The 144,179-nt window shown below is 43.5% G+C and overlaps 2 protein-coding genes and 1 pseudogene across 2 annotated transcripts; 1 reads left to right on the top strand and 2 right to left on the bottom strand.

Moving 5' to 3' along the window:
- Window positions 1-8,119: 8,119 nt before the first annotated feature.
- Window positions 8,120-10,132, bottom strand: LOC136386160 (PWWP domain-containing DNA repair factor 3B-like). Its single transcript, XM_066357590.1, has one exon. The coding sequence runs from the start codon at window positions 10,130-10,132 to the stop codon at window positions 8,120-8,122; it is 2,013 nt and encodes a 670-aa protein (XP_066213687.1).
- A 43,784-nt stretch (window positions 10,133-53,916) lies between these two features.
- On the top strand, window positions 53,917-131,777 carry MED14 (mediator complex subunit 14). The gene is given in 22 exon segments (XM_066357777.1): window positions 53,917-54,320; window positions 54,323-54,371; window positions 61,162-61,188; window positions 65,004-65,109; window positions 74,908-75,081; window positions 77,410-77,452; window positions 77,455-77,481; window positions 77,484-77,531; window positions 78,385-78,513; window positions 92,656-92,672; window positions 93,739-93,900; window positions 97,420-97,614; window positions 98,373-98,507; window positions 103,258-103,334; window positions 109,646-109,806; window positions 109,894-110,040; window positions 117,277-117,331; window positions 126,878-127,005; window positions 128,269-128,433; window positions 128,436-128,503; window positions 131,356-131,535; window positions 131,625-131,777. Coding segments are annotated over 22 exon segments (2,358 nt in total). The 5' UTR covers window positions 53,917-54,208.
- Window positions 100,355-117,348, bottom strand: LOC136385704 (proteasome subunit beta type-3 pseudogene; annotated as a pseudogene).
- Window positions 131,778-144,179: the final 12,402 nt, after the last annotated feature.

The raw sequence follows: 144,179 nt of genomic DNA, 5'->3' as shown, positions 1-144,179 counted from the left end.
GAAAGGAAGAGAGATGAGAAGCATCAATTTTTTGTTGCGAGACTTTAGTTGCTCATTGATTACTTTCTCATATGTGCCTTGATTGGGGGGGGGGTGGCTACAGCAGACCAAGTGACCCCTTGCTCAAGCCAGCGACCTTGGGCTCAAGCTGGTGAGCCTTGCTCAAACCAGATGAGCTCACGCTTAAGCTGGCGACCTCGGGGTATCGAAACCTGGGTCCTCCATGTCCCAATCCGATGCTCTCTCCACTGCGCCACTGCCTGGTCAGGCAATATGGCCATTTTAACTATGTTGATTCTTCCAATCCATGAACATGGAATATTTTTCCATTTCATTGTCTTTTTCAATTTTTAAAATATAATGCTTTGTTTTCGGTATATAAGTCCTTCTCATCCTTTTCTAAGTTTCCTTCTAGGTATTTTATTTTAATTTTTTGCAATTGTAAAAAGAATTGTTTTTTGAGTTCATTTCCTGAAGTTTCATCATTGGCATATAGGAAAGCAATAGACTTTTGTATATTGATTTTGTATCCTGCAACATTACTGTATTGGTTTATTATTTCCAATAGTTTTTCAGTGGAGTCTTTTGGGTTTTCTTTATACAGGATTATGTTGTTTGCAGAGAGTGACATTTTTACTTCTTCATTCCCTATATGGATACCTTTTATTTCTGTCTCTTGCTTGATTTCTCTGCCTATAACTTCCAGAACTATGTTGATAAGAGTGGAAAGAGTGGGCAGCCTTGTCTTCTTCTAAATTTTCGAGGAAATGCCTTCATATTTTCACCTTTTAGTATGATATTAGCTGATGGTCTGTCATATATGGCCTTTATTATGTTGAGGTACTTTACTTCTATATGCATTTTACTGAGTATTTTAAACATATGTGTATGTTGTATTTTATTGAATGCCTTTTCTGCCTCTATTGATAGGATAATATGATTTTTGTTTTTTGTTTGTTGTTGTGTTGTATTACATTGGTCAATATAAGTATGTAGAACCATCCTTATGCTCCTGGAATGAATCCCACTATATCACGATGCATTTTTTTTTAATGTATTGGTGTATTCGATTTGTTAATATTTTATTTAGGATTTTTGTATCTGTATTCATTAGAGATATTGATCTGTAGTTTTTATTTTTATTTATTTATTTTTGGTGTTTTCCTTGCTAGGTTTTGGTATCAGGGTTATGTTGGCTCCATAATATGTGTTAAGGAGTATTGCTTCTTCTTCTATTGTTTGGAAGACTTTGAGAAGGACAGGTACGAAATCTTCTTGGAATGTTTGGTAGAATTCACTGGTGTAGCCATCTGGTACTAGACTTTTATTTGGGGGGAGGTTTTTGATAGTTGTTCCTATTTCCTCCATGCTTATAGGTCATTTAGGTTTCCTACTTCTTCATGACTCAGGCTAGGAAGATCCTATATTTCTAGGAATTTATCCATTTCTTCTACATTGTTGAATTTGGTTTAGTATCTCCCCCTCTGCCCCTCAATCTCTCTGCTTTTCCTGGCAGAAGGAGGCTCAGTTACTCTGGGATTCTCCCCTCAACAGTGCCCCAGTAGACAAACCCCAGTCACTCTGGGCTTCTCTTTGAAGCTGACTGTTAGTGCATCTTATCTTCTGCCCCCCCCATTCACCTTGTCCCACCTTTAGTCCATTCTGTGTGTGGATCTTTCAAGTGCACCTGTGAGCCCAACTGGGGTTGCTTCTCTGCATTATAGCTGTTCAATTGGTTGAAATTTCAAGGGGAGAGATCAGGAGTATCTCTCACACTGTCATTATTCTCTACCTCCTTTGAGTTTTTAAAAATTTTGATGTATGTTGTTCTTTAATGTCTTCAATAATTTTCTTAATGCCTTTAGCTTGTTTTACAAATGAAGGATTGTGGTTCCATCTGTTTTGTACACATTTCTTTCTGAGATGCTTTCAGTTTCCAGAGGGATGTTATTCTGTTTCATATTTTCGCTTCTATTTTAATAACTTTGTATGAGACTTGCCTTGATTTTCTTCCGTTACTCATTTTCACCCAAAATTATTTTTCCTGCATTTGTGGAAAGGACGTAAATGATAAATTTTCAAATTTCACATTTAAAGTGAGCCCTCTTCTGTTGATTTTGAGAATTGTTAAAATATAACAGCTTACCTCCTATGATCGTCTCAATTTGTTCTTTTCCCTCATGTTCATTTGGATCTTCTATTTTCTTTGTCCCTATGTTCCTGTCTTACTTTATCTGTATTCTACTCCCAGTAGTTTCTCCTCAGTGGAAGTCTTTGTTCCGGAAGTAAGGTTTGAGAGTTAATTGGGCCCAGTTTGTCCCAGCCTCTTTAGACCTTCATGGTGATGGCAAGCTTTCCCTTCCTTCTGCAACTGGAAGACTGTGGGCTCCTGGAACGTGGGTCCTTTGCCCCTCCCTTTCTGCTGACAGAGGAGCTGGCCCTGCCTAACAGAATAGTCACCCGAAGCATGAGTGATTAGGTCAGAAACAAACCCCACAGGATGCACACCTCCTGGAGAGGAGTGCACTGAGCCTGGGGTTCTTCTTGGTAAATAAAGCAACAGATCTGCAGATATGTCCTTGGCCCCTCCTCTGTGCAAGTGTGTCCTACAGAGGTGGAAGGTGGTTTCATCAGTAGGTCTGCTAGGGCCCTGAGTCACCTGCAGGGAGGGCATGATGATGCTTGCTTGCCTATCAATCTCTCCCTCTCTCCCTCCCTCTCTCCTGCTTTCCTTTCAGGTCCTTTTGGCCTTGGCAGCTCCACTAGCCCCCAGGCATTCCTCCCTTTTGAGGGGTACCTAGAGATCTGTATCATCAGGCACTTTCCCATGGTCAAAACCCAGGGCCCTGAGGTCTATGGGGCTCAACCTTCATCCCCAGATACCAGGGTTCTTTGTCCCTACCCAGTGTGACAGCTCTTTCTCCACCTATTCCCAATCTTACCCCTTCTAGAGCCTCCCAGAGGCCTCTTGAGCCACTCTATCTGTGCTTCTGCTAAGTCAGGGGATTTTCCTGGTATAGTTGTGGGGAGAGAGAAGGAAAGAGGCATGCACATCTCTTGTCCCTCTCAGGGGCCATTTCCCACATGGTTAGGCTGGTTTTCCATCTGTTACTCTTGCAGCCTTCCCTCCTAGCACAACTCCCTTTTTGAAAGATCGGGACCTGACCCTGGAACTGGAGCCCCACCCTGGGCAGTCTCCATGTCAGTCAGACCTGGGGTGTAGGTATACAACGTGTCCTAACCCACTGCTACCAGAGAAAGGGTCTGCTGGGGACATAGGACAACTGGCTGGTCTGCCCTTTTTTCAGTGCCATCTCAACCTCAGGGAAGCCCTCTGTCTTTGGTGTCTCACAGCAAATCTGAACATGCCTCCTGGGTGTGGTCTTCACTGCTGATGTGTGACTATTCTGGCATCTTTGATGTCTAGGTTTGATGAGGTGTCCAGGCAGGTCGTCTATCACTGATGTGCTTCGGGTATTCTTGTTCTGCTCTCAACCCTGCAGCAGCCATTACTTACTTCTCTACCTGGAATTTGTTGTCCCCTGCATGTGCAACATTGCCTCAGGCCAGAGATTCATGAACTTTCATATAGACTTCAGGGTTCCTTGCTCTTGTATAGCTCAGCTCCTTTCAGGCTCTTCTCAGGCAGAGGGACACAGCAATGACAGGGCCCACATGGGCAGGGTGCAATCTGGGCTGCTGATTCCAATGGGGAAAACAGTCACTTCAGCTCCTTGGTCCCACTTTATAGTGGTGAGTAATGAGAGGGCCAGTCAATCTGTAAGCTTAGAGGCTGAAGTCCAGCTCTCCTTTTTTGAGCCACAGCCATCTGGCATTTCTTTTCCACGATAGACAACCCATCTTCCCTTGGCTTTGCTTTGTGACTCCAGTTGGTACTTCTTTGTCATTCTGGTTACTGTTATAAGAAATGTTTTATGTCCTAATTCTTTTTAAAATGCCCTGAAGGCAAGTTGTGACACGCCAGGTCTGGTTCAACCAGAGTTAAGGAGAGTGGGACAGTACTCTTCCTCCTTGCTTATGGCCTATATTCCCAAGGGTTAGATCAGCGGTTCTCAACCTGTGGGTCGCGACCCCGGTGGGGGTTGAACGACCAAAACACAGGGGTCGCCTAAAGCCATTGGAAAACATATTTATTATACATTTTTAAATAAAATATGTATTTCCAATGGCTTTAGGCGACCCCTGTGTTTTGGTTGTTCGACCCCCCCCCCGGGGTCGCAACCCACAGGTTGAGAACCGCTGGGTTAGAGGGTTGATAATGTCCAGGTGAAGATTCAGGGGATTCTGGGTATTTGACATTCTCATACTTATCATCTTACCAGGCCTTGGGGTTCCACTATTTCTTGGTGAGATCCACACATGGATTTGGAGATCTGTAAATGCTGTGCTTACCTTCTGTATGCAACCAGGTCCTTTACCTTCAACCCAAGCCAACAGCCACTCATGATGTTATAAATGTGGGGAAACCTGGGGTTGTAGTGTCACAGATAAGCCATCAATGCATGACTGCTAAATATTTCTCACTAGGAAGATGAAGTAGTATTGTACATCCCAATCATCTTAGAAATGAGATTGTCCCCTGGAGCACACGATTGTGATCTCCTTTCTATGGCTCCTGAAATTTATCCTCAAAGCAGAGTCCTAAACCACTGTCTTACTTGCTCTACTGGTTCAGAATGCTATGACTTAGTGAGTGAGTGAATGAATGAATGTGTGAAGTAGAGAAGAAAAAATTAGAATGTAGAGATAGATATGGCTCCACAAAAAAGCTGAATGAAGTTCAGTGGTACACTTAACTGAGAGAGACACGTGTTATAGCAGAACTAAGGTGTGTTGTTCCAGTGTACATGGTCCGTTTAGAACATAGAAGTGGTGTGTTTTGGAGTACTTCCCATGACCATGAGGATGTCATGTGAACTGGTCTGGGAAGAATACCGCAGGAGTCTTAGTGTCTGTTAGGCAGTGTCAAAAGGATTTTGTTGGGCCTGAGCATTTTGCAATATGAAATACCTTCTAAAATTATAAAAATGAGCATGAAAGTAAATACTTATTTAGAATGAGAAGAAAATTCAAAATAAACTTTATTTATTTATTTATTTATTTAATTTCTCTGAAGCTGGAAATGGAGAAGCAGTCAGACAGACTCCCGCATGCGCCCGACCAGGATCCACCCGGCACGCCCACCAGGGGGTGATGCTTTGCCCATCCGGGGCGTTGCTCTGTTGCGACCAGAGCCACTCTAGCGCCTGAGGCAGAGGCCATGGAGCCATCCCCAGCGCCCGGGCCATCTTTGCTCCAATGGAGCCTTGGCTGCGGGGGGGAAGAGAGAGACAGAGAAAAAGGAGAGGGGGAGGGGGGGAGAGGCAGATGGGCACTTCTCCTGTGTGCCCTGGCCGGGAATCGAACCCGGGACTTCCACACGCCAGGCTGACGCTCTACCACTGAGCCAACCGGCCAGGGCCAAAATAAACTTTAAATGATGACAACTAAACCACCAAAATTCCAAAATGTATACATATTACATATACATATGTGTCTGTACATTTGAGACATTCAAACTATGTAGCTGTACAGTCTTAAGTATCATAAAACAGAATACAGGCAATAGGTGAAAGACAGAGTGATATTATAGTGACTCAAAACAGCTCACTTTTGTGAATTTTACTCCCCCCAAAATCATGTGATCATATAAACACATAACATAGGCCCATGAATGACAGTCATGAGTTCCCCTAAGAATAAAAATGCACCCAGGGTGTTAAACGTTTCCTGTTTATTTTCACAACAAATTTTGGAAGTAGACTCTTTAATTTTTTTTCTCAAAAATATCTTGTTCCAAGTGAAGATAACACTTCATAGGTTTCAGAATTGATTTTTTAATTACCTATGTTTCCTTGTATCCTGACAACAGCCACATGTAGCCAAATAGAGACTTCTGAAATCCTTTTCCCAGTCTTCAGATCCTGGTCTACTTACTCCTCAAGCAGCCTGGAAGGACTTACCATATTTCCCCATGTATAAGATACCCCCATGTATAAGATGCACCTTAATTTTAGGGCCCAAAATTTGAAAAAGAATGTATTACAGAAAGTTACTGAACTCAAGTTTTATTCATCATAAAATTCATACAACTCCTCATCATGATCAAAACTCCCATCCATTAGCTTGTCCTCATCTGTGTCTGATGACGAATCACTGTCTTCAACAATGAGCACAAAAACAAGCATGAAAAAGCAGGAAATTCAAATAAAAAGTCTATAACTACTATATAAGACGCACCCAGTTTTTAGACTCCAAATTTTTCAGAAAAGGTTGCATCTTATACATGGGGGAATATGGTACCAATCTGCATTTTGCACTGTTGGAACTTGTCAGAGCTAGTCAATGAATATGTCAAAAGATAAAGCATGCTCGTTTTAAGACAAATTACTGCTCTTGAGGGAACATAGTTCCAGCTCAAAGTGCTTGATTTCCTGTCATTTATGCTAACAAGATAGGTTCCTCACAGTCAGCCTGGACTGCTAGGTCCAGAGCAGCTAGATTGTATATACAGTGACTCTAGTTGTCTTCCACGTGGTGAGAGACAGCTATATGTAGACAGAGACAGGATCCAGTCACTGTCACTAAAGAAGGCAGCCAGACAACCTGTCTGTTTTAGGAAACCATTTGGCCATTGAAAAAGAGCTACTCTCATAAAATGAATCTCACAGGAACTAAGAGTCAACAACATTGCACAGGCTGGCCAAGGGTTTATTACATGCTGAGATTTTATTCACTCACATGTGGGCTACGTGCCGATGACCCATTCACTTGGTCTGGATTTCAGACTGCTTTTCCAAGAACCAGCTGATGGTAGTGATGATATATAGAAAACAACTCTGTCATTGGTCTCACCTCTCAGGGCTGATTTTCCCCAAATATACACAGTAAGAAAAACTCAAATTATCTTAGGAAGAAATTCAATCATTTTTTTAGAGTTATCACAAAAAGAATGAGCAGTCTATGTGATGGTCCTATAAAATGCATTTCAGATTTTAAAAATGTTGTTTAATACCTGTTACCAGGGTTCTTTCACATTATGTGTGTCTTGCCTGACCAGACAGTGGCGCAGTGAATAGAGCATTGGACCGGGACGTAGAGGACCCAGGTTGGAAACACCGAGGTGGCCAGCTTGAGCGCAGGCTCATCCAGCTTGAACACAGGCTCACTAGTTTGAGCACGGGGTCACTGGCTTGAGTGCGGAATCATAGACATAACCCCATGGTCGCTGGCTTGTGCCTAAAGATTGCTGGCTTGAAGCCCAGGGTCACTGGCTTGAGCAAGGGGTCACTCACTCTGCTCAGGCACATATGAGAAAGCAATCAATGAACAACTAAGGTGCCACAACTAAGACTCTCTGTCAGACACAAAAAAAGAGTGTGTGTCTTATATTAAAATACGAACTATAGTCTGACCAGGAGGTGGCATAGTGGATAGAGCGTCGGACTGGGAGGACCCAGGTTCAAGACCCCGAGGTCGCCAGCTTGAGCGCAGGCTCATCGGGTTTGAGCAAGGCTCACTGGCTTGAGCCCAAGGTTGCTGGCTCGAGCAAGGGGTCACTTGGTCTGCTGTAGCCCTTCGTTCAAGGCTCATATGAGAAAGCAATCAATGAACAACTAAGGAACTGCAACAAAGAATTGATGTTTCTCATCTCTCTCCCTTCCTGTCTATCTGTCCCTCTCTCTGACTCTCTCTGTCTCTGCCACAAAATAAATAAATAAATAAATAAATAAATAAATAAATAAATAAATAAAATACAAACTATATACAGTCAAAAAATTTTATGAAAATGTCTGGACAGTTACACATCTGAACAAAGAAGAAGAAAGTACATGGCAATATTTTAAGAAATTAATTTATGAACGGTTTGGGAGCAAAAAATGATGATGACTATGCCACCCACAAATGCTAGAGATGGATCCAAAACAAATCCAGCATGATCCCGAATGTCCAGAATGTCTTTATGTGCCGCAGAGAATGGAGGGATCATCAGTCCAGGTTTTTTATTAAAGATACAAATGAGAGGTCTCTTTGCTAAGCTATGGGTGCAGGGGGAGACTTACTTAGCCCTGCTCCTGACTGCCGATCTCTTTCTGATTTTCTTTAAGATATTTTTATCAAATAGTTCTTTTTCCCGGTAATGCACAGGTGGCCCTTTCAAGTACTTTTCTTCTGCCTTGCTGTAGTCTAACCCGTCAAGTGCAGAAATTGAACAAATGATGGCTTCTGGCAGAAGGACTTCCAGAACAAAACTCACTTTGTCGTCTCTTGTCAGAGACAGCCTGTTCTTGTCTATTTGATTGTAGATCTCTTGTAAATGCCTTACTACGACATCCAACTGATCGTCATCCTCCAGGTATGTTTCAGTGCAGATCACATACCTGCTTGAGTTCAGAAATGATACCAGCCACTTGGACTGTTTCCTGCCTTTGACGATGTCCAGAAGATGGTGGTCGGCCCCCTTTCTCTTCACGATGAAGTCCACGAGCTTCTGGTTGTCTCGGCCCCAAGCCGCCTTCATCCGGTCAGGGAGAATTTTCTTGCAGGGCCTCCTCCCATCCGGGGAGCTCTCCTCCTCAGAATCTTCCAGCTCGGCGTAATTCACCTTTGGGAAGTCAACCTCCAGAAACCCCTCTTGGATGGCTTTCCTAATTGGGTAGCTGATGTCAGCAGCATAGTAGTCCAGGAAAGAGCCCACGAAAGACCCACAACTGAGCCGTTCTCTGTAGTGGGAAATCAGGGAAAAGCACCAGTTCACACTCTGCTCGTACAGTTTCCTGGCTCTCTTCATTAGTTTCTCTTTCTCTTTACAATCTAGATGCTTTAATCTCCGAAGAGGCACTTGAATGCCATTCTTTTCAAGGTGCATGTTTGCCTCAATCAATAGCACCCTTGCAGTCTGCTCCATGTGGCTGACACTTTTGACTACTGATGGCCAAAACGGGTAATTTTGAAATTTAAACCAGACCATCGTTCCTCTTTCAATGGGACACGGCTCCTGTGGGAAAGCCGTACTTGTCGGTTGTCCCACAACCTTGGTGACATCCTTCCTAATAAAGGGGGTGGGGTCAATACGCGTTAATCTAACTACGGGTTGAAGGTTTTGCCATTCTTTCTGAAACTCTGGTGGCAACTGCTCCTTTAATTTGCTTGCCAAATGGAATGAATAATGCGGCTTCAGGTAAGGGGCATTAGAGGATGTTGCTGCACCTCCCGCGCCTGGCTTCCAGGCGCCCTCTCTAGGGTTCTCAGTGCTCCTGGTGAAGGCAGAGAACTCAGACGAGACAGCCAGGGTTTTCCGGCAGGTGCCGCGTGGTGACTTTACTTTCAGAGCCCTGGGCAGAGTGACCATGAAACCGGGTGGCAGAGATGGAGGGACGCCCCCATCTTTAGCACCTGCAATATCCCCCTTGACTGTACAGTGCGAAGACATAGCTCTTGAGGTGCTTGCATTTTCTGTCTTTTCCTTGTTCTCTTCCTCATGGTCATTTTCTGGAAGTGATGGGAAGTTTGAGCACATGCGGGACTTCCGTGAGGGCCGTGCTTGCACTTCCCTCGGGACAGGAGTGCTGGATGTGTGCACCTGTGATTTGTCACCATCGGGAACATTCTCACCCTTTGAATGTACCATCAATGATTTGGAGTTTTTCTTTTTCCTAGAACTTCTCAGTGAGATCCTTTTGGTCTTCCGATACTTTTTACGAGATCGCTTTTGCGGTCCCTTTTGAGACACCGTGGCGGTCTCCGGGTCATCTGATGCTCTTGCGGGACCCAAGTTTGCTCTCTCTTTCAGAATGTCCAGTGCCAATGTTAGAGCCCTTCTGTAGGCCACTTCCTCTCCTGGGGGGATTCTGGTCTTGGACCGGTTCACTCTTGAGGAGGTAATGGACTCAATTTGAGACTCATCTAGGACCTTTACGTTTCTGCTTTTCACTTTAATTTTTTTATCTACTGAGAGTATTTGAACTTGTAGAGAATATGTCTTACTTTTTGGTGAGGTTCTGGATCTGGACAAGATTTTTGCTGGCCAAAATTGGCCTTTCCAGTTGCATAAGACATACTCGGACTCCATTATGATTGGACTTGGGTGTTGAGAGGTGTCTAATTAACAGAGGTTGAGGGGTCTGTTATACCTGCAACTACAAGTCTCTCCTAAAACAATGTTCTTCACCACTCTTTTTGCCTAAGATTACAGAAGGTTTAACACTTGTGTGGCCTGTCCTTCTCCACCTGAATCGCTCAGAAATGGTGGAACTTGTGTTTCAACAGACGATACTGGAGAACACTGGAATATGGAAAAGGAAAAGGCAAAAAGAATCAGAAAGCATTCCTTTTGTGGAAGTAGAAGAACGTTGGTCAGCGAGAATTGATAAGATAAATATAAAGAGTGTGTAACAGGCTGCAGGGGGGGGGGGGGCATGATACGAGGCAACTATTTGGGAAAAATACAGAAAATACCAGAAGAGTTTTCCAGCCCTCTGAGCCCAACTCCATGCCTTATGTGTTACTACTGCATATTAAACAGCACCTGTGCTGGGAGGTGGGGGGCATGTCCGGGATCTCATTTGTGCTATTGATGCCCCGGGCCTTTTGTGCCCCTCGGGGCTCACACTACACGAATGCTTCAGGGTTTCTTTTCTGGGGCGCTAGTGCCACCCTGTGCACCCAAGGAAGCCAGAGATGATCTCCGACCTACAGACACTGAGTGTCAGCCCAATATCATGTCTGCCAGTGGGAGCTTAGAGTTCAGAGGTTCATGAAGCTCGAATGGCGGTTGGAGGTATTCCCTCTTAAGGATTGCTGCAGGCACGGGCCACAGGCTGGGATGTGCACCTCTTCGTTTCTCTGTGCGGGTTTGTGTCTTCCCCTCCCTGCCCAGCACCACATCAGTGTGAAGTAGTGACTGTAGAGTGAGGAGCAAAATGAAACACATCCCAAAATGTCAACACGAAATAAATGATTGCAAATGAAATGTGCAGTAAAATGGGAAAGTCTTACTGAACACCAGGTGGACCGTCCAGGTGTGGCTCTGTGAGCAGGGCTGAAGTGCACTGTTCTTCCTTGGATCAAACGGCACCAAATGTTGATGCCCAGGACCTCTATGCCCTTATGCTAATCTAGAAAATCCAAAACAGATAGAAAATTAAGCCAATGAAATGGAGACTGATTCATCATTTTCCCTTCCCCAACTCTGGAATGCATGCCACCCTTAAACAGAACTGTGTGTTACACCTTATGTATAATGTAGATGTCACGCTTCTTTTCTTCCTTCTTTTGCATTTCCAAATATTTCCATCTTAGCTACTTAGTTTACGCTAGTCCCTGCTATCCCACAACAGTGGGAACTGCTGCTTTCATGACCGTCCACGTCTGTCTTGGACACATGGATTATTTCAAAGTAGCAGTGTGTGTGTGTGTGTGTGTGGGTATGTGTGTGCACATGCATGTGTGACACAAACATGGGGTCTGTAATGCTAATGTGTTTGTTACATGGGCTTAGAAATGTTAGAAATGTTACATGGGCTTGTGGAGAATATAGAATGTGGAGAGTGATAATATGCAGGAGATGATACATTATAGATGCTCGCTCTCAATATGATGCAGAATGGGCTCCCACAGATTTCCTGTGCATCCTTATTCACATACCTGCACATCTGACCTAGGACTGCATTTCTTCACTCAAGAGCATCACTGACTACCACTCATGTGAATGCTTAATTTTATACCATTTTTGTGAATCTCTTGACAATGTGGTTCTTCCAACATTTAAAAACTTAGAGTAAATTTCAGGCATTGACTTGTGTGGAATGCAGATGCAACCATGCTCTCAGTCCCCCTCTTCCCACCCAGAAATACCATGTCCATAGGTCGTATTTTTCCATATACATTGTACGGATATACACTATAATTCACTTCTGGTGTTAGTTCATCCCTTATCAGTCTCAAGCCAGGTGCTTCATAAGATGAAATATGATTTTGGTAGTAAGTGCCTGCATGCACAGCTTTGTTCACACATACTCGTGGGTATAACATGAACTATATAACACGACTAAATGTACATAATGTAGACATAACCTGCGCAGCCTTTGTCTCGGACCACAGTGAATAATCAGCCAGGTTTCAGGATCTCTGATTAGAGAACTCAGTGTACCTGCTCTCAGAACACAGGTGTCATGTGACAACACAGACACCGAGGGAAGGAGGAGGGGAAGGAGGGACGGATGACTCAGTCACTGCAGTCTCCCTGCAGGAAGACCTGCCAGCCCATCATCACTCAAAATAGGAGTGCCTGAGTCACCTCAACCCCACCAGAAACAACCTACATTTCAAGGCACATGTACACACACACACACACACACACACACACACACACACACACACACACACACACTCAGAGCAAAATTAGAGACACAGATGCCTGATATTGATGCATATAATCCATGTTCTCTGCCTCTGCACACACATACACGTGTTTCTACTTCTAGCAAAGGTGTTATTTTCAGCTGCTTTTAGTTCCTTATTTAAAAAAAAAACACACATGGAAAATCTAAAATGATTTTTCAAATTAGAAAGTAGGAAAAATACTAAGCATCAGTAGTCTAATCCAATACCCAGGAATGCTTATTGCAAATATTTACTGCACAGACTCTATTTACGCACATATTCTATAAACTATAAAACAGACTTTAAAGCCCTGGCTGGATAGTTCGGTTAGTTAGAGCATCGTCCCAACATGCCAAGGTTGTGGACTTGATCCCCGGTCAGGGCACATACAAAAATCAACCAATAAATGCATAAATAAGTGGAACATCAAATTTATGTTTCTCTCTTTCCCTCTCTTTCCCATTTTCTTTCTCAAATCAATAAATAAATATTTTAAAGTTAATTAAAAAGTTTTTAAAAATTGTACAAACTCTTTGAATATTCTTTCACGTTTTCATTTGTGTACATCTTTACAAGTATCAAACATTTTAACAGACCACTTTCACGAGACAACCAAAATATCAACTGCAGTTATTTTTCCAATCACTGAAGCAATACATCCTTAAGAGAGACAATGAGAAGGGAAGGATGTTGAATGAAAACAATAAATTATCCTACTTACTGTCACATACTTTGGTCCGTGGTCCAAACATCTTCCATTAAGGCTGGTACATAATCTTATAGATCATTTTCTTTTCATATTTTTTACTAATAAGAGTACAACCCTCTTCCTTCCTTCTAAAGATGTGTACAGGTAGGTGCAAAGATACATGATGGATAGATATTAGATAATAGATAGGAGAGTATGTAAATATCGATCCTTTTCTTTTCATATTTTTTACTAATAAGAGTACAACCCTCTTCCTTCCTTCTAAAGATGTGTACAGGTAGGTGCAAAGATACATGATGGATAGATATTAGATAATAGATAGGAGAGTATGTAAATATCGATCCTCTTTTGCACATCTGGCACAATGTGTTAAAACCAGAGCGTCAAACAATAACAAACAGGCCCTGGCCAGTTGGCTCAGCGGTAGAGTGTCGGCCTGGTGTGCGGGGGACCCAGGTTCGATTCCCGGCCAGGGCACATAGGAGAGGCGCCCATTTGCTTCTCCACCCCCCCTCCTTCCTCTCTGTCTCTCTCTTCCCCTCCCGCAGCCAAGGCTCCATTGGAGCAAGGATGGCCTGGGCGCTGGGGATGGCTCCTTGGCCTCTGCCCCAGGCGCTAGAGTGGCTCTGGTCGCGGCAGAGCGACGCCCTGGAGGGGCAGAGCATCACCCCCTGGTGGGCAGAGCGTGGCCCCTGGTGGGCGTACCGGGTGGATCCCGGTCGGGCGCATGCGGGAGTCTGTCTGACTATCTCTCCCCGTTTCCAGCTTCAGAAAAATACAAAAAAAAAAACAAAACAAAAAAAAAAACAATAACAAACATTTAAAGCAACCCCAGATTATCGGAGGACTTGGATATGAAAATGCTTCCAATGTTTTAGTTTACAATCCAATCAAATGTGCCTGCAGAGAGAATACACAGAAGAAAACAGTAGCTGGGCACAATAAATAGCAACTTCACAATCTCTAACTTCATAGTCAATTTCAGACCATCAGGAAATAAAGTTCTCAAATGGACTAGCTTTGATATTTCAGGTCCTGGTATAACTTTCGTTCTACTTCACCCATTCTTTGGTTGATGTGACATCAAAGAAGTTGATGACATAGAACTTTTACTTCCCCAATCAACAGCCATGATTTTTTGAAGAATTATTTGGAAGCTCTCTATTCTTTCACTGCTTTCCCCAGGGCGAGCTGTAATCACTTCCAAAGAAAGGAGGAGAGAAAACAATGCCCTGTGGGTGTTGTCTCCAACTATGAACACTTTTCTTGAGATAAGCCCCAGTACCACTCCCCAGAGGCAGAAATTCTCTCATTGTCACCCCCAATTGTCCCCTCCCTACAATTACTAGCTGTTTAATGGTGCTTCTTTGAAACTGTAGCTTTTTGCGATTTTAACTGTCTCCAAAACATGTATTTCCCCAAAAGGATGAATTGAGAGTTCTCTTTGTTATTATAATGGCATATTTATAAATTTCCTGTTATGAGGAAAATACATTCTTGCCTATTTTTGCATCTCTCCATTGCCACATGAATTCAGCATAAACTTTCACACATAGTTTTTTAAAGCTTTTAAGATTTCATTGGGTTTGCAGTCATAGTGCAAATATTGTTGGAGGAAATTTAAGTATGAACAAGCAGAAAAAAAAATGGTTAAGAGTCTGAAGATACATTTAAATTTCCATGGACTTAGTAAGCTGCATTGTTTCAATTCTTTTTTTTTCTTGACAGAGACAGAGAGGGAGAGAGTCAGAGAAAGGGACAGATAGGACAGACAGACAGGAAGGGAGAGAGGTGAGAAGCATCAGTTCTTCGTTGCAACACCATAGCTGTTCATTGATTGCTTTCTCATATGTGCCTTGACCAGGGGGCTACAGCAGAGCAAGTGACTCCTTGCTCAAGCCAGCGATCTTGGGCTCAAGCCAGAGATTTTGGGCTTCAAGCCAGCAACCATTGGGCTCAAGTCAGCGACCATGGAGTCATGTCTATAATCCCATGCTCAAGCCAGCAACCCCTCGCTCAAGCTGATGAGCCTCCGCTCAAGCTGGCAACCTCGGGGTTTCGAACCTGGGTCCTCTGTGTCCCAGTCCAACACTCTATCCACTGCAACACTGCCTGGTCAGGCTGAATCTTTTAAACATTGTTTTATATATTCTTTTAATTGAAATTTATTTTACTTGGAGATAAAGATTCATAGTCAGCTGTAAGAAGTAATACTGACAGTAATGACAATAATAGTAATAAGTATTTCATTGGGCTTGAATTTTGTTTGTGGAATGATTGAATGAGAATTGATATCTTTGAATTTATTTTCTTATGTTGTTCACCAGCTTCAGAAATGGCATGCCTACTTGGAGATCTGGGTTATTCTTATACATACGGTTTATTTGTGTTTGGGTTTTTTTGTTTTTTTTTTGTATTTTTCTGAAGTTGGAAACAGGGAGGCAGTCAGACAGACTCCTGCATGCACCCGACTGGGATCCACCCGGCATGCCCACCAGGGGGCGATGCTCTGCCCATCTGGGGCGTCGCTCTGCTGCAACCAGAACCATTCTAGCGCCTGAGGCAGAGGCCAAGGAGCCATCCCCAGCGCCCGGGCCATCTTTTGCTCCAATGGAGCCTCAGCTGCAGGAGGGGAAGAGAGAGACAGAGAGGAAGGAGAGGGGGAGGCGTGGAGAAGCAGATGGGCGCTTCTCCTGTGTGCCCTGGCCGGGAATTGAACCCGGGACTCCTGCACGCCAGGCCGACGTTCTACCACTGAGCAAACCGGCCAGGGCCTTCTTATACATTTGGTTTAAATGACAAATAGTAAAACCAAAAAATCATGAACTGCCCTCAGTTTTCTCAAAAGAATAAAAAAAAGGCCCTGGCCGGTTGGCTCAGCGGTAGAACGTCGGCCTGGCGTGCGGGGGACCCGGGTTCGATTCCCGGCCAGGGCACATAGGAGAGGCGCCCATTTGCTTCTCCACCCCCCCACCCCCCCACCCCCCTCCTTCCTCTCTGTCTCTCTCTTCCCCTCCCGCAGCCAAGGCTCCATTGGAGCAAAGATGGCCCGGGCGCTGGGGATGGCTCCTTGGCCTCTGCCCCAGGCGCTAGAGTGGCTCTGGTCGCGGCAGAGCGACGCCCCGGAGGGGCAGAGCATCGCCCCCTGGTGGGCAGAGCGTCGCCCCTGGAGGGCGTGCTGGGTGGATCCCGGTCGGGCGCATGTGGGAGTCTGTCTGACTGTCTCTCCCCGTTTCCAGCTTCAGAAAAATACAAAAAAAAAAAAAAAAAGAATAAAAAAATATTAGGCTTGTTCCTCACCCTCAAATCAGCTCTAACTCTAAATACACATACACCTCCCAGTTACCAGGCTCTGCCTCCCAATTTTTCCTTAACAAATAGGAACTCACCTTCTAGATATATCTACTCAGAAAAGGGGAAGCATGAGCCCTTGAGCAAGGAACTAGAATGAATTCTCTCTCATTCCTTTGGCAAACTGGTGGTTCCTCCCGTCCAGTAGACCAACCTACTTTCAGAGGTGCTCTGTTAACCCTCCGGTCCCCATCGCCTGCCATGGGAGACCTCCATTGTCCTCTCTAACACTGATGAATTCGCGAACAGCATTAGGGTTACTGCAGACCTCCATAATTACTAACACCCAGGAGAGCAAACAAGGTGTGTATTTCAAAACCTAATGATTTCCTTGTGTTGTGCAAAAGGAGAAAAAGGTACCTTTGTCTACAGCATAAGTCAGTGAACTGTAGCTCATCACACCAATGTTGGACATATGCTAGGTGCTTACTACCCATGGAGGAAGACTACCAAGTCTATAGTCTAAGCTAAAAAGCGTATGTTATGTATTCAGCACAAAAGCTGATGCAGACCTTCATGTACTGACATTGAAAAAATTCAGACAAAACTCTGACTACAGACCAATTTAGTACAAATTATATGCTTTACGTAAAATGCACATTCACACGGGGAGTGATGCTGTCCACTTTATCTTAGGCTAGGAAAGACAGGCAAATGTGAGAAAAGAGTCTAAAATGCTCAGTAAAAATGTCACAACACGGAAAAGAGAAGAGGAACAAGAATGGAAATGGGTGGTGAAGGTAGACGTTATTTTCTAAATCATGTTGTAAAACACTACAGGGAGGACACATTTACATGTACATATGCACCAGAATCTTGCCTCATAGAGATTCTAAGGGGATAGGAAATGAAATACTGGATGTAAGTGAACAAAAAGAAAGCAAGTGTAGCAAATGGCAACATACCATTGAAAAATTTGAAATGCTTCAAATATTTTGATGTTTTTTTTTGTGTTTTTTTTTCTGAAGCTGGAAACGGGGAGAGACAGTCAGACAGACTTCCCGCATGCGCTCGACCGGGATCCACCCGGCACGCCCACCAGGGGCGATGCTCTGCCCACCAGGGGTCGATGCTCTGCCCCTCCGGGGCATCACTCTGCCGCGACCAGAGCCACTCTAGTGCCTGGGGCAGAGGCCAAGGAGCCATCCCCAGCGCCCGGGCCATCTTTGCTCCAATGGAGCCTTGGCTGCGGGAGGGGAAGAGAGAGACAGAGAGGAAGAAGGGGGGGTGGAGAAGCAAATGGGCGCTCCTCCTATGTGCCCTGGCCAGGAATCGAACCCGGGTCCCCCGCACGCCAGGCCAACGCTCTACCGCTGAGCCAACCAGCCAGGGTTTGATGAGTATTTTAAATAGCCTAATGAAATATTCATTATCAAATGTATGTACCTCACCACATAAGAGATAATCGATTTTAACAGTTTAAACAGAGGGGGGGGGGTTTGCAGATTGTGTGAAGGAACAATAGCCAACAATTTTCCAAGATAAAGAAACATTTCACGTGGTATGTTTTATGTGCCTAACTACAAGTTTAACTCATTCACACACATAGATGGGTGGGTGGGGGGAATGAGGGAGGGAGAGAGAGAGAGAGAGAGAAAGGGAGGGAGGGAGGGAGGGAGGGAGGGAGAGAGAGAAACACATGCACACAGTTATGCAAGCATGCATACAAACACACAAAGGCTCTTCATAGTAAAACTAAAAACCAAAGTGAAATGCAAGACCTTAAAATCAAAGAGAGAAAAACCAACCTGAGTATTAGGCAGGATACTCTTATTATTTTAATTACAGAGGGCTTGATACAGAGTGATTTGGAGTCCTGAGAGAGCAGCGGGAGCAGTGAGACACTACGAAAAATGTCACAGAAAGAAGAGTGGGTACTTGTAGCTCTGGAAAAACCAAGGGAAGAGATGGTGGTTCTGAGAATTCATGATCTTAGAAGAGCCGACTTCAGAGCTTAGGCTCAGGTTTCTAAAAAGGTGGGAGGGCTGCCCAGCTCTATGTGGTTTTTCAGGGAGGTCGGGGAGGGATGCATGAGACCTGAGACCCCTCCCAGCAATGATGGGGAAAAGTGATGAGCTCCAGCCACAGTGCCAGGAACTGAGAGGGTACCCCCTCGTCCTCGACCTGGGACTCTGATGTCTTCAGGGAGCGTTCGCCAGTCTGCTGGTGCTGGTCCCTTCTGAAATCACATGTCCTTGCCCTTGTCATATGAAGGGCCATTATTGGGGTGGCCTTGAGAGGAGCAGGAACAGAGAGGAAGGTACAGATGTTTGTGTCACATCCAGACTGCCTGTGGCCCTCCAGAGACCCCCCTGGCCAAACCTCACAGGCAGCCAGAAGGTAAAGGGAAAATAGAATTGGTGAAGTTTGGTTTCAGCAACATAGGACTGAGCTGAAAGGTGTGGATATGCTTTACTCAGAACCCGCTTCTTTTGAAGGCATGTCCCTGATAAAGAATGCAACAGCACATCCCACAAATGCTGTGTTTTTCTTTAGAAACACAAATAAACATATGCAAACTGTAACATCAGCAGGATTCACTTTCAAACACACAACCAAAAAGCCAGAGACTTCTAAAAGGAACTTGTATTTATGCTTATATAATAAAGAAGGAACCATTTACTGATTTGATTTCTATTTACCTAATTGTGATTAATGGTGTGGTAACAGGAAATCTGACTTGTAGAGAACATGTTTTCTAGTTTGTGTGTGTCAGCAACTCAAAGTGAGCACAATGTCATTCCCTGGGTTACACAAAGTTACTTTAAATCTTCCAATCCTACCCATTTGTCTCATTTGTAGGCCTCAAATCTTCTCTCTTATACTCATCGTAGTTTTCCACTATATGTAGGTGTAAATGAATTAGCTTACATCTTTAAGGGCTCATGAGACAATCACTGTAAGCAGAAGTATAAAATGAGAAATACTCGGGAATCTCTGCTTTTCAGAACTCGTGACAATGCCCTCACACAACAGACGTCACCTACGACACTGAAATGGGGATGGGGTATGGTAGGTTATTCAACCACCTTAGCCCACAACAAGAGGAGCTGCCATTCTCTCTTACAAAATAGGAAGAATTAGAGATCTTAATGCCCAACTAGAGACCATACACTAGCAACACACACACACACACACACACACACACACACGACTCACATTGATAGCAGCCAGCGACTAGTCTCGACGTTTCTACAGTTACTCCATCTCTTCAGTCTGTAAATATCCTTGTTAAGTGTTTCTGCAGCCAGAAAAGAATGGCTTACCTCTGTTGTCATGGAAACCAGAATGTCATCAAAAAACATTCTCCCTGATGTTCTCTTCTATGGAAACCAGGCACTGCTAATACAACCTCAGAGGCAGAGTGTTGATATTGCACCCTGTCAATTACACTCCAAGCAATCCAATGAGTGAATAAAGACATTAATTAATAAATAAATATAGAGACAATACCTGATGTTCTCACGCAATAAACATTGGGGGCTGGGGCGCTTTCACTGATGGGTGTTGGAGAAAATAAGGTAAAAGGATAACAGCTTCTATCCTCCCTTGAAACACACACACGTGCACGCGCATGCGTGCTTGTGCTTGCAAGCAATCACATACACACAATTAGGTTCCAGGTCCTGTTAATGACCTCTTCCTTTCATCCTGCCAGGGCACATGAGGCTTGGTACTTTTGTGTAGGTGTGATCTAAGGCATCTCAGTCAATTTAAAATGAACTGGACAGGAGAAAATATGAGAGGATGAAGCACCTGGATGTCAGAGGAAAGCAAATCAGGAATCAGGTTGTGGCAGGACCAAAGCACCTTGTGTATTGACAAGGTTGCCAGGGCACCATGGTTCCCGAGGAGAGTGACAACTCCCGGAAGAACCCTGACTTAGTACAATAGGGAGGTCGAGATGAACCTCCCCCACTTGGAATCTGTGTTCAGTCTGGACTGCTGTGACCACGCTGCCAGTGGACACTATGCTCAGAGACAGACTCCTAACGCCAAGGCAGAGGGCACACACATGTCGTCTCTCACAGTCACTGGCAGCAAGGGCAGAGCTGCCTTGAGGTGCAGCTCTTCCTCCTGTGAACCAGCTTCAGGTGACCTTTCTGTGGTCAGTGCTGGAAACAGGCCCTTGGGGAGGGACAGTACAGGTCTGATTTCCAGGTTTTCCTTATTTCCCTGATGTAAACGCTCCCATCATAGCCAATTTCAAGCCACCAACATGGGGTCTACCGGATGCCAAATTGGCAACTGATGCCCCCAATCAGCTCTCATAGGGTGATGACTCCAGACAGACCCAGCACAGCCCTGGACCCCAGATGTTAGAGGAAGGTAAAGCCATCCCACTCCACATGCAATCCACAAGAGCACGCCAAGCTGGACTTTTCTGTAACTGTGCAGCAACTGGTGGAAGGCTTTCAACCAGTTCTTAGGGTGGAAAGAAAGGGATACCAGGCCACCATCTGGCCTATCCAGTTTTGGAGGAAGGCAAATAGTAGGTTACATTCTCAATCACTGTTTTTCAATCAGAGAGGATTTCTGTCCCCTAGTCAATATTTCTGGCAAATCAATTAAAATCAGTCCTGCTCTCAAAGGGTTGCTTAAATGCCATCAAAGAACATTGGCCTTCAGCAGTGCCCAATGGTCATTCTGGGAACTCTGGGAGGGGGTCCTTGAGAACATGTTGGGGGATGAGTGAGATCTTCCTTTCCCTACTTTGCATCAGTGAATCCAGACTACTTTGTTCCCTACCATAGAAATTACAGGTTTTAAGAAGTGGGGTGAGGAAGCAGGTAAGAACATCAGGATCTTTCCTATTCAGCCTGAGCAGGCTGTGGCACAGTGGAAAGACCATGCAAAGGAACCAGGATCGAAACCCCGAGGTCACCGGCTTGAGCGCAGGGTTGCTGGCTTGAGCTTGGGATCATAGACATGACTCCATGGTCATTGGCTTGAGTCCAAGGTCACTGGCTTAAAGCCCAAAGTCGCTGGCTTGAGCACAAGGTTGCTGGCTTGAACAAGAGGTCACTGTCTCTGCTAGAGCACCCCCTCCATCAAGGCACATATGAGAAAGAAATCAATGAACAACTAAGGAGCCACAACAAAGAGTTGATGATTCTCATCTCTCTCCCTTACTGTTTGTCCCTCACTCTGTCTCTGTCACCCCCCAAAATAAAAATGATCTTTCCTATTCAGGTATATATTAAATATTTGCACAAATATAAAACAAAACTACACCTTTGACAATTTAAAAATACTCTTTACTGAACTTCTTGGGGTGGCATTGTTTAACAAAATTATAAAGGTTTCAAGTACCAGTATACAATTCTATAATACATCATCTGTATATTGTACGTGTGTTCACCACCCGGAGTCAAGTCTCCGTCCATCACCATTGATCTTCCTTTTACCATCTTCTCCCTCCTCCACTCCCTTTCCCGCTGATAATCACCATGCTGTTGTCTGTGTCTATGAGGGTATTTTTTTTTGTTTTTTGCTTAAATCCTTCATTTTTTCCACCCAGACTCCCAATCCCCCTCCCCTCTGACAACTGTCAGTCCGTTTTCTGTATCTTTGAAATCAACTACAATTTTGTTATTTTTTTGCTCATTAGATTCCACATATAAGTGAAAATGTGGTATTTGTCTTTCTCTGACTGGCTTATTTCACTAAGGATAATACTTTCTAGGTCCATCTATGCCAGTGGTAGTCAACCTGGTCCCTACCGCCCACTAGTGGGCGTTCCAGCTTTCATGGTGGGCGGTAGCAGAGCAACCAAAGCATAAATAAAAAGATAGATTTAACTATAGTAAGTTGTTTTATAAAGATTTATTCTGCCAAACTTAGCAAAAATCCGACATAAAGTACTTGGTAAGTAATTATTATTATATGCTTTCACTTGCTGTAACTCTGCTTTATAAATTTTATAAAATAAAGTTACTTCCCTACTTTATAAATCACCATTACTGTGGAACTGGTGGGTGGTTAGAAAATTTTACTACTAACAGAGATACAAAAGTGGGCGGTAGGTATAAAAAGGTTGACTACCCCTGATCTATGCTGTTGCAAAAGGTAAGATTTCCTTGTTTCTTACAGCTGAGTAATATTCCACTGTGTAAAGAAACCCAGCTTTTTTATTCACTCCTCTACTGGTGGGCACTTGGGCTGTTCCCAAATCTTGGCTATTGTAAATAGCACTGCAATGAACATAGGGGTGTATATATTCTTTTTAATCAGTGTTTTGGGTCTCTTCAGATATACAACCAGAAGTGGAATTGCTGGATCATAAGGTAGTTCTGTTTTTTATTTTTTGAGGAAACATCATACTGTTTTCCACAATGGCTGTGCCAATCTGCATTCCCACCAATAGTACATAAGGGTTATCTTTTACCCACATCTTTTCCAGTACTTGCTGTTTGTTGATTTATTGATGATAGCTATTCTGACAAGTGTGAGGTAATAGCTCATTGTGCTTAAATTTGCATTTCTCTGATGATAAGTGACGTTGAGAATATTTTCTTATGTCTATTAGCCATCTGTGTGTCCTCTTTGCAAAAGTGTCTATTCAGGTCCTTTTCCCATTTTTTTAAGCTTTTTTTTGTGACAGAGACAGAGAGAGTCAGAGAGAGGGACAGATATGGACAGACAGACAGGAAAGGAGAGAGGTGAGAAGCATCAATTCTTTGTTGCATCACCTTAGTTGTTCATTGATTGCTTTCTCATATGTGCCTTGACTGGGGGGGGGAGCTACAGCAGACCAAGTGACCCCTTGCTCGAGCCAGTGACCTTGGGTCCAAGCTGGTGAGCCTTGCTCAAACCAGATGAGTCCATGCTCAAGTCGGCAACCTTGGGGTTTCAAACCTGGGTCCTCCGCATCCCAGTCCCGCGCTCTATACACTGTGCCACTGCCTGATCAGGCCGTCCATTTTTAAATCAAAACCAAACTTTCAATAATTTTTTTGTTTGTTTTCAAAAATGGGGTGATTTTTTTCATGAAGCATATTTACATATAAGCAACAATGGGCTTAATATCATTTTTAATGAAAGCATTAAAACTAACAGCTTAGTTTTCCCCCAAATACTTGACTATATTATTACAGTGGACTAAAAAGTGTTATTTTTAGAGTTAAAATGGTTTGAATTGGAACTCGCACATCATAAAATTAATCATTGTAAAGTATTCTATAGAGTGGCATTAAGTAAATTCACAGTATTGTGAAGCCATCACATCTATCCTCTAACAAAAAGGTTTGACAAGCCTCAAAGAAAACTCTTAAACCCAGTAAGGATTCAGTCACTCCTCATTCCTCCTGCCTCCAACCCCTGGAAACCCTAAACTACTCTCTCTCTTTCTGGATTGGTTTATTCTTGACATTTCATATATATTGAATCATACATTATGTGACCTTTGGTGCCTGACTTCTTTAACTTAGAATAAGGAATTCAAAGTTTATCCACATTCTAATACTCCTTCTTATGGCTGTATAATATTCCATTGCCTGGATAGTCCACATTATGTTTATTCATTCTTCACCCCGTGGGCTTTTGAATTGCTTCCGTCATTGGCTGTTTTTGTTTGAATTGTGCTACTATGAACATACACGTGCATGTGCTTTTTAATGCTTGCTTTCATTTGGAGGAGCATATCCCAGGAGTTGAATTGCTGCATTATATACCTATATTTAAGCTTCTAAGTAACCACCAAAGCATCTGCAACAACCACTGTACCATTTAAAACCCCCACCAACAATGCATAAAGTGTTCGATTACTCCACTTTCCCCACAACACTGGTATTTTCCTTTATTCTAGGTTTGAGACATCCTAGTGGGTGTTACAGCTATTATTGCAGTTTTGATTTGCATTTCTTAATGACTAGTGGTGTTGAGCATATATTATCACGTAATCGTGGGCACTTGTGTATCTTCTTTGGGAAATGTCCATCAGGTCATTTACCGAGCTGTATTATTGGCCCTTCTGTCATTTGTTTGGAGTCATAAGGGGTATTCTGTCTTCTGGATACTAGACTCTCACTGGATGTGTGATTCACCAATGTTTTCTCCCATTCTGTAAGACAGCTCTTTTCTCTCTTGATAAGAGTCTTTTAATGCAAAATGATGACCATTTTGATGAAGACCCTTTATCCATTTTTCAAACTGATTTTAGAGAGAGAGAGAGACAGAAAGAAAGAGAAACATCAATTTGTTGTTCCACTTATTTATGCATTCATTGTTGATTCCTGTGTAGGTGCCCTAACCTGGGACTGAACCCACAACCTGGGCATATCAGACAGAGCTCTAACCAGCTGAGCTACCCAGATGAGATGCCTTTTATCTATTTTTGTATATTGTTTTCCTCTGTTATTTTTTCTTTGGGTCTAATAGTTAAGACATCATTGCCAAGAGATCCAAGATGGCAGCAGAGTAAGTGGTTGTTGTACTTACCTCCTCCCAGGCCTAAACTGGAATTACAACTAAATTCAAGAACAATCATCTTGAAAAATCAACTCAAGACTTAATGAAGAGGAGTCTTATAATCAAGGATTCACAGAAGCCACATCGGACACTTCTCACAGCAAGTGATAAATTTTTTCTGATATACAACAATCATCTTGAAAAATCAACTCAAGACTAAATGAAGGGGAGTCTTATAATCAAGGATTCACAGAAGCCACATCGGACACTTTTCACAGCAAGTGATAAATTTTTTCTGATATATCTCCTTGGGCAAAGAAAATGAGAGAAAAGATAAGCAAACAGCACTCCATCAAAATAAAAAAGATTTTTCACAGCAAAGAAAACCACTGACAAGATGAAAAGACAACCCACTGGATGGGAGAACATATTCACAGACACATCTGATAAGGGATAAATATCCAAAATTTATAAAGAACTTATAAAGCTCAACACCAAACAAACAAAGAAACAATCCAATTTAAAAATGGGCAAAGGACCGGAATGGACTCTTCTCCAAAGAGGACATACAGATGGCCAATAGACATATGAAAAGATGCTCAACAGCATTCATCATAAGAGAAATGTAAATCAAAATCATAATGAGATACCACCTCACACTTGTCAGAATGTCTGTCATCAGCAAATCAACAAACAAGTGTTGGTGGGGGTGTGGAGAAAAGAGAACCCTCGTGCAACGTTGGTGGGAATATAGATTGGTGCAGTCACTGTGGAAAGCAGTACGGGGTTGTCTCAAAAAATTAAAAATGGAACTGCCTTTTCACCCAGCAAGCCCACTTCTGGGGAAGATATCCTAAAAAATCTGAAACACTGATGCAAAAGAGTATTTGCATCCCTATGTTTATTGCCGGTTTATTTACAATAGCCAAGATCTCGAAATAGCCCAAATGCCCATCAGTAGATATTTTACACAAAAGAATACTAAGTGGTCATAAAAAAAGAAGGAAATCTTACCTTTTGTGACAACATGGATGGACCTGGAGAGCATTGTGCTAAGTGAGATAAGTCAGTCAGAGAAAGACAAATACCATATGATTTCACTCACGTGTGGAGTGCGACGAACAAAATGAACTAACAAGCAAAATAGAGACCGATTCATACAGGGAGAGAAGGCTGACAACTGTGTGTGTGTGTGTGTGGGGGGTCTGGGTGAGGGAGATGGAGAGATAAAGCAAAAAAGTACAAAAAAACAAAACAACCTCTCACAGACACAGACATCAGTGTGGTGATTTGCAGAGGGGAGGAGGTGGGAGGAGGACGTGGAGGCATAAATGGTGAGGGACGACTTGACTTGGGCCGTCCTGAGCACACAAGATGGTGTATAGAGATGTGTTGTAGAATTGGGCACCTGAATCCTGTATAATTGTGTTAACTAGTGCCACCATAATACATTCAATAAAATAAATTCAGTGAAAAAATCATTTAAAAATTATGCCAGATCCAGTCATGAAGGTTTACTTGTAGGTTTTCTTCCACGAGTTTTATAATGTTAGCTCTTATATATTTAATTGTTGGGTACATTTTGAGTGAGTGACTGTTGGTGTATGGCACACCTTAAGTGTCCAACTTTATTCACTTGCACGTGCATACAGTTGTCCCAGAGGCCCTCGGTGAAGAGACTATTCTTACCTCCAATGAATGGTCATCAGTCGTCCACTGTTGTTCTTCCGGGAGCCAACAAAATGCGGAGCGAATTAGAGTCAAACATAAACCGCTGGCTTCACAGGAACATCACCTGATGATGTAGGCAATATGAGAGTGTGATCGGAGTGGATAAAACATTGAAGCTTTGCTTCCCAACCTTAGATGAAAGAAATAAAACATGTGATTCAAAACAGAAAAAAAATATAACAGAGCTGGCTGCAAATACAGGCAGGTACAAGAAAAGTAAAATATTTTCTTTAAAATGAAGAGGGAAGAGAAAGAGATGAAGAGAGGGTGAAAATAAGTAAGATTCTCCCACTTTAAAATCGCATAGTATGTCTGTCTGCACAAGGGAAGAAGCGTGATTTTCATTTCCTTCATAAATTTTATATTTTATAACAATTATTTCACAGGTTATTTATTGGTTTTATAAGTAGAACAAAGACTCAGCGGTAGAATGTAAGTTAAGAAAGAGTGCTCCATATTAAATTATTTCGGGAAGTGGAGTGCTCTTTATTGCTAACCTCAGGAAGGATAACCTGAAAATGCATAAAGTCTTCTTGGAGTACTGTAAAAAATGAAAACATGGTGTCATCCTCTGCAGATACGTGTCATCCGATACCTGTGTTTTCATGTAGTTGGATGAGAAATAAAAGGCATAGATTTGATTCCCCTTAAAAGTTTAATACAGACAAGTTTAATGTTGGTGATAGAAATGCCAAAAGGTGTTATGACTCAATCTTGGTTATTCATGGGCTCCGAAGAGAGTCCATTGATGTCCTCTGTTTCTATGTTTCTTGTTTTACAGACATTTAATAGTTTCAAAACCAGCATGGACGGACTGCCTTTGCAAAACTAAGGCAGTGGTGTTAGGAAGCCACCAGATGGAGATGTTGAGCTGCCACTGTTAAGGTCAACCAGGCCCTCCTTGACACATACAGCGGTTCCAACTTTAGTGGGGCTGGGAGCAACCTTTAGGATTTATTTAAAATGCAGACTTCAGGCCCTGGCCGGTTGGCTCAGCGGTAGGGCGTCAGCCTGGCGTGCGGGGGACCTGGGTTCGATTCCTGGCCAGGGCACACAGGAGAAGCGCCCATCTGCTTCTCCACACCCCCCCTCCTTCCTCTCTGTCTCTCTCTTCCCCTCCCGCAGCCAAGGCTCCATTGGAGCAAAGATGGCCCGGGCGCTGGGGATGGCTCCTTGGCCTCTGCCCCAGGCGCTAGAGTGGCTCTGGTCGCAACAGAACGACTCGGGCGCATGCGGGAGTCTGTCTGACTGTCTCTCCCCGTTTCCAGCTTCAGAAAAATACAAAAAAATAAAAATAAAATAAAATACAGACTTCCAGTGCTCACCCACAGCGTCAATTGGTAGGCCTGGGATAGAACCAAGGAACCTTGATTTTAACACTCCCTCTTCCAGTGATTTTGATGTAGGTGGTCCCAAACTGATGTAAATGGTAACTGAAACCATAGGCCTATATGGGAACATTTAGGGAAGGGGTATAAACTGGGGAGACAACCGAGTAAGACCAAGTCCTTAGGAATGCCATTATGCGAGGGCTCATTTGAGGAGAAATGCTAGCAATGGCGCAAGAAATTAACAGAATGAAAGGAAAGCTGGAGGACATGCAGTTATGAAAGCCCAAGGAAGACGTAGGGAGGGAGAGAGAGAGCGCGTGCACTCAAACAGACTTCACACAGTGCTTTCCTTTTGTTCAAGTGTCTGTTGTCTTCTTTGGCTTTTTCTGGAGAAACACTGCCTCAAAGAATGAGAATGACTGTAATGTTTGGCATAGTCTAAATAATTCTTCCTTTTTAATAAATGTTATATTCTCCATTCAAAATCCACATATATTAGTAAAATGTCTTGTTGCAGCCTAATGATTAAAATATTAAGTCGTTATGCTTTGAAATATAGTATAGGTGCTAGTTTGCTTTCCATATTTGATATTCAGGAAACTGTATGCAAGTAGCTCAAAAAGTAGTCATAATAATGGCAACAGAATCATTATAATATAACAACTATAATATATGGCTATGATTATAAATAATAATACAATCGCATTATTATTAATATTTGAGCGCTTGCTTTATATTACTGAGTGCCTGTAAGCAAGCTTAGGCATTATCTCACTTAATTTCACCCAAATTTTATGAGACAAATACTGTTATTATTATGCCTTTAAGATAGTAACAAAGTCACTGAGGTTTAGGGAAGTCAAGAGGTTAGCTCAAATAAGTAAATCAGAAAAAGCTGAGAACTATATGATTGCACACATAGGTGAGATACAAAACTGACACTCCTGGACACAGATAGAAGTGAATTGGTTACCAGGGGAGGTGGATAAAGAGAGTTGAATATAAGGTGATGGAAAACGATTTGACTTTGGGTGACAGGCACACAACATAATCAACAGTCCAAATGCTATAGAGATGTTTACCTGGGACCTAGGTGCGCTTATTGATCAAATGTCACCCCATTAAATTTAATTTCTTAATAAAAGAAAAAGAAGTTAGCTCGATGTCTCACAGTTTATAAAGACCGAAGCCTCATTTAATTTTGTGCTGAATTTTCGGTTCATGTTTAGAGCATTTTTGTAAGTTTCTCTTTAAAACAACCCAATATAGTCAAGTTTTTATATGAACTTTGGAAAGCTGTAGATTGCAGGGACTCTTAGCTCTCTACCTAAAATCCTCATTCTCCTCTTCTTCCTGGGCCCCCTCTAAGTGTCCATTCCCAGCTTCCCTTGATGTTTGATGTTAGGTGTGATCATGCGACTGAGATCTCAGCAATGGGATGTCGGTGGAAAGGACGTATGCCCATGCCAGGCCTAGCTCTAAGAATCTTGTAGCCAGTGCACCTCCATGTGCTTGTCCCCCTTTAGCAAACTGCAAAGGAGGCCACCTATGGGGCACTGGTGGGGAGCCACATGTTGAAGGCAGCAGGGTTCCCAACAGCCTGGGTCCCTTGCAGAAGTACATGGACAAAGTCCACCAGGAGGACCTTTTTGTTTTCCCAGTGTTGTTACAGGAGAGATGAATGAACTACTTTTGAGTCATTATACATGTTTGAGTTTAAATGTTACAACAGTAACTGTCTATAAGTCTGTATTCCTGGCAGGACAAAGGGGAAAGAGCAAAGGGAGAAGCCAGCTACGTCTGTCCGTTCACGAAGGTCTCCTAGAAATGCCAGCAGCAGCATCTGGGTCATGTGTTGTGGCCAGCCTGGGGGTTGAACTAGATCATGTTCTCCCTCTAGATGCAACAGGGTCATGGTTCTGGTAGTAAGAACAAAAGGATGAAGGATAGAGCGGTTCAGTAGAATCGGGACCCGCCAAAGTCCTTACCTTAAATTACCTTTATAAATGATACAAATCCCTTGTGGGAGGGAGCTTTTTATGCTGCTCTCCTGAAAATTTGGACAGACACAACTTTCAGGTTGTTGAACCACTGAGGGTGGTCTTTTCTTTTTTACATCTGGCCTGATGCGCCTGAACTCTTCCATGGGCTTATCGTTTCACAACTTTTGGTGTACCCCAAAATGTCAAAGACAGTACCTCCTTCCATTAACTTGTTTTGAAATTTACGTGGAAAATGGCAACTTTGTAAAGCAGTGGTCCCCAACCTTTTTTGGGCCACAGAATGGTTTAATGTCAGAAAATATTTTCACGGACCCGCCTTTAGGGTGGGGCGAATAAATGTATCACGTGACTGAGACAAGCATCAAGAGTGAGTCTTAGACGGATGTAACAGAGGGAATCTGGTCATTTTTAAAAAATAAAACATCATTCAGACTTAAATATAAATAAAACGGAAATAATGTAAGTTATTTATTCTTTCTCTATGGACCGGTACCGGTCCGCGGCCCAGGGGTTGGGGACCACTGTTGTAAAGGACTTCCATGTCTATAGTCACACTCCACAAACCACTTTCCATATTATTGCTAGAGACCACGATTCAGAGCCAAAGACACATCTTATTTCCAAAGCAGCAAATTAAGACAGAACAGTGTCAGGTGAGAGTCTGGAGAGCAATGGATCACAATATCAAAAGTCTGATCCTAGCTCTACCGTGAAGCACTGTGTACGTGGGTTACGAGTTGTACTCTTTGATCCTCAGTCTCTTAAATTATAAAGAGGGGCTATGCGACTTCCTTTCCCGGAGAGTTATTAAGACAAGTAAACAAGTCCCGGGTTTATATACTTTCAAGGGGCAATAAAGCTTACAGAAATATGGTTTATATTTACGTGTAAACAGTGATCAATTTGAATGATAAATTCTAAATCTGCTTGGTAGAGTTATTCGGGTTTCGGCATAGTGGAAGTGAGTCAAAATAGCACATGGAATGATTGGATTACAGTGTAGTGAGAGGGGAGGGGGCGCACAAGTCACAGTGGGAGGCAAAGGAAGGAATGCTGACCGAGACTCAAAAGAGAAGTCAGCTGAGCTTATCCAAAGGTCCAGCAGCACAAAACAGAAACACTGTGCTTGAGAAAACTACAGGAAAAGGGAGTCAGACAGGGCAAGATGCTCAGGGTTCTAGTAGGTAGAGTAGACCCTCTTGGGGAGGCTCTGAGGAATCACTGAAGGACCTTAAAGCATTGCAGTGTAAGCTAATATCTGAAGATTCTAATGTAGATGATCTGACTTGCAATCTTCATTCTATTACAAGCTGTCTTTTGGCCACAGGATAAATAAACTGACTGGTAGAATAGGCTAGAGAAGGAGAATCAGGAACATACAGAAACATGGCAGAGCTGACAGTGGGGAAAGTGTACACCATTCAATAATTGAGGATGGGGCCCTGGCTGGTTGGCTCAGTGGTAGAGCATCTTCCTGGCGTGTGGATGTCCCAGGTTCGATTCCCGGCCAGGGCACACAGGAGAAACGCCCATCTGCTTCTCCACCCATCCCCCTCACCTTTCTCTCTATCCCTCTCCTCCCCTCTTAGCCAGTTAGGGACAAATACTCTTGCAGTGACAGTGAATCGTGCAGTTCATTTCCCTGTTTCCCATCGGAAGGTTTCAGCTCCTCTCATTCCCTCTCCCTTTACGGTAGAATTTTTGTCAAATGCATCGTGTTTTAGGTGCGTTTACTTTCTTCTTAGCAATGTGAAGTCTGACAGTGCTCACTGTTACGTTTCACAGGCAGAAGCCTGAGAGCAGATATTCTCAGAATCTTCTGACTTTGCTTCACGAGTGGGAAGGAGAGGTGCAGAAAACCAAGGAAAAGGAAGGAACACTGACGGTTGGTATCAGGTTTAGCTTTATAATCACTTTATTGTGAATAAGTTTCAAGCAAGTATAGAGAGGCTGGACATGCCTTAGACCCACTGACCTGAGCTGGGTGTCTGTTCCCAGTGCTGGCTCTGTGGTTGGGCCCCGATCACAAGGACTCAGAGAAGTACTAGCATCTACTGTGCTCACAACAGTCCATGGTCTTTATTTCCTCTCTTGTTTGAGATTCTTGTATTGCCAGGTAACAGAAATGTGCCAGAGTGCAAGAGAGAGATGTCTTGGTTTATCTGAAGAAGTCAAGGGCAGTCTAGCACCAGGCACAGCAGGATGTGGCTGGGAAAAGGTTGCTCAGACAGTGTCATCTGGGCTCTACCTCCATCTCCTTTTAGGCTTTCTCATATATATAATGTACACTAACTGATTTAAAAATAGAAACAAACAAAAACAAAATCATACTTGGAGATCTCAACACATCATTGACAGCTCTAGATAGATCATCCAAAAAGAAAATCAATAAAGAAGTAGCAACCTTAAACAACACACTAGCCCAAATGGACAAAATGGACACTTAAAGAACATTTTATCCAAGATCACATAATACATTATTTTCCAGTGTGCATGGAACACTATCAAGGAAAAGCCATATGTTCAGCTACAAAACTAACATCAAGAAATTCAAGAAGATTGAAATTATACCAAGCATATTTTCTGACCATAAGGTTATAAAATTATAATTCAACTGCAAAAAAGAAGTAAAGAAACTCACAAAAATGTGGAAATTAAACAACATAATTCTAAAAAATGATTGTGTCCAAGAAGAAATAAAAGCAGAGATGGAGAGATATACACAAAGAAACGAGAATGACAACACGACATATCAAAACTTCTGGAATGCAGCAAAAGTAGTAATAATAAGAAAGTTTATCTCATGATAGGCTTATATCAGGAAACAAGAGAGATCCCAAGTAAACAACTCAACATCACATCTTAAAGAACTAGAAAAATAAAAACAAAGGCAACTAAAATCAGGAAAAGAAAGGAAATAGTAAATATTAGAGCAGAACTAAATAAAATAGAGAACAATAAACAATAGAAAAAATTAACACAACAAAGAGTTGGTTCTTTGAAAAGATTAATAATATTGTCAAACCTCTGGCTAGAATCACTAGAGAGAAAAAAAAGAGACTCATGCAAACAAAATCCGAAATGAAAGAGGAGAAATTACCACAGACACATAGATATACTAAAGATCACACTAGAATACTATGAAAGATTATATGCCCCCAAATTCAACGACCTAGAAGAAATGGATAAGTTTCTAGACCTATACAATCTTCCCAGCCTGAGTCATGAAGAAGTGGAAAACCTAAATAGACTCATAAGCAGGGAGAAAATAGAAAACATGATCAAAAACCTCCCTAAAAATAAAAATCCAGGACCAGATGGCTACACTACTGAGTTCTACCAAACATCCCAAGAACTGGTGCCTATCCTTCTCAAAGTCTTCCAAAAAATAGAACAGGAAGCAATATACCCTAACACATTTTATGAGGTCAACATAACCTTGGTACCAAAATCTGGGAAGGACTACACAAAAAAACAAAACTACAGACCAATACCTCTAATGAGTACAAATGCAAAAATTTTAAACAAAAATACTAGCAAATCGAATATAACATTACACTAAACGAATAATACATCATGATCCAGTGGGATTTATTCCAGGAGCCCAAGGATGGTTCAACATACATAAATCGATCAATGTAAAATACCACATCAACAAAACAAAGGACAAAAATCATGAGTCTATCAATAGATAGAGAAACAGCATTCAATAAGATACAACATCCATTTATGTTTAAAACACTCAATAAACATGCATGGAAAGAAGGTACCTCAACATAATAAAGTCCATATATGACAAACCATCACCCAGTATCCTACTAAATGGTAAAACCAAAGGCTTTTTCACAAAAATCAGGAACAAGACAAGGCTGCCCACTCTCTCCACTGTTATTTAACATTGTACTGGAAGTTCTAGCCAGAGCAATCATGCAAGAGAAAGAAATAATAGGCATCCATATCAGGAAAGAAGTAAAAGTATCCCTTTTTACAGATGACATGATCCTGTATGTAGAAAACCCCAAAAACTACTGAAAAACTATTAGAAACAATAAACAAACACAGTAAAGTCACAGGATACAAAATCAACATATAAAAGTCCACAGCTTTCCTATATGCCAACAATGAAAATTCAGAAAATGAACTAAAAATGAAATTCCTTTTACAATTGCAACAACAACAACAAAAAATACCTGGGCATAAACTCAATAAAGGATGTGAAGGACCTATATACTGAAAACTCAAAGTATTTTTATTTTTTTACATTTATTTTTTTATTTTTTTATTTTTATTCGGTGAGAGGAAGGGGGGCAGAGATAGACTCCTGCTTGTGCCCGGATCAGAACCCACGTGACAAGTCCACTAGGGGAAGATGCTCTGGCCATCGAGGTGTGGCTCTGCTGCACAGCAACCAAGCTCTTTTCAGCGCCTGAAGTGGAGGCTATGGAGCCATCCTCAGAACCTAGGACCAACTTGCTCTAATCGAGCCATGGCTGCAGAAAGGCGGGAGGGAGAAACAAGAGGAAGAGAGGTGGAGGAGCAGATGGGTGCTTCTCTTGTGTGCCCAGACCAAGAATTGAATCCAGGACATCTCCACACCGGGCCGATGTTCTACCATTGAGCCAATTGGAAAGGACTACAAAGCATTTTTAAAAGAAATTTAAAAAGACACAATGAAATGGAAAAATGTTCCATATTCTTGCATCAGAAGAATCAACAGAGTCAAAATGGCCATTTTACTCAAAGCAATATACAAACTTAACGCACTCAATTAAACATGCATGGAAAGAGACACCATAAGGTTCTGAAATGAGAGTCATAATGTCATTTTTAAAAGAAATCAAACAATAAATCACCAGATTTGTATGGAATCATAAAAAAGAAATGAATAGCCAAAGCAATCCTGAGAAAAAAAGAATGAAGCCAGAGGTATCATGCTACCCAACCTCAAATTATACTATACACCACGATAATCAAAACAGCATGATATTGGCAGAAAAACAGAATACAGACCAATGGAACAGAATCGAGAGTCCAGAAATAAAACCACGTATATATGGACAAATAATAATCAATAAAGAAGCCAATAACACAGAATGGAGAAAAGAAAGCCTCTTCAATGAATGGGGCAGGGAATTTTAGAAAACCAGTTGCAAAAGAAGGAAACTTCACTACAGTTTGTACCCCTGCACAAAAATTATCTCAAAATGGATCAAAGACCTAAATAGAAGATCTGAAACAATAAATCATATAGAAGAAAACATAAGTACTAAACTCATGGACCTTGGCCATAGAGAACCTTTTTTTTTTTTTTTTTTTTTTTTTAATGTGCCTTGACCGTGGGCCTTCAGCAGACCAAGTAACCCCTTGCTTGAGCCAGCGACGTTGGGCTCAAGCTGGTGAGCTTTTGCTCAAACCAGATGAGCCCTCGCTCAAGCTGGCAACCTCGGGGTCTCGAACCTGGGTCTTACGCATCCCAGTCCGACACTCCATCCACTGTGCCACCACCTGGTCAGGCCATAGAGAACCTTTTATGAATTTGACCTCAAGGCAAGGAAGGTAAAGGCAAAGATCAATGAATAGCACTATATCAAACTAAAAAGCTTCTGCACAGCAAAAGAAACTGACAACAAAACAAATAGGCAGACAACCAAAGGGGAGATGATATTTGCAAATAACAGCTCCGATAGGGGGTTAATATCCAAAATATATAAAGAACTCACAAAGCTCAACAACAAACAAGCAAACAAGCCACTTAAAAAATGGGGATGGGGGCCCTGGCTGGTTGGCTCAGTGGTAGAGCGTCGGCTTGGCGTGCAGAAGTCCCGGGTTCAATTCCTGGCCAGGGCACACAGGAGAAGCGCCCATCTGCTTCCCCACCCCTCCCCCTCTCCTTCCTCTCTGTCTCTATCTTCCCCTCCCGCAACCAAGGCTCCATTGGAGCAAAGATGGCCCAGGCACTGGGGATGGCTCCTTGGCCTCTGCCCCAGGTGCTAGAGTGGCTCTGGTTGCAACAGAGCGACGCCCCGGAGGGGCAGAGCATCGCCCCTGGTGGGCGTGCCGGGTGGATCCTGGTCAGGCTCATGCGGGAGTCTGTCTGACTGTCTCTCCCCGTTTCCAGCTTCAGAAAAATACAAAAAAAAAAAATGGGGATGGGAGCTGAATACACTCTTGTCCCATAAAGATATAGAAAAAATGAATATATATATGAAAAGATGGCCATATATATATATATATATATATATATATATATATATATATATATATAGCAACTACAGAAATGCAAATTGAAACCATGATGAGATACCACCTCATATCTGTTAGATTGACTATTATCAACAAGACAGGTAAGAACAAGTGTTGGAGGGGCTGTGGAGAAAAAGGAACCCTTATCACTGCTGGTGGGAATGTAAACAGGTACAGCCATTATGAAAGAAAGTATGGTGTTCCTCAAAACATTAAGAATAGAACTACCATATGACCCAGCAATCCCTCTACTGTGTATCTACCTAAAAATACTCAAAAACATTGGTGCACAAAGATACACACACTCCTATGTTTATTTCAGCAATATTTCTAGTGGCCAAGACATGGAAACAACCAGTGTCCTTTGATAGATGATTGGATAAAGAAGATGTGGTGCATAGATACAATGGAATACTACTCAGCTGTAAGAAATGATGACATCGGATCATTTACAACAACATGGTTGGACCCTTAGAACATTATACTGAGTGAAATAAGTAAATCAGAAAAAGCTAGGGACTTATGATTTCACACATAGGTGGGATGTAAAACTGAGAGTCATGGACATAGATAAAAGTGAAGTGGTGACTAGGGGGAGGGTATGTGGGGGAGGCAAATGGGGGAGGGGAGTAAAGTGGAACAAGTATGCAGTGACGAAGAGTGATTTGACTTTGGGTGATGAGCATACAACACAAACAACAGTTCAAATGCTATAGAGATGTTTACCTGACCTTATGTGCTCTTTTTGATCAAGTCACTCCGTTAAATTTAATTTTCTAAATTAAAAAGAAATAAAATAAAATAAATTTGTTCTGTAACCCAGTTGATGTAACTGATATCTGACAGAACAATTAAAAAATTTCAAGTTTAACATTCTGATCATCATACATTGCTAGCATGCTAAGCAAATGCGGCTCTAGTTCTCTACTGCAGTTTATTAATGTAAATATAACAATAAAGACTTGTTCTACAGGCTTCAATTTAAACTTCTGAGCCAAAGAAAAGAATTATGAAAGTCATAGACAACAGCTATAATGAGGAAATTTAAAACTGATGTTAAAAACTGATATATCGGCCCTGGCCAGTTGGCTCAGTGGATAGAGCATTGGCTCGCTGTATGGATGTCTCACATCGATTCCCAGTTAGGGCACACAAGAGACCATCTGCTTTTCTCCCCCTCCCATTCCCCCTTTGTCCCTCTTCCCCTCCCACAGCCAGTGGATCCATGGTTCGAGCACTGCCCTGGGGCCCTAGGATCGCTCAGTTGGTCCCAAAGTCCACCTCAGGCACTGAGGATAACTCGGTTGATCTGAGCATTGACCCCAGATGGGGGTTGTCGGGTGGATTCCTGTCTGGTTGCACAGGGGAGTCTGTCTCTCTATCTCACCTCCTCTTACTTAAAACACACACACACACACACACACACACACACACACACACACTGATATATCTCTTACTCTGCCACACCAAGTGCAACAGAGATTACTTCATGCAATCGCACAGCCCATCAAATGTGTCCAGGTGTAAATTAAAAGCATCACCTTTGCTTTTAATCTCTCCACATCCACAGTAAAAAGGGAAACTAAGGAAATCTATGAGGCCAAGTCACACTAAACACTCATTGTAGCTAAGAACAAGGCACTAAATGACAGTCTTGAAGACCACTGATTAACATTTCCCGTTGTAAATGGTATACAGTTTGACACAATTTACTTCCGTCGCAGTGTTTCTTAAATCGTACCTGAAAATTCATGCCCCAGATCCAGTAATTTAGCTCTGCAAAGAAATTACATTAAGTTTTAATGAAGGGTACCGAAATTAATACCATGCCAAGTGTTTTACGTACAATACTTGTTACCTGACAGACCTTTATTGTTTCTGTCGGACAAGCAAAAATGACTGTAAACACACCTCAATTCTGTTCTGGATGATTCTCGCCCATTGTCACGAACTACAGGATTGTTTCTTGCATCTAAATAAAAATAGAAAAAAATATTAGGCCTGACCTGTGGTGGCGCAGTGGGTAAAGCAGCGACCTGGAACACTGAGGTTGCTGGTTCGAAACCTTGGGTTTGCCGGGTCAAGGCACATATGGGATTTGATGCTTCCCTCTCTCCTCTCTCTCTCTCTCTTCTCTCTCTCTCTCTCTCTCTCTCTCTCTCTCATTCTCTCTCTCTCTGCTCTCTAAATGAATAAAATCTTTAAAAATATATATTAAGTGAATTTAATTATTTGGGTAACTGTTCACCGAGAAATCTCCTCATTGTGTGGTGTTTTAGGATCTTCGCCACCAAAAGGTTTTTTTTTGTTTGTTTGTTTAATTTTTTTATTTTTCTGAAGCTGGAAACGGGGAGGCAGTCAGACAGACTCCCGCATTCACCCGACCGGGATCCACCCGGCACGCCCACCAGGGTCAATGCTCTGCCCATGGGGGGGGGGTCGCTCTGTCCGACCAGAGCCACTCTAGTGCCTGAGGCAGAGGCCACAGAGCCATCCCCAGCGCCCGGGCCATCTTTTTGTGCCAATGGAGCCTCGGCTGCGGGAGGGGAAGAGAGAGACAGAGGAAGGAGTGGGGGTGGAGAAGCAGATGGGCGCTTCTCCTGTGTGCCCTGGCCGGGAATCGAACCCGGGATTCCTGCATGCCAGGCCGACGCTCTACCACTGAGCCAATCGGCCAGGGCTCGCCACCAAAAGTTTTTAAGGCAGACTTGTGAAAGCATCCTGTGTGTGCAAGTCAGATGGAAAAAGGTCAAGGACCAGGACCATGCCATGAAGACGCTGTCGCAAGCCTGTCAGGGTTAATGTCAGACCGACCCTGTAGCAAACACACGTCAGATGCTTTGGACGGGCCTGCCGGCAACCAGAGGAGCTGTTGTGCCAGCTTCTGTCACCCTGCTTGGGGGCACGGGGCTCCAGGGGGCCACCTCCTGGACATAAAACTGCTTTCCACACACGTGGATTTTACCGTTTTCCTGGTCAAGGGCTCAGACACAGAGACGTGAGGGACGCAGCCCCAGCCGCGTGTGCTATACCTGCAAAGGTGTGAGAGACGGCACCTTGGGGAACCCCTTCAACTCACTCAGCTCTCTTCTTTCTTGGCTCCCAGAGTCAAGGAGCTACCGCAGCCTGGTCCGTCCCCGGGGCCTTCACCTCTCTCCTCCACCCTTCCTCCGACGCAATGCTATCCCAGTCTCCCACGATGCACCGACAGCTCTCCTGCACCGTGAGAGCCCCAACACACGTTAAAGGAACGGGACACGGTCAGTGCGCCACGCCGGGCAAGAGGCTTCTGCACAAGACCAGGGGTCCCCGTGCCTCGTGTCCGACCTGAAAGGGGTCGAGGCAGATGGGGGCCACCTGACCCTCCCCAGCCAGGGCGTCCCCTGGGACATCTGAGTGCCAGCCCCCTCTGCCATACTCTTTTTTTAATTTTTATTTTTTGTATTTTTCTGAAGGGAGAAGCGGGGAGACAGACAGACTCGCGCATGCGCCCGACCGGGATCCACCCGCACGCCCACCAGGGGGCGATGCTCCGGCCGTTGCTCGGTTGTGGCGGGAGCCATTTTAGCACCTGAGGCAGAGGCCATGGAGCCATCCCCAGCGCCCGGGCCAACTTTGCTCCAATGGAGCCTCGGCTGCGGGAGGGGAAGAGAGAGACAGAGAGGAAGGAGGAGGGGGGTGGAGAAGCAGATGGACGCCTCTCCTGTGTGCCCTGGCAGGGAATCGAACCTGGGACTACTGCACGCCAGGCCGACGCTCTACCACTGAGCCAACCGGCCAGGGCTCTGTTGTACTCTTGTCCCTACGTTCGGCTCCCTCGGTCCCCAGAGGGAGGCCTGACTTTGGGCATAACAAAAGTAAGTGTCCCTCCGTTTGCACTGGGACTAAGCCTTTTTGCACATGTCCGGGGACAGACACGACTTGGGGCTTCCCAACGCGCCATCTTAACTTCCCCCAGGATGGCCTCCGAAGACCGCATGTGCGGCCGTGCCGTCAGGGGCTTCGCTCTGTCTGTCCTCTGAGCTACAAGAAACCCTGGGGGACATCACCTCAGAGTTCAGCCTCCCCGCCTGCTTCCCTAGGCCGTTTTTCTCACGTCTGAGGAGAAATCGGAGCTGACTGCCACACACGACCCTGGGCCCACCTCCCACACACCCGACCTTCCTGAACATCACCTCAGAGTTCAGAATTCAGCCTCTTCACCCTCTCCACCCGCCCTCCCACCCCCCACCCCCAGGTCCAGTCCCTGCCCCCGCCCCCTTCATATGTCTGAGGAGAACCTGAGGAGAACCGGGAGCCCTCCACCACCACCACCTCCACCTCCACGAAGACAACGTCGTCTACTCTGGACAGCAGACCCTCACTGATTGGCTAGCACACTGCGCATGCGGGAAGACTTCCGTTGAGCTACGCCCCCTGCTGGAACTGCTGGTTGCTCCCAGCAACACTGAAGTTGGAACCCCTGTATGTGTCAAGGAGGGCCTGGCTGACCTTAACAGTGACATCAACCCTTAGTTGCAGCACTTTAGTTGTTCATTGCTTTATTATATGTGCCTTGACCAGGGGGCTCAAGCTGAGACAGTGACCCTTGCTTAAGCCAGTGACCATGGGGTCATGTCTATAAACCTACAATCAAGCCAACGACCCCCCCACCCCCACTCAAGCTGGTCAGCCTGAGCTCAAGCCAGTTGAGCCCATGCTCAAACCAGCGACCTTGGAGTTTTAAATCTGGATCCTCTGCGTCTCAGGCCAATGCTTTATTCACTGCGCCACCACCACTTGGTCAGGCCATTTATTCTTTTTATTTGCGCCTAATTTGTTTTTTAACTTTCCCACTGAATTGCTTTTCAGTGCCTGTATTTTTTTTAATCTTTATATTTCTATGTTAAATTTTCCTAACATATCTGTTCTTTTTTCATAATATTTTGATCCTTCTTTTAGGTTTCTAATTATCTAAACTTTATTGTTTTTATATTTTCTTTCAAATTTTATTATATTATCTCTTGTTTGGGGGCTCTAATCTATTATAAGTTCAACTGTGCGGGGCATTTTCTTTTTCTATGTGTATCCAATTCTTTACACTTACTTTTGCCAGGTATATCAATTAAGGTCCAGTCAGCAGACAGAAGCTATATCAGTAATTTAAACATAATTAATACAAAGAATTATTAAGAAGGAGTTAAAGGTGATTACTAAGCAGATAAAAGAAAACTCTTAAGAACACAGGAATAGCGTTATAGGGAACAGCTACCACCTCTACAGTTGAGGGAGACGATCCAAGAATGTAAAAACAAAAACACCCCCCCCCAAAAAAAAAAACCACCTTAAAAGAGCCCTGGCTGGTTGGCTCAGCGGTAGAGCGTCGGCCTGGCGTGCAGAAGTCCCGGGTTCGATTCCCAGCCAGGGCACACAGGAGAAGCGCCCATCTGCTTCTCCACCCCTCCCCCTCTCCTTCCTCTCTGTCTCTCTCTTCCCTTCCCGTAGCAGAGGCTCCATTGGAGCAAAGATGGCCCGGGCGCTGGGGATGGCTCCTTGGCCTCTGCCCCAGGCGCTAGAGTGGCTCTGGTCGCGGCAGAGCGACCCCCCGGAGGGGCAGAGCATCGCCCCCTGGTGGGCAGAGCGTCGCCCCCCCCCCCGGGTGGATCCCGGTTGGGCGCATGCGGGAGTTTGTCTGACTATCTCTCCCTGTTTCCAGCTTCAGAAAAATACAAAAAAAAAGAAAAAGAAAAAAAAAACACCTTAAAAGAGCACTGCCTCTTCCCCAACCCCCAGGCTTAGACTTAGACCTTATCAGAGAAGGTGGGTTGCAGCCCACTGGATGGTAGAAAAGTCTTCTAAGGTGTAACACATCAGAGTTGGTCCACAACTCTCAGGCCATTGCTGGGGATCAGTGAGCTGCTCACCAGGGTGCTGGTGAGTTGGGACTAGTGAGCTTGGGCTGGAGAGAAGGGAGCTGCCTGGCTGGGTATCAGGGAAGCTCACTGTGTGTGTATGTGAGTGGGGGAGATGCCACCGAGTCTTTTGCACACTGCTGGCAAAGAGGCCACCTGCTAGGAATTTGGTGAAAATTGCTGAACGGTAGGCACCACTTGGTGTTCTGCACACTGACAGTTGTACCATTGATTCAGAGAAAAATCAAACCAAACCAAATAAAACAAACACACACAAAAAAACCCCCCACCAGACCAGAAAGAGCTCCTGACTCTGCTATGCTTTGCACTGTTCCTCTAGCACCCTCACTTGACAAAGCCTGACATTACACCATCTGACAGAGAAGAAATGTTTAGGAGGTCCAGTATCACAAAGCAGGGCAAAGAAAGGTGGATTTAGAGCTGAGAGGCAGCAAGCTGACAATGAGCACACTGGGTTTTTGAGGCGGTATCATGGGATCAGGACCAATTTTTTATGCTGATTCTATTGTGTGGGACTAGGGAACCATGTGGGTAGTATATATTTGAACTTCAAACCCAAACAAGGCCTATCTCTTGGATTTTGATTTTGCAGGGATAGTCTCTCCCCTCAAAACCTCCCATACAGGCCCTGGCTGGGTGTCTCAGTGGATAGAGCATAGTCCTGGCATGCTGAAGTCACAGGTTTGATCCCTGGTCAGAGAAGCAATCTATGAGTTCCTAACTAAATGGAACAACTAAGTAGAATGATAAGCTGATGCTTCTCTTTCTCAAATCAGTGGAAAAACAAAACAAACACCCCCCCCCCCCATACAGCACTGCCTGCTTGTAAAGATAGTCCCACGCCTCTGTGGCAGGTGAACTGCAAGAATTACATCACAGATTAATTTAGATAATTGAAACCTATCCAGAACCTCTCATTGCTCACAATGCCAAATCCATTACAGGAGCAAAAATCCGTAGACAAAATAATAAAGTACCTCAAAGAAATATAAGAACAAAACCAAGAGCAGCCATAAAAGAAAGTTAGCAAACTACCCATATGGAAGAAACAGTTAACACAGCAAGTCAAGGAAAACTTTAGAATTCATATCCCCAGAGTTGTTCTAGGGAAAAATGCATAAGGGAAAAAATATATTTTAGAAATGAAATATATGATCATTGAAATAAAAAGCTCAAGAGATGTGTTAAAAAGAATAACCAACATGTCTAGGAATAATATTAAAAATAATTACTGACTAGTATGGCACAAGTATCGAACAATGAGAATATACACCTAACCAGTAAGACTCGAAACAATATGTCCTGACGCTGTATGCTGGCTTCACTTGAGCCTTAAATACAGATGAAGACAGAGCCAGGAAATATTTCTAGAACACAGTGCGTATGAACAAAGAAATGAAAAGTATAAGAGACACATCAAGAGACATGGAAGATGGATACAGAAGTTAAAACATCCACATGATAGTGATCCTTCATGAATAAAACAAGATAATAGGCCCTGGCTGGTTGGCTCAGTGGTAGAGCGTCAGCCTGGCGTGCAGAAGTCCCGGGTTCGATTCCCGGCCAGGGCACACAGGAGAGGCACCCGTCTGCTTCTCCACCCCTCCCCCTCTCCTTCCTCTCTGTCTCTCTCTTCCCCTCCCGCAGTGAGGCTCCATTGGAGCAAAGATGGCCCGGGCGCTGGGGATGGCTCCTTGGCCTCTGCCCCAGGCGCTGTAGTGGCTCTGGTCGCAACAGAGCGACACCCCGGAGGGGCAGAGAATCGCCCTCTGGTGGGTAGAGTGTCGCCCCCTGGTGGGCGTGCCGGGTGGATCCCGGTTGGGCGCATGCGGGAGTCTGTCTGACTGTCTCTCCCTGTTTCCAGCTTCGGAAGGATACGAGAAAAAAAAATTAAAAAAAAAATTAAAACAAGATAATGGAACAAAAGGAATAAAGAAATAAATGTCATCAGACCTCAAAAGAGACACCAGTCTTCAGGCAACTAGGTGGCACCAAGTGCACAGATGGATTTATTTTTACAAAATCCTTTACCTACATACATTATGGTAAAAATTTGATCTTATAATTTAGAGAAAATGCTAAAAGCATTCAGAGAAAAAATAAACTGGGTACTTGCAAAGAAATGAGATTAAATTTGCACCAATGGATACTATAAGACAGTATCTTGAAAGTTCTGAGGACAAATTGTTTTTGATCCTATAATTTTATACCAAGCCTCACTGGCATTCAAATTAGAGGGCTAAGCAAAATATTTTTGTTTAGCACCTCTAAATTGTTCTATCCAGACCCCGACAACTGCAAAATTTCTCAGTGTCTAGATACGTAAGCTATTTTTGAAAGAATTATTTGAAGACATACTATGGCAAAATAAAAATTAGTCAAGCCTGACCAGGCGGTGGCGCAGTGGATAGAGCATCAGACTGGGATGCAGAGGACCCAGGTTCAAGACCCCGAGGTCGCCAGCCTGAGCGTGGGTTCATTTGGTTTGAGCAAAGCTCACCAGCTTGGACCCAAGGTCGCTGGCTTGAGCAATGGGTTACTGGGTCTGCTGTAGCCCCGTGATCAAGGCACATATGAGAAAGCAATCAATGAACAACTGATTGCAATGAAAAACTGATGATTGATGCTTCTCATCTCTCTCTGTTCCTGTCTGTCTGTCCTTATCTATCCCTCTCTCTGACTCTGTCTCTGTAAAAAAAAAATTATTAGTCAAGAAAGAATAAAAAACAAAACAAATCTAAGTAAATGTTACTGGAAAAAACCAAACAACAGTCCCAGTGATTTCCCAGGTGATCTCAACATGTGAGTGAGGGACACAGGCTGAAGAGAAAACAATGCATGTTAAGGTTCGTATTTTGTTGGGGTAGGGTGTGGAGTTAAAGAAAAAGATATAGATACTTATTAAAGTTACATGTTTTTGAAATATAAATTTAAATAATGTAACAGGAACAACTGTATGAAACAAACCAAATTATTCAATAAATTATTTGTAGCACATTTATATTATGGCCAGTTAGGTAGGCCTATCAGAAAATGGTCCTTCTATTCTTAGGATCTTTACTCTCAACTTAAAAAAGGGTTACTGAAAAAGTAATGATAGCTAACATTTATTAAAGTTATTTTTGTGCCAAATTCTGTTTTAAACATAATTGCCTTCCTCTTCCTAATCTCACCAGAAGCAGAAGACACAGATGGGCATTTTGCAGACATGATGGGATGTGAAAACACAAAACACAATATCTAAAAAATGCTGGCAACATAGTACACTGCAGAGCAGCAATTTTCAATCAGTGTGCTGCAATAATTTTTAAAACATGTAATACCTGGGCCCTGGCCAGTTGGCTCAATGGTAGAGCATCGGCCTGATGTGCAGGAGTCCTGGGCTCGATTCCCAGCCAGGGCACAAAGGAGAGGCGCCCATCTGCTTCTCCACCCCTTCCCCTCTCCTTCCTCTCTGTCTCTCTCTTCCCCTCCCACAGCCAGGGCTCCATTGGAGCAAAGTTGGCCTGGGTGCTGAGGATGGTTCCGTGGCCTCTGCCTCAGGCGCTAGAGTGGCTCTGGTTGCAACAGAGCAACGCCCCAGATGGACGGAGCATCACCCCCTGGTGGGCATGCCGGGTGGATCCCGGTCGGGCGAATGCGGGAGTCTGTTTGACTGCCTCCCTGTTTTCAACTTCAGAAAAATACAAAAAGAAAAAACAAACAAACATGTTATATCTGATTAGTCAGGGGCACTAATCTCTTTTCCCTTAGATTGTCGAATAAAAAAATGACAACAGCCAACACAATAATAGCTGTCCAAAGTGAATGAATCAAAATTATACCTATGTTTTGTCAGATCAGAAAAAAAAAATGTTTTTTTCTGGTGTGCTGCAGAATTTTAGTAATTAGTTTATGCATGCTATGAAATGAAAAAAGTTGAAAATTGTTGCTGTAAAGCAGTGGTAGTCAACCTGGTCCCTACCGCCCACTAGTGGGCATTCCCGCTTTCATGGTGGGCGGTAGCGGAGCAACCAAAGTATAAATAAAAAGATAGACTTAACTATAGTAAGTTGTTTTATAAAGATTTATTCTGCCAAACTTAGCGAAAATCCAACATAAATATTTGGTAAGTAATTATTATTATATGCTTTAACTTGCTGTAACTCTGCTTTATAAATTTTATAAAGTAAAGTTACTTCCCTACTTTATAAATCACCATTACTGTGGAACCGGTGGGTGGTTAGAAAATTTTACTACTAACAGAGATACAAAAGTGGGCGGTAGGTATAAAAAGGTTGACTACCCCTGCTGTAGAGCAATCAGTTGTTTACCCCGGTGATCATGTGTCTAATTGAGGCCCGTGGCTTGCTGCAGTTCCCAGCATCACAAGAAACTAGACTGCCTGGACTGGACGACCCAGTTAGTGAGGGCATCACCCCACTACTCAAAGATTGCCAGTTCGACCCCGGTCAGGGCACCCACAGAAACAGGTAGATGGTCGTCTCTATCTCCCTTCCTTTCGCTCTAAAGTCAGTAAGTAAATTTTTTTTTAAAAAAAGAGAAAGAGACTATCCTACCACATATTGCTAGCCCAGGAAAAGAACAAAATTCAAAATTCGAAGTACAGTTTTTACTGAATGCATATCACTTTTGCATCACTGTAAAATCGAAAACTCATAGTTAAACCATTGTAAGTTGGAGATTTTATATGTATTATTTCATTTAAAACGAATAAATAACTTTACAGGACAGGGAAATGGTCATTGTTCCTCCTTTACTGGTGAGAAAATTGTGGTTTAGGGTTGGTAAATAACTTGCTCAAATAAGTCAATATTTGAACCCACAAAGTCTGATTTCTAATCTCCTTCTTGTGTACTGTATTGCTGCCATATTGACAACGCCTTCAGCTTTACTAATTTATTTAATAACTTTTTTTTTTGTATTTTTTTTTCTGAAGCTGGAAACAGGGAGAGACAGTCAGACAGACTCCCGCATGCGCCCGACCGGGATCCACCCGGCACGCCCACCAGGGGGCGATGCTCTGCCCACCAGGGGGCGATGCTCTGCCCCTCCGGGGCATCACTCTGTTGCAACCAGAGCCACTCTAGCGCCTGGGGCAGAGGCCAAGGAGCCATCCCCAGCACCCGGGCCATCTTTTGCTCCAATGGAGCCTCGCTACGGGAGGGGAAGAGAGAGACAGAGAGGAAGGAGAGGGGGAGGGGTAGAGAAGCAGATGGGTGCTTCTCCTGTGTGCCCTGGCCGGGACTCGAACCCGGGACTTCTGCATGCCAGGCCAACGCTCTACCATTGAGCCAACCGGCCAGGGCCTTTAATAACTTTTTGAGCACTCTGAATTCCAAGGCAGTGGGTGAGTAAAGGAGGGGAGGCAAGTTAGAGTGAATAAGACACTGTTCTTATCTTAGTTGGCCCTCTTTCAGCGAATGGGCATAGAGCAAAAGCAATATGATAACAGGGTTAAGAGAATGGATTTTGGCATCAGATGCAGCTGGGGTTGAATCTTCTAGAACATACAAGCTGTGTGCTCTTGACCAATTACTTAATTTTTCTAAGCTTTAGTTTCAACAACTATAGAATGGAAATAACAATAGTACCTGTCTCATTGGGTGGTTGTGAAGATTGAGATATCCTATGTAAAGCACAGAAATTATTATTATTTCAGACAATAATAATGTATCTTGGGAGCTCACAGATCATTTCCAGTTGGGAAGATTAGGGAACATTTCATGAGAGACATAATATTTGAACTAGGTTGTGAAGAACAAAAAATGTTTAATATGTAGAAATGGGAAAAGAGGTCTACTTAGGGTGAGCTAACAGCATAATCAAATGCATGGAGGCAGGACATTAAATTGGGTCAGATCATACAGTACACTAAAGGAAATGTTAGCAAATAAAGCTTGAACATTGGCTCTGATTTATATTTTGGCAAAGTAAATGAAAAAAAATTATGAATCCTGGCAGACAGAACTTCTTTGATTTCCTCCTTACTTTTGTTACCCTGTGTCCCACTGAAGTGAATAGCACTGAAGCTACACATGTTTCACATATGTTGGGAGGCTAATCCAATGTTTGTACCCATTTTTTCTAGAGGCTACGATAAGCCTTGGTTTCCCACACTCTCCCTTGCAGCCAGTAGTGGCCATGCTTCAGTCTGACTGATGATCTATGATATATAAGCGGAAATCTGTGGAAGCACTTCTGGTAGAGTTTTGCTTTATAATGGAAAGGACAAATACCCTGGGAGCATTTTTCTCTACTTCATGCCATGTTTGGAGTTACAGAAACTACCTTGTGACCATGAAGTTATAAAGCAGAGGACCCTAATCTCCAGACACCTTATTATGTGAGAAAAATGAATTTCTATCCACTGTTAGGCACCTTATGTTCTTGCAGCCAAAATCATTCCTAGCTCCTACAATGGGAGATATTTTGGCTTTGAGTATTTTTAAATAAAATAGAACTAGCTTTTACTCAGGAGGAGTTTCATTTATTCTATTTTTCTTAAATCAATGCCCAGGCCCAAAGAATTTGAATCCTAATCTACTATTTGGCTGAGGTCAATCTAGAGCTGGAAAAGTCTGTAAATGGGCCGTGACAACTACATACCAGAGACAGATGAGTTTAGTGTTCAGTGCCACTATTCATCAATACAGGATTCTGCATGGTCTCTCTCTCTCTCTCTCTCCTTTTTTTTTTTTTTTTTTTTTTACAGAGAAAGAAAGAGTCAGAGAGAGGGATAGATAGGGACAGACAGACAGGATAGGGAGAGAGATGAGAAGCATCAATCATCAGTTTTTCGTTGTGACACCTTAGTTGTTCATTGATTGCTCTCTCACATATGCCTTGACCGTGGGGCTACAGCAGACCAAGTGACCCCTTGCTCGAGCCAGCGACCTTGGGTCCAAGCTGGTGAGCCTTGCTCAAGCCAGATGAGCCCGTGCTCAAGCTGGTGACCTCAGGGGTCTTGAGCCTGGGTCCTCTGCATCGCAGTCTGATGCTCTATCCACTGCGCCACCGCCTGGTCAGTCTCTGCATGGTCTCTTATATCTACTTATTACTTGTTCTGTCTGGAAAAGTGTTCTGTTGTCAAAGAGAAAAGGCTTTAACATAAATAATGACCTATAATATCAGAATAATTGAATGCAACATTCATAGAGGAAATAACTGACTGATATGGAAAATCAGCATGACATAACTGTTACTTTGCTGCCAAATATAAAGCAATGTAGCCTAAATTTTCTGCTGTGAAAAAAAATGGTTGTACAATGATTCCAAGAAATGATAAAAGCTTAATCTAATATCAGATTTCAAGATATGGGTTCATCCACATGTATTTTAATATCTTGGTGGCCCTCAAAGTCAAATAGTTTGGACTCACTATAGTCTAGGATCCAATACAACAAATATTTTTCTGGTTGTTTGGTTTGGCAACAATATAAAACTGAAAAATTGAGAAAACATATATAAGTGAAATTACTGAGGAATTAACATCCTCATAATTTTTGGCAATCTTATCTTGGACCCTAGATTAGTGAATATGCTGTAAACCACTATTTATCCCTCAACAGTACCTAATTCAATGATATTTTCATAACATTCATAGGAAAGAATTTTGGCAACCTTCATAAATATAAAATAAAAAGCAAAATTATAATTCATATTTTCTTACGGAGCATTGTTTTCTAACCTTTGTTTTTAACTTAGAATTGGGAGTTTCCTTCCCATTTGGCTCACTGAATCATTTTCAAAAATCTTTAGAAAGAAGGGGCTAAATTTTTGGAAGTAAAAATGAATTCTACAGAAATCTTTCCATTGGATTATAGGAGAGGTGGTCCACCACAGTCTCAAGCATCTTTGCATGGCCTTGGGAAGGCCCCTCTAAGACCTAACCATCCCCTGATACAGAGTAGTTTTTACAGAATCACATATATAAATAAGTTGGTCAAGGTGACCAAAGATGACTATGATGTGACTGTTTACTCCCCATGGAAAGGGGACTGACTTATTTAATGCTTGCTATAAAACATGCCCTAGGTTCCTCAGCTATGACACAATCTACTATGTGTGTAGTCTGTCACAACCTCATGAGACTTGAGGGCAAAGGAACTGGCACCACCATGCAGATGCTCTTACTAGTTTGCATGCTGTAATAAAATGTTTTACTCTGATTTATGGAATCTCATTGTCTACTTCCAAAGCATCTGTGGAAATAGTTTTACACTGTTAGCCCAATGAGACTACCAAAGACAAACTTGTAGTGTAACAAAATCAGGTTCATTGACCCACTGCAATGAGAAAGATCACCCCAGGCCTGACCTGTGGTGTTGCAATGGATAAAGTGTCGACCTGGAATGCTGAGGTCACCGGTTTGAAACCCTGCACTTGTCTGTTCAAGACACATATGGGAATTGATGCTTCTTGCTCCTCCCTCTCTTCTGTCTCTCTCTTCTCGCTAAAGTGAATACATTTAAAAAAAAAAAAAAAAAAAGGTGATCACCCCAGAGGAACCATGGGGCATCTCATCAAATGAAGAAAAAGAGAGTCATTATAGAATTTGGAGGAAGGGTAGAGTTTACATAAAATTTAAATTAAGGCTGTGTTTAAAGGGAACAACATCATCTCCAAGCTGCAATGTAAACTCCTGGATTCCTTGGACTCTATAAAGTTAGAATATATGTAGAACATTGAATCCAGAATCCCCACCTGAAGCTCTGCAGAGTGAATTTTCACTCCCCATAGTGAAAATTGCAGCTGATTCTCTAAGTCAAAGTGACTCACATCCTCCAGGCAAGAGTGGGATGTTTTACTTTTTTTTTTTTTTTTTTTTTTTTTTTTTTTTGCAAGAGAGACAGACAGAGAGACAGAGAAAGGGACAGGCAGGTAGGAAGGGAGATAGAAGCATCAATTCTTTGTTGCGGCACCTTAGTTGTTCATTGATTGCTTTCTCATCTGTGCCTTAATGGAGTGGGGGTGGGGCTACAGCAGAATGAGTGACCCCTAGCTCAAGCCAGCAATCTTGGGCTTCAAGCCAGCAACCCTGTGCTCAAGCCAGCAACCTCGGGGTTTCGAGCCTGAGTCTTCTATGTTCCAGTCCAATGCTCTATCCGCTGTGCAACTGCCTGGTCAGGCAGGATATTTTATTCTTTTTTTTTTTTTAGCATCTTTTTTTTTTAAAGATTTTATTTATTCATTATAGAGGGGAGAGAGAAAGAGAGAGGAGAGAGAGAAGGGGGAGGAGCAGGAAGCATCAACTCCCATATGTGCCCTGACCAGGCAAGCCCAGGGTTTCGAATTGGTGACCTCAGCATTCCAGGGTGACACTTTATCCACTGTGCCACCACAGGTCAGGCAGGACATTTTATTCTTAAAGATATATTTTTAAATAGCAAAATCAGCCCTGGTCAGTTTGCTCAGTGGATAGAGCATTGATCCAGGTATGGATTTCTCAGGTTCGATTCCTGATCAGGGCACACAAGAGAAGCGACCATCTGCTTCTCTCCCTCTTTCCTTCCCGCAGCCAGTGGCTTGACTGGTTGGAGCGTCCACCCACCGAGGTGCTGAGGATAGCTCGGTTGGTCCAAGCTTTGGCCTCAGGCGCTGAGGATAACCCAGTTGATTCCAGCATTGGCCCTAGATTGGGTTGCTGGGTGGATCCTGGTCAGGGTGCATGCAGGAGTCTGTCTCACTATCTCCCCTTCTCTCACTTAATAAAATAAAATAAAATAAAATAAAATAAAATAAAATAAATAGCAATATTTCCTATAGTCCATGATTTTGAAAAACAAAGTTTCTCAATATAGCGGCAGTAGTCACCCAAAGATGGTGGTTATGACATTTTACACTTATAGCACGTCTTTGGGAGAAATATTATTTCCTGTTAACTGTGTAGTCATAATTTTTAAACCCAAATACAACTATATATATTTTAAAACCACAGAAATAATTAACAGTGATTTTTAGGAACTTAAAAAAAATAAGAAACTTTTGTCCAATTTATTCAAGTTTCTTAGAAGTACAAAGTAAAAAAAATATATTTTTGGTCTTAGCAAACTTCGTCTTATGACTTTTAAATAGGTCATACCAGAAACCTCTGTTAAATAGACAGATAAATAGTTGGTTTTACAAAAAAGAAAACTGAAATCAAATTTTACTATTTTTTGTATATCATCTATGTAATAATTTGCAGCAAGATATTTATAAGCCTTTTTAAACAAATAAATCTATTGACATTTACTATACCCTTAATTTTTACCAGTTACAGACGTTTTAAAGTTAAACTTAATATACTTTCATAACAAAGTAAAATTCATATAGCATAAAATTAACTATTTGAAAGTGTACAATTCAGCGTCATTTAGCATATTCACACAGGTGTGTGATAGTCCTACAGGTATGTCCTCCTCACACGAGGAGATTGTGGCCATACCTTTAAGGGCCATTGTACCTCCCTACCATTTGTGACAACATGGACAAAACTTAGAAGACAATATGCTAAATAAAGTAAGATAGGCATAGAAAAACAAATACTGTATGAGAGAGAGTAAGTAATTTCACTCTGAAAGTTGCACCTTCAGAAGACTAGTAAATGGCCTTCAAGAATGACTATACAGGTGGATAAGAATGAGAGTATTTTAACCTTAGGGAACAGCAAAAGCGTCTCTTACACCTAAGAGTTAAAGATAGGGATCTGAAAAAAAGCTGTTTGAAAGGAGTCGCAGCAACGGACGCTTTTTAAACAGTATTTCCACTTAAACTGCACATTAGAAGAATCGCCTAGGAAGACTGAAAAAGTCCCGAACCCAGACCTCACATCAGACAATTGAAATCGAATCTGTGGGGCTGGCATAGTATTTTTTAAAACACGCCCCCTTCCCCCAGTCCAACGTACAGCTGAGGTTGAGATCACCACTTTAAGGCAGGAAGCAAAATATGAAACGTGTATTTTGAGAGGGATCAAATGCTGGTTGAAGGGTAGGGCGGCTACTGCAAAAGCAGGGACAAGAACCGAGTGAGAACCAGCAGGAGAGGTTTTTTTTTTTTTTTTTTTTTTTTTTTTTAATTTTTCCATTGATGAGGGAGAAAGAGAAAAAGAGAGAAGCATCAAACCTCCGTTCCAGCCAATTGTACACTCACTCATTGGTTGGTTCTGCTACGTGCCCTGATCGGGATCGAATCCGCGACCTCAGCGGGCAGGGGTGATGCTTTACCCACTGACCTACCCAGTCAGAACAAGGGATAGGATTTAAAGGCTCCTTTCTGTACAACTGCCGGGATTCAGGGTCGGTAATAACATCAACAACCATCCAACTCCACTAAAGTTAAGTTATTCTGCCAGCAGCCCTGCTTCTACTTCCAATCATATTTTCTCGCACCTTTTCCCACAGTTAAAAAAAATAAAAAAAAAAACAAGGACGGAAACGTTTTCTATCCCACGAAAGGCGCATGAGCAGGCTGTGGGAGGGGCAAAGACCTGAGAAGACACAAGCGCGCAGCCGTTACAATTTCTTCGTGATTTCTGAACTACAAATAACGAACATCCAGGAGAAGGGACCCCCGACATTTGCGGCCCACTACGGAGCGCAGATAGTCACCGCCAGGAAAATTGGAGCTTTTAAATTCTGAGGACAGTGACGGTAAAGGGCGGGACAACCGCTGACGTTCGCGGTGACGATAGCAGCCCCTCCCACAGAGCCGCTTCCAGTGGCGCGGCCCCGCTTCCGCCTTTCCAGGACGCGCGTTGGTCCCGCCCCCCTCCAACGCGCGGCCCCGTGCGTCCGGGAGAAAAGCCAAGGTTGCTGTCGGAAGTCCCCCTGAAGGTTCCCCTACGGTTCTGCCTATCGACTTCCGCTTTAGGCCGTCAATATGGATGCTGAGGCTGCCTGGTGAAGCGGAGTTGGATCCGTGGCGGAGACGCAGCTTCTCAGCGGCAACCGCCCCGCTTCCCCGCCCTCCCCCCGCCCCTCGCTCCTGTCTCTGGGGCTGGCGGGCTCATCGCTGTACGGGGGCGGGCCTCCGCCCCCTCACCCCCCGGAGGCTCTAGGGCCGCTGCGCCCAGCCCGACCCTGCGCCGCCATGCCCCCGGTACAGCTGGAGAACCACCAGCTGGTCCCGCCCGGAGGCGGTGGCGGAGGCAGCGGTGGCACCGCGTCAGCCCCGGCGCCTCCTCCCCCTGGAGCCGCCGTGGGGGATTTCTGCTGCCCCGTGCCTACTCTGAGCTCACGGTCTTGGCGGACCTGTAAGTGCCGCGAAACCCACGCCTGCTACCTAGCTTCCCCCTTTCCGCCCGACCGGCTGAGAGAGCTTTACACCTCCCTCTGCCCTAGAGGTTGCTGTTTTCTCCTCTGTGCGGGGTGCGTTAGACTCCTGGGGGATAGCGGAGGTGAAGGAGAAGCTTTGCATTTGGGGTCTTTCTGGGGAAGCAGCAACTGAGTCTTGTTAATTATGCATGTTGTTAGATTTGCATTGTGAATCTCATCTTTCGGATTTTTACTCAAGTTACCAACAGAACTGTATTGATTTCTTGGTTGGAAGCTTTTTAGCCCAAAGCCCAGGAACAGGGTTTAGGAATACATAATATTCGAGGTTTTAAAAAATTCCAAAGACGGCAAATGTGTTTTACAGCATTCTGATGGTACATTTTAAATGTGGATTGTAATTGCTTCTAACTTTGAACTCGGGAGATGTATTGTGTATAAAATAATTCAAAATTTTGGATTTCCAAGTTTTTTTTCTGGAACATTTAAAATCTTAACGCATTTAGTGTAAGTAAAAGATTTTTTGTAACTGGCCCACTTTTACTGTTTCTTGGAGTATGAAGGGAATTTATTAATCACCAAGTTACCCATGAAATGTTTTGGGACATGATTAGGGTGTAAGCCAGGGGTAGTCAACCTTTTTATACCTACCGCCCACTTTTGTATCTCTGTTAGTAGTAAAATTTTCTACACCCACTGGTTCCACAGTAATGGTGATTTATAAAGTAGGGAAGTAACTTTGTAAAATTTATAAAGCAGAGTTACAGCAAGTGAAAGCATATAATAGTAATTACTTACCAAGTACTTTATGTCAGATTTTCGCTAAGTTTGGCAGAATAAATCTTTATAAAACAACATACTATAGTTAAATCTATCTTTTTATTTATACTTTGGTTGCTCTGCTACCGCCCACCATGAAATCTGGAACGCCCACTAGCGGGCGGTAGAGACCAGGTTGACTACCGCTGGTGTAATCCCTTCAGAATAGGATCAGGCTAAACTGGAATGACTTTCAGTGTGTGAAGAAAAGGGATTTTCTTTGGGATTATTTATATACTTTACTTCAGGGATCGGGAACCTTTTTGGCTGAGAGAGCCATGAACGCCACATTTTAAAATGTAATTTCGTGAGAGCCATACAACGACCTGACCTGGGTACGTTACGCATTATCCAGTAAAAATTTGGTGTTGTCCCGGAGGACAGCTGTGATTGGCTCCAACCACCCGCAACCATGAACATGAGTGGTAGGAAATGAATGGATTGTAATACATGAGAATGTTTTATATTTTTAACATTATTTTTTTTTATTTAAAGATTTGTCTGCGAGCCAGATGCAGCCATCAAAAGAACCACATCTGGCTCATGAGCCATAGGTTCCTGACCCCTGCTTTACTGTTTTACTCCAGGCTCAGAAAAAAGTAAGAATGATTAGTTTTTAATCTATATTAGTTTTCATTTTTTTTCTGTTACTAGACTCCAGACCAGTGTTTTCTATTGAAATAATTAGTATATAGAATTAGTCTGTAAAGGGTCATAGTAATTTGTTTCTAGAGATTGTTAAAATGTTTGTAGATGACTAAAAGAATTTGAAAAGATTCCTTTTAATCCTGTAAAATCAGTCTCACTCAATTCTAATATACTGTACTGAATTGAATGGGACAGAAAAAAGTCTGCCCCTGTCTAATGAGAAACTTAAGTAGCTATCATGATTAGGGATTATTATAGTAATATACTTCTTTGCACCATTTATTATTGGATTTCATAAAAATCCAAGAGTATCCATGAGAAAATATCATGTAGGCGAAGATCATGTGTTCTATGTATAGCTATGGAAAAGTTTTAAAAACTGCTGCTATCATTGGTTGTATAATTTGTTTTTCCACAGAGATTTGTAGAAATTATTTGAATTATATTATAGCGTTCTTACTATTTTAGGGCTTAGTATGAAGAGAGAAACATCTGTTTTATTGCTGTAGAATAAGTGTATAGTTTTAGTCCCATGCCTTTTATATGATGATGACTCTCATACTTACATCTCCAGCATAGATCTCTCCACTGAACTCCAGACTCTACATCCAGCTGCCTATAGTTAAATACCTAATGGGCGTTTAAGTGGACCAAGTCCAGAACCAAACTCCTGCTTCCATTCAGTTTCCCCTGACCTTTCCTATGTCACTAAATAGTATCTCCATTCTTCCTGTTGTTGCTTAGGCCAAAAATATTGGAATAATTCCTGGCTCCTCTTTTTTTCTAGCCCCACACCCAGTACAGTAGCATGTCTTGTCATCAGTGACTTCAAAATTTGACCACTTTTCAACGTTTCCATCGAGTGTTTTTCTTTTGCCCGTGTTACTGCGGTATGCTAACTGGTATCTCTACTGCTGCCCTTTCCCTCTACAGATTTTCCTCCCAATTTCCTCCAAAAAATAGCCAGGATGAGCCTTTTAAACCTGCCCACAACCCTCCAGTGGTTCTCCATCTCACTTAGAGTAAAGTTTTTGTAGTCACCTATTTGTAGAGTGACCATAAAATTTATGGTCAAAATCAGGACACTTCTACATGAAAGGTGGTGCTGTTAGTCATAATGTTGAAGCAGCATGCATAAACTGAGACTATCTTGGGCAAACCAGGACATGTCACCTTAGCTTTAAGGGCTCATGTCATCTGTGCTGTCTCCCTTACCTCTTTAACTTTCATTTCCCACTATCCTAGCTTACTCTGTTTCAGCCACTCGACCCTCTTGATGTTTTGTGACAGTGCCAGGCACACTCCTCCCTAAGAGCCTTTGCTCTTCTCCCAGAAATCAGTGTGGTTTGCTTTCTCATTTCCTTTAGGTCTTCTTTCAGATAGACTTGTCAGGAAGACTTTCTTTGACTATCCATGAAAAGCCCTCTGCTTCTTCACTCTATCCTTCTTTACACACTGCTTTGTTTTTCTGTAAGCACTTATTGCCACCAGCCATTATTTATTGCCTTTCTCTTCCCCGCTGGAAGCTCGGTGAGGGCAGGCATTTTGATTTGTTTGCTACTTTCCCCAGGGCCTAGAACAATGCCTGGCATGTACTATAGTTGGGGTTTTTAACTACGTAATTACTTACTGATTTAATACATTGAGTGAATTTTTTAAATTGTCATTGTAGACCGTGGAGAATTTTATGGAATGATTCACTGTTGCTCTTTTTTTTTTTTTTGTATTTTTCTGAAGCTGGAAACGGGGAGAGACAGTCAGACAGACTCCCACATGCGCCCGACCGGGATCCACCCGGCACGCCCACCAGGGGCAACGCTCTGCCCACCAGGGGGCGATGCTCTGCCCCTCCGGGGCATCGCTCTGTCGCGACCAGAGCCACTCTAGCGCCTGGGGCAGAGGCCAAGGAGCCATCCCCAGCGCCCGGGCCATCTTTGCTCCAATGGAGCCTTGGCTGCGGGAGGGGAAGAGAGAGACAGAGAGGAAGGAGAGGGGGTAAGGGTGGAGAAGCAGATGGGCGCTTCTCCTGTGTGCCCTGGCCAGGAATCAAACCCGGGACCCCCGCACGCCGGGCCGACGCTCTACCACTGAGCCAACCGACTAGGGCCCACTGTTGCTCTTGATAGGTATATATAACTTTTTTCCTTTTTTGATTTGTGGTAACTAAAATTAGGCTAGAGACTTACCTTAGAAGTACCTAAATCATGTATTTTTTTTCTTGTCTCAGATAGAAACTGTCAGGATTAATGTATTAATAAAGTAAAAGCAGTGTTCTTATACACTTTATAAGAGCCTTATTTCTGCCACATTTGATGCTTGCCTGTGAACTATGGAAAGAAAAAAGGACAGCTGTGGCATTTTAGGTGGTTTGTTTTTGGCCCCAGATTTCTGGGTTTTTTTCTTTGTTCACTTCCTCCTTCTGCCACACCCCCTCTCCCACCCCAATATATATGCTTTCATCTTATAATCTACACTGTCTTGACTTTTTTTTTTACAGAGACAGAGAGTCAGAGAGAGGGATAGACAGGGATAGACAGACAGGAACGGAGAGATGAGAAGCATTAATCATTAGTTTTTCGTTGCATGTTGTGACACCTTAATTGTTCATTGATTGCTTTCTCATTCGTGCCTTGACCGCAGGCCTTCAGCAGACTGAGTAACCCCTTGCTCGAGCCAGCCACCTTGGGCTCAAGCTGGTGAGCTTTTTTTTTTGCTCAAACCAGATGAGCCCTTGCTCAAGCTGGCAACCTCAGGGTCTCGAACCTGGGTCCTCTGCATCCCAGTCCGGCGCTCTATCCACTGTGCCACCGCCTGGTCAGGCTGTCTTGATTTTTTAAGGATTTAGCATCTACTCTTTTTTAAACCTTTTCAAATTAAAATCAAAAGTGCTAGAATCTCAGTCATGTAAACTTAGCTGCAATTAGGTATAGATACAATAAGTTCCTGTGACTACCATTTCCAAAAGTTAGCATTTTAAGGCTTTTACCCTAAATGGTGGATTTGTTGTCTATAAAAGAATTTTAGCCCTGGCTGGTTGGCTCAGTGGTAGAGCATCAGCCCAGGGTGTGGACGTCCTGGGTTCGATTGCCGGCCAGAGCACACAGGAGAAGCAGCCACTGCTTCTCTACCCTTCCCCCTCTCCTTCCTCTCTGTCTCTTCCCCTCCCACAGCCAAAGCTCCATTGGAAAAAAAAAATTGGTTCAGGTGCTGAGGACAGCTCCATGGCCTCTGCCTCAGGTGCTAGAATGGCTCTGGTTGCAACGGAGCAGTGCTCCAGGTGGGCAGAGCATTGCTTCCTAAGCAGGCTTGCTGGGTTGATCCCGGTTGGGTGCATGTGGAAGTCTGTCTACCTCTCTGCTCCTCACTTCAGAAAAATACAAAAAAAAAAAAAGAATTTTAAATATATAAGGAGGAATTGAGGGAAAAGGAATGCAGACAACAAAGCCTGTCTATCCTTCATCCCTGAAATGATGCCACCTCTGACATAAAATGATCCTTTTAGGGTCCCTGGGGCATGTGGGAAGAACTGGAACAATGATTTCTGTTCTTTTTACACCCAAAGGCTCTACTGTTCTCTTTCTCCGGCTCTCTTACACCCGTAGTTCTTTTCTTTTTATTCTCCTTCAACAGAGAGAGCCACAAGAGAGAGAGAGAGAGAAAGGGAGAGAGATAAGAAGCATAAACCCATAATTGTGTCACTTTAAGTTGTTCATTGATTGCTTCTTATATGTGCCTTGCCTCGGGGACTCAAGCCAAGCCAGTGACTATGGGATCATGTCAATGATTCCCATGCTCAAGCTGGAGACCCCATGCTCAAGCCAGATGAGCCCACGCTCAAGCCGGCGACCTCAGGGATTTGAACCCGGGACTTCAGCTTCCTAGGTCCATGCTCTATCCACACTGCCACCACCAATGTAGCACACCCATGGTTCCTAAAGGGGAGTGTTTTCAGGAGCTTTCACATGTGGAGGTACTTGACAGCTGCTTTTACTTCCAGTCTTACAATAAAGCCTTAATTTCTGCTCCATCTTCTGCTCTGCTGGTCCTTCCAGCGCCTACGTAGTTCAGCTTCCAGCCCACTGTCTACTGTAAGAATTGTAGGTAACTACAAGCCAGAGGTGGTGGTCTTAGTTTTTCTGTACCTATGGCATGTGGGTGAGAGAAGAGGATCTAAGAGTCTTGGTGTGTATTCTTCAAGAATGATTAAATGGCCTGACCGGGCAGTGGCGCAGTGGATAGAGCATTGGACTGGGATGCGGAAGACCCAGGTTTGAGACCCCAAGGTCGCCAGCTTGAGCACGAGCTCATCTGGTTTGAGCAAAGCTCACCAGCTTGAGCCCAAGGTCGCTGGCTTGAGCAAGAGGTTACTCGGTCTGCTGAAGGCCCGTGGTCAAGGCACGTATGAGAAAGCAATCAATGAACAATTAAGGTGTTGCAACGTGCAACAAAAAACTAATGATTGATGCTTCTCATCTCTCTGTTCCTGTCTGTCCCTGTCTATCCCTCTCTCTGACTCTCTCTCTATCTCTGTAGAAAAAAAAAAGAATGATTAAATGTTGGGGGTCTGGCTTTAGAGTTGTTCAGGCCATTGAATCTTGGACCATGGGATAGAGGTTTTCAGAATATGGCAATTCAGGAGACAGATCAGGATATTTCTGAAAGTATCAATGTGGATGAAAGAGTGTTAGATGGCATAATTTGTCAGGGAAAATGGTGACATTGGTTTCTGGTTATCAGTACTGCAGAACTAGCAAAAAAAAATAATTAGGAAAAAAAACCCCTTACTGGAGCTATTTAAAAGTTAATGTAAGCCATTTACACGTAACCACATGCAACATCATAATTACTGTAAAACCCTTGCGGACACTGGCCCGTTTGTGCGCTCAGCTTCCAGTTTGCCCACCATAACAAAACAGGGAGGGCGTATTGCTTGGAAGCAAGGTTCCACTGGGTATGGGGAGCTTGACAACTAAGTACTCTGCATTCGTGACCATTTTGATCTGAAAAGACTATTCTGACTTTCTCAGCTACAGTGTGCTAATGTAAGAGTCGGGCATTTTAAATGTCTGAGGTTCATTCACCTTTTGAAGCATGTTGAGTGGAGAGAGATGTTCCTTTATTGGTTTTTTCCTTATAGCCATATTGAGGGAAACTCAAAAACGAGAGTTGGTAGCCACACAAGCCTCTACTGACTATTTCTCTAATTTTTATAAAACACTAAGGTATTTAATAGAGTCAAAGTAAAGACTTATATTTTGATGAAGGCGTGCATATATTTAGTCAAATTTCTTTTTTCCTTCTTAGACTGCCAAGGAAATCTGATGTGGAAAGGTGAGTATGAAAAAACCTTAAATCTGTGTCTGTGTTGATATGTCTCATGAGTGTGTGTATGTGTACGTGTATGAGATAGAGAGAGAGTGGATGTGGGCGTGGGTGGTAGGGTTGTGGATTGGAAACCTAGGCCCAGAGAGCCTAAGGTGATTTTTCACATTATTTGTTTGTAACTTTCTCATCCTTGACAATACTTGGTGTGAGACCAGCTCTAGACCTTAGGTTCTAGAAACCTTCTTTGAGTCACCATGGCCAGGTCAAGTGCCTCAGAGAGACAGGAAGATGTAGAGCAGGGGTTGAGAACCTTTTTGGCTGAGAGAGCCATGAACGCCACATATTTTAAAATGTAATTCCATGAGAGCCATACAACGACCCGTGTATGTAATGCATTATTCAATAAAAATTTGGTGTTGTCCCAGAGGACAGCTGTGATTGACTCCAGCCACCTGCAACCATGAACATGAGCCGTAGGAAATGAATGGATAGTAATACATGAGAATGTTTTATATTTTTAACATTATTATTTTTTTTTATTAAAGATTTGTCTGCAAGCCAGATGCAGCCATCAAAAGAGCCACATCTGGCTCACGAGCCATAGGTTCCCGACCCCTGCTGTCAAGGATACAGAACTTAATGAAAGAAGCCAAGGAGTAGACTGGCTTTAGAAAGTTGGCTGCTGATTTACCATTTGCTACAATGATGCTATTAGATATCTTTAGAGAAGTGAAATTTGCCTAGTGCTGTTCTTTTATAGTTGAAATAATTTTGATTCAGTTGGAGTTTGGAATTTAAGATATAACTCAACACTGGTATGTTTCCATGGGTCAAAAGAAGCAAGACAAAAAGATTTCAAAGAATTCATGCAATGGCGATTTGAATTATTGCTACACCATAGGCTACTTTGACTATATCTTTGGCTCTACTTATGCTCCTTGGTTGATTTTTTTCCTCTTAAATACCAAGTCACTGGAGAGGATTTTAGCATTTCTTAATGACTACACTCCACCCCTACCCCCAACTGACTTTTCTGATAAAAGATAGAGGTGGAAGAGACCGTTGAAGTGTGCCCGTATTCTGGTTTGGCTAGTCAATTTTAAAGGAAGGAAATAAGAATGAAAGTCAGGATTTGTTCTGTCTACTCTGGGGTAGGAAGGGAAACTGGGCTCTCTGGGCTCTGGAAAACCTATCACTTGAGACAACATGGTGTCAAAAAAAGAACAAAAACCCATGTTACAATAGTTTGCAAAGGGAGATAATCTTTCCAGTAGAGGAGCTCATTTGGGAAACCGAATTAATAACATACAAATATGTTTGTTCTATAAGAGAAGCAGAAACCTCGCATCCTCTTGTAGGCTGGTCCTGAGTTAGAGTGACAGTACCAAGGCTCCTAGCACTAAGGTGGCTGCCAGATCATAATGCACATTTAACATTTCTGCCATGTCCTCACTCTTGCTTGTGAGGCTCAGCTTATTTTATCTCTTAGGATCCTTTGCAGACACTGGCAGAGACTTGTAACTATCTATCTCCTTCATTCTTCTCTTTTTACGACCAATAATATTGCTGGCTGATCCTTAGGGAAGCCTATCAGGTGGTTTGTGGGCTATGTGTGCTTTCGATAGAAGCTAGACCAGGGGTCCCCAAACTACGGCCCGCGGGCCGCATGCAGCCCCCTGAGGCCATTTATCCGGCCCCCGCCGCACTTCCAGAAGGAGCACCTCTTTCATTGGTGGTCAGTGAGAGGAGCATAGTTCCCATTGAAATACTGGTCAGTTTGTTGATTTAAATTTACTTGTTATTTATTTTAAATATTGTATTTGTTCCTGTTTTGTTTTGTTTTTTTTTTACTTTAAAATAAGATATGTGCAGTGTGCATAGGGATTTGTTCATAGTTTTTTTTTATAGTCCGGCCCTCCAATGGTCTGAGGGACAGTGAACTGGCCCCCTGTGTAAAAAGTTTGGGGACCCCTGAGCTAGACTCTGTAGTCTTCAGTCAGGATTATACTTCAGCAAAAGTTTTATTTTGGTGCATTGTATCATGGTACAGCTGTTGGCAAGATGCCGAGATGTGAATTGGATCTGTGGGTCATTGAGCAGCTGTACTAAGATTAGTAAGTCAGAATCTACTTGGAGGGAGGTTGGTGTCCTGTTTGGGTCCTGTCATTAGTCCTGGCCGGTAGAATATTTTTTTCAACGTGTTAAGGTAAACCATGAAAGGTATGATTATCAGTTTTGTAGATGACATGAAGTTGAGAGCTCTAGCTACCAAATTGATTGACAACATAAATAAAGCCTTTAGTTAAGCTTAAAAGACTTTATAAGGGTTGATGAATAAATATTGGGAGAAAAAGAATTGTAAAGGATATAAAATAAAAATAGATGTGGACAGACCTTCTAGCTTTTACTTTTAGTACATGACTTTTTTTTAAATTTTTTAAATTTTATTTATTCATTTTTAGAGAGGAGAGAGAGGGGGGGGGGAGAGAGAGGAGAGAGAGACAGAGAGACAGAGAGAGAGAGAAGGGGGGAGGAGCTGGAAGCATCAACTCCCATATGTGCCTTGACCAGGCAAGCCCCGGGTTTCGAACCGGAGACCTCAGCATTTCCAGGTCGACGCTTTATCCACTGTGCCACCACAGGTCAGGCCAGTACATGGCTTTCTTTACTTTGCTGATTTAATACCTAAATTAATCAGTGAAACTAGTTTGATAAAGAGTTGCATAATGCCTGACCAGGCGGTGGCGCAGTGGATAGAGCGTCGGACTGGGATGCGGAGGACCCAGGTTTGAGACCTCAAGGTAGCCAGCTTGAGCGCGGGCTCATCTGGTTTGAGCAAAAGCTCACCAGCTTCAACCCAAGGTTGCTGGCTCGAGCAAGGGGTTACTACTCAGTCCGCTGAAGACCCGCAGTCAAGGCACATATGAGAAAGCAATCAATGAACAACTAAGGTGTTGCAACAAGCAATGAAAAATTAATGATTGATGCTTCTCATCTCTCTGTTCCTGTCTGTCTATCCCTCTCTCTGACTCTCTCTCTCTCTCTCTGTCTCTGTAAAAAAAAAAAAAAGTTGCATAGTTAAGTCCTTTGATTAATTTTTAAAATCATACCCTTGCAAGATGGGAATTGTGCCCTTACTTTTGTAGAATTAATACCGTTTTAAGCTCTATTTTAATTCCTTTCTCTTATCAAAAAGGTTACTGATTCATAACTCATAATTTCAATTATGAAATTCATAACTCCTCTAATATATTCAATAATTTTATATCTGTGAATTTAGTGTTTTTTAGTTAAGTTTTATTGCAATATAAAATTAATATGTATTTAGACAGATTTTTTAGGTCATTCATTTTGTTGTAATGGTTTTTTAACAAAGATTGAGTCATACTTTAGCTCAGAAGAAATAAATTGTAAAATACTCTTTTAAATATATTGGTTCATTCAGTAAGAATTGTTTTAATTTTTTTTTTTCAGAGACAGAGCGAGAGTCAGAGAGAGGGATAGATAGGGACAGACAGGATCGGAGAGAGATGAGAAGCATCAATCATAAGTTTTTCTTTGCGACACCTTAGTTGTTCATTGATTGCTTTCTCATATGTGCCTTGACCGTGGGCCTACAGCAGACTGAGTAACCCCTTGCTCAAGTCAGCGACCTTGGGTCCAAGCTGGTGAGCTTTTTTTTTTTTTTTTTGCTAATACAAGATGAGCCCGCCCTCAAGCTGGCAACCTTGGGGTCTCCAACCTGGGTCTTCCGCATCCCAGTCCGACGCTCTATCCACTGTGCCACCGCCTGGTCAGGCAAGAATTGTTTTATTTTATAGGAAAATAGAAATAGTGCAGTTTGATAGCCGGACACGTCAACTCTTTGTTCGATTACTAGCTTTAGTAAAATGGGCTAATAATGCCGGCAAAGTGGAAAAATGTGCGGTGAGTTTATTTATTTTAAATAACGTAACCTTGTTAACTTAAAATAGACACAGTTTCTGATTTTAGCTTTAACTTATATCTACTGATTTGTTGTGAGAGACATTGCTTATGTGGGTAATGTATAATATATTTCTGTAGATGCTTAGTATTTGTTTATGGACAGAAAGAAGAGTAGGCAGTATCTGGAGACATCATTATACTAGAAGACAATACTTAGGAGGCCTGAACTAAGAGGGGAAATGGTTAATTTACATTTGTATGGTTCCTTAGAGTTTGCAGAATAATCCGTTAAATTTTGCCTATTCATTGTTGACAACCCTGTGAGTATGACCGTCAGTATTTCCTTATTTTACAGATGAGGGAACAAGATGTCTAGTTACCGACTTTTTCGCTCCATAAGACGCACCTAACCATAAGACACACCTAGAGTTTTAAGGAGGAAAATAAGAAAAAAAATATTCTGAATGGTATGTTAAAATATTTAATAAAATACCATATTTTTTGCTCCAAAAGACACACGGGCATTTTCCCCTCCACTTTTTGGGGAAAAAAGTGCGTCTTATGGAGTGAAAAATACGGTAAATGGCTTCTTCTAGGACACACTAATAAATTATATTAGTTTTTTGAATTGGCTATTCAAATAAGTCATATTCTGATAAAGCCATATTGAATTTATATAAATTTTTAGCGTTTTTGTTTTGTGAATATAGATACAGATGTGTTTATGTCAGATAATTCCATCAGCTGGAGAATTAGAGGGTTTTTCATGTCCTGACACTTCTGTTCTCAACCTAATGATTATTTAACTAGCATCTTTAGAGGTGCTTAGTTCATAATGATCTTTAGCCATGCCAGACATATTACATATGTAGCTGAATATATAAATACACAAATTATAGAACTCTGACTAATGGTGAAACAGTCTAGCTAATGTGTTATCTAAGAAAAAGATAAACTATCTCTCTTGTTCTCCTAGAGCTCTTTAAAAAACAGCTTTATTGAGATGTAGTTTACATATGATACCATCCACCCATTTAAAGTGCACAATTCAGTGGTTTTTAGTCTGTTCACAGATATGTGCAACCATCACCACAGCCAATTTTAAAACATTTTCAACACCTCGGAAATTGAACCTTTATCCTTTTAGCTGTCACCGCCAAGTGCCTGCCCCTAGCTCTAAGCAATCAGTAGTCTGCTGTCTATAGATTTGCCTATTCTGAACATTTCATATAAATGGAATCGTAATATGTGGTCTTTTGTGACTGGCTCTCACTAAGCATAATGTTTTCAAGGTTCGTTGATATTGTAGTATGTATTAGTACTTCATTTTATTGCTGAGTTGTATGGATTTAGTTTATCAGTTCATCAGTTAATGGACATTTAGGTTATTTCCAGTTTTTGGCTAATATGAATAATGTTGCTGCAACCGTTCGTGTACAAGTTTCTTTTTTTTTTTTTTAATTTTTTTTTCTTCTTCTTCTAATATCTGAAGCTGGAAACGGGGAGAGACAGACAGACTCCCGCATGCGCCCGACCGGGATCCACCCGGCACGCCCAACAGGGGCGATGCTCTGCCCACCAGGGGGCGATGCTCTGCCCCTCCGGGGCATCACTCTGCCGCGACCAGAGCCACTCTAGCGCCTGGGGCAGAGGCCAAGGAGCCATCCCCAGCGCCCGGGCCATCTTTGCTCCAATGGAGCCTTGGCTGCAGGAGGGGAAGAGAGAGACAGAGAGGAAGGGGGGGGTGGAGAAGCAAATGGGCGCTTCTCCTATGTGCCCTGGCCGGGAGTCAAACCCGGGTCCCCCACATGCCAGGCCGACGCTCTACCGCTGAGCCAACCAGCCAGGGCCTCGTGTACAAGTTTCTGTGTAGACATGTTTTCATTTCTCTTGGTTATATACCTAAGATTGGAATTACTAGGTCATATATTAACTCTGTATTTAATCATTTGTGTAACCGCCAAACTTTTCCAAAATGGCTGTCCCATTTTACATTTCCACCAGCGATGTAGGAGGCTTCCAATTTCTCCATGTCAGCACTTGTTATTGTCTGACGTTTAGATTCCAGCTGCCCGAGTAGGTATGATGGGGCATCTCATTGTGGTTTTTATTTGCGTTTCTCTGGCAACTAATGATGCTGAATATCTTTTCATGTGCTTTTGGATATTTTTCTTAGAGAAGTGTCTGTTTGGTGCTCAGTAAAATTTTAAAGTAATCAAGGGAATACTTTGTAAAGTTTATGATTGTCAAACTACTATGCTATATAGCTAAAACTAATCCAAAATAGTATTGGCTGTAAACTGTAATTGGAAAAAAATATTATATTAAACATGTAAAGAAGATTATTACCCGTATTAACAGCTTGTGAGTACTTAAAAAAAAAAGAGCATGCTGATCATTAGGGAACTATAGGAATTCACTAATAAATTACTCAAAAACTAAAGTTTTAATCTTTATTTGATTTCTAAGTCAAAGCTAGTATATTTTGAGTTGAGCAAGGTGGTTTGGAGTGTTTAATTACCCGCATTTAAGGTTGGAGGGCCTTGGGCTGAATAAACCCTGGCACCCCACTAGGGTTGATGTGTGTCTTCCTGGAGGGAGGTCTTTGGTCTTTGGCCTTGACTTGCGTCTGGTAAACATTTTTGCAGTGTCCTGAGTGAAGGGAGATTGGCTATGACCTAAATCTGAGTAAAAACCAGTTGAGAAGTTAAGAGACACAGGATTCAAAATAGCTTTAAATATGTTAAATCAGACAGTATCCAGTTCTGCTTTAAGTTAGGATGGTGTAAAGCCAGTAGTCATGGCCACTATCAAAGCCACCTGGCCAACACAGGTTCGCATTTAATTTGGACAGATGGTATTGAAGCAACAGAGCCGAAAACTGGTGATTCATTTTTCTTTAATTATAGCTCGCACTCGGCAAGCGAGTAAAAACACACACTGGACTCCAAAACCCACTTACTCAGCGCTCACAAACCTACAGACTCATCTGAGTTTTCCTAGAATCAAAGACTTCTACCTCACCAGTCTTATTCACCTCTTTTCCCCATCTCCTTCTCCTCCACAAACTGGCTTTTCTTTCCCCATTCTACCATTTTGACTGCCTCCTCCACCTGGCTTCCCTGCCTTGCTACACCATGGGCTCTTTCTTTTACAAGAACGTGATCACTCTCCCCAAAATGGCCTCTTAGCTCCACCTTTTAAAACCTTTTGGCATGAAAGCCCTCCCCCAACACACATTAGCACAACCACTCCCCTTCCCAAGCAAGAGGGCATTAATATTATCACCTAGGCGACGGCCATCCACGTGGGCAGCACCATCTTTAACAAAGTGAGCATAATACATCTTATCTGCCCAAAAGATGGGAAAGCAGACCTTGCATGTTAGAGTTTCATGAACAAAAGATCAAGGCTTTTTAGTTGACTTCAAGCATGCTGAGTGTTATCAGTGGCTTCTAATAAGAAGTTAGCGTTGGTGGCTGTGGGGTGGTCAGCAATGGGGGACGGTCATGTGAGGAACCCAGACCCGGGAACATGGCTAGAACTGCTGTTGTTGTGAGTTGGGGGCGCAGAGAGAGAGATCAGCAGACGAAATCATCGTGGACTAGCAAAGGACCACCGCTTGCTCAGGCAAATGGCACCAAGTTCGCGCTGAGTCCTATTTTTATTCACAAGATTTCAAAAAGCTTGTTTACTTAGAAATTGGCATAGTAGCAAGCATTAACCTTTACTTAAAGATACATAGAATACATCTGCATGATAGCTTAATAACAATACAATATCAAAAAGCATTAACTGCTATCACTTCTATGGTTCCCACAACATTCATCTCTATCTCAAGGGATAACCTTGAAAGGAACAGAAATCTTATGAGAATGTTTTACTGAGAAAAGAGCCCAGCAACCACTTTCAGTAACATAGACCTGTTTCAGTGACCCACCTTTGAGTCACAAAACAATTCTCTTGGCAAAACATTCTTTTCTTGTTGGCTGTGTTCCCATCCAAGGCCATGCAATGGATTATTCCACTACAAACTGCCCACATCTAGGCATGCCAAAAGAAACTTCTCAGGAGCCCTTTGGAAAAAAGCGACTGTCCATCAGCCAGTGAGATTTCACCACGTCATATTAGCTCGATCACCCTAGAGACCCTTTAAATATCCCCCACACGGATCACCCTATGCGACTTCCCTAGCCTCTGTCCCCAGGACTAGGAGACCTCGTTGGGCGGGATGCGCTCTGTACTCAATAAAGCCTTTTATTTAAAAAAAAAAAAAAGCCTTTTATTATTCCACACTTCGTGGTTCTGGCCCCTTCCTTCTTTCTTGGCAGGGAAAAATACCTTACATTTGGTGCCGAAACCTGGGAGGAGTTGAAGTCCGCAAGGACCGCTCCTCTTCCCTTTCCCTCCGAGAAAGAACCAGGACCTATGACCTTCCACCCACTTTGGTGCATGGTGCGATAAGTCCCCTGCCTCTAACCTCCCCTCAGTTTTTTCTGCCGAGACTCTCTGTCCGAAACCGCAGCTGCGTCAGGGACCTCTTTCCATTCTGAGTGCGTGTGTGCCCGTGGAGACATCCTGAGCATGTCCATTTTCCTTATCTGTCCGGTGGCCAGAGCTTGAGTTACGAGATGCCAACTCTAACCACTCCGAGGACTGAGGGCGGCCTTGGGGGCACAGGAATCTAAACCTAATCCAAAAACACTTCTGGAGTTGCCTTATATAAAACATCTCCCTCCCTAAAGAAGAAGAAACTGTTCTCCACTGTGGCCAGGCCACAGAACCCACTGGATAATCGGACCAGGTAGCCTCCTGAAGGGACTTTCGGTTTTAATACCCTCACCAATTTAACTATCGCCAAAAGAACTGGGAACTAGTCGGAGATCCCTTACATTCAGGGCTTCTAGTTATTCACGCTCCCGTCCTAATCTGTGTGCTGCCTGTTCTACGTGCAGGCCCGTTTTTGGCCAGAGAAACCTCACCTAAAACTTCCGCTCCTAATCTTTCCTCCTCCACCGACCCCCAACTCTCTCACCCTCCTGCCTGATCCCCAGGGGCACCCTCTCGGGACCCCTCACTGATCCCTCTGCAGACCTCTTTCACTCGGGTCTCTTCTCTCCAAGAGCCCCCTCCCCTCCCTTTGCTGGATCTTGTTTCTCATTCACCTGCAAATACTAGTCTCTTTCTCCTCCCCTGCTGGCCAGGGGTCCCTCCCTTCTCCACTGTGTTCTTAAGCCCCTCCTCCATCAGGCCATTCTCAGTCTGCCATTGGCTCTTACACTGGTTTGTAGGACTCCCAAGGCCCAACCCCAATTTTCTTGCAGGAAGTTCTGGCCCTGTCCTGCCTCTGGCTCTGGCATTTCTGGCCAGATCTGGGTGCCGAGCTCCCTAGGAGCCCCCCTCCTCTTATTCTGTACTCCAAACCCCTATCTGGGACCTGTGAACATGGCATTTAAAGTTTTTAATGGTCGCACCTAGTAGAAAAAGGCCAAAGTTGTTTGCCAGGTACATATGCAGCAGAAGGTAACACTCCAAACCCAGGCTTTTGTGGCAACCCTGAGGCCGGCAGAGCAACAGGTGCAAGGCACAGGAGGTGCCCGGCCCAAATCCAAGCCACAAAGAGGAATCCCACCAGGAGCTTGCTTTAAATGTGGCAAGCAGGGTCACTGGTCCCGGCAGGGCCCCTGCCCGCAGCTGCCTACTGAGCCTTGTCCTGATTGCAAGCAGCCTGGTCACTGGCAGAGCGACTGCCCCCTTTGGGCAGCAGGCTCATCCTTAACGTCTCTACGTAGAGGACAGGCCACTCAGATGGGAGGTGAAGCTAGCCAGACGGGCCCACCGCTCAAACTCCTAGACATCATGGACGGCTGACACGGCCTGGATTCGGAGACCCCCCCATCGTCCTCACCAAACCCAGGGTAATGCTGCAAAAACGGGTAAGTCCATCTCATTTCTTGTGGATACAGAAGCTACTTTCTGTTTTGCCATCACACTCTGGACCTCTAGTTCCCTCACAGGTCTCGGTTATGGAGTGAATGGGACCCCTTCCTTTCCCCTTTGTATGCCACTCCTGGCATACAGTTTTACCTCAAATTTGCTGGCCCCTACCCATCTCCGGGTCACCAAAAGGCTGGACCCTGCAGATCCCCCTATTACTTCTCTCTTTTTTTTTAAATCTTTACAGGACCGCATTCGTGAAGTTTTTCAACTCACAGCCAAACAGATGTTTCTCCTGACACCCCTCAAAGCCACCACCTTCTGATCTCCCCCTACCTATGATGCCCCTAATCAGCAGGAGGTAGCCAGATGAATAAGTGGCATCCCTAATTAACACAAAAGATCGGAATGTGGGGTGGTCAGCAATGGGGGACGGTCACGTGAGGAACCCAGACCCGGGAACTTGGCTAGGACCGCCCACATCCAGGCGCGCCAAAAGAAACTTCCCAGGAGCCCTTTGGAGAAAAGCTACTGTCCGTCAGCCAGTGAGATTTCACCATGTCATATTAGCTCGACCACCCTAGGGACCTTTAAATATCCCCCACACGGGTCACCCTATGCGACTTCCCTAGCCTCTGTCCCTGGGACTAGGAGACCTTGTTGGGTGGGATGCGCTCTGTACTCAATAAAGCCTTTTATTATTCCACATTTCGTGGCTCCGGTCCCTTCCTTCTTCCTCGGTGGGGAAAAATACCTTAAAGTGGCATTGATAGAAATCCATTTTACTGTTGTGGGGGCACAAAAACAGGTTCCTTCCATCTTTCTAAATTCTTCTGATTAAGCTAATCAATTTTTTCTTTTTTTAGATTTCTTTTTAGACAGGTTTCAGGTACACAATTCTATAATACATCTCTGTATATTGTGTCCCTTTTTTTAATTTTATTCATTTTAGAGAGGAGAGAGAAAGGGAGAGAGACAGAGAGAGGAGAGAGACAGAGAGAGAAGGTGGGGAGGAGCTGGAAGCATCAACTCCTATATGTGCCTTGACCAGGCAAGCCCAGGGATTCGAACCGGCGACCTCAGCATCATCTCTGTATATTGTATGTGTGTTCTCCACCCCAGGCCAAGTGTCCCTCCATCACCATCTCTCCCCCCTCTACCCTCCTTTTGCGATTTCCACACTGTTGTCTGTGTCTATAGGTTTTTTTTCCTTTGCTTAATCAAATTAGCATGAGATAGATTAATAGGGGAAAATGCTCAAATTTATTACATATGTACATATGGAGATTCCAGAAGAATATGATACTCAACGACTCACTGGGCATTTGAGACTTATATGGCATTTGGACTTAAGGAGAGGGAGGCAGGGCCTGGTATTTCAAAGAGAAAGCAGGCAGTTTACAGGTAGGCAGAAAGCTGGCGTGTGGTCAACATTCTTGCTGGGCCACCAGAAACAATGGGACACAGGGGAGTCCTACAGACAGGCTTTGCTGGATTTTTCCCTGTCTGTCACTTTTAGTTTATATTATGATGCTAATCTAAGGTGCTGCTTCCTCGTTTAACAGCTTTTTCTCTGGATTCCTTTAGGCAGGTAAGGAGGAGGGTTAGGTTCTTTCTGAGTCTTGTGTTTCTTACAAGTGACCAGCTTAAATACCTCAAAAAGTATATTTTGGGGTGGCTGAACTTTGGTCCCTTTCACTAGTCATAGAAGGTAGCACTTACACTGGGCTTTGCTGGTCTAATGAAGAGTTAGAAGAAACATTTTTTGGTTCCAGCTTCTCTGATTATTGATTTTCTTTGGGCAAGGGTCTTTGCCTAGGCCTCAACTTTCTTATCTCTAATGGTAATTAGATGGTAATTATCTGGTTTATCTATTTCCTGGACTTGTGAGAATCAGGTGGTAAAATGAGTGTGGAAATGCTGAGAAAATGTAGGGCATTGTGTGTACATGATGTGGTATTACCGTAATTCTGGATACCGTATTTTAAGTTGGCCGCTGGTACAGAAGCATTTCCAGGCAGTGCAACAAGGATAGTGAGTCAGGAATTTGAAGAAGTGAAGACTAATTGAAGTGATAGGGAATGTTTAGCTTGAAAGTGGGTTGCGCTCCCCCCCCCCCCCCCGTTTGAAGGGCAGGAGAGACTAATTATTGTTCTAGAATAGAAGTAGAAGATAAAAGATTCAAGGAAGTAGATTTCACCTCTGTGATGAGCTCAGCTAATTCAGGCGTTCTTGTGAAATGCGCTGAATAGGGAACTGATGGGGAGGATCTCTGTATTAGGCATGAAATTGACCTAGATCTCATAACGGGCAATGTTGATTGTTTTGTATATTCTAGGCACTGTTCCAAAGGCTTCATATGCACTAAATCTTAATCCTCAGAACCACTTTATGAAGTTGGAAATCATCTCCATTTTACAGTTGAAAAAACTGAGGCACAGGGGACTTATGAAATTTACTCAAGATTATAGGATTAGTAGATTTCAGAGTTAAATTGAGACCAAGGCAGTCTGGGTTCAGGAGTCCATACTTCTTGGCAGCTGTTAAACAAAAATTTTAAATGAAATTTTTAAAAGAAAGGGTTTATTAGGCTATTGCTAGCAAAAAAAGACCCGTCTATGGGCATAGAGTCTAAACTACCAGCAGCATGATTAGGTAGGAAAGATAACATGAGTTTTACGAGAGTTTTCATACACCAGGGAAGATGGTGGGCGTGGGGGAAGCGATTCTGAAAGGATTTACCTTAGCTATAGACAAAGGGGGTTGGGAGAAGGTGAAGCAGGGCTAGTTCTAGGACATGGGCACAGGCGCAGCAGACTCCTTAAAGCTCATGTATAAAGTAGAGCAGGGGTCCCCAAACTGCGGCCCCCTGAGGCCATTTATCCGGCCCCCTCCGCACTTCCAGAAGGGGTACCTCTTTCATTGGTGGTCAGTGAGAGACGCAAAGCATGGCATCGCTCACATACAGTACTACTTCCAGTGACGTAGGATGCACGCCTCACGGCTCCGGAAGCACGTCACATCACTTGTTACATCTGGCAGTGACAAATATGGAACCAGACATTGACCATCTCATTAGCCAAAAGCAGGTTGTAGTTCCCATTGAAATACTGGTCAGTTTATTGATTTAAATTTACTTGTTCTTTATTTTAAATATTGTATTTGTTTATTTGTTCCTGTTTTGTTTTTTTACTTTAAAATAAGATATGTGCAGTGTGCATAGGGATTTGTTCATAGTTTTTTTTATAGTCTGGCCCTCCAATGGTCTGAGGGACAGTGAACTGGCCCCCTGTGTAAAAAATTTGGAGACCCCTGAAGTAGAGACTCCTGGGGTTCATTGGTTCCTAGCTCTTCTCTCTTTTTAAATAATCTCAGGGAATAGCCACGTGGAAGTTAATTTAATCCAACATTTACTAGGGAATCTGAGCTGTCTTTTGTTGGATTTGCACTGCAGTTAACTGATTAACCCTTTTTTCTCTTCCTTCCACCCTCTAGCCTGCTGCAATTTAACTTAGGACATCTCAGAATTGTCTTCTTGTCACGAAGCAGCTCTAGAAGTCTGTAAGAGTAGTCAAAAGCATTTTATTTTATTTGTTTTTTTTCTAACTTGTGATATTATGTATATGAATGTTAAGGATGTAGAAACGAATTGAAAAACCTTTTACTTAATTGATAGAAAATTATTCTTTTTAAATTATTTCTTCAAATTACTGGGAAATATTTTGAAGAAATATTTTGCAATGTAGAACACCTGTATTAATTCCCCTTGAAATTTACTTTGAAGTAAACCTGATATTTGAAATAAAAAGTAGCTAGTTTTCAGGAAAGCATTAATACATTTCTTTACCCTTTGCTTTAAAGATGATCTCAAGCTTTTTAGATCAACAAGCCATCTTGCTTGTGGACACTGCTGATCGCCTGGCCTCATTAGCTAGAGATGCTCTAGTCCATGCACGCCTACCTAGTTTTGCCATCCCATATGCCATTGATGTGCTGACTACTGGGTCTTACCCGTGGCTCCTAATTTACGTTAGGGTGAGTACATTCTCCCCCACCCACCCTGTTCTTAAAAGTTGAAGGATTTAGCATTGGATCTACTATATTATTAAGAAGACTAGCAAAACCTGTTATATTTTTATTTTTTAATTTTTTTTTAATTTTTAAAAATTTTTTTTGTATTTTTCTGAAGCTGGAAACGGGGAGAGACAGTCAGACAGACTCCCGCATGCGCCTGACTGGGATCCACCCGGCACGCCCACCAGGGGGCGACGCTCTGTTGCGACCAGAGCCATTCTAGCGCCTGGGGCAGAGGCCAAGGAGCCATCCCCAGCGCCCGGGCCATCTTTGCTCCAATGGAGCCTCGCTGCGGGAGGGGAAAAGAGAGACAGAGAGGAAGGAGAGGGGGAGGGGTGGAGAAGCAGATGGGCGCTTCTCCTGTGTGCCCTGGCTGGGAATCGAACCCGGGACTTCTGCACGCCAGGCCAACACTCTACCACTGAGCCAACCGGCCAGGGCCAACCTGTTATATTTTTAAAACGTATTTCATGTAGTTTTTGTTTTCCTCTGTAAAAATTGTGTTTTGCTTTTTAAAAATAAATTGAGGTCAGAATGTGAGTAGCTATCACAATGGGTGAAAAAATATATTTTTTTTTTTGGTGAGGGTGAACAGATGTGTAAATGTTACTTACATCTATTTTAGATATGAAAATAACTGCATGCTAGTTGCTTCTGGGAAGTGTTTTTAAATTTTTATTGTGGTAGTTTTTTTACTGCCTTGGTATTATTATATTTTATACTTTTAAGAAGTGGTGGAAGCCTCACCAGGTGGGGATGCAGTGGATAGAACGAGGGATTGGGACGTGGAGGACTCACATTCTGTTGTAAAGTGCCAAAAGCTACAGAATTAATATTAATATTTTAGGACAGTTAAAGGACATTTTATTAATTTGGGCTAGGCGTGCAGAAAGATTTTGTGGGTGTGATTTCTATGCTTATTTGATTAGCATCAAAACTAAGATGGCCAATAGCATTGTGTTGTAAATGCAGAAGAGGAAGGAGACTTGGATTCCCTGACCTTCCCCATACCTGTGGGAGGAGGGGTGAATAGCTAGCCAGGTGCAGGGAAAGGGAGGATTGAGCAGGCCCTTTCCTCTCCCTTCTTTCTTTCTTTAGTGGGCCATTCCCAAACACTGATCCCGTGACACCATGTAAGCTCCCCCTCCCATCCTGAACATGTGTGATTAATGTATATACCTCTAGACAAAGGGATGACAAATGAACACTAAAAAATTTGGGAATATCTTCTAATATGAAAAATATTTTTCACTATTGTGTTACCTTATAAGTTTTAATATATAAAAATGTTTTTTATAAATCCTATAAACAAATATAAACTTAATAATAATTATGTCATGTCCCCCCCCTCCTGTTCCCACCAACCTATGTGTAATCAGGAATATAGCCTCAGGGCTATATTCGGGGCTACACAATTTGGGTCTGTTGCCCTGTGTCAGCCATATGCAGCCGGCATATTTAATAAATTTCCTTCTTTAATAAAAATTTTCAAAAACTTATTTGGACTACATGCCTCTACAAACACCTGCAAATTTGTGAATTTAATTACTTTACAACAGTTCGAAACCCCGAGGTCGTCAGCTTGAGTGCAGGCTCATCTGCTTTGAGCAAAGCTCACCAGCATGAGCCCAAGGTCGCTGGCTTTAGCAAGGGGTCACTTGCTCTGCTGTAGTATCCCCCTCATTGAGGCAATATGAGAAAGCAGTCAGTGAACAACTAAGGTGCCGCAACGAAGAATTGATGCTTCTCATCTCTCTCCCTTCCTGTCTGTATGTCCCTACCTGTCCCTCTCTGTCTCTCTCTGTCTCTGTCTCTGTCATACACACAAAAAAAAGTGGTGGAAGTCATCTGGTGACATTAAGTTGGTTTCATAAATAGAGCATGAAGAAGATCATGTTGTATGACCATCTTAGCTGGGTGATTGGTGGAATCATTTGGCACTCTAATGCATGATAGTAAAGGTCATTATTATTGGATGTAGACTGTAGAAATGAGTGTGAAATTCTCTTGGGTTAAGTAAGAAAAAGCTGTGTTAAGATAGGCACAACTAAAAATTATGCCTCTTTGTGCATTATTTTCAAATCACTTAAATTTTTTTTATTTTTTTAATTCATTTTAGAGAGGAGAGAGACAGAGAGAGAGAAGGGGGGGAGGAGCTGGAAGCATCAACTCCCATATGTGCCTTGACCAGGCAAGCGCAGGGTTTTAACCGGCAACCTCAGCATTTCCAGGTCGACACTTTATCCACTGCACCACCACAGGTCAGGCATCACTTATATTTTTTTGAAGGATAAAATTATTCCTCCAGACCTAATTACCAAAATTGAGAAACAGCTACACTTCACCAGCTGCACGAGATTCTTAGCTTGTAACCACAGATCTTCCTCCTCACTTAGCAAATCTCACAGTTGGTATGTACCTGAAGGTTATTTTCTTAAGAATTGACTTGTTAGAATGTCTTTGAAAGGCTTTTGGGATTTTATTCAAAGAAATGAAATACTGTGAAGTTTTGATCTATAATTCTGGTGGTGTTTGAATCTGTAACTTGTCAGCCCTATCATATCTCTATTACCTGGAAATACGGTGCTGGTATTTGAAGCTGGCGAGCGGGTGAGATTACCTGGGGCTGGAGGAGAGACAAGTCCTTGATAGATATGTGTATTCCAAACTGCCCTCCTGATGTTCCGCTTATCTGTCAGACCTCACCCTTACTGGACTATCGCCCTGAGACAGAGGAATTCCAAAAAGCTGATGAGCCGCCCCAAGAAGGGGCTCCGGACACACCGGGACTTTTGATTCAACACCCACATGCTCGAAGCCCCCCAAGGAGGAGCATTCCGGACATACCAGGACTTTTGCCTCAGTACCCCCTCAGGCTCTCCCAAACACTACATAACTCGCCCCTAGTCTGTAACCAGCGCTCTTCTCCCCGGGAGAAGTGCCCGGCAGGGTTCCTTTCTTCCTTTCAATAAAGCCTGTTACTCTGGTCTTTCGGACTCCCATGGATTCCAACAGTCCTAGAGTTGAGACTCAAGAAAATACTGTTTGTTGATGTTAGAAGAGTTGTCTTTGGTTTTTTAATGACCTGGAACTTGGCTACTGCTTATGCAGAAACCACTGAATTGTTTGAACATTTATGAAAAAAAAAACAAAACGTTCAGCCTATTTAAAATTTCTTATAAGCAAGACTGTAAGTTTTAGGTTAGCAAAAAGCTGCTTATTTTTTTTTTAATCAAAGTAGACTTCTTCTTCTTCTTCTAAAAGCAAATGGCCTGGTGAAGTTTCTAGTTGAAGGAGAATTTGAAGGCACCTTGACTGTAATGGGAGATGATCCTGATGTTCCGTGGTGTCTTCTCAAGCTAGAAATTTTAGTAGAGGATAAGAAAACAGGAGGTAGGCAGATGTGGAACTGAAGCTTTGGGAGCTCCACTGAGGCTGGTGGGGTCTTTGATTCCGGGAGGACCTGGAGAAGATTTTCCGGGTTGTGGAACCGGAGACTGCATCAGGGCTTTGGGAGCTCTGAGTGAGAGGGAAGCCGTCTTCCCTGCCCGTTTGCTCGTACGCCGGTGCGAGACTTAAATAAATGGAATGGCTCACCAAAAAAACCCAAAAACAGAGGTAAATAATAAATATGGATTTAAATCATAAGCATTGATTTAAATATTTGATGGGGTTTTTTTTGTTTTTTGGGGGTTTTTTTTTTGTATTTTTCTGAAGCTGGAAACGGGGAGAGACAGTCAGACAGACTCCCACATGCGCCCGACCGGGATCCACCCGGCACGCCCACCAGGGGGCGATGCTCTGCCCCTCTGGGGCGTCGCTCTGTTGCATCCAGAGCCATTCTAGTGCCTGAGGCAGAGGCCACAGAGCCATCCCCAGTGCCCGGGCCATCTCTGCTCCAATGGAGCCTCGCTGCGGGAAGGGAAGAGAGACAGAGAGGAAGGAGAGGGGGAGGGGTGGAGAAGCAAATGGGCGCCTCTCCTGTGTGTCCTGGCTGGGAATCGAACCCGAGACTCCTGCACGCCAGGCCGACGCTCTACTGCTGAGCCAACCGGCCAGGGCTTGGGGAAAATTTAGTATTGAGCTGTTTACAGTCCTTGGTTCCCTGTTTGAATTTTGCTTGATTCCCATTTTCTTTAAAGAAATCAGAGGTAATAGGTTGTTTTGTTTTGGGATTTTTATTTGTGTGCATATGTTTTATTTTACTATTTTTCTTCTTTTCCCAAGTGAGAGGAGGGGAGATAGACAGACTTGTGCATGCACCCCGACCGGGGTCCACCTGGCAACCCCCATCTGGGGTCATGCTCGCAACTGAGCTATTTTTAGTGCCTGAGGTGGAGGAGCCATTCTCAGCGCCCTGGCCAATGTGCTCCAACCAATCGAGCTGGGACTGTGGGAGGAGAAGAGAGAGGAGGATGGGTGGAGAAACAAATGGTTGCTTCTCCTGTGTGCCTTGACCCAGAATCAGACCTGGGACATACACATGCCAGGACGATGCTTTACCACTGAGCCAACCGGCCAGGGCTTATTTTTAAATTCTGTGTCTATGGGGTTTTTTGTTGTTGTTGTTTCATTGATTTGAGGGTGAGGGAGAGAAGCATCAACTCATTTCATTTAGTTATGTACTCATTGATTGCTTCTCATACATGCCCTGACCAGGGATTGAATCTGCCATCTCTGGTATGCTGGGTTGACGCTTTAGCCACTGTCCCACCCAGCTGGGGCTGGTTCCTCCCCCTCTCTTCATTGGGTGGAAGGGAGATGAGAAGCATCAACTCATAGTTGAGTCACTTCTCAATGAATTTGTTGTTCATTGATTGCTTCGCTTATGTGCCTTGACTGGGGGGGCTCAAGCCTAGCCAGTGACCTTTGGGCTCAAGCTGGTGACCCAGCGCTCAAGCTGGCGAGCCTGCACTCAAAACAGATGAGCCCACACTCAAGCTGGCTACTTCAGAGTTTAGAACTTGAGACCTCAGCATCCCAGGTCAACGCTCTATCCACTGCGCCACTTCCAGTCAGGTGGGGCTGTTTTGTTTTGTTTTCAATACAGTAAATCAGATACTGTATTTGATTACAGAATGGCTGTCTTCTCTGTATTAATGGATTCCTTCCACACACCGTGTGGGCCTGCAATGTTTTGGGCTTTGGCCAAGGTACACAATAGCTCGCCTCTATTTCATTCCAAAAGTTAACAGTTTTGTTAAAAAAATTGTGTATTTTTTCTTTTTAGTCAACAGGTTCTTGGGAGGAAAACAGGGACGGCATCTGTTCACAAAGTTACAATTAAAATCGATGAGAATGATGTCTCTAAGCCTTTACAGATTGTTCATGATCCTCCTCTGCCAGCTTCTGACTCCAAATTAGTAGAAAGAGCCATGAAGGTAGTTGATCTCAATATATTTTAATATTGGTTTAATTAAATGAATAAAATATGACTTAACCACTTATTCTTAAACTTTTAGTACAAATTTTTAAAAATACCTAATGTTCCTAAAATCCTTTATGAAACTTGTTTTAAATGGTTGTTATGCTTCTACATTTGTTATTTTTAAAAATCTAATATTATTATAATTTTAAAGATGTTCTTTTATATTTTATAATTTCAATCAGATCATTTTGTTTTTAAGGTCTGTCATTTAATCTCTATTATAACTGCTACATATATAGTATCTTGATCTATACTTACCAAAATGTTATCTAGAGTCTTTAAGCTACCAATACCAATATTTATTTTTTTAAGTTTAAGTTTGCACTTAATCTGTATAATTCTAAAAGGAAGTATTTTGAAGCACTATAATCTACTCAGGCTTTTAAAGTAAAAATGTTTAAATAGCATATATGATTCTGTTGTTCTGTGCAGATCGATCACTTAGCAATAGAAAAACTCCTGATTGACAGCGTCCGTGCATGGGCTCATCAGAAGCTCCAGGAACTGAAGGCCATTCTTAGAGGCTTCAATGCCAATGAAAACTGTAAGTTCTTTTAAATAGGCGTTTCTGTTTCTTTTGTTTAAATTAGTATTCTTATTTTCTGAAGGGTCTGTCTTAATATAACTTCTTTCCTGATATACTGGTTTTGTTGTGGAGGCTAGACATTTTTGTATTTTAACTTGTGATCTACCAAGCTTGTCCTAACTTTCCCTTTCTTTTCTTTTTATTTAGCTTGGCCTTATTTTTTTTTTTTAATTTATTTTCTGAAGCTGGAAACGGGAAGAGACAGTCAGACAGACTCCCGCATGCGCCCGACCGGGATCCACCCGGCACGCCCACCAGGGGCGAAGCTCTGGCCACCAGGGGCGAAGCTCTGCCCACCAGGGGGCGATGCTCTGCCCCTCCGGGGGCGTCGCTCTGCCGACCAGAGCCACTCTAGCGCCTGGGGCAGAGGCCAAGGAGCCATCCCCAGCGCCCGGGCCATCTTTGCTCCAATGGAGCCTTGGCTGCGGGAGGGGAAGAGAGAGACAGAGAGGAAGGAGGGGGGGTGGAGAAGCAAATGGGCGCTTCTCCTATGTGCCCTGGCCGGGAATCGAACCCGGGTCCCCCGCACGCCAGGCCGACGCTCTACCGCTGAGCCAACCGGCCAGGGCCTAGCTTGGCCTTATTTTTAAAATGTATTTGTATTGACCCTCCTTTATACTCTCTTCCCTATTGAAATGGAAGCTATTTTAACATTTTAGTATGAATCTGTTTTCTTTTAGTTTTTCTCGAGAGTAAGGCAGACTTGCACATATTTATAATATAGCTATAAAATGTGCCTCATTGAAGCAGAACTTATGCTTTGTCTTTTAAAACGTAGTTTTGAATTGTTAATACATTAACGCAGTCCAAAATAAGAAATACAGATATACCCACATAGTGAAAAATCATCTAATTTCCTAGTAGATTCAGAGGTTTGGGGGACAATCTTTTAGAAAGTAAGCACTTTGATTCTAGGACTCCATTTTTGCAGTAGCACAGTGAGCATATTTACTGTCCCTACCCCAGTGATTTGGCCGTGGCTGCCTAGTGCCTCCAGGGAGCAGGTCAGTGAGATGATGTAGGTGAGGTGCCATGGAAATGTGAATGAAGTCTCAGTGCTGGTAGCAGCGGTGCCGCCCTTCAGCCTTTCTTAGTCAGGGAGCACCCCCCCCCCCCCCCCCGCCCAAGCCATTATTCTTTTTTTTTTTTTTTGCATTTTTTCGAAGCTGGAAACAGGGAGGCAGTCAGACAGACGACAGACTCCCGCATGTGCCGACCTGCCGACCGAGATCCACCCGGCATGCCCATCAGGGGGCGATGTCCTGCCCCTCTGGGGCTTCGCTCTGTTGCATCCAGAGCCACTCTAGCGCCTGGGGCAGAGGCCAAGGAGCCATCCCCAGCGCCCGGGCCATCTTTGCTCCAATGGAGCCTTGGCTGCGGGAGGGGAAGAGAGAGACAGAGAGGAAGGAGAGGGGTAGGGGTGGAGAAGCGGATGGGCGCTTCTCCTGTGTGCCCTGGCCTGGAATTGAACCCAGGACTCCTGCATGCCAGGCCGATGCTCTACCACTGAGCCAACCGGCCAGGGCCCAAGCCATTATTCTTAACAAAGCAGCTTCTTAGGTATGGATTGATCAGTCACACTGGGTTAGAACAGCTTTGATGAAGTAAGAAAAGATGGAGTTAGGAAGATAAATTTATCTTTAAAATACAGTATTTCCAAGGAAGGTGAAAGAATAGAGGGGGGAAAAAGAGGGTCTAAGCCAAGCTAAAGATGGAGAGGAATGCCTGACTAGGTGGTGGTGCAGTGGATAGAGTGTTGGACTGGGATGGGGAGGACCCAGGTTCGAGACCCGAGGTTGCTAACTTGAGCACGGGCTCATCTGGCTTGATGGGGTTAGTTTCCACTTTTTTGCCTATGATGAATAAGTGTACACGTTTTTGTGTGCATCTACGTTTTCATTTCTCTTGGACGTATATGTACCTACGAATGGAATGGCTGGATCATATGGCAACTAACTGTTTTACCGTTTGACATGTCTAACACCTCTTTTTAATCTCACTAGTAGCATGTGAGGTTTACAGTTTCTCCACATCCTCACCAACACCTACTGTCTGTGTTTTTGTTTCTAGCCATTCTGGTGGGTATGAAGTGGGTTTTTTTTAATCCATTTATTGATTTTAGAGACAGAGAGAGAGATACCGATTCACTGGTTGTATTCCACATGTGCCCTGACCAGGGATCAAACCTGCAACCCCAGCACATCGGGACATATTCCAACTAACTGAGCTACCTGGCCAGGGCCTCTCATAGTGTTTCTTTTTTTTTTTTTACAGAGACAGAGTGAGAGTCAGAGAGAGGGATAGACAGGGACAGACAGACAGGAACGGAGAGAGATTAGAAGCATCAATCATCAGTTTTTCATTGCAAGACCTTAGTTGTTCATTGATTGCTTTTCTTATATGTGCCTTGACTGTGGGGCTACAGCAGAACGAGTGACCCCTTGCTTGAGACAGCGACCTTGGGTCCAAGCTGATGAGCTTTTGCTCAAACCAGATGAGCCCGCGCTCAAGCTGGCAACCTCGGGGTCTCGAACCTGGGTCTTCCACATCCCAGTCCGCTGCTCTATCCACTGTGCTATCTTAATTTTTCTAATTTTCCTTATTTCCAATTCTTCAAAATAATGAAATTCTAAAATTTGTTGGGATTGTAGAAAATGGGTGTTTATGATCTTGTGATGGACTCTGGTTTACTTTAGTATCATCTGTAAATAAACCTTAATAACTTAAAAAAACAACTTAGTATGATTGCTCAGGAGAATATTTAATTTTTTTTTTTTTTTTTTTTGTATTTCTCTGAAGCGGGGAGAGACAGTCAGACAGACTCCCGCATGCGCCCGACCGGGATCCACCCGGCACGCCCACCAGGGGGCGATGCTCTGCCCCTCCGGGGCGTCGCTCCGCCGTGACCAGAGCCACTCTAGTGCCTGGGGCAGAAGCCAAGCAGCCATCCCCAGCGCCCGGGCCATCCTTGCTCCAATGGAGCCCTGGCTGCGGGAGGGGAAGAGAGAGACAGAGAGGAAGGAGGGGGGGGTGGAGAATCAAATGGGCGCCTCTCCTATGTGCCCTGGCCGGGAATCGAACCCGGGTCCCCTGCACGCCAGGCCGACGCTCTACCGCCGAGCCAACCAGCCAGGGCCGCTCAGGAGAATATTTAAGTTACTTTGAAAAATAGACTCTAAGCATGTGTTTATGCAGGAAGTTTTGTGTGCTGTTTGTACAAGTTGCGAAGATTTTTCTGTAGCCGCATTTTGTAGAGATGTTACTGCTTGAGTGGCCAGAAGATCTGAGTTCAGCTGCGTGGTCTTGGATAAGTCACACTTTTTGAGCCCTGTTCTCCTTGTCTTTAATTAAAGGATGTCTAGGCTCTTCCTAGATTTCTAACTGGTGGAAGTGTGCTACTGCAGTGGTTTTCAGTTCCTGGTTTCTGTAGAGTTCTCTGTTAGGGAAAGGTGCTTTGCATCTATGTTTTGGAGGGGAGGGGAGGGGAGGGGAGGGTTGGGGTGGGAAGTGCTGGCATTTGGGGTTGGGCCTCTCAGTTCTGCTTTAACCAGAACAGTTCTGGAAATGAGGACTTGATCATCGGAAAGGGATTGCTGACCCAGCATTTTAGCACATATGCTTTAATTTGTTTTTTAAATTTGTGTTCATGCGTTTATACTGTTCAGGTAGTGTTACTTTATCTTTGTGATGGGAAAGAATGCTGTAGTCAGATACTTGACTAGGCCCACGGGCTGTTATTGCAGTCACCCTCGATCACCTAGCTTTTCTTCCAGCTCCTCACTGGAATAGACAGAGGACATGAGTAGCTTGGAAAATGGAGCATTTCAAGGGATAGCTAGGAGAATGCACAGGCAGCAGGCGCTGTAGAGCTCAGGTGGCAGTATGTGGTTTCTTAAGGGTGGGAAGTGGGGGTAGGAAAAGACTCGGGAAAGGAGGCAGGACTTAGGAGAGAAATTCCATGAAAGGCAGTGCAGGGCACTGAAGGGCATTTGCCATGTGGCCCTCTTGCAGCGTTGCCTGACTCTTGGAAGGTGGGGTGCTCTCCTTGGGTTGTGCTTTGTCAGCACTGGAATTAGGGTACTGAGGTCAGTTCAGAAGCTGTGAACCACACACAGCCCTTCCTAATTGTGTCTAGTTGCTTGTCTTCAGTCTTCACACTTTATATTACTGTCTATTGTGTATTCCTCATGTTGTCCTTAATAAATAGATAGGGAAAAATAAGAGGAGCTATGTACATGTTCCTGCTGCAGAAAAAAGTAGTGTATAGTCCTGTCATCTTGCACAGCCTTTAATTTTCCCTTCTATAGTTAACTCATAAGTTTCTCCATTTCTTGATTACCTTAACACCTGTTACCTTTAAATGCGTACGGCCTTATATATTTTATTTTCTAGACATTGGTGGTCATGAAATATGTTCAGAGATCTCTATCAAAGTATTTTCTATCTTTTGGTCTGTGTTGTATATTCTACTCTGATGCCCTATCTTTTCAAGAATACTCAATTTTTATAGTTAGATTGAAATTGTAATTGTTATTCTAATTGTCAGAATTAGGCTTTCTCCGTTGCTACACTTTAAAAATATTTTTGCTTTGGCTCTATGGCCTCTGCCTCAGGCGCTAGAGTGGCTCTGGTCGCAACAGAGTGACGCCCCAGAGGGGCAGAGCATCGCCCCCTGGTGGGCAGAGCGTCGCCCCCTGGTGGGCGTGCCGGGTGGATCCCGGTTGGGCACATGCGGGAGTCTGTCTGACTGTCTCCCCGTTTCCAACTTAAGAAAAAAAATTGTTTTTGCTTTAAGGAATACATACATCCCTAGCCCATTAGGAATTATAACAGTACTGATAAGTTTTTAAAATCAGGAACCCTGCTTCAAATCTGTAAGTACTTTTTATTATGTTAACATAGTCACTTCAGCAAAACATGAACTAATTTGTGACACTGCTCTGAATTGTAAAATATGGTGAAAGAAATTCCTGATTGTGCCTTTTCTGTTTTTTGTTCTGTTTTTCGTTATCAGGTGAGAGTTCTAGATCTTCATGTTAAACATTTGTATACAAATACGTATCAGATATACATGAAAGCAGTTTATTTTCATCTGACAAATATGTCTCCTTCAGTTTCTTTGCTTTATTGATGATTTGGATAGTACCAATGGTACTTCACTCATTTTAATTATTGCAAATTCATAGTATGAGGTTTTGGTTTGTCTCTTTGATTCATAAAGGAGTACAGATAACGTAGACTGTTAAGCACTTTGCTTTTTAAATCACCTTTACAAACTTGTCATTTCTTCCTCCCAAGGACCCATGGGATGGACAGGAAGATGTCCTTATTTAACAAAGGAGCACAGAGAAGCCCCACCTGATGAAAGGGACTACGTTTCCGCTCTCCTCACTGCCCGCCTTCTGTGCTGTAGCTAGAGGACTGGGGTAACCCAAAGAGCATATTTCTTTTACAACTCCCCAGTCTGATCAGCATGGCGTGCCTTCGGTGCTTTGCTCCTTTACTTATTGTTATGTCAACTTGTGGGAGTAAAGGAAACATTAATTGGGCCTGGTGGACATACTGTGAACTCTAGAACAAGTATATTGGCAGCTTTGGGAATTTTTGTATGGTAGTTACTTATGTTCTTATTTTATCTGTAACTTGGAAATGGGGTATATAAATAATGAAAATTTTTTTTTTCTGTATAATCAATAATGTTGAATAGTTCTCAAGTGTTTTTATTTTTAAACACATGGGCCCTAATTGCCAGAAAACTTTTATTTATGAAGACTGGTATTGAGAATATGGAGGTCATAGGTCATAGATGAAACTTATTTGATTTACCAAACAACTGATTTTCTTCCCATATCAAAGAGGCAGTCTTTAAAAATTAACTTCTTAGTAATTACTGAGTGAAAGTAAAATTAGAACCCAGCTCACAGATGAGGTTAAATTTTCCCTAGCTATTTTATCCTTTTATAAAGCATCTTGGAATTTTTGCTGTAGTGTTTATGGCAGGCGTGTTTGTTGCAGATTCCCTTGAAGATTACATTCTTCTTTTTGAGCTACTGATTGACCTAGTAGTACTATTCCAGTTTTGCAAAAATCATGTTTTCCTTCCAACAGCCATGATTGTTCAATAGTTTGTTTCTAGTCACTGAGAAATACTTTTTAAAAGAAATACTCAGATATAAATATAATTTTTAATTTTTTTTTTTTGTATTTTTCTGAAGCTGGAAACAGGGAGGCAGTCAGACAGACTACCGCATGCGCCCGACGGGATCCACCCGGCACGCCCACCAGGGGGAGATGCTCTGCCCATCTGGGGCATCGCTCTGTCGTGACCAGAGCCACTCTAGCACCTGGGGCAGAGGCCAAGGAGCCATCCCCAGCACCCGGGCCATCTTTTGCTCCAATGGAGCCTCGGCTGCGGGAGGGGAAGAGAGAGACAGAGAGGAAGGAGAGGGGGAGGGGTGGAGAAGCAGATGGGCACCTCTCCTGTGTGCCCTGGCCAGGAATCGAACCCCGGACTCCTGCACGCCAGACCGACACTCTACCACTGAGCCAACCGGCCAGGGCCTAATTTTTAATTCTTAACTGTTCAGCTTCCCTAGAGACTGCACTTCAGCTCTTGTTGTTCTCAGCTTGGAGCCCTGTGGTAGTTCAGAGTGTCTCCACATTTTTGTAGATTTGCATTCTGGAATGTTCCAATTGATGCTGGACTTGGTAAGTTAATAATGATATAGTCATTCAGCATAAGGAAACATTTTTAATAAAAGCAAAGTTAAGATTTTCTGCCATTAGATACTGAGAAGAGTGGCATAACTCACTGACATCTGTTCCTCGGGGCCCATTTTAACTGTACTTGGGATTTTCTTGGACCAGAAGTTAAACTTTCCAATATGAAGTACATTCATGTTGTTTCTCTTATGTAAAAGTAAAACTGTGGATGGCTGATGTTTTTTTGGATTAACTATTTTATCGCTGATAAATAGCTGGGTGATACAGAGATAGCTACAAGAGAGTCTCATGTCCTTCATGGCTGAATGACCATTTAAACATCTAAGATACTTTGGGGCACAGAATTCTGGAGGAAAAGATATTTGTTTGTTTTTTCTGGCTTAAATACAGTAGAAATTAAAGCTGGATTTCTTATGTGTTCTGTTACTGAGTTGGCGTTCTGAAATGATGAAACACTAGGATCTTAGTGTTTTGGTATTGCTAATGAAACATTGCTCTTGCATATATTAACACATTTGCCATTTGAAATTAATATTAAGCTAGATAGATTGATGAAAATAAAAGGTTTTCTAGTTATATTGTGTGGCTGTAAAGATAGATTTTTCTATGAACAGCTCGTGGAAAACTGGCCACATTACTTTGAATCACATCACATTTATGATGGCTAAATGATGAGTGACACATGTATGAATTACCTTTTAACCGTGGTTCCAAACCAACCAGGCAATTGTTGTCTGTTCTTTAAAACATTTAACTGTTTCCTTCATTAACGCAGTACATACTCCTAAACAAAAAAACCTAAATTATGTAAAAATGAGAGAAGCATCAAAAGATAGTTACTCTTGGCAATCATTATTATTTTAGGGTATGTATGTCTGTCTTAGGTCCAACTACCATAGCAAAGAACCAGAGTGGGTGACTTAAACCACAGTTCTGGAGGTTGGGAGTCTAAAAGCAGGTTGCCAGCATGGTCGGGTTATGGTCAGGGCTCTTCTGCTTGTAGATGTTGGCCTTCTCACTCTGTGCTCACATGGCAGGGGGGGAGAGAGAGCAAACCCTCTACTCCACGGGCCGGGAACCTTTTTGGCTGAGAGAGCCATGAACGCCACATATTTTAAAATGTAATTCCATGAGAGCCATACAATGACCCGTGTACATTACACGTTATCCAGTATAAATTCGGTGTTGTCCCGGAGGACAGCTGTGATTGGCTCCAGCCACCCGCAACCATGAACATGAGGAGTAGGAAATGAATGGATTGTAATACATGAGAATGTTTTATATTTTTAACGTTATTTTTTTTTATTAAAGATTTGTCTGCGAGCCAGATGCAGCCATCAACAGAGCTACATCTGGCTCATGAGCCATAGGTTCCCTACCCCTGCTCTACTCCTTATAAGGGCCTTAATCCCATCATGAAGCCCCCAACAAACCTAATTATTACCTGAAGGAGCTATCTCTGAATACCATCATATTAAGAGTTAGGACTTCAACATTTAAATTATGGGGTGGGGCTGGGGGATAAAATTCAATCAGTAGCAGTGCTCTTTTTATTTTTCCTTTATTTGAAATCATTTTATATTTTGCTTTTTGCTCAGCATTCTATTATTACCATTTTCTGGTGTCATTAAAAATTCTAAGTGACATTTAGCATGCTGATCTTCAGCCAACAGCTCTTGCTTATGCCAGATACCATTTGTTTAATAAATCAATATATATATATTTTTTACAGAGACAGAGGGAGCGTTAGAGAGAGGGATAGACAGGGACAGATAGACAGGAATGGAGAGATGAGAAGCATCATCATGGCCCTGGCCGGTTGGCTCAGCGGTAGAGCGTCGGCCTGGCGTGCGGGGGACCTGGGTTCGATTCCCGGCCAGGGCACATAGGAGAAGCGCCCATTTGCTTCTCCACCCCCCCTCCTTCCTCTCTGTCTCTCTCTTCCCCTCTCGCAGCCAAGGCTCCATTGAAGCAAAGATGGCCCGGGCGCTGGGGATGGCTCCTTGGCTTCTGCCCCAGGTGCTAGAGTGGCTCTGGTCCCGGCAGAGCGACGCCCCGGAGGGGCAGAGCATCGCCCCCTGGTGGGCAGAGCGTTGCCCCTGGTGGGCGTGCCGGGTGGATCCCGGTCCGGCGCATGCGGGAGTCTGACTGTCTCTCCCCGTTTCCAGCTTCAGAAAAATACAAAAAAAAAAAAAAAAAAAAGAGAAGCATCATCATTAGTTTTTCGTTGTGCATTGCAACACCTTAGTTGTTATTGATTGCTTTCTCATATGTGCCTTGACCGTGGGCCTTCAGCAGACCGAGTGACCTCTTGCTTGAGCCAGCGACCTTGGGTCCAAGCTGATGAGCTTTTTGCTTAAGCCAGATGAGCCTGCGCTCAAACTGGCGACCTCAGGGTCTCGAACCTGGGTTTTCCGCATCCCAGTCTGACGCTGTATCCACTGTGCCACCGCCTGGTAAGGCATGTTTAACTTTTTAAAGAAATTGCCACACTAGTTTCCAAGTCACATCAGCAGTGTCTGAGAGTTTTCATTTCTGTACATCCTTGCTAACAGTAGCTACTGTCTTTGACTATAGCCATCCTAGTGAATGTTGGTTTTTTGTTTTGTTTTGTTTTTTTACAGAGACAGAGCCAGAGAGAGGGATAGATAGGGACAGGCAGACAGGAATGAAGAGAGATGAGAAGCATCAATCATCAGTTTTTCATTGTGACACCTTAGTTGTTCATTGATTGCTTTCTCATATGTGCCTTGACCGTGGGCCTTCAGCAGACCGAGTAACCCCTTGCTCGAGCCAGTGACCTTGGGTCTAAGCTGGTGAGCTTTTTCTGAAACCAGATGAGCCCACGCTCAAGCTGGTGACCTCGGGGTCTCGAACCTGGGTCCTCCGCATCCTAGTCCGACGCTCTATTCACTGCGCCACCGCTGGTCAGGCATGAATGTAGTTTTAATTTATGTTTCCCTAATGATGACTAATGATGTTGAGCATCTGTTCATGTGATTACTTTTTTTCATAATATGCAATGAAAACAAATTTTAAAGAAAAATGAAAATACATGTACAAAATATAAGCCCCAATTTTTTTTATTATTAGTGTTAACAAACTTAAATTATATTTCAATAAATATGATCAGAACAGTGTGAAAAAAAGAATTCAAACTCTATGCATGTTTTTCATTGAAAGTACATATATTGGCAATTAATATAGAAAATGCACTCTTATACTCAAATTTTTTGTTCCACACTCATAACAAAATAAAAAATTAAGAGTGAAATGACAATTTCATATGTGCTTTGAAAAGAAAACTTGTATTTATAACATATATTTATAGTTTATATTTATATTGTATTTATGATATATTTAGAATTTTTGATGTGACAGCTTAATTATTTATCTACTTATTTATTTACGTGAGAGGAGGAGAGATAGAGAGACAGACTACCGCATGTGCCCTGACTGGGATCCACCAGGCAACCCCTGTTTGGGGCTGATGCTTGAATCAACCGAGCTATCCTCAGTGCCTCAGTGCCTGAGGCTGAAGTTTGGACCACTTGAGCTATCCTCAGTGCCCAAGGATACTCTTGAACCAGTCCAGCCACTGGCTGTGGGAGGCGAAGAGAGAAAGATGGGGGAGAGGGAGGGGAAGAGAAGCCGATGGTTGCTTCTTGTGTGTGTTCTGACTGGAGATCAACCCCAGGACATTTGCATGCTGGGCCAGCACCCTATCCAGTGAGCCAACTGGCCAGGCCCTAGTTTTTAAAGAATTTATTGATTTTACAGAGGAGGGGGCAGTGAGAAGTATCAACTCGTAGTTGCTTCACTTTAGTTGTTCATTGATTGCTTGTCATATGTGCCGTGACTAGGCAAGCCCAGGTTTCGAACCGGTGACCTCAACATTCCAGGTTGATGGCTCTATCCACTGTGCCACCACAGGCCAGGCATATTTGTTAATTTATCTAATGTAGCCTGACCAGGTTGTGGCGCAGTGGATAGAGAGTTGGACTGGGATGCAGAGGACCCAGGTTCGAGACCCCGAGGTCACCAGCTTTAGCGCAGGATCATCTGGTTTGAGAAAAAGCTCATCAGCTTGGACCCAAGGTCACTGGCTCGAGCAAGGGGTTACTCGGTCTGCTGAAGGCCCGCGGTCAAGGCACATATGAGAAAGCAATCAATGAACAACTAAGGTGTCACAATGAAAAACTGATGATTGATGCTTCTCATCTCTCTCCGTTCCTGTCTGTCTGTCCCTATCTATCCCTCTCTCTGTCTTTCTCTCTGTCTCTGTAAAAAAAATTATCTAACCTAGGTTGGCTTGATGATAATACTAATTATAGGAGATAATGTATACCTTAACTGTTTCGTTTGTCTTTTAATAACATTCGTAGAGATACCATCTCACAAAGGTATATTGATAGGACTAGAAGTAGAGATTTAAAAGCAATTTTAGCAAGTTCAGGATATTCGTTTTTAACTTTTATCTGAAATAAAGCAACTATTGGTATTCCTTCATTGGTAACAAGTTCTAGCAGTTGTTCTTTTGAAGTTAGAGTTAAATTTAAGTTTTTCAGTGAAAACAAATGTTTTCTGGATTTTATACATTTAATGTCATATAGTATAACTTGGTTTTACTGCACAACTCGTATAGTTTTACCATATGCAGCTCACTATACAAATGTGACAGCAACCGAACTGGTCCGTACCCTGTTCAGCAAGGCAGGCCTACTGATTTGAGCTGGATGTTGTGGCATTTTTATGTTACCGTGAAAAGTTTCTAATTTCATATTCTTATTTTCTGTAGTCATAATCAGTGGATCAGTGAGAGTTTATGAACTCTTCTTTTCACATATTCCTTTTTCACATATTATGTGGTATCCTAGCCTTAAGGATAGATAATCATATTAAAGGAGTACTTTAGAAAGTATTGAAGTGAAATATGGTGGCTTAACAGAGAGAGGAGGGAAAGAAGGTAATTAATACCTACTGGCACCTGATATGTGCTTGTATATCCATCACTTCACATACACAGTACAAAACTGGGACAGTCTATCTCCAATGATACCATAAAATGAGGTACTTTCATACTTATGTATTGTTTGTTCTGTTTTATAAATACTTCAGGCATTTTATAAAGGATGTTGAGATTAGTTTGCACTGTCTTATAAACCCTAGGAAATCTGTCATCCCCTATAATAAGTTGATGTAGTTTCTCTTTCTTAATACTAGTTAATTCTACCTTATAACTAGTCAAAATCATTCACATCGCAGTTTAACTCCTAAAACAAGAAATAGAACTAACAACCTAATACAAAATTGGACAAATGATTCATCATTATGGTCATGTGTCCTTTTACTAGTTCAATTAAACTTTTGGGGTTTTTTTTTAGTGGTCTTCAGTAATCTATAAATCAGTAGCATACTGTTAATCAGAAAATTCTATGATTTTATGATGTGGATTCTTTTTTAAATTAAGGTTTTGGCTTGGACAACAGCGTTTCAAACCATCTATAAAACATCTGGGCCCTGGCCTGTTGGCTCAGTGGTAGAGCGTCGGCCTGGCGTGCGGGGGACCCGGGTTCGATTCCCGGCCAGGGCACATAGGAGAAGCGCCCATTTGCTTCTCCACCCCCCCTCCTTCCTCTCTGTCTCTCTCTTCCCCTCCCGCAGCCAAGGCTCCATTGGAGCAAAGATGGCCCGGGCGCTGGGGATGGCTCCTTGGCGCTGCCCCAGGTGCTAGAGTGGCTCTGGTCCCGGCAGAGCGAGGCCCCAGAGGGGCAGAGCATCGCCCCCTGGTGGGCAGAGCATTGCCCCCTGGTGGGCGTGCCGGGTGGATCCCGGTCGGGCACATGCGGGAGTCTGTCTGATTGTCTCTCCCCGTTTCCAGCTTCAGAAAAATACCAAAAAAAGAAAAAACAAAAAAAAAAACCATCTGCCTACAATAAGCACTGAACCATTGCAGCTGTCTAATTATTCAACTCATCCTATTGGAAAACTTTCTAAGAATAAACTGTTCATTAAACTTACTGGTCTTCCACAATGCTACATTGTAAGTATGCAAAGGGGTGATTTGGGTGATCGAGTTCAATAATACTTTCAGTATCTTGAATGATTTATTGTTTAATTTAATTTGCAAATGTATTTTATTGGATAGTTGACTTTTGTGTGGTTATTCTCAACCCAAGAGAGGAGGGAATGATGGTAGGGATGGGAAAAAGGAAAATTATGTCTCTAAGAAATTATATAATAATCAGGCAGGGTTGGGGACTGTAAAATATGCCCCCAAACCACACCCTAGGATTTTTCCTATAGTGAGGTCTCATTTCTGCTGGGAATGAGGCATCATCTTTGTATAAGAAGAAAAAAATTTGAAAGCAACTACTGTGAAGGTTTGGAGATGTTTTGGTGTCAGATAAATTTGTTTGGTTTTAATGAAATGCTAACTTGCATAATGCAGCCTCTTAAATACAAGGTGGGTGAAGAAGCTTTATTTTCTCATCCTTAATTGATCAAAAGGCATGTATATCCACTTTATTGACTGCATGTATCTTTCAGTGCATAGTAAGATCCTTTCTTACTCCTTTGTCACTCTTTCTAGGTGTTTTCCAGTTACTTCCTCTGAGGTCTTTGAATTGGTTAAAATTTGCAAAAATTTGAAATATGAATTCACCCTAAATATATTTACGTGTTTGTAGAAATTTCTGTGTACACCAAGTAGATATTTCTGACTAAAAATCTAAGGTGTTTGAAAAACTTAATCCAGGATTGTTGGTTGAAGGTATTGAGAGTGAATTTTTTTTAAGCTTTTGAGCTGTACTTTTAAAAGATATATTTAGAAGGTGCCTGTGTATCTTAAGTTAGGGTTATTTATGTAAACTAATAAACCTCATTGATGTGAATTTCACTTTTTTCTGAATTTTAAAACACCAGCTGTGGAACTAGATCCTCATGTGACAAAGGATTATTGTTTCAGTCCTCGGTGAGCTGCTTGGTCGACATTTGAAATGATTTGCAGAATACACAATAGTCAAATCTATGAACACACACATATCTCTTAAACTCAGCTGTACACAAAATAAAATGGGTATAATTTATTATTTTCTGACCTCATTCAGTATCAACAAAAAGCCAGGCTTTAGTTTTAATGACCAGTGATTTATTATGAAACAATAGTTTGTATCACATGGTTTAGACCAAAATCGAGTATGTTACTCTTCATTCTCCATATTTCTCACTTAGGATGATATATTCACGAAAGTGGAAAAATTACTACCATGGACACTAAGAACAGGAAAGGCTTGCTGCCTTGAGATGCCTTTCTGCCATTTCACTTTTCTCAAATTTATTAAGATATAATTTACGTATAGTAAAAATTTCACTTTTTTATGTCTTGTGTGTTAATAAATACACAAAGTTTTGTAACCTCCAGCTCAACAGGACACAAAACAGAGCCATCACGCCCCCCACCCCCAAATTCCCTCATGCTTCTCTGTAATCACATCCCTTCCCCCACTCTCCATTCTGACTCTAGTTCTGGCTTTCAGTTTAGTTTCTTTTACTTGGCATAATGCCTTTGACTTTCATCCACGTTGTTGTATGTGTAATAGTTCACAGCTTTTATAGCTGAGGACTGTTCCATGGTGTATAGCTGTGCCCCAGCTTGTTTAACCAGTCTCCAGCTGAAAGACTTCAGTCAGGGTTGTTTCCAGTGTGGGGCAGTTATCAGTAAGACTGCTATAAGCATTTGCATACAGGTTTCTTTGTGGACTTAAAGTTTTATTTCTTTTGGATAAGTAAGTAGGAGTAGGATAGTTGGGTCATATGGTGTTTATTTAGCTTTATAAGAAACTGCCAAACTCGCCCAGTGTGGCGGAACCATTTTGCATTCCTGGCAGCAACACACGAGCGTTCCAGCTGCTCCACACTCCTGTCAGCACTTGATACTGTAATTTTTAATTAGGCATTCTCATTTGCAATGGTATCTTATTGTAGTCTTAATTTACACTGCCCTCATGGCTGGTGATGTTGAATATCTTTGCATGTGCTTATTTGCCATCCATATATGTACTTTGGTGAAGTGTTCAATTTACTTTTTTATTAATTGAATTTTATTGGCGTGACACTGGTTAACGTAGTTACACAGTTTTTAGGTGCCACATTCTATAACACATCTTTGTACACCATACTGTGTGTTCACCCTCCCATTTACCCCCCCTTTCGCCCCCTCCATTTTACTTCTAATCCTTCCATTTCCTCAGGTGAATCAGTGTGATGCTTAGGTGTTGGCCAGATTTCTGAAGAGAGTATTGGGCGGTGTGTGCGGGAAGGGTAGGATGAGAGCTAGGAAAGTGTGTTGGTCAAGAGCCTTGCCTAATGGCATTTATTATTCTTACTAAAGTATTTAGCAGACTTTTCTTAAATTTCAGGTAGAACTTGAAAATAGTAAGCTGGTATAGTGAGTAAGAGCAAGGTCTCTGGAGCCAAACTTCCAGAATCAAAGCATGAGGCCATCACTTCTTATCTCTGAGGCCTTGGGCAAGTAACCTAACTTTCTTGTGCCTCAGTTTCCTTATCAGAAAAATGATGATAATTGTACTTCACAGAGTTATTAGGAGGATTAAATGTGTTAAGTAGTTAGGACAGTACATAATGCATAGTAAGCTCTCTTTTAATGTTAAATCTTGTTATTGTCTCAAGTAACTACAGTTTTCACTTGAAAAATCAGGGTTTATTTTTATATGCTTCCAAGTATGAGAGATAGTTGTCATTTTTCTCTGCCATAATAGTGGATATTTTAATGGTTAAGGAGAAAGCAGAGAAATTTAAAATAGGTAACATTTAAATTTTTTTTTTTTTGTATTTTTCTGAAGTTGGAAACGGGGAGGCAGTCAGACAGACTCCTGCATGCGCCCGACCGGCATCCACCTGGCATGCCCACCAGGGGGCGATGCTCTGCCCATCCGGGGCGTCGCTCTGTTGCAACCAGAGCCATTCTAGCGCCTGAGGCAGAGGCCACAGAGCCATCCTCAGTGCCCGGGCCAACTTTGCTTCAATGGAGCCTCGGCTGTGGGAGGGGAAGAGAGAGACAGAGAGGAAGGAGAGGGGGAGGGGTGGAGAAGCAGATGGGCGCTTTTCCTGTGTGCCCTGGCCGGGAATCGAACCCAGGACTCCTGCACGCCAGGCCGACGCTCTACCACTGAGCCAACCAGCCAGGGCTTAAAATAGGTAATATTTTAGAAAACCATAGTAGACCTGCTGGACTTAAGCATAAAATTTTTACAATTTATAAGCTGAGATGTGAATATGAAGAACACCTAATGTGAATAGTCTAAATGTCCTATTTGCTATAGTTTATGGTTGCTATAGTTTATAGTTTATTGTTCTTTAGTCTAATCTTTTAGAAAATTATATATTTACTAGGAATGCTTTTTCTGACATCACGATTGATTTTTCCTTGTTTAAAGAACAAAGACATTAGATTTATAATTCTGAGCCCTACTTGATATAAGGAGGGACACATCCAACACCTATTATTTCTGAGTCTCATTTCTGATTTGGGCCTTTGTAGGTTGTAGAGATGTTAGAGGTTCCCAATAAACCCACACAGCTGTCAGACAAGTACTACTTTATGTCTATGAGCGCTGTAGAATGTGAAGACAGCCCTGTCGTGGCACTCCTGCTGCAGCAGTTCAAGAACAACATCCAGGAATTGATTTTACGTATAAAAACCGGGAAACAGCCTAGAACCAGTACCAAGCGCAAGGTATGATCACATGTGGAAATGAGCACAGAATTTGTGTATTAACTTTGTTGCATTCTTAAACTTTTTAATATGGGAGAGATTACGGTTTTTAAGAAACAAGGCAGCAATAAGGTTTCAGTATCAATTGTGTACATTGTCTTAAAATTGCTTCTCTTTTGGCCCTGGCCGGTTGGCTCAGTGGTAGAGCGTCGGCCTGGCATGCGGGAGTTCCGGGTTCGATTCCCGGCCAGGGCACACAGGAGAGGCGCCCATCTGCTTCTCCACCCCTCCCCCTCTCCTTCCTCTCTGTCTCTCTCTTCCCCTCCCGCAGCCAAGGCTCCACTGGAGCAAAGTTGGCCCGGGTGCTGGGGACGGCTCCGTGGCCTCTGCCTCAGGTGCTAGAATGGCTCTGGTCGCAACAGAGCAACGCCCCAGATGGTCAGAGCATCGCCCCCTGGTGGGCGTGCCGGGTGGATCCTGGTCAGGCGCATGTGGGAGTCTTGTCTGACTGCCTCCCCATTTCTAACTTCAGAAAAATACAAAAAAAATGCTTCTCTTTTAATTAATAATTAACTATACACCATTTTCCACAAGAGAGCTTATTAAATACACAATATTTACTACTAAATTTCTCTTGTTTAGGCCAACATTTGCTCAATAAATATTTGTTGAATGAATAAGATTTTTTGTTAACCTTGATCTTTGTTATAATAATTTAACTGCCTTAACTAATTGCATAACATGTATTGTTTTTACTCTGTTCTTTACTTAAATTTTAGTTGTCTGATGATTCCTGTCCAGTAGAATCTAAGAGAACCAAACAATCAGGAGAAATGTGTGCCTTCAATAAAATTCTAGCTCACTTTGTTGCTGTGTGTGATACAAATATGCCATTCGTAGGACTTCGGTTAGAGGTAATTTTTAGAAAATTTGGGTACTCTAAATCAGTGGTTTTCAACCTTTTTACACTTGGGGACTGGTGAAAATAGGAGAATTATTTCAGAAACTGCTAGGGCAGAAATCACCCTGAGCATAAGCGAACTCTACATAGATCATTGGGTCTATAATCTTCATATAACATTAGGGTGGTTAATTCTTTCATAGACTGGCACAAAATTTCTGGCGGCCCCGTCCATGGACCAGTGGTTGAAAAACACTGCTCTAAATGAAAAGAATAATTTTTAAAATGCTTTGCTAAAGCACATGATTCCATTAGGTCAGTGGTTGGCAAGCCACAGCTCGCGAGCCACATGTGACCTAATAGCATGAGACGTTTTTAGCAAAGGCCAGCTTAGGAGTACTCTAATTAAGTTAATAACAATGTACCTACCTATATAGTTTAAGTTTAAAAAATTTGGCTCTCAAAAGAAATTTTAATCATTGTACTATTGATATTTGGCTCTGTTGACTAATGAGTTTGCCGACCACTGCATTAGGTGAATCAGAATGAATGTCATCTTGTTCATTTGTGGGGAAGGGTTGAAATCGTGGCATCTTGTGATATACATGCAAAACAAACTAAATTATTTTATCTCTCTGTTTCCAAATTGTGCGTCTTCTGTTAGAAGTAAAAGTAAATTTTTCCCAATTTTAAAAAAAGGACAATTTTTGAGAGTTACCATCTTGGATACCTCTTAGTAGAAGCATTTTTTAACTCTGGTAGACATGGTTAGTTGATAAAAGGGTGGCTTATTTTTGATTTGGTGAAGCCATACGTACTGCTTACACACAAATAAAATTGGGTTTCTTTCTGAGAAGCAGGTCAGAAAACATAGTAAACTGAATTTACTTTTGTCAGCTGGGAGAAGCAATAGACTTATGCAGAATCAGTGTATTTTAAGAAGACAGCGGTGATAATCCAGCATGATACCCAAACATGGAAGTAAAGGGGCAGATAACAACCTGTATTTTTCAAAAAGGGCTTTAGACAAGGTTTGACAATCCTTAAAAACAATATGCTAAAACCTTAATTATTTCACTCTAGTTTAAAGTTTTACTTTTCCTAAAACTCCTTCCCTCTGTAAATTATTGTGAATGAAGAGATCTGGAAATGTAGAAATGGATTATTTCAGTTGAGCTGATGATGATAGTCTCAGGAAGGTTTTAGAAAATACTTTTATGCTTTAGAGTAGGGCTTGACAAACTTTTTATTTAAAGGGTCAGATAGTAAATATTTTACGTGTGTGGGTCATATGGTCTCATACCACAACTACTCAAATCTGTTGTGTAGGGTGAACCAGCCATAGCTGACATTTAAACAAATGAGTATGGCCCTGGCCGGTTGGCTCAGCGGTAGAGCGTCAGCCTGGCGTGCGGGGGACCTGGGTTCGATTCCCAGCCAGGGCACATAGGAGAAGCGCCCATTTGCTTCTCCACCCCCCTCCCCTCCTTCCTCTCTGTCTCTCTCTTCCCCTCCCGCAGCCAAGGCTCCATTGGAGCAAAGATGGCCTGGGCGCTGGGGATGGCTCCTTGGCCTCTGCCCCAGGCGCTAGAGTGGCTCTGGTTGCGGCAGAGCGACCCCCCGGACGGGCAGAGCATCGCCCCCTGGTGGGCAGAGCGTCGCCCCTGGTGGGCGTGCCGGGTGGATCCCGGTCGGGCGCATGCGGGAGTCTGTCTGACTGTCTATCCCCGTTTCCAACTTCAGAAAAAAAAAACAAAACAAACAAACAAAAAAAATGAGTATGGCTATGCTTAAATAACATTTTTTTGAAAGAAAAACAGTTTTATTTTTTTTAAAAATGTAAGGCTCTGGGAGCAGGGGTTTAGTCCATTCAGGCCTTCAGTGTCCTGGTGGTGATTTTGTCCTTCTCACTGATAAGGACAGTGACTCCCGTGCCTGACACTGCATCACAGTCCACAGTGTTCAGCATAGCTTGTGAGATGGTTTCAAACAGGTGTTCTGGATCCGTGTCGGGCTCCCAGAGGGACTCGCACATCCCATACATTTGTTGAGCACAGGTGCCACTGACCACAAAATCATCAGTCACCATGGGGCAGCCGGTGAGATCTAGAGAGCAAATGAAGGGCATAGCAGTCTTCAGGTCCAACCCAGCAATGACTGGCTCAGTGGAGTAGGGGCCAAAACGTTTCTCATACAAGAGGTTGGCCACCATGCCCATGAGGGTGTAAGGCTTGATCTGCCGACCTTCCTTCAGCTCATACAGGTTCAGTCGGAACTTGAGGCGCTGGACAACGGTCTGGACATTGGTGGCTAGCCTGGCCAGGCCAATGTATAGCTGGTCACCCATGGGAAAGATCTGGAAGTCCCTGGTCACCATCTGGGTCTGGATACCGAAGCGCTTGTCAGTGGCAATGGCCATGCAGACCTTCCCCTTCATGACCGTGATGGCCCCTCCATTATAGGACATAATAGACATGCTTGCAGTGTAGTAGGACCTCCAGTCTCCACAATTCCAGCCAACACTTTTATTTATGCAAAAGAAAAAAAAAAACAGGCCGTGGGCTGGACTTGGTCACCAGCTGTCCTATGCCGATTCCTGCTTTGTAGAACTTTGGGATCTGAAGGTGGGGGATCAGGTGTGACATTGTGAAGAACATGAATAGCCCAGAAAAATCCAAGCCCAGAAACTGGCACCTAACATAGATACTCTTGTACTCATTGTCCCCACTCCTAGAGCTGGGAGCTTGATGAATATCCTCTTGTCTGGGGACTGGCCGTAGTTCCTGAACTGTACAGACCGTGTCTATGCTTCCTGTCTGCTTGACTGTTCCTGTGCTTCTTCACTGTGCCATGTGGGTTGCTTGTATGACAGTCATTCAATCCTACCTTCGCAGTAGGAAGGGAGGCTACCTGGTGCCCAGGGGCAGTGTGATGCAGTTGTTTCCTCTCTCCCTCCACCCACAGTTTAGAAATCTCAGAAATTTGTGTCTTCATAGTTCCCATACAGACTAATATGTATAGAAATATGTCCAGTCTGTCTCCATTCTCTGTGCCCCTATACCTGCTGCACACATAAGACATGTAAGAACATTCTGTAATACTCTATTGAACGCAGTCAGGCTCTTAAAAACTTACCTTTTTCTTTTCTCAATGAAAAAGACATAGTAAAGGCAAACGCAAGCACATTTTCTGCTTAAAGTAGTTTATACTGAGATGTGAATGACTAAATCTAATCCTGCCAGGAACGTTTATCTCTGCTCTGTAGAATAAAGGCAACATTTTTTTTTTTTTTTTTTCCTGAAGCTGGAAACAGGGAGAGACAGTCAGACAGACTCCTGCATGCACCCGACCGGGATCCACCCGGCACGCCCACCAGGGGCGATGCTCTGCCCACCAGGGGGCGATGCTCTGCCCATCCTGGGCGTCGCCATGTTGCGACCAGAGCCACTCTAGCGCCTGGGGCAGAGTCCACAGAGCCATCCCCAGCGCCCGGGCCATCTTTGCTCCAATGGAGCCTTGGCTGCGGGAGGGGAAGAGAGAGACAGAGAGGGAAAGCACGGCGGAGGGGTGGAGAAGCAAATGGGCGCTTCTCCTGTGTGCCCTGGCCGGGAATCGAACCCGGGTCCTCCGCACGCTAGGCCGACGCTCTACCGCTGAGCCAACCGGCCAGGGCCAAGGCAACATTTTTTTAAAAACATTTTTTCTTTTGTATTTTTCTGAAGTTGGAAACGGGGAGGCAGTCAGACTCCTGCGTGCGCCCGACCGGGATCTACCCGGCATGCCCACCAGGGGGCAATGCTCTGCCCATCTGGGGCGTTGCTCTGTTGCAACCAGAGCCACTCTAGCACCTGAGGCAGAGGCCATGGAGCCATCCTCAGCGCCCGGTCAAGGCAACATTTCTGATATGTCCCACACTTCGTTTCCTTTTTAAGCTGAGCCTCTCCTCCCTATTTGGTCAGGGCTTCTTTTTCCTAAACCTCTTTCGTTTCCAAGCCGAAAGAGCAGGTTTCATTCAAATACTTAGGGCTGCCTTAAATCCTTTCTGGAACAAGCTAGATAAAAATAGCCTGCCATAGAAGACCTGGGAGTATCTGCCACAGGCAAGCATTTCTTTGGTAGATCATTCGGCTTTCCGGCATACCTAAATACCCTGTAGTTCCACTGACAGTCTCAGGTACTGTCCCCGCATTCATCTTTTTAACTCACTTTCTGAATCTTCCAATTGGGAAAGATACCTCATCTGGTAAGTGCATAAATTTAGAATCTTTTCTTGGGTTTCACACAGGAAATAGTTTGTTAAAAAGAAAAAGTGAATTCCAGAAAAGTTCTGAACTAAAAAATACTGTTTGTGATTAGAAGTGAGATATGACTATGTATTATTCAACCAGTGTTTCAGACAAACAGAATTGAATTACACATGAAAAAACACAATCTTATTTTATAGTTGCATCATTTGCAACCATCAGAATTGATTGTGGATTACTTTTGGCTTGCTACAAAAATTAGTCTCCCGAATTTTGAAGATTTGCCACCTATGGAGGTGTTTTTTAACTAGAAGCTCAGGGTCGTCTTTGAGTTTCGCTGGACTTAATATAGTTTCCAGAAAATCAAATGATGGGGACACTACTCCTGCCTGATATGCTGTAACTTTGGGAAAGAGTGGCCTTAGGAAAGACGCCTTGGGAATAAGCAGTAGTGCTTAGAAAAGGTGGTTCACTTTGTAAAATTGGTAGTCTGATGTAATTGTGCATTTCTCTTCCCAGGTGTCCAATCTGGAGATTCCACATCAAGGAGTACAAATGGAAGGTGATGGCTTCAGCCATGCAATTCGCTTATTGAAGTGAGTCCCTGTCATTTCTGTCACTTGATGCCACACGTGGCAGCCATACTACCAGAGCTGCTCCTCTCTTTCCATGAGACTGCATAAAGCAGAGTTCCAAACCTGCGGATGTTACAGAGTTCTGCACAAAATGACTAAGGTCTGGGGGAAGATTTGCTTTCACCTGCTGAGTGGCCACCCAGCACCACTTGCTCTTTGAGGTTGTCTTTCCTCATTTCTTTCCTTCACTCAGCAGATACCTGAGTGTGACTGTGTGTCAGGCGTGAATTCTGGTGGAGCCCTTCAGGGTGCTCTGGATCCACACAGCAGGGGGGCATCTGGGCTAGTTTGGAAGTCAGGAAAGGTATCTTTGGGGAAATACCAGCTGTACCCTGACTGCAGGAGAGGTGAGAGAGGAAAGAGTGAGGGCGGGAGTGGTTGGTCCTAACCGGAAGGGATAACCGCTTTTGTGAAGGGTTGGAGGCAAGAACGTTCAGCATGCCGGAACTGAAAGAGGTTCAGCATGGCGGGAGTTAGGAGAGATGAAGCTGGGGATGTAAGCACGAAGGTGTCAGGTCCCATGGGGCTTTTTAAGTGTCCTTAAGGAATTTAGACTTTATCCTAATGGCAATAAGAAACAATCAATTGATTTTAAACAAAACTGACATTCGATAGGTGTTTTTGGAAGCTCACCCTGATAGTAATACGGAGAATAAATTGGAGAGAAACAAGACTGAAGTAGTGAAACCAGTTGTGAAGTGATTCACAAGAGAGTTGCTGATTGCTCGGACTGGAGAATGTTCCCCAGGGACTTAGGGGAGGAAATAATTCAAGGGTTGGTGATCAGATTGATGTTGAGGGTGAGAAGGAGGAGAAGGTGGCAAAGATGACTAGATTTATGTAGGACAAATGATAGATGATTGTTTAGTTTGAGATAAGGGGCACTGAAGATGTGAGTTTGAAGAGGCTTTCCTAAGTTTGAGGTGCCTAGACATGCTTTTGGGCAGGTAGGGATGTGTCTCAAGCTCAGGTGTCAAGTCTGGGCCGGACAGGTGGATGAGTCATCGCCAAGGTGATTGTAATTGAGGTGGGATAATAAATCAGATCACCGGGAAAGGATATACAGAGGGAGATGGGCAGAGGGTTTGTTTCTAGACATAGAGGACAAGGAGCCAAAGGATGCTTTGAAGGAAAACGTGCAGAACGTGTGCTCTGTCAGATGACCGGGATAAACTTGCAAAGGTAGTGTGCCATTTAAGAGATCGGCCTTTTTTTTTTTTTTTTAAGATTTTTTAAAAATTTATTCATTATAGAGAGGGGAGAGAGAGTGAGTGAGAGAGAGAGAGAGAGACAGAGAAAGACAGAGAGAGAGGAGGGGGAGGAGCAGGAAGTATCAACTCCCATATGTGCCTTGACCAGGCAAGCCCAGGGTTTTGAACCGGCAACCTCAGCGTTCCAGGTTGATGCTTTACCCACTGTGCCACCACAGGTCAGGCTGAGATCGACCTTTTTGGTGCAGAAAAAATTTTCTTTTTTTGGCATTTGTACTGTTACTTAGATGTTGCTTAATGATATAAGGCGTATAAGCGGTTTTTATTGATTGAATTCCTCTGTCTACCAGAACATGACAGCTCTGCTTTAGTTTTTGTTACTTGGCAATCAGTTCGTTTCTGTGGAAGATGGGAAGGGCTAGCAAATGGCATACACTGCACCTGTGTGGCATGGTGCTCCTCTGGATAAAGGGTTAAAGAACTGGCACAGCTTACCTTCCTGGGTACTGTCTTTTTTTTTTTTTTTTTACAGAGACAGAGAGAGAGTCAGAGAGAGGGATAGGCAGGGACAGACAGACAGGAACGGAGAGAGATGAGAAGCATCAATCATCAGTTTTTTGTTGCGACACCTTAGTTGTTCATTGATTGCTTTCTCATATGTGCCTTTACCGCGGGCCTTTAGCAGACCTTAACCCCTTGCTCAAGCCGGTGACCTTGGATCCAAGCTGGTGACCTTTGCTCAAACCAGATGAGCCTGCAGTCAAGCTGGCGACCTCGGGGTCTCAAACCTGGGTCATCCACATCCCAGTCTGACGCTCTATCTACTGCACCACCGCCTGGTCAGGCTTGGCTGCTGTCTAATGCATCTCTATGAAATACAGTTTTCAGGAGCATGAGAGCTAGTCTTACAGTGGAAATCAGTAGGAAAATGTAGTATTTTCAATTTAATTGCTTTTGGTGTTAAATTACTTGTGCTTAAAATGAAGGGTATTTTTTTCCTTTCACTCTTCTTGGCAACTGCAGATAAGTATGTGATGTTAATATCTGTGTTCTGTTCTCTTAGTTATGTTTTTCATATTTTGCAAGAGTTTTAAAATATCTTATGCTCAGCATTTTTACAAAAAAAAATTCAGTCCCCTTCTCGAATTCAGGGGAACTCGTAATACTCTTCTTACCTAAGAAAGAAGCATTTCGTAGTTTTTTTAGCTTCATTTAACAGTAATTTTTAAGAAAGGCTTTATACCCTAGCTAATGTTTTCTATGTTTAAAACATAAAAGGAAAATATATACAAATGAATAGATGAAAGGTAACTGCTTGTCCAGTACCTGCTGTCCATTATGGAGGTACAATATAGCATGAAGAAAGAAAAACTAACAGTAAATGTCTAAACATGATTTTACTAAATCCTGCATAGATCTAACTAATATGTAATTGCTCTAATGTGTTTAATCTTCAGAAACTCTTCTTTTACAAAGCTTTTAGTCCTAGATATGTTTATATTAAACATGAGAGTATAAGTTGATACTTCAGAGCTTTAGAATTAGCACTTTTCTTCTCTTTGCTAAAAATATGTTCTATTCTTGTTCAGCTTATCTCCTTGCAAACCTCTTGAGCTGGCCTTCTTGGTGTATCTCAGAGTATCACGGCGGACACCTCAGATCGCACTGGCTCATGGGCCTGTTGCCTTGTGCTGTAGCACAGATGACTCAAGTCTCCAGAGCAGCATGCACATGGTGCCTAGTGTTGAGCACTGAAGCAAACTTCCCGCCTTCCCCTGAGCTAACACTATAGCAGTGGGCAGTGGTGCGGGGCCGCTGGCCATACCCACAAGGTTTTTCATCTTCTCCATTCTGTTTCTTTGCCTCTTACAACATGTCAATTGTGTGGCTCAGTCCTTCTGCTTATGCAAGTGCAACCTTTATAAAGCCCTCTTCCCTTTCCTTGTAGGCATCATTGTGCTTTCTTTCCTAGCGCTTTCAGTGATTTCAGGAACATCATGTGGTTACTAATGTTTGTAAAGCTCCTCAGAATGAAACTGACACACAGCACATAATGGCTAAAAAGGGGCAGTGCTGACATACATCTGTCTGTCCTGGACCAAAGCCTACTTCCTAAATTTGCTCAATACTCGGAATTATAGGAGAACAATCAGTCAGGAGTAGCTGTTTAGCTTGAAAAACTTTTTTGAGTTGATGGAAATGTTCAGATAAGGTTAATCCATTGTCCTGGAAACGTCTTCCTTAGTTCTTAATTTTTGGCAAATATAGTAGTAGTTTTGAGTTTGTAACGGTTTTGTCTGGTTTCCTTTTGAGGAACCTGTTTTGTTTTCTTTCCCTCACCAGATCATGTGGAGAAGATTAAATTACAATTGTAGTTACTTCTATTCTCCGTATTACATTTATAACCTTAAAAGCAAGTAAATATTTTACAAGGTTCTTGAAGTACTGCCAATTATATTTGTGTCATAGCTTAAGAAAGTGACATAGAATGTATTTTCATGGTTAAATTGGAAGGAGTCTTACTCTTACCTTAGTTCTTACTTAAAAATGTTCTGGCTTCTATATGTTCAATTTCTAACAGATAGGTTCACGAAATACCTATTTATGTGAAAGGAAGATAATGTACTGCATTTTTATTTTTCAAGTCAAGATTTAAAAATGTGTATGAATTGGTCGCTTTATAATACTATGCTTTAGGGTTATGATTTGAAGGGTAAGGGCCCTCGGTATACCTATGACTTTGAGAAGCATATATGCAATGCATGTCATTTCTATGATAACTACTCCAAATAATGTTGGAAAAAATCTTTCTAGTAGTGATAAAAAAGTATGTGGTATGAAGGATTAACTTTTGAAAAACTTAACTTGTATAATTTAAGAGGAACTGTGATGAATTTTTAATTGAGAAAGTTTCAGTACTGTGTTAATTCTATTTTTGTGCAACCTGTATAGATTTCTGTCCCCCTACAAAGTTTATTTTTTACCAGATGCAATCCCTGTCTCTTTTTGCTCTCTTAAGTTGTTTATTCTAGGTCATTGGTCCTCAACCCCAGGATGGCTGTACCCTCTGAGGGACATTTGGCAATGTTTGGAGATATTGTTGGTTATCATTAACGGAGAGGAGTGGGTGGAGGAGCTCCTGGCATCTGGTAGATAGAGCCCAGGGCTGCACTGGACAGCCCCCCACAACAGTTATCCAGCCCCAGACGTCAGTATGGCTGAGAGCGGGAGCCCTTGTTCTAGGTGCTACACTCTGAATAAGAGGCCTCAACCAAGATTCCATGTTTCCATTTCTATTTGTTGTTGTTTGCCTTAGATATTAATATTATGCCAACACTGAGAATTAATCCACCTTCCCTATGAGTTAAAGGATAATATATAGTTAAATAATACATTATCTCATTAGTTCATTCCATGACTGACAAAACAGCTAAACTATATTACCTCTTAATGTTATTTTGACAAATAAGATTGTCATAAAGCTGCAAGAGGATAAATTATAGGTAGGAGTTGTTTTAAGATACCAAAACTAATGCATTTCTCTTGTATGTATGATGTGTGTAAGTGAGAATATGTATGTTAAATGAATTCATACATATAAAGCTCATCACAGTGCGTGTTACCTCTACAGAGGAGGAGGAGAAGGGGGAGGTGGGTAATGAACCTGGAATTTTGTCTTGGCAGCCAGTGATCAAGACTTGGTTTAGGTTTACTGCAAAGGAGATTTAACATGTATGATTACCTGCTGTATCAGCCACCATAAGCATTTGATGTATTTTTTGGCATGTTTTAAAATCACTGACCCATGAGATAATTATTTATCTCCATTTTGTAGCCAGGAAGCTGGAATTCAGATCTAAATGTGGCTGAGTCAGAATTAAAAAGCTGATCCCTGACTCCAGTGTGAGGTTGGTTGGCAATGGGGACGGTCATGTGAGGAATCAGGCCTGGGAACTTTGACTGGAACCGCCCACACCCATGCCCGCCAAAAGAAATTTCCCAGGAACACTTTGGAAAAAACGACTGTCCGCCAATGAAATTTCACCACGTCATATTAACTTGACCCCCCTACAGACTCTATAAATTACCCCCCAGGTGGGAAAATCCAGGTGACTTCTCTGGCCCATCTCACGGACCAGAGAACTTTGCCTGAGATGTGCTCTGAATAAAGCTTTTGTTATTCCACACTTGGTAAATACCCCCTTCTTTCTGCCTGGGGGGGGGGGGTACCTTACATCCAGTATTCTTGTTCCTTTCACTGTATCATCCTGCCTTCGAAGAGTGATTTTACAAGTATTTTGTTCCCCTTAGTTTTTCCTTGAGGGTACTCTAAATAGATTTTGTAGAAAGCCAGTATCCTTGATTTTTCATTCTGAAGAATTGGGGTTTTTTTTCTAATAAGATTAGGGATGAAAATAAATAATGCTTTGTTAAAGTGACAGTCCTGGCCCTGGCCGGTTGGCTCAGCGGTAGAGCGTCGGCCTGGCGTGCGGGGGACCCGGGTTCGATTCCCGGCCAGGGCACATAGGAGAAGCGCCCATGTGCTTCTCCACACCCCCCTCCTTCCTCTCTGTCTCTCTCTTCCCCTCCCGCAGCCAAGGCTCCATTGGAGCAAAGATGGCCCGGGCGCTGGGGATGGCTCCTTGGCCTCTGCCCCAGGCGCTAGAGTGGCTCTGGTCTCGGCAGAGCGACGCCCAGGATGGGCAGAGCATCGCCCCCTGGTGGGCAGAGCATCGCCCCTGGTGGGCGTGCCGGGTGGATCCCGGTCGGGCGCATGCGGGAGTCTGTCTGTCTCTCCCCGTTTCCAGCTTCAGAAAAATACAAAAAAAAAAAAAAAAAAAAGTGACAGTCCTAACCTATGTTGAAGTGAATGGAAATGGGTTAAATGCTATTAATTGCCATGAATTGATATGAATTGCGTCCTTCCTTTACAGAAGGTACCCAGTAGAGGAGTTTGAACTGAAGCTCTAATGTAGATACCCTTCCTGTCATTGTGGAGACTGTTTGCTTTTGTCTCTCTGTGATGTGAAGTACACTTCCTATGCTGTCTTTTATCACCAGAATTCCGCCCCCTAAGGGTGTAAATGAGGAAACCCAGAAGGCTCTGGACCGCTCTCTCCTCGATTGCACTTTCCGATTACAAGGTAGAAATAATCGCACGTGGGTAGCTGAGTTAGTGTTTTCAAATTGTCCACTTAATGGCACTTCTTGCAGGGAACAAGGTGAGTTGCTTCACACACTTTGCCTTTGACTATTTCTGGATTTTTTTTCATATTGCTTGCCATTAATCTTCTCTTTCACTCCTCTAGGACCATCCCAGCATTTTTATCTAACATATGAAAACCTATTGTCTGAACCTGTTGGTGGTAGAAAAGTGCTTGAAATGTTCCTTAATGACTAGAATAGCATTGCACGATTATATGAGTGTGTGTTGGAATTTGCACATTCTCTACCAGGTACATGTGATAATCTTCCTTTCGGGAAAAAATAATAAAAGCATTCCGCCTGTTTTAACTGAAAAAGTAAAACATGCTTGCCGCGAACCAACGTGGCTACTCATTCCAGGTCTGAGTGGGAACGGCGCGGAGTTAAGAAAATAGGCTTAAAGAGAAAAAGGATGGGCTCCGGAGGTCTCTTTGCAACATAAGAGATAGCTTGCAAAAAGCCCCTCCATCCACCAACCTGCTTTATTTATAGGGTAAAGTGAGGCCATTAGCAAATCCAAGAGATCGTTAAAGCAAAGTCACATTTCTAAGGCAACCCAAGAATTCTCCCCAGTGCAGAAAACCCCCACCATACATAATAACTTCACAAAACAAAGGATTGCCTCCAATCTTTCTGAGGGAAATGGGAGTAGGATGAGTCTAAACCAGGGGTCTCAAACTCAACTCAGCATGTGGGCCGCAGAGCAAGATCACAGCTGTTCGGCGGGCCGCACTAGGTCTACAAAAGGCAACTGTTATGCAACACTTTTCTCACTGCAGTTGAAAGCAAAAAAAAATCAGTACAACAAGCACAATCGTACATGCAGTTTACTCAGTGTCACAAAACGACCAGAAACTGTAGTTCGCATCACAACTGCTGTTAACTAAGCTAATATCTAGCTAGGATGCTAGAGAAATGAAAAATACAAGTAGGCCCCTAGGCTTACTTAATTTTATCCAAAATATTTTGAACTTCGTGGATTAGTCTGTGCGCTGCACAAAATTGTTCGGCGGATGCGGCCCGTGGGCCGCGAGTTTGAGACCCCTGGTCTAAACAATCCAGCACCATAGTTAACATAAAGGTATGGAAAAAAATAGCCTTTAGCAACTTCACAGAACTAGTGAGGTGGGGGGTTGGGCAGTCTGTCAGCTTACTGCCAGTTCCCCACACCTCTGTCCCCCAAAAATCTGAACTTCAAATACTCTGTTGACTTTTGGTCCCCAACACATGCTCATTATTAAAAGAAAATTTCAAAAGTATATTTAATGAAAAATAAGTTTTCTTTTTAACTTAGGTTTCAATTTCCTTCCCCCAAAGACGGCCACTGTTGTTTTTTAGGTATCCAGAGATTTTTACACACAGGTATACCATGTTGTAATAATAGTTAATATAGTTAATGTAAGGTATTTTCCCCGCCGAGAAGGAAGGAAGGGGCCGGAGCCACAAAGTGTGGAATAATAAATGGAATAATAAAAGGCTTTATTGAGTACAGAGCGCGCATCCCACCCTGCGAGGTTCCCTGGCCCCGAGGAAAGATGGAGGCCAGGGAAGTCGCAAGGAGTGACCCGTGTGAAGGATATTTAAAGGGTTCCTAGGATAGTCGAGCTAATATGATGTGGTGAATGAAATCTCACTGGCTGGCAGACGGTCGCTTTTTCCCAAAGGGTTCCTGGGAAGTTTCTTTTGGCCCGCTTGGTTGTGGGCGGTCCTAGCCAAAGTTCAAGGGTCTGAGTTCCCCACGTGACCATCCCCCATTATCCACCGACCTTACAGTTAATACATACAGAGAGTTTACTGTGTGCCATACAATGTAATAAACAGTTTGCTTGTGGTATCTCACTTCTCATAATCACCCTGTGGGGTGGGGAAGTTGATTCTTTATTTTACAAATGAAGAAAACAAGTCACAGAGACCTAAGAAACTTGTTGAAGGTCACATAGCTAGTAAGTGGCAGAGCTGGAATTGAAACCTCTCCAGGGGTCTCAAACTCGCGGCCCGCGGGCCGCATGCGGCCCGCCGAACAATTTTGTGCGGCCCGCAGACTAATCCACGAAGTTCAAAATATTTTGGATAAAATTAAGTAAGCCCATGGATTAGTCTGCGGGCCGTACAAAATTGTTCGGCGGGCCGCAAGTTTGAGACCCCTGCAACCATTCTGTTACGTTGCTAATATTTCTCCACCTTTCCCAAGTTCCCTTTTGTAGGAATGGAAATGGAAGCATACTCTCTATTTATGCTGTTGCTTTCTCTTTTTTTTTTCACACTAAATTATATATTTAGAGAGATTTCAGTCTAGGCATATAATATTACCAAAATACCCTCTTTTTCAAATATATGTTATGAAGTACTGTACTTTAATCTGCAGTGTAAAGCCAGTAGTCACAGCTACCATCACAGCCGCCTGGCAGGTTCTCATTAGATTCAGACAGACAGTAATGAAACAACAGAGCCAAGAACTGGCGGGCCATTAGCTTTAATCCTACTTGCACCTGGCGGGCAAGAAATACACACAGTGGGAAAACACTTCCCTTTCCATTCAGGGCTCCCAAAACCACTGACTCATCCGAGTTTCCTAGAATCAAAGGTTTCTACCTCACCAGCCTTATTCACCTCTGTTCCCCATCTCCTTTTCTCTGCACAAACTGCACAAACTGGCTTCTCCCTCAGCACTCCACCATCTTGGCTGCTTCTCCTAGCCTTCTCCACGTGGCCTTTCTCTGCTCTCCTACAGCATGGGCTCCTCCTAGAATGTAATCACTCTTTTCCAGGAACAACGTGATCTCTCTTCCTTTTAAAACCTTTTGGCGTGAAAGCCCTCCCCCAACACATATTAACATACTCACACCCATCCCAAGCATGAAGGGCAACTAATATCACCTGGACGAAGGGCTTCCATGTGGGCAGCGCCATCTTTAACAAAGGGAGCATAATATATTTTATCTGCCCAACACGCGGGTTACATAGAGACACCAAGGCAGGATACAGAAGAAATTTTAGGAGGAGATTTATTAATAAGCCGGCTACATATGACTTACACGGGGTATAGCCAACCTAGATCATGCAGCCTCGATTATAGTCCTGAGGTTGGTTATAGAGACATGATCACATACTGGTTGAGGAGAAAGGAGGGGGAGCATGATACAAAAGTCATTTACTGATAAGCTTACAACATTTATCTATAGGATCTATTAAAAGGAAAAGCATTCCTACACATCAAGACTACAAGATAACACAGTAGTGATAAATGTTTTACATACCAACACAGTAGCAATAGCATAAATGTTGTTTTGCATTTCAACACAGTAGCTATAAATGTAATTTTACATATCAAAGACATTCCCAAATCTTCCAGAGTTTACACTTATTCTTGTTGCCACAACAGTGGGAAATGAAATGTTTTAGCTTAGGATAAGAGAGAAGCTAAATAAAATTACCTTTGCTAAAAGTGTTAGTTGGGACTAAACCTAATCTAGTCCCCACCCACTTGTTTAGTTTACAAGTTTTATATATATGAAGAATTTCAAAAGGGATGATTATTAGAAAGCATATAAAATGTTGATTTCCACTGTAAGACTAGCTCTCATGCTCCTGAAAACTGTATTTCATAGAGATGCATTAGACAGCAGCCAAGCGGGGCTTACAATTTGGCATAGTCTGTGGCAGGATTCGGAATTCGGTATGGAGCCACCACCACCTTTGAGTGGTGGAGTAGAAGACTGGCTGCTGTTATGGTTCCCCATGGCTGTCCTTTTGGGGGCTGTAGGCTGGCTGACGTCAAATAGTTCATATCGAGTACAGAAGTTATAAATCTTTATAATGGAATTTTTTAAAAAAATAAAGAAGTATTGCGAATCCATTCTACCAATTATTGGAAGTTAACCCTAGATTAGTCACAAGCAGAATTCTTTTCCGTGTATCTCTATCTTCTTAAATATCTCGATTTCCAATAATCAAAGATGCTTCTGCTTCTGAGTAGCTGAGATTTTAAAGTAGCAGAGAATATTAAAAATTTAATCGTAGGCCAGATACGGCCCACAGGCCGTATGTTGGCCATGCCTGCTCTAGCCAGTGACCTCAGGGTTTTGGGCTGGGCCCCTCAGTGTCCCGGTGTTCTATCTAATTGCCACCACCAGTTAGGCTTGTTCATTGCAAATTTGATTTTCATTTTCTGATAATTAATGATGTTTAGCATCTTTTCATCTGCCCTGTTGACCAATTTGTATGTCACTTAGTTTTAGTGTCTCTTTTTTTTTTTTTTTTTTTCTGAAGCTGGAAAGGGGGAGAGACAGTCAGACAGACTCCCACATGCGCCCGACCGGGATCCATCCGGCACGCCCACCAGGGGTGACACTCTGCCCATCAGGGGGCGATGCTCTGCCCCTCCGGGGCGTCGCTCTGCTGCAACCAGAGCCACTCTAGCGCCTGGGGCAGAGGCCAAGGAGCCATCCCCAGCGCCCGGGCCATCTTTGCTCCAATGGAGCCTTGGCTGCGGGAGGGGAAGAGAGAGACAGAGAGGAAGGAGGAGGGGGGTGGAGAAGCAAATTAGCGCTTCTCCTATGTGCCCTGGCCGGGAATCGAACCTGGGTCCCCCGCATGCCAGGCCGACGCTCTACCGCTGAGCCAACCGGCCAGGGCCAGTTTTAGTGTCTCTTAAAGAGACTTTCACCTAGTCCTTCTGTTTTTTGTTTTACCTTCACCTCTAGGGGTACCAGAAAGAGCTAACAGAAAAAAAACAAAGAATCAGAGGTATCTGGTACTGCCAGTTCCTACATATTTTGAGAATCTAGAGTAGGTGTAGTCAATCAACCTTTTTATACCTACCGCCAACTTTTGTATCTCTGTTAGTAGTAAAATTTTCTAACCGCCCACCGGTTTTCTAACCGGTTCCACAGTAATGATGATTTATAAAGTAGGGAAGTAACTTTACTTTACAAAATTTATAAAGCAGCCCTGGCCGGTTGGCTCAGTGGTAGAGCGTCGGCCTGGCGTGCAGAAGTCCCGGGTTCGATTCCCGGCCAGGGCACACAGGAGAAGCGCCCACCCCTCCCCCTCTCCTTCCTCTCTGTCTCTCTCTTCCCCTCCCGCAGCGAGGCTCCATTGGAGCAAAGATAGCCCGGGTGCTGGGGATGGCTCCTTGGCCTCTGCCCCAGGCGCTAGAGTGGCTCTGGTCGAAACAGAGTGACACCCCGGAGGGGCAGAGCATCGCCCCTGGTGGGCAGAGCATCGCCCCCTGGTGGGCGTGCCGGGTGATCCCAGTCGGGCGCATGCGGGAGTCTGTCTGACTGTCTCTCCCCATTTCCAGCTTCAGAAAAAAAAAAATTATAAAGCAGAGTTACAGCAAGTTAAAGCATATAATAATAATTACTTACCAAGTACTTTAAGTCTGATTTTCACTAAGATTGGCAGAATAAATCTTTATAAAACAACTTACTATAGTTAAATCGATCTTTTTATTTATACTTTGGTTGCTCCACTACCACCCACCATGAAAGCTGGAACGCCCACTAGTGGGCGGTAGGGACTGGGTTGACTCCCACTGGTCTAGACAAAAATAGCTTTGCTTCTTGAATTTCCGCACTGCTTGCTTAGTATACAACTTCCTCACATTGGGTAGTTCAGTTCCCACTCAGCCTTCTACTCTGCAGTCTCCAGAATTTATTGCTATTTTCTTTGTGACTTACTTGCTTTAAAATTGTTTTATAAGCATTTCGGGTCAGGTATTGGGAGAGATGAAATGTGTGTTGTGAATCCATCATCTTTCATTAGAAATCAGACTATGTACTTTTAAAAGTTTTTGAGTGATTCTGAAAGTTCATGATTTGTATTTTCAAAGACTGGGAAGATGAAGAGTACTAAAAGAAAGTCTGTGCTTGACACAAATTCTGGTAGTCTTGCTTAGTTTTTTTGGGGTTTTTTTTGTATTTTTCTGAAGCTGGAAACGGGGAGAGACAGACAGACTCCTGCATGCGCCCGACCGGGATCCACCTGGCACGCCCACCAGGGGCAACGCTCTGCCCACCAGGGGGCGATGCTCTGCCCCTCTGGGGCGTTGCTCTGCCCCTCCGGGGCGTCACTCTGCCGCGACCAGAGCCACTCTAGCGCCTGGGGCAGAAGCCAAGGAGCCATCCCCAGCGCCCGGGTCATCTTTGCTCCAATGGAGCCTCGCTGCGGGAGGGGAAGAGAGGGACAGAGAGGAAGGAGAGGAGGGTTGGAGAAGCAAATGGGCGCTTCTCCTATGTGCCCTGGCCGGGAATCGAACCCGGGTCCCCCGCACGCCAGGCCGATGCTCTACCGCTGAGCCAACCGGCCAGGGCCAGTCTTGCTTAGTTTTTGATGACATGGCTTATAAAATGAGACTGTCCCATTCTTGATGGTTCAAGATTAAGTCATATTAGATAAAAAAGGGAAAAGATGGCTTAGTTTCTTTGTTTTCCTCTATTTCTAGCTTAAGAAGTGAGAACTCACTAAATAGGAAATTTTCTAACATATAACTTTTGATTTTCCCCCCTTTTATGGTTCAGCAATTAATAAAATATTTTGACCTATTAAGAAGTGTAATTCTTGGCCCTGGTCGCTTGGCTCAGTGGTAGAGCGTTGGCCTGGCGTGCAGGAGTCCTGGGTTCAATTCCTGGCCAGGGCACACAGGAGAAGCGCCCATCTGCTTCTCCACCCCTCCCCCTCTCCTTCTTCTCTGTCTCTCTCTTCCCCTCCCACAGCAGAGGCTCCATTGGAGCAGAGTTGGCCTGGGCGCTGGGGATGGCTCCATGGCCTCTGCCTCAGGCGCTAGAATGGCTCTGGTTGCAACAGAGCGACGCCCCAGATGGGCAGAGCATCGCCCCCTGGTGGGCATGCCCGGTGAATCCCGGTTGGGCGCATGCAGGAGTCTGTCTGACTGCCTCCCAGTTTCCAACTTCAGAAAAATACCAAAAAAAAAAAAAAAAAAAAAAAAGAAGTGTAATTTTTTATTCAGCTTTTTGCTTGCATATTACTTCTTAGTTGATATGTTTCTTTTTAACCTAGATGTTGATTTTGTTGTGGCTAACAGTTTTCCTCAGTTTCTCCTTCCCCCCTTCAAAACGATTAATATCTCTTTCAGGTTGTCTTAGTAATGGTGATCATGTGTTAAACTTTTTTTTTAATTTTATTGATTTTAGCAAGAGAGGAAGGGGAGGGGAGAGACGACAGAGACAGACAGGAACATCTGTTCCTGTACGTGCCCTGACCAGAGATTGAACCAGCAACCTCTGCGCTTTGAGACGATGCTCTAACCAGCCAACTATCTGGCCAGGGCTCATGTGTTAAACTTATATTTCAGAGATAGACATTAAAGTATTATAAATAATTAAAATACCATACTAATGTTAGGTAAAATAATAAAAATTTTACCTGTTTCTATCCATAGACACTCCTGAATATGTTCGTTGACAGCAATCAGGATGCTCGAAGAAGGTCTGTAAATGAGGATGATAATCCCCCTTCTCCCATAGGAGGAGATATGATGGATTCTCTAATTTCACAGCTCCAGCCACCACCCAGCAACAGGTAATGTGTAGCTGAAATTCCAACCACCATCACATTTGTCTAACTTAACAGGTTGTACAGGCATCTGGGCTATTTCTTGAAAGGCAAGGAGATCCTTGATTGGCCCAAGATACTCAGGAAATCTCTATGAAAAAATAGTAATAGAGTGACAACGAGGAGGCTTCCAGTGACAGGAAGTGAATAGTACCAGAAATAGCATTAATCTCAGATTCATGCACTTAAAATGGTATAAGGTGGTGACTCATGTAATCATAGAAGAGGGCGTCCAAATGGCTAGTAAGGACAAGAAAGATGTTCAGCGTCATTTGGCATCACAGAAATATAAATTCAAAGGACAGTGTGATAGTGCTCCATAGCCGGAAAAGCGGCTTTAAGAAAAAAATTGAGCCTGACCAGACGGTGGTACAGTGGATAGAGCGTTGGACTGGGATGCGGAGGACCTAGGTTCGAGACCCCGAGGTCGCCAGCTTGAACACGGGCTCATCTGGTTTGAGCAAAGCTCACCAGCTAGGACTCAAGGTCACTGGCTCGAGCAAGGGGTTACTCGGTCTGCTGGAGGCCTGTGGTCAAGGCACATATGAGAAAGCAGTCAATGAACAACTAAGGGGTCTCAACGAAAAAAATTGATAATCCTTGCCAACATTTGGTATTAGGAGCAACGGAAACTCATTTATTACTGGAGGGTGTGTGAATGGTACCGCTTCCTTGCAGTGGGGTGTAGCAGTATTCCAGAGGGCTAAAGCTGAACATTATGCATACCGGTGATTTAACAACTCTATTCTTAGTTATCTGTGCTACAGAAACGCATCAAAAAACACAAGAATGTTCATAGCAACGTTATTTATCCAAAAAATTGTAAACAAGCCCAATAATCCAGTAACAGTAGAATGAGTGAATAAACTGGGTATATTTATACAGTGAAATACGTTACAGAAGTGAGAAAGCGAATTACCACTATATGCAACACGTAATGAATTTTGCTAACATAACGTTGGACAAAGGAAGCCAGACACCATGTATATAATGAGTACATTCAGTATTTTTAAGACATACAAAACCAGGCAAAAACCAGTGATAGAGGTCATAATAGTGTTTGCCTTGGGGAGGTGATAAAGACTGGGGTTCTAGTAATAATGTTCTTCAGTATCTTGATCTATGCAGCAGTTACATTTGTAAAAATGCATTCGACTATACATTGAAGATTTATGCATTTCACTGTATGTAATTTGTACCTCAACTTAAAAAAATAGTTGAAAGGATTACATTGTCCTAGGGTTTGCATTACTGGAGATGAAAGTAAAGCTAAATAGAGGTCCAGTTAAATAAACTACCATATTTCATTGACTCCAAAACTCCAGCAAATAAGAGATGCACTGTATTTTATGTACCGCTCGAAATAGCACTGCCAGTTAAACTATGACAGAAAATGAGCAAAAACCATCTTGAGGACTATAAGCAGTGGTATTGCAAGGTCACAAATGAGGATGTTGCTATTTGTACATTTGAAAGTCAGGGAGTTTTGTTTTGTTTTGTTTTGTATTTTTCTGAAGCTGGAAACGGGGAGAGACAGTCAGACAGACTCCTGCGTGCGCCTGGCCGGGATCCACCCAGCACGCCCACCAGGGGCGACGCTCTGCCCACCAGGGGGCAATGCTCTGCCTTTCCAGGGCGTCGCTCTGCCGCGACCAGAGCCACTCTAGCGCCTGAGGCAGAGGCCAAGGAGCCATCCCCAGCGCCCGGGCCATCTTTGCTCCAGTGGAGCCTTGGCTGCGGGAGGGGAAGAGAGAGACAGAGAGGAAGGAGGAGGGGGGGTGGAGAAGCAAATGGACGCTTCTCCTATGTGCCCTGGCCGGGAATCGAACCCGGGTCCCCCGCACACCAGGCCGACGCTCTACCGCTGAGCCAACCGGCCAGGGCCAGTCAGGGAGTTTTTAAAAGCCTGTGTCATTGATGTGTATTTTGCACCTTTTCAGGAAGCATATAAATGTTAACACTGGAGCTATTGAGGAAAACCATCCATGCACTCATTCTCTGCACGATTGGCCATTTTACAAACATGTAAATTCCTTCTTTTCAGCTATGTCCAAAGCAGCCAGGATCACCAGGCGCTTATCCTCTTCCCTCAGCCCTACTTGTCATAGCACTGTGAGTCAGCCTCCCTCTGTGATGCACACGCAGTCTCCAGGCACGCCATTACTTCTCTTGTCGTGCTCGCCTTTAATCTAAACACACACACATGCACACTGAAGCACTGCCCCTGTAGCCTCGGACTTCAGAGAGCTCCCTTTCTAAACTGGCTGGATATCTGCCGTTCATTCATTCTGGCAGGGCTGTGCAGCCTATGTTCGGGATTCCAGACTGTACTCTAAAAGGTTTGAATGAAATGGAGGTGTTGTCATCCAGAGTCAGACTCATGGCACAGCTCCAAGAAGTGCTAATCACATGATCGATGTCAGAAATTGACAAACTAAAACCTGTGGGCCAAGTCCTGCCTACCCCGTTTTTGAGAATAGTTTGCTCGGCACAAAGCTGCACCCATTTATGCAGTGTCTGGCTGCTTGCCTGCCCTGACTGCTGGCCCCTTACAGAAAGTTTGCTGAACCCTCGTTTATGTGCACGGTACCTGCCTCTCAGGGTTGGGCAGCGCACAGCCTGCTTATCCGAACAAAATGGCCCTGTTGGCGACCACATGAAGTGTGCTGTAGGATTGCTTGAGATGGCCAAAATGTTACTTTTTTTTTTTTTTTTTACAGAGACAGAGAGAGAGTCAGAGAGAGGGACAGAAAGACGGGAATGGAGAGAGATGAGAAGCATCAATCATCAGTTTTTCGTTGCGACACCTTAGTTGTTCATTGATTGCTTTCTCATATGTGCCTTGACCGCGGGCCTTCAGCAGACCCAGTAACCCCTTGCTCGAGCCAGTGACCTTGGGTCCAGCCAGGGCTTTAAATTCTGTTTTATAGTTTATAGAATATGTGCGTAAACAGAGTCTGTGCAGTAAATATTTGCAATAAGCATTCCTGGGTATTGGATTAGACTACTGATGCTTAGTATTTTTCCTACTTTCTAATTTGAAAAATCATTTTAGATTTTCCATATGTGTTTTTTTTTTAAATAAGGAACTAAAAGCAGCTGAAAATAACACCTTTGCTAGAAGCAGAAACACGTGTATGTGTGTGCAGAGGCAGAGAACATGGATTATATGCATCAATATCAGGCATCTGTGTCTCTAATTTTGCTCTGAGTGTGTGTGTGTGTGTGTGTGTGTGTGTGTGTGTGAGTGTGTGTGTGAGTGTGTGTGTGTGTGTGTGTGTGTGTGTGTGTGTGTGTGTACATGTGCCTTGAAATGTAGGTTGTTTCTGGTGGGGTTGAGGTGACTCAGGCACTCCTATTTTGAGTGACGATGGGCTGGCAGGTCTTCCTGCAGGGAGACTGCAGTGACTGAGTCATCCGTCCCTCCTTCCCCCTCCTCCTTCCCTCGGTGTCTGTGTTGTCACATGACACCTGTGTTCTGAGAGCAGGTACACCGAGTTCTCTAATCAGAGATCCTGAAACCTGGCTGATTATTCACTGTGGTCCGAGACAAAGGCTGCGCAGGTTATGTCTACATTATGTACATTTAGTCATGTTATATAGTTCATGTGATATCCACGAGTATGTGTGAACAAAGCTGTGCATGCAGGCACTTACTACCAAAGTAATATTTCATCTTATGAAGCACCTGGCTTGAGACTGATAAGGGATGAACTAAAACCAGAAGTGAATTATAGTGTATATCCGTACAATGTGTATGGAAAAATACGACCTATGGACATGGTATTTCTGGGTGGGAAGGGGGGGACTGAGAGCATGGTTGCATCTGCATTCCACACAAGTCAATGCCTGAAATTTACTCTAAGTTTTTAAATGTTGGAAGAACCACATTGTCAAGAGATTCACAAAAATGGTATAAAATTAAGCATTCACATGAGTGGTAGTCAGTGATGCTCTTGAGTGAAGAAATGCAGTCCTAGGTCAGATGTGCAGGTATGTGAATAAGGATGCACAGGAAATCTGTGGGAGCCCATTCTTCATCATATTGAGAGCGAGCATCTATAATGTATCATCTCCTGCATATTATCACTCTCCACATTCTATATTCTCCACAAGCCCATGTAACATTTCTAACATTTCTAAGCCCATGTAACAAACACACTAACATTACAGACCCCATGTTTGTGTCACACATGCATGTGCACACACACACACACACATACACACACACTGCTACTTTGAAATAATAATCCATGTGTCCAAGACAGACGTGGACGGTCATGAAAGCAGTAGTTCCCACTGTTGTGGGATAGCAGGGACTAGCGTAAACTAAGTAGCTAAGATGGAAATATTTGGAAATGCAAAAGAAGGAAGAAAAGAAGCGTGACATCTACATTATACATAAGGTGTAACACACAGTTCTGTTTAAGGGTGGCATGCATTCCAGAGTTGGGGAAGGGAAAATGATGAATCAGTCTCCATTTCATTGGCTTAATTTTCTATCTGTTTTGGATTTTCTAGATTAGCATAAGGGCATAGAGGTCCTGGGCATCAACATTTGGTGCCGTTTGATCCAAGGAAGAACAGTGCACTTCAGCCCTGCTCACAGAGCCACACCTGGACGGTCCACCTGGTGTTCAGTAAGACTTTCCCATTTTACTGCACATTTCATTTGCAATCATTTATTTCGGGTTGACATTTTGGGGTGTGTTTCATTTTGCTCCTCACTCTACAGTCACTACTTCACACTGATGTGGTGCTGGGCGGGGAGGGGAAGACATGAACCTGCACAGAGAAACGAAGAGGTGCACATCCCAGCCTGTGGCCCGTGCCTGCAGCAATCCTTAAGAGGGAATACCTCCAACCGCCATTCGAGCTTCATGAACCTCTGAACTCTAAGCTCCCACTGGCAGACATGATATTGGGCTGACACTCAGTGTCTGTAGGTCGGAGATCATCTCTGGCTTCCTTGGGTGCACAGGGTGGCACTAGCACCCCAGAAAAGAAACCCTGAAACATTCGTGTAGTGTGAGCCCCGAGGGGCACAAAAGGCCCAGGGCATCAATAGCACAAATGAGATCCCGGACATGCCCCCCACCTCCCAGCACAGGTGCTGTTTAATATGCAGTAGTAACACGTAAGGCATGGAGTTGGGCTCAGAGGCCCAGGTGGGTTGGTGAGCTCAGCCCCTGAGGAATACCGGCAGTCAACAGGGTAGGAGCCCGAGAAGGGGCAGCCAGGGAGCGAGGAGGGAACCAGGAGACACGGGGGATTAGAGCCCACGGGGAGTGTTTTTCTGTTATAGAGTTGAGACTGGTTTTGCATAGAAGGTAGCAGAAATAATTATTTTGAAATAATAATAGCAGCAGATGGGTATATCTAGTGCCTACTCTGTGCCAAGCCCCATTCTAAGTATTTGACCGATTTAATACCACAGCAAGCCCGTGGCTTAGGCTCTGCTGTTATTCCTATTTTATAGAGGAAAACTGAGGTATGGGGAGGTGAAGTCACTTGTCCAGGTCACTCAGCCAAATAAGTAAAATAACACTTAAAGGTTAATCGAGTTGATCAACATATTTATTGAATGTAAGATATTGCATTAGATCCTATGGAATATGAAAATGTGAAATTCTCTTACACAAAGGTAGATTGGAAACTTGATGATACTGAGGCTAGTTATAGTAATGCAGCAAGTATTTTAATGTGGCCTTTATCCAGTTTGGGTAGCCAGAGTTCCCCTTTCGGAATTCTGAGTTAACACTAGTCCTGTGGCTAACTGCCAGCTTTAAGCTCATGTCTCCCGGATTTTTCTCTTTCCTAACTAGGTCTCTCCCCCGAACTTAAGTCCTGTATTTTCCAGCTATCTCTCCAACATTGCCAGTTAGCTGTCGAGTCCACATCTGAAACTCACTATGGCTGGGCGAAACTGACCTCCTAACCAACCCAATCCCCCCCCAAACCCCAAATTGTTCCTCCCACAAGCCTCCCGTCTCAGGAAAGGGCAGCCGCTCCCTTCCTGCTACTTGGGCAACAGCTGTTAAAGAGTCAAGTTGAACTCCTCTTTCACACCACAGTCAGTCAGTTACCAAATACTTCCAGCTCTGTCTTTAGACTTTATCCAGAATCGAACCACTTTTCACCATCTTAGTCTGTGCTCTTGCCCAAGTCACTGACTCCCTCACCTGGATGATTACACTTACCTCTAACTAGTGTCTCTGTCCCTGCCCTGTAATCTGTTTTTCACCCAGCAGCTAGAGTGCTCTTTCCGGGACGGTATTAGTTCATGACTCCTTTCTACAAACTCTGCAGTGGCTTCTCATTTCATTCAGGGTAGAGTAAATGCTAAATCCTCTGAGTGGCCTACAAGTCCTCATGTGATTTAAGACCACTCCCTACCTCTCTGCCTCTCTGACCTCATGCCCCCACACAACCCCCTTGCTTCACTGGTCCAGCCACAATGGCCTCTTCCCTGTTATTTACAACTGCTGCTACCATTGGGGCCTTTGCACTAGTTCTTCTGTTTGCCTGGAATAGCTTGTCCCTGGCTGTCCTCATGCCTTTTCCTTCACTTTCTTCGTTTCTCAGCTCACAGGGTTTTCCGGTTGCTTTGTATAGAGAAGAGTCCCCGCCCACTGCACAGTACTGGCCTGCTCCTTTGCCCTAGTTCTCTCCATAGCGCCTACCACTACTTGGCATATATTGGCTAGTCTTTGTCATTCTACTAGAATATAAGTCCCATGAGGACAGGAATTTTTGTGTCTCGTTAACTCTTACATCCCCAGTGCCTATCACACCCAAATGCTTGGCATGAAGTTGATGTTCACGCCTAGTTGAATGAGTGAATAAAAAGTACACTAGATTTTTTTTTAAAAAAAAGATCAGCTAATATAAGAGCTAGAATTTGGGCCCCATAGAATTGATTTCTCTCTTTTTCAATAATGAAATTGTTCTAGTTTTCTTTTGTGCTACTTATGGGAGCTTTAGTACTTGTTTCTTCAGTCTGCAGAGTTTTAACTTGGGGTCCTCAGGTAGGACATAGTATGTGTCCTGCAAGATCATAATAATTATTTTCGTTTATTAGGAAATCTGCATGCCACCACTCCCCCAGTGGGGCTTTGAGAGCCCTGTCACCAGCGTCGTTTGTCCCAACTCCTCCCCCATCCTCGCATGGACTCTCAGTAGGACCGGGGCCAGTTTTGCTAGTCCACATGGTGAGTCCGTCCATGGAAATTGCTGTAGCATAAGAGTTTGACATGGCAGTAGTTTCTGTTCAATAAATATTTACTTACTGCAAAATTAGCACTCGTTTTGGGGGGAAATAGCAAGAGGAAATAATTTTTTCCTGATCACACCATGCAGAGATCTGCCAGTTTGGTCTGCTTTGGACTCTCCCTGCCCCTCGCCCTTCCTGTCATCCACCCTCTGCTGGCCTGCCTGCTCAGGTCTCTTGATCTCGCTTGCTCTCTCCCCATCTTGTCTCCCGCTTCAAACATTCCCCCCAAATTGGGACCCTACCGTATGTGCTCTTTTTTTCACTTAACTGTGTCAGCAATACCATGCTAAATCAGCACATACTGAGCTTCCTCAGGTTTTACAGCTGTGTGGCACCCATGATTTTTACTCTGTACTATTAATATTTGCAGAACCATTTCTGACAATAAAACCCCTACATTGTCATGCTAAGTGGCTTCAGAGTATTCCCTCATCTGGGTATACCATAACTTAACAGCTCTCCGATTATGTTACGTTTACAATGTTTCCAGTTTTTCACAAGTAAAAATGGTGTCGTCTCTGCTGCGTGATTATTTCCTTAGGTAAGTTCCTGGAGCTGGGATTGCTGTCCCAAAGGGTTTGAGACATTCTAAAGCTTTTGAAACATACTGCAGATGGCTCACCTATTAGTATCATACAAGAATGTGTGTTTTCCTGCATTGTTGCCAACACGGGGTGCAGTATTACGATTTTTTTAAATCTTGCTCATTTTGATAGGTAAAAAGTGGTTTCTTATTGTTTAATGTATGATTACTAGTAAAGTTCATTAGTCTCTGGTGTTTCTTTTTTTTTTAATTCTTTTTTTTTAAATTTTATTTTATTTATTCATTTCAGAGAGGAGAGAGAAATGGAAAGAGAGAGAGACAGACAGAGAGAGAAGGTGGGGAGGAGCTGGAAGCATCAACTCCCACATATGCCCCAACCAGGCAAGCCCAGGGTTTCGAACCGGCGACCCCAGCACCTCCAGGTTGATGCTTTATCCACTGCGCCACCACAGGTCAGGCTGGTGTTTCTTTTTTTATGTGTGTGTTCTTGTGTTTTTTTTTCTTATCAATTTGTAAGTCTTATAAAGACCATTTACTCTCTGACATGTGGTAGAAGTATTCTTTCAGTTTGTCATTTGATTACAAAGGGGTATAAATGTTAAAGGTGTCTGCAAGGTGAAATGAAATACTGAATTGTTATCAATAAACTAAACATTTAAGTACCAAATTATTGAGGAAGTTACTGCTTTCCGTGTGTGTGTGTGTGTGTGTGTGTGTGTGTGTGTGTGTGACAGAGAGAGGGACATACAGGAAGGGAGAGAGATGAGAAGCATCAGTTCTTCATTGCAGCACCTTAGTTCATTGATTGCTTTCTCATATGTGCCTTGACTGGGGGACTTCAGCAGACGGAGTGGCCCCTTGCTCAAGCCAGCGACCTTGGGCTCAAGCTGGTGAGCCTTGCTCAAACCAGATGAGCCTGCGCTCAAGCTGATGACCTCAGGGTTTCGAACCTGGGACCTCCGTGTCCCAGTCTGATGCTCTATCCACTACGCCACCGCTTGGTCAGGCAGGAAGTTACTGCTTTCGAAACCTGATTCTTGGGTTCATTTCTTAGTCAATGTAACCTTTTCTAAATAAAGAAAATGGAAATTTTTTCTCTCTCTGCCTCCTCTGAGTAGAATGAAAACATAATTTGTCAGGGTTAGTTTAAAAACGTGATTTCTTTCCTAACAGCTTTGAGAATTTTTTGCTTAATATTTTCAGACATATAATAGATTGTTATATGATGTAATTTTTTTGTATTACACATCTTGAAGCTTGTGTGAAGGTAAATTTTACCCTTTTCAGTCTTTTTATCTAATGTTTATATCATGTGACGTACATAAACTGCACAGTATTCAGATGTGTTATGTTAAGAAGCATCATGCTTCAGTGAAATATCTTACTGAAAGAAAAAATAAAATTATCACCCTAGAGGGTGCAAGCATTTAAATGCTGTCAATTACTTTTCAGTTATTAAAGTACAGGTTTTGAAAACCGTTTATTTACTTGTTTACAGGAACCCTGGAGCCCAGTTCTCCACACACTCTGGTGTCACCCAGTGGACGGACAGGGAACTGGCCAGGGTCTCCTCAGCTGTCTGGCCCAGGGAACTGGCCAGGGTCTCCTCAGCTGTCTGGCCCAGGGAACTGGCCAGGGTCTCCTCAGCTGTCTGGCCCAGGGAACTGGCCAGGGTCTCCTCAGCTGTCTGGCCCAGGGAACTGGCCAGGGTCTCCTCAGCTGTCTGGCCCTCACCAGCAGCACGGCTGCCTGGAATGTCAGCAGCCAAGCCATCACTACATTCTCCAGTTCCAGACGCTCCTCATTCCCCTCTAGCTGGAACAGGTGAGTGGTAACATTGTTAGGTTTGCTTTTAGTAAAACTAACCAATGGCCTATTTTATTCCATCTTCACATTTGAAAATCCTGACCTACTTGTTGAATGGGGATACTTAAACTTCAGCTTGTGTTCATTTATAATGTGAGAAAGAAATGTTTCTTCCGGAAGTTATCTGAGGTGAGACCCAGTACCTGTTATGACTACTACCTTAGCAGCAATTCTAGATTTTAAAAGATACCTACAGTTACCTGACAAGGTTATGAAAATTAACACAGAAGAGAAGAATTGTGCAAATATGTTAGTTAGCTTTTGCTACGTGACATTTAGTGGCTGAAAACAACAGTCGTTTGTTTGCTCACCATTCTGCAGCTTGGCAGTTTGGGTTGAGGCCACACTGGTGATTCTTCCAAGCCCTGCTGGGTCACTCTTGGGTTGGCTGGGGCCTGGCTGATCTAAGGTGCCCAGCCGGCACGCCTTGTCCACCTGGTGGCTGGAGAGGGAACTTCAAGAGAGTGAGTGTAGCCCTGGCCAGTTGGCTCAGTGGTAGAGCGTCGGCCTGGCGTGCGGGGGACCCGGGTTCGATTCCCGGCCAGGGCACATAGGAGAAGCGCCCATTTGCTTCTCCACCCCCCCCCCCTCCTTCCTCTCTGTCTCTCTCTTCCCCTCCCGCAGCCAAGGCTCCATTGGAGCAAAGATGGCCCGGGCGCTGGGGATGGCTCCTTGGCCTCTGCCCCAGGCTCTAGAGTGGCTCTGGTCTCGGCAGAGCGACGCCCCGGAGGGGCAGAGCATCACCCCCTGGTGGGCAGAGCATCGCCCCTGGTGGGCGTTCCGGGTGGATCCCGGTCGGGCGCATGCGGGACTCTGTCTGACTGTCTCTCCCCGTTTCCAGCTTCAGAAAAATACAAAAAAAAAAAAAAAAAAAAAAGAGAGTGAGTGGTGAGTGGAAGCCTTGGGTGGAACTGGCTGTGTATCACTTCCGCTGCATTCTCTCAGCCATGGCGAGTCACAGAGCCAACCCGGAGTCCAGGCAGAGAAGTAGACTCCAGTCCTTGAGGGGTTGCTCCAAAGTCTCATTGCAAGGGACCTGGCCACAGGGAGAGCTCTGGCCATTTTTACTAATAGAAGCTAATATGTGACTGCTACAGCACAAGGGACAACTAAAATAGTGCAGATTGCTGTAGACTATCAAAGATTTATATAAAACCAAAGCAGGCAACAATGAGGTAATAAGAATTTATAAATGAAATGACATGTTTTCCTTCTCAAAAGGTTCCCAAACAATGCCAACAAACATGCCCCCACCTCGAAAACTCCCTCAGCGCTCCTGGGCAGCCTGCACGCCCACCATCCTCACTCACAGTGCCTGGAACATTTTACCGCTGCCCTCCCCAACACCAGGCCTCGTGCCTGGCCTGGCGGGGAGTTACCTTTGTTCTCGCTTGAAAGATTCCTTGGATCGGTCATCGTGAGAAGACACCTTCAAAGAATTATTCAACAAGAAACGGTATGGGCACCTAGTGAACTAACTCATAAGTGGTGATTGTCAAAGGAAGATGCTAAGTTGCCCCTCAGAATAGGATCTGAACCAAAGTGATATTCCTACACCTCCTTTAGCCAGCTGGCTGGAATTTCACTTTGCACCAGCCCTAGCATTACAAATAGACTCCACTATTTCCTTTTCCATGCTGACGTTAACATCTTTTCCTTCATGTTATACTGTAGTTGGCCGTGCTGTGGCTAACATGGACCCGGAGCTAGGTCCGCTCAGTACCATAGGACACATACATGCGCCCGGGATCTGGCTTTGCAGAGAATAGCATAGGAATAGCTACTTGTCCTTTAGAATGCTTTTGCAGGCTGGCTGACTTTGAATGTGAGTCTCCATTGAAATAATTTATGATCACAAGGATGAAAGCTGCTTTTTAAATACATGACCTGGCCCTGGCTGGTTGGCTCGGCGGTAGAGCGTCGGCCTGGTGTGCGGGGGACCCGGGTTCGATTCCCGGCCAGGGCACATAGGAGAAGCGCCCATTTGCTTCTCCACCCCCACCCCCTCCTTCCTCTCTGTCTCTCTCTTCCCCTCCCGCAGCCAAGGCTCCATTGGAGCAAAGATGGCTCGGGCACTGGGGATGGCTCCTTGGCCTCTGCCCCAGGCGCTGGAGTGGCTCTGGTCGGGGCAGAGCGACGCCTCGGAGGGGCAGAGCATCGCCCCCTGGTGGGCAGAGCGTTGCCCCTGGTGGGCGTGCCGGGTGGATCCCGGTCGGGCGCATGCGGGATTCTGTCTGACTGTCTCTCCCCGTTTCCAGCTTCAGAAAAATACAAATAAATAAATAAATAAATAAATAAATAAATAAATAAATACATGACCTTTGAATTAATTTAAAACCTTTTTTTTTTTTTTAAGAAAAGGACTTCTCACCTATCCTGGGTACACTTAGGAGATAGTTCAGAGTTGAGAACACCCGTTCTAGAGTCCAGCTGCCTGGATTTGTGACTGGGCCACGCTACCTGCTAGTATGAGCTTGGTCATTTCCTGCCCTTTCTGATGAGATCAGGTAATAGTATCTAACTCATAACAGTTGTGGGAATTTGAGATATTTCATATAAAGCTTGTAGCATCATGTCTTGCTATTCAGGACATGTTATAATTATTATTGTTGATGTACCTATGTGTTAATGAGGTGGTATCGGAATGGTGAGTGTTGAAAATATCCACTCCATGCATGGCACCAAGCTATTCTGCAACCTTTATGTTCAGATTTGAAAAAATGTAAAAGTTTGAAAATAATTTGAATAAGTTAGCATTTAAAATGGTAATCATCAGATCTGTGATCTAGGCTCACCTCTGCACTTAAAAGCCTTGTAATTGTTCAGCTCTTTAAAAGTCATTTTGCTCATGTGCATATTCAACATATTAGGCTAGAGCAGAGGTCAGCAAACTGTGGGTCTGGATGCAAGTCCTGCCCACCACCTGTTCTTGTAAGTAAAGTTTTGTTGGGACACAGCCATACTCACTCAGTATGTATTGTGTGTGTGCTTTTAGCTACAGTGGCATCGCTGAGTGGTTGCAACAGAGATCAGATAGCCTAAAATAATTACCAATCCCTAGTCTAACAGAAGGTCCCAATCCAGATCTATTTTCTTCTAATGTGCCAGTTTTTAAAATCTTGTTACTGTGGTGGAAAATTTTTTAAGGGTTTTATTCATTGATTTTTAGAGAGAGGAGAGAGAGAGAGAATGGCAGGGGGGTTGAGGAGCAGGCAGCATCAATTCAAAGTTGCTTCTTGTATGTGCCTTGACCAGGCAAGCCCAGGGCTTCAAACTGGCAACCTCAGCGTTCCAGGTTGATGCCTTATCCACTGCGCCACCACAGGTTAGGCAATTTTGGAAAAATTTAACCATACACAAAAGTAGAGAGAATTGGACAATGAACCTCTCTGTTCTCATCACCTGTCTTCAACAGTGAACTCATACTATTATTATTTCATTTATAGTTCCTCCCAGATGTTTCACAGCAAATTCCAGACATCATTTCATCCATAAATATAATTTCTTTGTTATCAAATATGGTTGGTTTCCAAATTTCCCAACTTATCACCGCTTTTAGTTTGAATCATGACCCAAACAAGTGTTTAATTTCCTTTCAAATTATAGGTTCCCCCTCCATTTCTTCTGACAGAATTTATTTGTTGAAAGAAACCATACCATTTGTTCTGTAGCATTTCTCTCAATCTGGATTTTGCAGATTGCGTCCCCTTAGAATCATTTAACATGTTCTTATGACCCATATAGACCTATAATACGGATCGATCCTATGGATCTAACTGCTGGATTCAGGCTCCAGTTGGTTGCTGTTCTGTAAGAATATTTCCTAGGTGGTGTTACCGTTCTTTGAAGAGACACGTGGTGTTTGATTGCCTCTCTCTGTGGTGGTAGCAGTTTTGGTGCTCAGTGCTAGTTTACGTTTGTTTTGGAACAGGCATCAACTATATTGTCTTCCTTTTGAAATAGTTCTCTAGGTAACATTTCTTTTTTTTTTTTTTTTAAACCAAATTGTTCTTTTTTTTTATTTTATTTATTCATTTTTAGAGAGGAGAGAGAGAGGGAGAGAGAGAGATAGAGAGGGAGAGAGAGGAGAGAGAGACAGAGAGAGAGAAGGGGGGAGGAGCTGGAAGCATCAACTCCCATATGTGCCTTGACCAGGCAAGCCCAGGGTTTCGAACCGGCGACCTCAGCATTTCCAGGTCGACGCTTTATCCACTGCGCCACCACAGGTCAGGCTCTAGGTAACATTTCATTTTCTCTTTTTCTTACATATTGTCTTATATGCTAATTTGATGCATCTTTGTTTTGCAGCTACAGCTGAGAAATTCCAATGAACCTGGGGTGACCACGTTTAAGACAGATGCGCTGAAACGCAGAGTAGCCCTTAGTCCCAAAACCAACCAAACACTTCAGCTAAAAGTGACGCCTGAGAATGCAGGACAGTGGAAACCTGATGAACTGCAAGTGTTGGAGAAATTCTTTGAAACAAGAGTATGTGCTTATTAATGCATAATTTTAATAGAATCACCAAATCAGAAGAGTCAAGGTAGCATGAAGAGTAACTTTATTTCTCCCTGTAGGTCGCAGGACCACCATTTAAAGCCAGTACATTAATAGCCTTCACCAAAGCGTTAGGAGCTCCTCCACGCATCGTCCGAGACTGTGTGCATGTTATGAAGCTAGAGCTGGCGAGTTACAGAGAAATACAAACTTTTACAGCCGGCTCTGTTTGAGGAGATTGCAGGTGGTGGGAGCAGTGTTGATTGGTTTTACCCGTTTAGATACTTCTGTTTTTCTCTTAAATTCCTCACTTAAATTTTATATATTTTGAATAGGTAATGCAGTCCTCTTGTAGCTTTTGAATTTAGCATCGTCCCCCTCCCCACAGGCGACCTGAGTTACCAGTGGCTTGCCCCTTATGAAAGCAAATACATTTAGTACACTCTCCCTATTCCCAGATAAGGAAATAACCCTCCCACGTTTTCTTCTAATACTATATGGACTCGTTTTTTAAATTACTTATTTAAATTTTGCATCCATTTTAAATATGTTTTGGTGGTATATATGAGGCATAGATCCAGCTTTTTCAGATGCCCCTAATTGCCCTGAACAATTTATCAAAAAAAACTAAAAAGAAAAGGGGGGCCTAACCAGGCGGTGGCGCAGTAAATTGTCCGCCTGGGATGAAGAGGACCCAGGTTCAAAATCCCGAGGTTGCTGTCTTGAGCATGAGCTCACCAGCTTGAGTGCAGGGTAGCTGGCTTGAAGCCCAAGGTCGCTGGCTCGAGCAAGGGGTCACTGGCTCAGCTGCAGCCCCACGGCCAAGGCACAGATGAGAAAGCAATCAATGAACAACTAAGGTGCCGCAATGAATTGATGCTTCTCATCTCTCTCTGTTCCTGTCCCTATCTCTCTCTCTCTCTCTCTCTCTCTGTCTCTCTTTCTCTCTTGCTTCAAAAACAAAATCTATTCTGGTAGATTTTTAATTCCTCTTCTTTCTTATGAAGTATACAATTATATAGCTCAAATTCAGGTGGCAGCTGATTTTTTTTTTATTATTCATTTTAGAAAGGAGAGGGGGGGGGAAGAAAGAGAGAGAGGAGAGAGAGAAGGGGGGAGGAGCAGGAAGCATCAACTCCCATAAGTGCCTTGACCAGGCAAGCCCAGGGTTTCGAACCGGCGACCTCACCATTTCCAGGTCGACGCTTTATCCACTGTGCCACCACAGATCAGGCAGTGGCAGCTGATTTTATTTTTCCAATTTTAGTTTTTTATTTTAATGTTTTAGTATTGCTTTGGTAATTCCAAATATCTCACTTTTTTTTCAGTTGGTATTTTAATATTGGGACAGCATGGCTTCTGCTCTGAGGCTATAGGAAACATTATTATGTCAAAAAGATATCCATTTCCGTTTTTGAAGGAGTAAATATTTATGTGGCTATAAGTAGACATAATTTTAAATTATTAACACAGTTTGACTAGTTTGTGTTAGGGAAGGAGTTCGGACTGAGACTGGAAAGTCCAGATTGGCACCAATTAAGAACGACCTTGACAGGTGGGCAGAGCATCGCCCCCTGGTGGGCATGCCGGTTGGATCCTGGTCGGGCGCATGCGGGAGTCTGTCTGACTGCCTCCCCACTTCTAACTTCGGAAAAATATAAAAAAAAATAAAAATAAAGAAAAAAAAGAAAGAAAGACCTTGAATGCCAGGTGTTGATCCTTGGAGGAGGAGATAGGGGACAACACCTGTCACGGCATGTCACTGAACATCTGTGAGCTGGATTAAAGACACCCTCCAGAACATTTGGCAGTCATAGAAGGATGGACTGGGAGAGGCGGCCACTGAAAGGGACCATTAGGGGGCCGTGGGGGAAGTAACATAACCCTGAGCTTGGTGGCGTCAGTGGAAATAGAAGGGAACAGATGTCAGAGACGCAGAGGAAGCCGAAGTCGTAGGAATTCATGAAGTGAGAAGGAAGGAGGGAGAACAGAGCACATAAATCCATAGTTGACTTGTCGATTAGTAACTATGTATATGCCCTTTGAAAACATGCTAGCTGTCAACTCTATGTTCTGTTGATAATTGAGTATAAAATAAAATTCTGTCTAAATTTTCAGACCCCTAATGTTCATAAGACTTTATCTTGATTTTTTTTTCAAAACAGTTTCCTGACCAAGCAACACAGCCAAAATGGAATGTTTAGTTTTGCCTGACCATCCGCCCAGTGCTCCGCCCACTGCGCCTCCTGGGACCCCGCTGTGGGGCTGAAATCCAAAGTATGTCAGTACCGCCGGCATGTGTGTGTGAGCAGAGCTTCTGAAGAAAAAGCTCTGTGAGGATAATGCACCTTTTAGATCATTGCAGAAACTATCTGTTGCTGCCAAATATGGGCCCCGATTCCTTGTCAGTTTAGACTCCATGCAATCCAGGTTCCTTTAGTAATAACAGAAAGTTACTAAGTTAATAATCGTGTGACAGTTGCCTGTGAATCATAATATTCAGTTGTTTGTCGCTTGTCGTTCAATTTTCTTTTGCTTGCTGTATCTTAATCTGGTAGTAAATGATAGTATCTTTGATAAATTTAGTCAGGTGTTTTATTTTCTTACTGTTTTTATTCTTTTTGTGTGTGTTTTGTATCTACGGCTTCAACTAACTCAGAAAACATCGGTCCCTCCCCAAGAACCTGTTAGTATTATAGTTCCAATCATTTATGACATGGCTTCAGGTACAACCCAGCAGGCAGACATTCCCAGACAGCAGAACTCTTCCGTGGCTGCCCCCATGGTGGTCAGCGACATTCTGAAGAGGTTTGCAGAGATGAACCCACTACAACCAGGTACATGAGCAGCAGATGCGAGTAGTGCTTGTGTGTTATTAAGAGTCTTCTGAGCCCTGTCTGGTTGGCTCGGCGGTAGAGCGTTGGCCTGGCGTGCGGGGGACCCGGGTTCGATTCCCGGCCAGGGCATATAGGAGAAGCGCCCATTTGCTTCTCCACCCCCCGCTTCCTCTCTGTCTCTCTCTTCCCCTCCCGCAGCCAAGGCTCCATTGGAGCAAAGATGGCCCGGGCGCTGGGGATGGCTCCTTGGCCTCTGCCCCAGGCGCTAGAGTGGCTCTGGTCGTGGCAGAGCGACGCCCCGGAGGGGCAGAGCATCGCCCCCTGGTGGGCAGAGCGTCGCCCCTGGTGGGCGTGCCGGGTGGATCCCGGTCGGGCACATGCGGGAGTCTGTCTGACTGTCTCTCCCCGTTTCCAGCTTCAGAAAAATACAAACAAACAAACAAACAAAAAACCCCTTCTCCTGGCTCCTTCCTTCCCCGCCTCTCCCCACCCCTAGCCTGGAGCTCTGGTCGCTGTGGCCCTCTTCACGTCAGCCTGTTGCGTTCTTCCCTTCTCACCGCTTCTTTGTTTTTGTCCATGTCTCTGCTGCCTGGACTTTAGTTTTGTTAATGATTTACTATTGGGACTGACCTAGTTGCTAATGCCAGAAGCCTGTATTTATAGCACACATTACCATAAAGCCCTAGGTCAGGATGGTAGGATTTTCCGTGGCTGTGAACTCCTGCCGTACCATTGATACCTGCCACTCTGCACCTCACCACGTTGAAATGTGTGTTGGTTTCTCATAGTTCATGGTTCAATCACGAATAGAATAATATCATTCAAAGTTCTGTATCTTCTAAATGTTTTGTGAAGAATAAAATATGATACAAATGGCATCACTGCTTTTTGGGCTTCTTAGATAAGTTCAGGCGGGTGCACGTGAACCTTTCCACCAAGTGCACAGTGAAACTCTCAAAACGAGCATTTTCAAGGAAACCAGAATGTTTCTGGCAAGATAAACAAGGTCCGTTCAATACTGTCGTAGCCTACGCATAACACATAACAATTTGTTTTTTTGTTTGGTTTTTTTTTTTTTTGTATTTTTCTGAAGCTGGAAACGGGGAGAGACAGTCAGACAGACTCCCGCATGCGCCCGACCAGGATCCACCCGGCACGCCCACCAGGGGCAACACTCTGCCCACCAGGGGGCGATGCTCTGGCCCTCCGGGGCGTCGCTCTACCTCGACCAGAGCCACTCTAGCGCCTGGGGCAGAGGCCAAGGAGCCATCCCCAGCGCCCGGGCCATCTTTGCTCCAATGGAGCCTTGGCTGTGGGAGGGGAAGAGAGAGACAGAGAGGAAGGAGGGGGTTGTGGAGAAGCAAATGGGCGCTTCTCCTATGTGCCCTGGCCGGGAATCGAACCCGGGTCCCCCGTACACCAGGCCAACGCTCTACCGCTGAGCCAACCGGCCAGGGCATAACAATTTGTTTTTAAACGAGGGAAAGTTGTTCTGTGGAACATTTTTATGTACCACAGTGTGAAAATTTTACTAGAGACAGAAATCATGGGAGAGACGACATTTTCAGCTGGTTTCCCATATTGCGCACATAGGCAGTTCTCCAGTGTAGCTCAGAAGGAAGGCACTGGCAGCAGAGAAGGGGCGGCTGCTTTTGTTGTAATGCTTCTTCCACGTCTTACAGTTTTCTGCTTTCATCCTTCGGCTTATCTCTTCTTTCAGCTAAAAGTAGGTCCTTAAGAATCAAAGTTGAAAGCTATCAGAATTTGCAGAGTAGCAATCCAGTAGAACTTTGATAATAAACACCATTCTTTCACAAGCAGATGACTATCATCATTATGTCTCATGGAATTTAAAATTAAAAGGAAAGACTGTTTTGATCCTGTTGCGATCCAGCAAGTTTTTCTACCTGCCAATAATAAAAATGTGTTTTTTAAAAAGAAAAAGAAAGATATAACCTCTTTTAATTAAAAAATTGTTGGGGCCTGACCAGGCGGTGGCACAGTGGATAAAGCGTCAGACTAGGAGGCGGAGGACCCAGGTTCGAGACCCCGAGGTCACCTGCTTGATTGAGCGCGGGCTCATCTGGTTTGAGCAAAGTTCACCAGCTTGAGCCCAAGGTCGCTGACTCGAGCAAGGGGTCACTCAGTCTGCTGTAGCCCCACGGTCAAGGCACATATGAGAAAGCAATCAATGAACAACTAAGGTGTCACAACGAAAAACTAATGATTGATGCTTCTCATCTCTCTCTGTTCCTGTCTGTCGGTCCCTATCTATCCCTCTCTCTGTTTCTGTAAAAAAAAAAAAAAAAAAAAAAAAATTGTTGGGATATTTTGCAGCAATTTTTCTTTTGTTTCTACCTTAGACAGGTTAACCCTTTGGATTTCATTTTCTTCCTGTGCCTTAGTTTTCCCGTGGTTGATGAGAAGGGCGCAGTAACTCGCGCAGGGTCCCTGCGCATTCTGCCCTCTATAAGAAGGCCATGATTCCGTTGAGGTCGTCAGTTCACTCACTTTCAGCCACTACAGTGTTAGGCTCTGCTCTAGGGAAAGGACCCAGCTTTTGGTTTATAATATTTACAGCTGGTTTGGGTTTATTGTATTGAAATATTTGTAATATTTACAAGAAGGAGGAGGCAAGGAGCTTGTTTTCATTAAACAGAGGGGAAATTGAGACGATGAATCATTAGCCTCCCCCGCCCCCAAACAAATGTCGTTTGGGGGTTGTTGGTACGCTGTACTTCAGCCTTTCTCCCCTCCTCCCAAACCCATCACTTCCTCCACTAGTGAAGTGCTTTTTAAGAAAAACCACTTTATTTTTGTATTAATTGATTTTAACGTTGAACTCCAGAAGTTGATCATTTCCTTCAAATTTGTGAGGAGACGCTAATAGATGTCATACACCTGCAATGTCCAATATAACTGTCACTGGCCATATGTGACTATTTCAATTTAAGTTAATTAAAATTAAATAAAATTTAAAATTCAGTTCCTCAGTCACCCTAGCTACATTACAAGTGCTTGGTAGCCACAGTGCACATATAGAATATTCCCATCATCACTGAAAGTTCTATTGGATGCTGCTGTCAGAGAGATTTTATCTGACCGCTAATGCAGCAATGGACAGACACCATTGCTGTTGTAACTAATGCATAAATATAGACTATGTAGATCTTTTCATGAGATTCAAAATGCAAAAGCCAGTTGTCAGCAGTCTTGAAGCCCGACTGTAGCGGTTTGTCCAATGCTCCTTATCAGTTTTCTATGGAGAAACTATAAGCGTATTTTCTTTTTTTTTTTTTAATTTAATTTTTTTTTAATTTTTTAATTTTTTTTGTATTTTTCTGAAGCTGGAAACGGGGAGAGACAGTCAGACAGAATCCCGCATGCGCCCGACCGGGATCCACCCGGCACGCCCACCAGGGGCAACGCTCTGCCCACCAGGGGGCGATGCTCTGCCCCTCCGGGGCGTCGCTCTGTCGCGACCAGAGCCACTCTAGCGCCTGGGGCAGAGGCCAAGGAGCCATCCCCAGCGCTCGGGCCATCTTTGCTCCAATGGAGCCTCGGCTGCGGGAGGGGAAGAGAGAGACAGAGAGGAAGGAGGGGGGGGGGTGGAGAAGCAAATGGGAGCTTTTCCTATGTGCCCTGGCTGGGAATCGAACCCAGGTCCCCCGCATGCCAGGCCGACGCTCTACCGCTGAGCAAACCGGCCAGGGCCATATAAGCGTATTTTCTTAAATCCAAACCTAACTGGGGCTTGCACAACCTTTCCTCATGAGGAAAAAACAAAACCCGAACCAAATCATCATCTAATATTTAACACCAAAGCTTAATCCCCTGAAACCTATAAAGTTAAAATTTACTATTTTGTTTAAAGTTCTTGCTAATTTTATATTTAATTACCCCTACCCCACTGGTGTGTTGACATTTTTCCTGTATTGCGAATAGCTAATGACCATTTTTCTCTGTTGCAGGTGAATGCACAATATTTGCAGCTGTTCGTGATTTAATATCTAGTCTTATACTGCCACCTGGTGGGTGTCCATAGACACTACTGTTTTTAAACCAGGAGGGCTGACAAATGAGACAAAAGAACAAAAAAAGTCTGAATTCAGCCTTCAGTTTATTTTATTTATTTATTTATTTATTTATTTATTTATTTATTTTTACAGAGACAGAGAGTCAGAGAGAGGGACAGACAGGGACAGAGAGAGATGAAAAACATCAATCATCAGTTTTTCGTTGCGACACCTTAGTTGTTCATTGATTGCTTTCTCATATGTGCCTTGACTGTGGGCCTTCAGCAGACCGAGTAACCCCTTGCTCGAACCAGCGACCTTGGGTCCAAGCTGGTGAGCCTTGCTCAAACCAGATGAGCCCGCGCTCAAGCTGGCGACCTTGAAGTTTCGAACCTGGGTCGTCTGCATCTCATTCTGACGCTCTATTCACTGCGCCACCGCCTGGTCAGGCTCAGCCTTCAGTTTAAAAAAGGAAAAGGAAGCCCTGGCCGGTTGGCTCAGCGGTAGAGCGTCGGCCTAGCGTGCGGAGGACCCGGGTTCGATTCCCGGCCAGGGCACACAGGAGAAGCGCCCATTTGCTTCTCCACCCCTCCGCCGCACCTTCCTCTCTGTCTCTCTCTTCCCTTCCCGCAGCCAAGGCTCCATTGGAGCAAAGATAGCCCGGGCGCTGGGGATGGCTCTGTGGCCTCTGCCTCAGGCGCTAGAGTGGCTCTGGTCGCAACATGGCGACGCCCAGGATGGGCAGAGCATCGCCCCCTGGTGGGCAGAGCGGCGCCCCCTGGTGGGCGTGCCGGGTGGATCCCGGTCGGGCGCATGCGGGAGTCTGTCTGACTGTCTTTCCCTGTTTCCAGCTTCAGAAAAATGAAAAAAAAAAAAAAAAAGACTTAAAAAAAAAAAAAGGAAAAGGACTTTTAGACTTTAAGAGCTAAATATTCTAAATTCACAAAAATGTTCAAGGTGCACTTCTTTCATCAAACAGACCATTAATCAGTCTTTTGTGTAGTGAACTTGTATAGTGTGCTTAAATGGGACACATTTCGAACTAGGTCAGTGGTCAGCAAACTCATTAGTCAACAGAGCCAAATACCAACAGTACAATGATTGAAATTTCTTTTGAGAGCCAAATTATTTCAACTTAAACTATATAGGTAGGTACATTGTTATTAACTTCATTAGGGTACTCCTAAGCTGGCTTTGCTAAAAAGGTCCTCAGTCTGATTGAGGCACGTTTGCTGAGATCGACCCTCCCAACTCTCCCGTCCACACTCGTCTTGTATACTTGTTTCGTCTATCTCCTTTCATTCAGCGTCTCTGTACGTCCAAACCATCTCAACATGCCTTTCTCAGTCCTCGACACTACATCTTCTGTCACTCCACAACACTCCCTAAAACTAACTTAATAAACTTTAAAGTTTTCTGGGGTTTTTTTTTTACAGTGATAGAGAGAGAGTCAGAGAGAGGGATAGATAGGGACAGATAGGAATGGAGAGAGATGAGAAGCATCAATCATCAGTTTTTCGTTGCGACACCTTAGTTCATTGATTGCTTTTCTCATATGTGCCTTGACCGCGGGCCTTCAGCAGACCGAGTAACCCCTTGCTCGAGCCAGCGACCTTGGGTCCAAGCTGGTGAACTTTGCTCAAACCAGATGAGCCCGTGCTCAAGCTGGCGACCTTGGGGTCTCGAACCTGGGTCCTCTGCATCCCAGTCCAACGCTCTATCCACTGCACCACCACCCGGTCAGGCATAAACTTTAAAGTTTTAAGTCTTAGTTAAACTATAGGTACGTTGAATAAAATTTGATATCATACTTAATAACTGTATTATTTATTGATAAAATTAAATTGTAAGGTATCCATAAAATGAAATCATGACAATGACTGACAAACACTAATGTGAACAATGGCCTTGCATCTCCTTGGAAAGTTTGGGTAAGTCAGGTTTGTATGTTGTTGTTTTTGATTTTAGGCACGGTTCCAGGTTCTCATCAATAAGATGACTTCTCAATTTATTCTTGATAAGGTTCATGCTTAAAAATGATTGTTCGCATGAATATGTAGACCCGAATAAGGAAAGAACAGCAAACGCTAGTTTTTTTCAGCTGATTATGAGTCAAGAATACTCTTCCAGGTGTTAAAAATCAACACATCTTCCTTCTCCAGGTCTTTCAAAGCAGACCACTTGTGCTGTGAACTAAGTTCACATTTGTTTTTCTCCAATATTTCTATATCAGCACAAAGACGTTCAAATTTCATGTTCCACAGTTTGTTTTTTAAATCCAGCAATTGCATTTCAAAGTTGCCAATGTCAATATTAAAGGGAAAAAAATTTTCATTCTGTTACAGTAGCATTAAGAGGGGTTTTTTTTTTGTTTATTTTTGGCAGAGACAAGAGAGTCAGAGAGAGGGACAGATAGGAACAAACAGACAAGAAGGGAGAGAGATGAGAGACATCAGTTCTTCATTGCGGTTCCTTAGTTGTTCATTGATTGATTTCTCATATGTGCCTGGACCGGGGGGCTACAGCAGACTGAGTGACCCCCCTTGCTCAAGCCAGCAACCTTGGGCTCAAGCTGGTGACCTCGGGGTCTCGAACCTGGTCTTCCACATCCCAGTCTGACATTCTATCCACTGCGCCACCACCTGGTCAGGCAAGAGGTTTTTTAACAAAGGCTAACGTCGCTTTGCTGTTTCTGAATTCCTGAAACCTATTGAGAAAAGCTTCTCTCATATTTAAAAGTGTTGTTTTGAAATAGCAAATGTCAATATCAGAATTATTTTCCTGGCGATGTTTCAACAGGCTTGGAAAGTGAATCCAAGTTTCTCTTTCAGAATCTTGAGCAAAAAGAGATAATTTGTTTTTGAATGAAATAACTTCTAACATCAAAAAAATTGTGTTTCCTGCCCTGGCCGGTTGGCTCAGCGGTAGAGCGTCGGCCTGGCATGTGGGAGTCCCAGGTTCGATTCCTGGCTGGGGCACACAGGAAAAGTGTCCATCTGCTTCTCCACCCCTCCCCCTCTCCTTTCTCTCTGTCTCTCTCTTCCCCTCCCGCAGCCAAGGCTCCATTGGAGCAAAGTTGGCCCGGGCACTGGGGATGGCTCTGTGGCCTCTGCCTCAGGCGCTAGAATGGCTCTGGATGCAACAGAGCGATGCCCCAGAGGGGCAGAACATCGCCCCCTGGTGGGCATGCCGGGTGGATCCTGGTCGGGCACATGCGGGAGTCTGTCTGACTGCCTCCCCGTTTCCAGCTTGAGAAAAATGAAAAAAAAATTGTGTTTCCTTTCCCCTGTAGTTTACAATTAAGCTGACTTAGATGAGACGTAATGTCTACCATGAAATAAAATTTTTGGATCCACTGATCGTTCGTTAGTTCTGGATAGTGAACACCCTTCTCAAGGAGAAATGCTTTATTTTCTGTTAATAAGGAAGCGAAACGTTTCAAAAGGTTTCCTCTTGATAACCAACATACCTTGTTATGCAGCAGAAGATCTGCGTACTCACTCTCCATTTCAACTAAAAGTTCTTTAAATTGGCAACGATTAAGAGCTTTAGCTATAATGGCGTTGATAATCTTAATCACCAATTCCGTAACTTTGCAAATTTCTTCTGGAAATGTCTGCGCACAAAGCGCTTCTTGATGAATGATACAATGGTAAGTATCTCGTGATTAATTTTTTCTTTCAAAATAGCAACAAAACCGTTTCTTACGCCAGTCATACTTTTCGCCCTCTCTGTTGAAATTGAGGCAACTTTATTGAGTGGAATATGATGGTTTTCCATGTACTCATTTACAGCATTTGCTATATCCTCTCCACGTGTTTGACCTTTGAGTGGCAATAATCCTAAAAGTTCTTCTTTAGGACCTGTAGATGAAATAAATCGTACAAAAAGTGAAACTTGCGCTGTATCGTTTATGTCACAAGTCTCGTCAACTGCTATTGATAAAGCTGAAACCAATTTAAGATCTTCGACTTGCTGGTTGGTTATATTCGAAGACATTTTGACTGTTCTATCTTTCACTGTTTTAGCAGACAATGGTAATTCTTTAATTTTTTTCAGAATGTCTGCTTTGATCTTAAAATCCCGAAATAGTTCTTCAGATGCATTTATAAAACTTTTTATGTATTCGCCGTCTGTATATGGTTTTCCTCTCAGCAATCTCTTGACCAACCACAAAACGTGCAATATTAACATTGTTGGAAGACTGCATCCAGTCATTAAATACAGAACTTGATTTTTCTCAACTGTTCTGAAGTTCCTCAACTGCTTTCTTCCTTGCATCCCCGACAGGATATTTAGTGCTAAATGACACGTGTTTAGTTGTAGTGTCTCTCCAAATTTGATTCCTTGTTATGCGCCAGTTTTTCCTGACAAATAAGACAGGTTGGAAGGCCATTTAAGTTTTGAATAAACGCAAAAGTCTTGGTCCATTCAACTTTAAAGTCACGGTTTTCGTCTTCCGTTTTTCTTTGCTGCTTTGTAGCCATGTCAGACAGGGCACCTAAAAAACTGTTTCATTTTATAATAAAGCCACCAACACAAAAGAATTACAATTCTTAAATTGATGACAAAAATACCTGTAGGATTTGCAGCTGGTTGGAAAAATACAGGTAACTATGCTTTGAGTAGGTACATTTGTCTCCCGCGCGCGATTTGTGGACGCAGCTAGCACTAACCACTGCACAAGAGACTGCTGACGACTCGCCCGCGCAACTCGTGCATGAGTTGTGCGCGCCTCCCTGCGCTGCGTATCCCAGGGCCTGCCTGCGCCGTGTCTCCTGTTGCCAGGCCGCCCCCCTCCCAGGGCCCGCCTGCGCCGTGTCTCCTGTTGCCCTACCCACACCCCCCTGTGCATATCTGCGAGCCCGCACGTGGTATTTTGTGGAAGAGCCACTCAAGGGAACCAAGAGCCGCATGTGGCTCGCGAGCCACAGTTTGCCAACCACTGAGCTAGGTAATAGTTCGAAACAATCAGTGTCCGCTTGCCAATACGATTTAATATTCTGTTTTATACTATAATGTTATAGAAATACCAAGCTTGTTTATTTAATTGTTTTCTTATGTTTTGGGTGTAATAGTCCTTTTTTGTTTTTGTTTTGTTTTTTTAAGGCAGGTCTGTCATTTTGAATACTGTAAAACTGTGATAAACTTTATATTGAAGCTGTATTTTATTATAAACGCTTTGAATCCTTACATGAAAATGTTCTGGGAGTTGTTATAAAAACATCCCAAAGAAGCAATATTTAATAAAGCTAGGTAGGTTAAAACAACAACAGCAGTGACACTCACGTGTGTGTGTCAGTTCTGTAGACTTCTCAGGGCCTCCCTTCATCTGTAACCTGGTGGGGCCCGTAGTTAATTTCTAATAATACGTGTCTGAAATTTGACCAAAAACATCTGCTTCTTTGTTTCAACTTTATTTTCTTCAGATATTCCTAAATCCACTGGTGGTGAACATTTAGCACCTTGGTTGTCTTTCAGTTTAGGATTTTGGTAAAAGAGGTAGAACCAAGTCATTAAGAAGCGACAGTGACTACTTCATAATCTCAGGGATCCCAAATATAAAATATTCCGATCTGTCGGGGATGTGATAACTTTTCTGTTAGTAAATTTAGTTTACAGGATACTTCTGCATACAGCATAAATTGGGAAACAGAATTTGAATGCTCTGCCCTTGTATGAAATTTCTGTCATGTTTCCTTATCTTGCTAGACTTCTCCACCAAAGCTGGGGTTATTCTAAACCAGGGGTCTCAAACTCAACTCAGCATGTGGGCCGCAGA

The sequence above is a fragment of the Saccopteryx leptura genome, chromosome X (assembly GCF_036850995.1).
Source record: "Saccopteryx leptura isolate mSacLep1 chromosome X, mSacLep1_pri_phased_curated, whole genome shotgun sequence".
Taxonomy (NCBI): Eukaryota; Metazoa; Chordata; class Mammalia; order Chiroptera; family Emballonuridae; genus Saccopteryx; species Saccopteryx leptura.
This window is presented reverse-complemented; position numbering and strand designations above follow the sequence as displayed.

What these genes read in the sequence shown, in the direction of transcription:
- LOC136386160 (XM_066357590.1), bottom strand. Translation starts at nt 10,132, where the DNA reads ATGGAGTCCGAGTATGTCTTATGCAACTGGAAAGGCCAATTTTGGCCA.